The following is a 118,048-nucleotide window of genomic DNA, read 5'->3' as shown; positions in this document are numbered from 1 at the left end:
CCCAGCGAATGACCCACATGTAGCCACATGAGTGCATCTCCCTTGACTTCATAGACAGTTGAATAAGAAAAGGAACAGGAGAAACCAGTCTGAAAAGGTGGTGTCCCATCTCCAACAGACAGGAGAGGAAGCATCTCCTTCCTCCACAGAGACAGATTAGATTCTGAATTTGGGGCCAATTCCAGAGAAAGTCCATGAGGCCCTAGGGCTCTGCGCCCAGAAACATCTGGGAGGATGCTCTGGAGCCCAATGGGGCAGATTGGGCATCCTGGTGCACAGAGTGCTTGGCTGGGTTTTGGAGGACTAGCTAGCCAGGACTGGGGACGAGAGGGTTCAGGCAGGTGAAATCGTGGGCACAGCATGGAGGTGAGAGATAGAAAACCAAGGGCTGCTGAGTACCTGAGGGGCCTTAGCCTGGAGAGTGGAGAATGGGGACGGCGGGGCAGGGGCTGGGGGGTGGTGGCAGTTTAAGGAAGGAGGGGTGACGAAACTGGAGGCTTTCACAGGGTCCATGGGCCTTTGTCCAAGGGGTAAGGAGTCTGCACGTGACAGTCTGGTGGTAGGACCCGCATACTGGTCCAGTACGAAGAAACATGATGAGTTTTTTGCCTCTCCCTGACACTTCCTCCCTCCCTCCCCTCTGTTCTCAAATGCCCAGAGGCCTCTTCTCTGTGCCAGGCTCAGCCTGCTGGTGGGAGACAGGTGGAGAGGAGGACATGGGGCCTTGGGCCCTTCGGACTGGGTCTTTGGAAGCTCTGTGGGTGGGGAAGGAGGCTGAGTAGGGACACCAGGGAGCACTGCCCCCACCAGCTGTGTCCACCGGAGACCATCAGAAAAGCAGCTCTCAGCTCCATGGACGGGTGCCCTGTGCCGGCCACCCAGGCAGCAGGTGGGGGAGAAGGCGAGAGCCTGGGCTCTGAAGCGGCATCGTGCGGCCTCACACCCCAGCTCGGCTTCTCCCCAGCTGTGTGGCTGCAGCCTGGTTGCTTTCCCTTTCTGAGTCATAGTTTTATTACGTGTGAAGTGGAAACATTAATAGAAGGAGGCGGAGGACGAAATAAGATGATGCACGTGACCCGCAGAGCTCAGCACCCAGTAAGTGCTCAGTGAACATGACTTCTGCCTGGACTGGCTACCCTGAAGCTCTCCTCAGCAAGAGAGGTGGGGCGCGGGCTCTGCCCCCCTCACGGAGCCGAGGCCTGCTTCTAAAGCTCCCTTTGGAAGGCCCCTTCAAAGTGTGGAGGGAGCTGATGTAAACAGTTGGTTGCAGCCTTCCCCCTTCGCATATGAAGTCGCCTGCTCTAAGCGGGGTCCTCTCCCTTCCCCATTAAATCGAGTTTGTGGGCCTCCTGCCCCAGGGTTCCCTGACAGGTTGGCCTGGATTCTAGGTAACAAAGAGCCTACTGGGTGCCAGGCCTTGTCGGCATGCTGGGCATCCTCACGGAATCCTCAAACCCCCTCGAAGGGGCCTCATTCCTCCCCTTACCCTGGAGCCGAGGCCTGGAGATGTCTGGTGAGTTGTGGGTGGCAGGGCCGGGACCCCACTCTTCCCTGTCTGACCACAGGCCCTGGCTCCTAAGTGCTGTGCTGTCCTGTGTCCCTAGCCCATTCCCCACCCAAGGTCCCCTCGCACAGCCGCCTCCCAGAGGCTGTCCCACCGGGCTGTCCTCCTCTCCGAGGTGAGCCCTGCGGAGCTCTCACAAGGCACCATTCATCCCGCAGGCTGCTGATCGAAACCATGTGTGCTGCAGCCGGCCAAGGTGGCGGCAGCTCCGGAAGCCAAGCCTGGCCCGGGGCCTGGGGGCCCTGGGAGGATTGGGGGAGGAGGGCCAGTCGACCTACAGGCCTGCCGGGCTGAGGGGAGCTCCAGGGCGGGACTGACCTCCCCCACCGGCGCACACACCAAGGGGACCCTGACCCCTGGGCCCACACTGGGGACTTGGGACGCAGAGAGGCCTCTTCCAGGTGAGGGGGGGGATCTGGGCCTGGATAGTCTTAGGCCCTTTCCAAGGCCGTCCTCGGCAGGGTTGGCTACTAAGGAAGGGGTGTGTATGTGTGTGTGTGTGTGTTTCTGTGTGATGAAATCTATGCAGGGCACCCGAGCCCTGGGACTCGTTGTCACTTGGGGATTTCTGAAGGGTAGTTTGGTGCAGTGATTAAGACCCAGTAGGCTCTGGAGGCACACAGACCTAGGTCTGAGTTCCACTTCTGCTGCTTCCTAGCTGTGTAACCAGAGGCAAGTTGCTTAGCCTCTCTGAGCCCTTCTCATTCACCAAATGAGAACTAAGGCTTGGTCAGAGGGTCTGAGCAAAGACATCGGTTGGGGTGGGGTTTTGGGGGTTCATGGCTGGTTCTGCTGAGGTGCCATCTCTAGGGCTCCTAAAATCATTCTGGCCCTAACTCCTGACCTCTGAGCCGTGGCCTATCTGGGAGTTGGGAGGGTGTTAAGTGTGGGGTTGTCTGTGTTTCCTCTGAGGCCTGAAGGCTCCAGTTAGTAGAGGTGAGCAGGGGAGCATTGGATCCCCAGCTGGAGTGAGGTGCTGCTGAACTAACCACCCCCTCCTAGGCCAAGAACAGAGCAGGGCATTGTTCACAGGGCCGCCTCCCTGGCATTGAGGCCCCCACAGGAAGGGGTGTGCAGGCCAGGCCGTGGCCAGCACTGACCACAGTCTTGGCTGAGCCAGGACCCTTCAAGGGCCTGGTGTCCCAGAAGGTGCTCTGGTTTCCCAGGGAATGCACTTTCTACTGGGCAACTCGGGCCTTGTCCAGCCTGAGGCTGGTGACAGAGATACTTTGAGGGCGTTCGGTCCTGGCTGGGTGTCTCCCACGGTATGGCCTTGGGACATCCCCAAGGGTGGGACTAGCCCCAGAATAGGAGCTCCCTGGAGACAGGCGTCCCTGGCTGGGCTCCACCCTGCACTCCAAGGCATCCAGACCCTCCAGTGTCAAACCCAAAAGAGCCTTGCCCCTCCTTACACAGGACAATGCTGAAACCAGGAGGAAGAGGGTGCCTGTGACACACAGAGCATTCAGGTGCAGAAGGTCAGCCTTTTCCTTGGGGGTGGACAGCTGAGGTAAGAGCAGCGAGAAGGTGGCTGCTGAGAGGAGAGGAGTCTGAGCGGATGTGGAACAGCCCTCCACTTCCTGGCTGAGCGAGCAGGGTGGCCACCTGCCCCCTGTGAGCCTCCACATGCTTCTAAAGCAGACAGAAGAAGCCCGCAGAGGGCTGTGTGAGGGCTGAGGACGATCAGGTGGTGATGCAGAACCCGGCGGTGGTGAAGAGCCTGCGCTGGGAGCAAACTGGCTTCAAACCCCAGCTCCTTCCCTCTCTGCTGTGTGACCTTGGGCATGTCGCTCTCTTCCTTTCTTTTCTTTTCTTTTTAGATTTATTTATTTATTATTTTAGAGAGCAAGAGAGAGAGCATGAATGGGAGGTAAGGAGGGAGAGGGAGAGAGAATCTCAAGCAAAGCCCGACTCGGGGCTCAACCTCATGACCCTGAGATCTCCACCTGACCTGAAACCAAGAGTCAGATACTCAACCAACTGCACCGCCCAGGCGCCCCATGTCACGTTCTTCTAGAAAAAAGAGTTTTAAAAAATCTTCCTCATGGGACTGTTGGAGAAACAAATGAGCTGACACGTAGCCATGGGCTTGGCATCCCATTTGGCCCATGCTGTGTTGGTCAGATATATGTGTCAGCTTGGCTAGGCTGCAGTGCCCAGCGACCCCGTCAAGTGCCCATCTAGGTGTTCCTGGGAAGGTATGTTATAGATGTGATTGTAGTCTATAATCAGTTGGCTTTTAGTGAGGGGGATTATCCTAGGTAATCCGGATGGGCCTGATTGAATCAGGTCGGAGGTCTTCAGAGCAGACCCATCCATGTGTCCCTGAAGAAGAGATTCCACCTGACAGTTTCAGAGTGCGTCCTTCCTGACAGTCTGCCCTACTGTATGTGGCAGGGTTCTCCAGAAAACACAACCAACAGAACGTATATGTGTGCATATATATACATTCTACTCTTTATATATGGATATATATACACATGGTGAGTTGGTAAGCTGTCGGTGTAGTTCCTATTCTAGTCCCAAGGCCCGAGATCCAGGACAGCTAATGTTTCAGTTCAAGTCCAAGGGCAGGAAAAACCAGTGTGTCAGTTCAAAGGCAGTCAGGTAGAAAGAATTCTCCTTTAGACCCAGGAGGGTCAGCATTTTTGTTCTATTAGCCCTTCAACTGCTAGGCTGAGGCCCACCCACATCAGGGAAGGGAATCTGCTTTGCTCAGTCTCCTGATTCAAATGTTAATCTCATTCAAAAACATCGTCAGGGAAATACCCAGATATCTGGACACCCCATAACCCAGATAAATTGACATAAAATGAACCATCACATACAGATTTCCAACTTGCCTAGCGAGCCCCTACCATTGTATAAGCCAGTTCCTTGCAATAAATCTGTTAATGTGTTCCTCCTACTGGTTCTCTTTCTCTCGCTGAACCCTGACAGATACATGTAGTAAGCTGAAATAAGAATAATGATCATTATTATTGTCATCTTCTCTGGGAAGTCCCTAGCAGTGGGCCTGGACATAGTAAGCCCTTGGCAAACACTATGGGAGCAAAAGTCATGTCGGTTTCTTCTATGACTCCTAAGGGATCCAAGCAGCAAGGACAAGTCCCTTCCCAAGACCCCAGCATGGGCAACCCCATCGTCCCATATCAAAAAAACAATTCTTTCACAATAGCATCAAAAAGAATAACACACATACAAATAAATTTATCAAAAGAGGTGCAAAACTTATCTCTGACAATTACAAAACATTGTTGAAATAGACTGGGGAAAATCTAAATAAATGGAAAAACATCATATATTCATGAATTGGAAGACTCCAGTAATATTACTAAGATGACAATACTCCCCAAACTGATCTACAGATTCAACACAATCTCTATCAAAACCCCAACTGACTTCTTTGTACAAATTGACAAGCTGATTCCAAAGTTCATATGGAATTTCAAGAGATCCAGAATGCACAAAACAACCCTGAAAAAGAAGAATGAGGTAGGAGGACTCACATTTCCCAATTTCAAAACTCACTGCAGAGCAACAGTAAGCAAGACAGTGTGGTACAAGGACAAGGCTAAACATTTAGATCGGTGGAATAGAACAGAGAGTCCAGAATCAAATTCATATCTCTGTGGTCAACTGATTTTCAACAAGGTGCCAAGGCCATTTAATGGAGAAAGGATAGTATTTTCAGCAGGAAGAGAAGAGCCAGGAAAGAGCGTGGGTCTGGAGATCAGGCAAACTCTGCCTTGCTGTGTGATTCTGCCAAGTGAGTTGACCTCTCTGAGCCTGAGTTTTTTCACTTGTTAACATGAAGATAATGAGACGGCACTCATTTCCCAGATCCGGACACACAAAGCCCCTACGTGAAGTGCTTCACTCAGATCTGGCCCCTCGTGCAAACCCGAGGGCAGGGTGGAAGAGCAAGGTGGGACATACCAGTGAGGGTTAGGGTCTGGTACTCCTCCCAGGTGTCCCCTGGGGAACCCCTTTCCCCAGGAAAAGTCAGGGCTGGTGGGTTTTCAATCTGCAGACTGAGCTTGGCGGAGCTCTGTGGGTCGGTGATAAATAGACAGGAAAGGAGATTCCATTACGCAGGAATGTCTGGGGAGGGGGTGGGGAAGGAATCAGCTCCCCTCCTAGCACCAGCCAGCCCTGCAGCTTGATTGATATGCCTTGCACCACAGCAGCAAGGCCTGGTGGAAGGAGGCCCCTCCGCCGCCGCCACTCACCCCTCCTGGAAGGAGGCCAGCAGCCAGATGTTCCTGGCCTTTGGGGAGCTGGGATGGGGGCAGGGAAGGCCGGCAGTGGGCCAGGGGGCAGCCACCCAGATGTTGAGCTTCTACGTCTTTTTCCTCCACAGCTGGGCTCAGGTGGCTTTGGTTCCGTTGTTGACCTTTGGCCAGTGGTCATGTCTCTCTGGGCCTTGACTCTGTTCAGAGTTGGGGATGGTGGTCTTCACCCACCCTGTCCTGTGGGGCGAGGCACGTAGCTCCCCAGAAAAGAGCTTTAGGCTCCAAAGAGGAAAATGTCTCACCTGCCTAAGGCTCTTGTGTTATTCTGGCCAGAGCCATAGGCAGAGGTGTGACCAGGGCCTGGGCCCTCCACAGGGTGGGAAGATCCAAGAGAGGCCCCCGGATTTGTGGTCTGGGGAGTAGGTCTGAAGACAGATTCTGGGTAAGAAGGTGGTGCTCCACCAGCAGGTGCTAAGATCCACCCAAGGTTTATTGCCTCATAGACTCTTCTAAAGAACCATGATTGTAGCAAAGAGCACAACATCATCTTTGGCCTTCTAATGCTTTCAGTATTAAATACATAATACAAGAAAACAAGAAAAATATATATATAAGGAACAACTAAAAAAGAGAGAACTAAACATTACCCCAAGATTCACCATGTGTGACGGATTAACTGCTAACATGGTATAAATTCGTCTTTATTTGTTTTCTGAATATATGGTTATAAATATTTATGTATTCATATTTTTCAAATAAGTGGGCTCACCATACACACTAGCTTTGTAACCTGCCTTCCTCTACTCGGCAGCACGCTGTGAACATCTGCCCACATTCAGAAATGTAGATCCACATCAACCTTGTTGGTGCCTTTTCATTCCACAGCTGCCCCGTGTCATTGCCTTTGGGGCAATTTTCAGACTTTCCCTAAAATGGACAACGCAGCACCGAATCACTCTGTACCTCTACCTTTGTACACATATAGATGATTCCCTTAGGATACCTTCCAAGAAGTAAAATCCGTGGATTGAAGAGTATGTCGTATGGGGACTTTGAGGGACTTATGACCAAACCTACCCTCTGAGAGCCTGAACCAATTTAACTCGCACACGTGAGCCCCCATCCCCGCTCATGCACTTCACCCTGGAGGCTGCCTTCTGTGGCCACCCTGCCCTGGCCCCACCTTTGGAGGAAGGTGTTTGGTCCCCACAGGGACCCCTGGCTGGGACTGCGGGCCCAGGGACACATTTTTCCCTGATGTTCTCTAGCGGACACCAAGGAGAGGGGAAGCCCTGGATTGGAACTGAGGAGAACTTGGATAAATCCTGTCTGGTCCTCAGTTTGCCCACCTGCAGCCTGGGGGGAGCCAGCATCACAGTTCTCTCCAGTTCATGGGACCATGAAAGATAGTGCCTCTTCTATAATCCCACCTATAGTGGGCAGGGACTTCAGCGACTGGCGCGGGGACTGCGGCAGGCACAGTTCTGTGCAGGAGCAGGCCTGCTTACCACTGGGCAGCCGCTGGAAGACCCGGCTGGGGTGAGCGGCACAGCCTGGGAGCCTCAGAGGCCCCGCCTCCCAGTGGTCCTGGGGAGAAGGATGTGTAACCATGCAGCCCGAGTTGTGACCTCTGGGAGAAGTGTTGGGGGAGGGGAATGGACTTGGAGGTGACCTCTCAAGGGTTCCCGGCCCCCGAGAATCCTGTGAACTGCTTGGAACCAGCACCTTTCGTGGCATTAACGTGTACACACTCATTCAACTTCACACGCAAACTGGTCCATCAGCTACTCCCGACAACATTCCAGCATTCTCTTCCCTTTCACACCACACCCTCTCCTCCCCACCCCCACAAACCGAAGCCTGCACTTGGCCTCACACACACTTGGTCACACTCAGATAGGCAGTACTAATAATAGGATAACAATAACCGTAAGAGCACATTTATTGAGTATTTCCTAGGCTGGGCCTTTCCCACGCACCATTTAATGCCCCCAGGAGCAGTCCCGATCGTGAGCTCCGTGACCCAGAGGAGGTGAGGTCACTTGCCTAGGGTCACAGAGGTGGTAAGCAGAGGAGTCCCGCCCCGGGCACACGGTGGGCCCCTCGCCCACACTAGTGCTCGCACGGACACACCCTGGCCCACTCTGGCTCCCCGCGCTCTGCCTTCCTGCCCAGGCTGCCGGGGGCCGCCGAGGGAGCGCTTGCTGCCTGAGTCCCTCCAAGCCTCACCCAGCCCTTGGTACACAGTTGAACAGACCAGGCTTGTCCAGACTCAGGCAGCTGGAGACACAGTAAATCCAGGCTGTAAACCACCGTCTTCGTTTCTCACGGGCTTTAAAGAGCTTTCCCCAGACCGGAGCTTCTGCACTGGAAGGGACAGCCCCCTCCCTTCCTTGGCCGCCCCTCCCCAACCCTTCATCTCCCCTCTTTCTCCTCCTTTGTCCTCTCAAGCCGACCTGGAAGACCTACTTCCGTGTGCCCGGCACTGAGGTTAACACTGGGCCTCGGCGGGGAAAGTAGCCCAGGCTTCCATCCTTGAGGGACTGACAGCTCAGTGGGTCCTATGAGGCCCAGAGGCCTGGCTTGCTCAAGGTCACCCAAGGAGTGGGCGGCAGAGCCAGACCTAGCAGCCAAGTCTCCTACGCCAAGGCCAGGGCTTTTCTTGGGGAGGCAAGCTCAGGCCCACCACGAGAGCTGATGGTTGTTCTGTACTCTGGATACGGGGCTTAGACGTGGAATCCTACAGAGCAGTGTGAACACTAACTGCAGCGCCAACGGGCTACCGTTGGTGCTGTGTGCACCGGGCATTTTGTATGCCTTCTCTTCTTTACTCCTCCTGATAACCCAATAAGGTAGGTACTATTATTACCATCTTTCCCCCATTTTACAGGTAAGGAAATCGAGACTCACAGCTAGTCAGAACTCAAACCCAGGCCTGTTTCTTCAAAACCCAAGCTCTCTCATGAGGCCATAGTGCCTTGGATGAAGAAGGGACTATGGCACCCAGCACGGGAAGGCTTTGGCAAGCTGGGATTCGAGCAGACTTTTAAAAGGATGGGAGGAGAGAGGGGAGCATCCTGGGACATCAGTGCAACTTAAAGCCAAGGTACCTGTGAGCCCCGGCACCAACAAGGGGACTGACCACTCTGAGGGGAGCCAGGCAAGCTCTTGCAATCCCTCTGGTCCTTTCTTGAAGGAGGGGCTAATGGGTGACCCTGGCCCTGGTGCTCTGGTCTGGAGTGCTCTTGACGACTGTGCAGGGTTGTCCCCAGAGAAGCCACAGAAACCTTGAACCGGGCAAAGTTCTCCCTGGCGTCACTAACCAGGTGCTATGGAAGGAGGAGACAAGAGGCCCCTAGTGACTGTGCTAGCCCCGGAGAAGGACACTGCCAGGGCAGGTGCAGGAAGCAGACCCCAAAGGTCCTCGGGACCCATGGGCATCCAGTTCCCTGGAGCATGGGGCAACTGCAGGCCGGTATGCCAGGCTGGCGGAGGTGAGTGCCAGGAGGAGGCTGGCAGATGGAGGAGGGAGAAGGGGAACCCTACTTCTGCCGCTTGTCTCTGGCTAGGGTAGGCAAGGCAGCTGAGAGCAGCCCTCTGACCTGCTAGGTCAAATCCTCAAATCACAGGAGTTAGAATCCAGCGCACTGTAGCAGAAGCAGGGAATGATCATGTCAGGAACCTCCGAACGCGCAACTCTTCCCTTTCCACCCTGCTTTCTGGTTCACTGCCGTCTCTTCCTGCCATTCTCAGCTCAGGTGACCCCTCTTTGGGGGGAGCCACCCCCGATATCTACCCTCCAGCTCCTACCACACACTGGAGGTGCAGTCGAACTCCTTTGGAATGGCCCTTTTAGAACTGGGGCTTCGCCTGGCGTAGTTTGTAATTCTGTTCTCATTTGTGGGATTATTTGATGGCTATTGGGCCCCTTCTAGCTGTGTGCTCCGTCCGAGAGGGCGGAGATGAGTCATTCACAGTCACCAGTGTCCTCCCCCCCCCCCCCCCCCCCCCGCATATAGTAAGAGCCATTTGTTGAACAAAAGAGTGAATGGGCGGGTGGGGGGCGTGTGTGGGGGGGTGTGTGTGGGTGTGGATGGGCAGGTGGGTAGGTGAGTAGAAGGCTGAGTGTACGGAAGGAGGTGTTCATGCATGGGTGCTGGGTGGTCAGGAGGATAGAAGGGCCGGTGGGGGACAGAAGCGTGAGTGGAAGAACGGCTGCGTAGAGCTTCGGAACGTTAGACTATAAGAATGTTAATAATCATGAAACTCTAGGTTGCTGACGTCCTACTTTTAAAAAAATTGCATTATCCTGTTAGAATAGAACAGCTCAGCATCATAATTAGAAGGGGCAATTACAGAGCTCAGCTCCCTCTTACAAGAGGTGAGCAGACAGACTCAGAAAAGTGATGTAGATTTGTCCAAGACGACCCAGCAAATTAGGTGATGCTCAATCCCTGTTTCCTAACCATTGTGCAAAACAGCCTCTGGGGAAGGGGTCAAAGTCCCGTGTTCCGGGCCTGACTCTCCCATGGTTTCTGTGTGACCGGGGACAAGTCACTGGGCCTCCATTTCCTCTTTAGAAGGAAAGGTTATAGAATCTAGGGTTTTCTTTGCATTCTTGGGAAGGCCAGCCTCCCCGGGCTTTGCCAGATCTGGGTACAGATATCCTCCCACACCTTTCTCAAAGCCCAGTAGAACCATCAGAGTGGACGCCAGGCCCCTGGGGTGGACGGCAGGTAAGGCTCCAGATCTAGAGTGGGGACACCAGCCTCCATCTCCCTCATGAGCCGGCCTGGCCCTCGGCTGTATTTCTGGGCCTGATTTTGCTCTCTCGGGTGTACCCCAGGGAGGGGGCGATAGGCCCCTCAGTGAGTTTCTGGCTCCACATCCCTTGGCTGGAACTTGGTCACCTGCCTGAGCACCTGTAATCCCAGCCCCTGAAGCTGGGGAGGGGTGCGTTTAGTTGGGGAGAACCCCCTCAGAGGCAGCCTTGGGCTATTGGTCCCAGTCTCGAGAAAAAGGGGTTCTACATGTTGGCAAGGAAGGGGGCTTTGTGGTGGCCCTGGAAGACAGTAGGGGTTAAGTGTACTCAGAGGCCCCAGACACAGGACTGTGGGGGTCAGAAGAGGAGGGGATTCTGGTGTGTGTGTGTGTGTGTGTGTGTATCAGAGACAGAGATAGAGATAGGCGACAGCCCCATGGCAGCGGTATGGGGTGGGGTGCAGGAAGGGGACAAAGGACAAAAGAAGAGGCTGGGGTGGCAGTCACACGGACTCCTGGGGCCATAAAGTCAGGCTGAGCCTTTGGACTTTATCCTCTAGAAAGCGAGGTTAAGGCTGTCACATTTTTTTTTTTTTGACACTAAAAACAATTCATGTTGCGTGTTCATTGTAAAAAAACAAAAAAGCAAATGTACAACTGAATGTTCGGTAAAGTCTACATTTCCCTTCCCCCTCCCCCAAGTTCCCTCCCTAGAAATGACCCTTATTGCTAGGTCTTTTCTATCCTCCAAGAGATATTCTATGCTGTATTTATGCAAAGTAGCCATTCCTCCTTTTGACACAATGGAAGCCTATCAGACACACCATTCTGTTGCAACGTATGCATTGCAGGTCGTCTCTGAGCGTGGAGTTTACTGCTGGGTGCTGCTTTGCTGTGTGGACACTGCACTTCATTACCCAGTCCCTACTAATGAACAGTGACATTTTTTTCCAAGGCTTTTGTTTCCACAAACAATCCTGGGATGAACAGATCCTTGTGCATCCACCTTTAAGCACACGGGCTGGTACACGCCACCTACATTCCTAGAAGCGGCCATGCTGGGTCGAAGGGAACCATCCCTCAGCACTCAGTCGACAGCACCAAGCTGCCCCCAGCAAGTTTTGAACAGGGGATGACAGGCTTCCAAGGTCCGGTTGTTTCTGAGGGAGGGGGTGGAAAGAGCAGGCTATATGATTTTGAGCCACACAGTCTCGAGGTCGAGGGGGGCTAAAGGATCCTCAGGTGAGCGTTCTTTTGGAGCCCCTGTGAACTCGGGCTCTGGGGCTCCCTGCAATGCCTCACGGAGCCTGGGAGGAAGGGGCCTCTGTGGATGTGTTCCTTTGCTGTGGGGGAGGCCCCCCGGCCCATGGCCAGGCCCAGGACTTGCATCCCCCACGGGGGCCCGCAAGCAGCCTAGTGGAGAGAGGACAGGCTGGCGGCAGCTGTGAGGGGCCCAAGTTCAGCCAAAACCCGTGCGGAGGGCTGCCAAGAGTTTCTTCTTTTTATTTCTCCAAGTCTTGTGCTTTGGGCTGGGGCAGAGTGTCATCCTCATGTTTCCTATTACTTTACAAGACTCCCTTCAAAGCGCCAGCCGTGCAGGCCCTTTGATGTCTGGGCCGAGCCTGCCTCCGCCTCGGGGAGAAGCATCTTTGCTGAGGATCAAGAGAGGAGTCAAGCTGAGATGGTCCCCAGGCCTTCCCCACCTGACGTGCTCCCCTGGCCCCACTCCTGTGGGGACCACAGGCTCCTCCTGGAGGGGGCGTTGGGGAGATCATCGTTGCCTGGCCCAGGCCCCTGTAACAGAGCCCAGGAGGGAACCAGAGGCCCAGAGCGGGCAAGGGGCTACCCCAGACCACACAACGAATTGGTGAAGTGGCCCCTCTCAGATGCTGTCCAGTCTCTGGGGGAGGCCACGAAGGGGATTTCTACTGTAATTGAGCGAACCTGGCAGCCTTGTTGGTCTCTCAGCTTCCCCACCTGGTTTCCTAGAACCCTCCTGGTGCCAACACACTGCAGCTGAGGCAGGAGGGGCAGTTCCTCTGGGAAGGTTCAAATCCTGGGCTCTGTTCCTTTGAGCTGTGTGACCTTGATCAAGTTACTTAACTTGAGCTTCAACAGGGTGATGACATTCCCACCTCAAAGGGTCCTTGTGGGGGGGAACTGAAAAGATTCCTGCAAGTATTTAGCATAATGTTTGATGCAGAGTCTCAAAAAGAATAGCTCCTACCATGGTTGTTGTTGGTGATGGGGATAAACAAGGGGGGAGGGGTTTCTAAGCAGAGGGGGCTCATGTGGAGTAGCCCTGCTGATAGAGGGCCCCACCCCTGTCCAGTCGGGCTCAAAGCAGGGGCTGGGGCCATCACTACCTCCAAGGGATGAGATCCTTCTATGCTCCTCCCCTCGCTCCCCACCTCTGATACCAAGCCTCTTTTTCTGAGCCTCAGCTGGAGGGTGTGAGGGCGGATGGAAACACCGTGCCAGGCGTGGGGTGCGGCACCGATGGGGTCTGGGCCAGGAGGCTCAAGAGGCAGGAGAGGCGCGTCTGGGAGGATGTGGCCTTGCAGCCCTCACTCCCGGAGGCAGCCAGGGTGGGAAGGGGGGGGTTGGTTTCCTGGCAAAGCTGAAAAGCTTTGGATTTGACTTGGAAACACATTGAGAAGTCCCTGGCGGCTGCCTCCTCAGAAACAGCCTCTCTGAAGTTGAGCCCAGGCTGGGGAGGCTGTTTTATATAAAGGGGCTCGGGGGACCTCAGTGATGGAGGACAGGCTGAAGCCTCTCCCCAAGAATTGCAACACATGCCCCCTCCACTGAGCCTCCGCGTCTCCTGAGGGCCTGCCCCGGGGCCTGGAGACTTCTAGAAGACAGGTCACAGGGGACCAAGTCAGGGAGGAAGGGACCCTGCCTAGGAGCTCACAGGTGGGGAAGGGGGTAAGCACTTTCTCAGATAGTCCCTTGGGCTCTACCTTCCTGGTTTTTGTCATATCTGTGTTTAGCCTGTGATTTCACTTATCTAACATTTTTCTTTCAATTGACTCCTTTTTAAAATCTGAACACATTTCTTTAGAAAAGAACTTTATATTGCTATTGTAAATGCAAGACTTCTATCACTTGCCATGCAGAGTAACCATATTAAATAAAATAAAAGCAAAACAATGTTGTTCAGTTCTAGCTAGCCTGAGACTTGCTCTGTCTTTGATAGAAACAAACGAGCTTAGCCAATGTGAGAGAAAGGCTAGCACCCAACTGAGACTTCCTCCATGAGTAGAGCTGTCAGACAAAATACAAAACGCCCAGTTAAATTTACATTTCAGATAAACAATGAATAATATTTTCATACAAGTATATCCGAAATGTCGCATAAGCTATACTTACACTGAAAAAAATTTGTTGTTTATCTGAAATTCAAGTTTAACTGGGAATTCTGTATTTTTATTTGCTAAATTTGGCAACTCTCTCCTTGATGAATGAAAGACAGCTTTTGAAGGAATAACTTTCTTACTGCTAGGAAATTAGATGTTTCCATGCAGTATCCCTGAGACACCAAAAATAATCTTGAGAAAAGCTGTTCTGATTCAAGGTGGAATGAGAGCAAGCAACAAGCACACCAGCGTGGGGATCTGGAGGCGGGAAGAGCAATGCACTTGGGGGAAATTCTGAAAGGCTCCGTGAAGGAGAGGTAGATGTGGGGTCTGGGTCCTAATCAGGGACCAGTGAATGCAGTTCTGTACACCCTTCCCCCAGTGACCCCCAGGGCTGGAGGAACAGAGGACACTCCGCGGGGGTACAGTCTCAACCCTGCTCGCAGACGACAGAGAGGCATGTGTTTGAGTAGCTGTGGCTTGTGAGCATGAGTGACTGTATGTGTTTGCTCAAATCACACCCTCTCAGGACACAAAAGGGCTTTTGAGGGAGTCTCCTCCAACACCTCCCCCAGCCCCTGCCTGCCCCATGCGGGAATCTGAAACTTACTTGCACTTCTCCAGTGACGGGGTTCTCACTACCTCCTCAGGCATCTCTTTCCATCATTAGGCAGTGTTGACGGTGAGAAAGCCCTTCCTTAGCCTGAACAGAAATCTGCCTTCCTGCAGAGTCTCTGTAGATTCACGTTGGCCCCCTGAACAAAGTGCTCCCCTCTGGCCCAGGACAGTCCTTCAGAGATCTGTCAGTCGTGAGAGTAGGCCCTCCGAATCTATTCGGACCCATTTCTTTGAATTCTACTTCTGACGGCTTGATCTGACTTCCTCGTTTGCAGGGAAGAGGCTTAGGGCTTGGGATGGGGACAGTGCTTGGGTGGCCCTGACTTGTGTACTATCCTTAGGGAGCAGACAAGAGGTTGACCGTGGGGAATGCTGGGAGCAGAGGTGAGGATAGAACCGGGATGGGAGGGAAGTTTCCTTCTTGCAGAGGCTCAGCTTGCAGGAATTGCAGGAGGAGCCCTGGACACCTGGGGTCTGTCCCGGCTCAGCCCCTAGTTCGCTGTGTGGCCTCAGGCAAGCCCCCTCTCCTTCCTGGGCTTTGCTCTGCTTTATGCACTGTGAACATACTTATCTATTCTTATAGGTAAAAACGCTGGTGCCTGTTCTGATTGATTGGTACTCTGCCCCCTGGGGTTCCATGAGAGAAGGGTTTTAGGCAGCGTCGGGGCTCAGTGGGAGGGTGGGCAGTGCGTGGATGACAGCAGTGGCAGCCTGGGAACTGCGCTTTGAGGGGGCCACCAGCTCTGGGCTGAGTGACAAAGAGGACAAAACAAGGTGATCGGTGAAGTCAGGTATGGGGGAGGGGCTGTCCCTGCTGGGAGCGGGGAGGCACCCTGCGTGGGTAAGCTGGCCCCGGGCCCTGTGTTACTCCAGCCTGCAGACTTGCACACGTGTGTTAGCCCACACCCTGCCACCCAGACGGCCAGAGGACAGAGGTGCTCTGTGGAGTCCTGTGAGCAGGCCAAGACTCCCGGCCTGAGGCTGGTGTAGAAGCGCGGGCGAGACTGGCTGGGTGGGGCTGGGGGTGCAGATGGGCCTTCTCTGCCAGGGGGAAGGTCTTTAGGAAACAAAAACACGAGTCAGAGCTGGGGCCTGGCGGCTACACAAAGGGGCTTTCTCCCTGTCCCTGCCCTTCAGGGCCGGGAGGCTGAGTGAGGGGAAAGCTCAGAGGGCTCATATTGAATCTTCAAGCTGGGCAGGGTCTCCAAACACCACCAAGTCGGCCCCCCGGCCTTCGGACGAGCCGTCCTCACAGAGGGCAGATGGCCAGAGAAGGGGGTCCTGCCACCTCCCGGCTCTCTCCTTTGTCCCCTGTTTCTGCTGCTATCTTGCTGGTGACTTTGTCCCTGCCCATCTCTCTGGGCCTCAGTTTCCCCAGCCGCGTGAGGAAGGACTGGGATAGATGGTCTCGCTGAGCCCTCCTGGTCCCACACTTGCAGACTTCCAAGCTCTCAACAATAAGAAGCTCTTACAGTGTACAGACCACTTTCCTATTTCCTGCTTAGTTTTCCTCCCAACAACCTGGTGGTTAGTGAGGGGGGCGTGGTGGGCGCTCCCCCTCCAATTTTTTTCAGATGACAAAACGAAGGCTCAGAGAGAGGAAGGGGTCCTCCAAGTTCACACCGTGAGGTAGTGGCTGAGCCAGCCTCCTGTGGCCGAGTCCAGACCTCCATCCACCGCCCTGGTGGTTTGCACACTCCTGGAGTGTGGGGGGACGAAAACATGGGTCAGAGCAGGCACGATTGTTTCTCTTGCCTGTTTTCCACATGGATTTCTACGTAAGAAGTACTTCACGGGAACAATATTTGTATCTAAAGAGAAATGAAAGCCTTGTGCTCTCCTTGGATTCCTCAGGTGGGAGCTGAGAAGAACCCCTTCTCAGCTGCACGAGCTTTTGGTTGCATAGCTTTACCTGGGGTTCAGGCAAGAGCTTCACATGTCTAATGGAAATGGAGGGATTTGCATGTTTTTTTTTAAATTTTTATTTAAATTCAATTAAATTAACATACAGTGTATTATTAGTTTCAGAGGTAGAATTTAGAGATTCATCAGTTGCATATAACACCCAGTTCTCGTTCCATCAAGTGCCCTCTTAAATGCCCATCACCCAGTTACCCCATCCCCCCCCCACCTCCCTGAACGTTTTTTGTGTGTGTGTGTGTGTTTTTTTTTTATCAGAGACATTTATAGCATGTGATGATGTTTGAGTGGAAGTTGGAAATTTTTACAACGCACAAAGTATGAAGATGTTAGTATCACAAAGTGTTCATAATGGAAGGATCTTTAGAAACCATCTGGTCCATCCATGCCTCCCTGCTTTTTACTGAAGGGACACTAAGGCCCAGAAAGAGGAAGGCATTTGGCCCAGGTCACCCAGCCTCAGTGGCAGAGACAGGACTAGAACTTGGGTCTCCTGACTTCCCCCACAGTTTCAGCACAGGCCACTCTGGGGAGGCAATGGGGTAGAGGGGCAGGGAAGGGGAAGAAGAAGAGGGGGCTAGGGGCCTGGGGACAGTCAAACAAGAGGCATGTGGGGTCCAGCCGCCTGCTGATAAGAGACCCACAATGCCATTCCAAAGGGATGTTTTATCAAGATGTCATTTTTCCCACTGCACACTATTTTCATTCTCGTGCAGACTATGCTGGCCTTTGCGATAAGGCGCCTAGACATGTTCACACTAAGGCAGCCAAAACATGAGGCAGGAGGAAAAAAATTCCCTTCTTAGTCTGCCCCCCCAACCCACTAACCCCCCTCGTTTCCTCTCATTCTCTGCAAGTTCTCATGCCCCCCCCCAACCCAACCCACCCAGCTGGCTAACCTCTTCCTGCTTTCCAGTAAGCCAGCCCACAGGAGCCAGGAAGGTATGCGGCCCAGAGGAGGTTAAAAGAGAGACGTATGGAGGGGCTTCCCCTGGGAAAAGAGGTCCAGGCTCTCCCACCACCAGCAAGGGCTAGGTGGGGTGCAGGGGACATGTTGTTTACGGGCTTGTCCCTGGAGCCTTCTTCCTCCCTGCCCCCCAATCCCTGCAAATGAAACACAAAACTCTCTGGTTGGGGGTTTAAGATGGAGGTGATTAGAGTTTCCCCCATCTGCAGATTCCTTACTCCATGAGCCCAGTTCCTCACCTCCTAATCCAAGGGCTGGAGAAGAGGCTACTCTGCCTCCTTCCATCCATCTAAAAACTCCCAGACTTAAGAAATCTGGCCGGACAGGAGATCTGGGACCCACCAGCCACTGTTGGACCAGTCTCTTCTCCTCTGTAGGCTCTCCACACCTCAGTTTCCCCATATACTGACTAAGGGAGGGAGCTAGATTCATATCCTGGCACTGAAATTCTATTTCTGGCTTTTTCACAAGATGATGTTCTAGCCCAGGCCTCCTGGGTGCTTGGCAAGTTGGCTGCATGGCCCTCATGTATCAGTACCCCGTCCCTGCTCTGCTCAGGAAGTCTGCCCCGCCCTCCACATCTGGATGGAATTTACCCCCCAAAGCAATTCAATTACCGGTGATCTGATCAGGACGGCTCATGTGTCAGAGGGGGCCCTGGTGAAGGTTGCTTTGCCAGAGATGAGGGTTCCTGGACGTGTGGTCCACCCTTCTCACAGGCTGGGATGCCCTCCTGGGGCCCCTGTGGGGACAGGGCTTGGTGAGCAGTGTCCTGCTGAACAGGGGGTTGGGGACACAGAAGGGGCTGTCACTTCCTGCTCTGTGTCTCAGGCCCCCTGTCCATTCAGGACCTGTTTCAGCACATAGAGGCTGGAAGGTAAAGGAAGATGGTGTTTGAATCTTAGACCACCTGGTCTGGCTCCATGCCCAGCTGTGGAATCCGTGAAGGTGGTAACCCTTATGACTTCTCCTTACATTCCAATCCCTAGCAGGGAGCCTGGAAGGTAAAGCCTGGTGCTTACTTGCAAGGCTGCAGTAGTGAAGGTCAGGGATGGAGTGCTGTGTCATAGGATGCTCCCCCTTGGGAAATTCAAGTGATCCCTGCTGTCTTCCTGTGACTTCTACTAAGTAGGTGAGTGGGGAGCAACGGGCTTTGGGGTTTCCTGTTTCTTCAAGTCTGCATTCAAAACCTCTTATGCTGAGCCTCATGCTAGAGAACTGTGTTCCTGGACATCAAACCTCCCCACCCCTCACCATCCACATACACAGAAGGGTCACTGAGCCCAAAAGTTCTGGGCTGTAGTGAGCCATGCCCATCAGTTTAGTAACCTGCCGGGAGTTGGGGGCCACCAGATTGCCCGAAGGATTGGAAACAGAGCGAGTCACGCTTATCAGCAGCAGAATCACGCCTAGGAGTGCCTACTGCCCTCCTGGTGACCTACCATGGTCATGGGCTCCGCATGAGCTGGGCTGGGCTTGCCAGGCTGGGGGAGTAGTGCACACATGCGCACAAACATCCATGCCCCACCTCCTTCCATCACTGAATCTCACCAGGACTGCTCCAGTGTTCAAGCCAGCAAATATTCACTAATGCCAGTTAAGAACAAAGCATTGGGCTCAACTCTGCTGTGCGAAGAATGAAACGTCTGAGGCCAAATGTCACGCCCCAGGGGCTCCCACTGTCGATGGGGATAGAAAACATTGACTTGAGAGCCAGTTAGGAGCAGAAGCTGGGGCCGGGCAGGCCAGGCTTGAATACCAGTTCTACCACGGCCGGGCGGGGGGGCTTCAGGCAAATAGCTCAGCCTCCCTCCCAGCCTCAAACGGTTGTCCCATTGTCAGGAACAAGCAGGCAATGCATGCTCAACACCAGCATGGTGCCTGAACCAGAGTAAAGTGGTCCACGAATAGCTGCTTTATTATCATTGTATGAAATAATTAGCGTTAAGACAATAACCTCTCGCTTACCTGGAAACCCTCCTACCTTGCAGAACCCAACCAAGAACTTATATGAAGCTTCCCTTCTAAAAAGACCTCTGAGGGGTACCTGGGTGGCTCAGTCGGTTAAGCGTCTGCCTTCGGCTCAGATCATGATCCCAGGGTCCTGGGATCAAGTCCCGCATCGAGCTCCCTGCTCAGTGGGGAGTCTGCTTCTCCCTCTGCATCTCCCCCCGCTAGTGCTCTCTCTCTCTCTCTCAAATAAATAAAATCTTTTTTAAAAAGGCCTCTGAGCTATCACCAAGAGAGTAGCATGTTTGTGCACCAAAGTTCAGGGGCCTTTCTCCTCAATAAGCTGGTGATAGAAGTGAGGGTGGAGCTAGTTCAGATCACTTGAGGACAGGAAGGCCTCCTGAGGCCTGAGGATGCCAGGCTGACATGGGTAAAGGGTCTGGATTGGGAAAGAGTCGGGAGGCTGAGGTAGGGACCAGGTTCCCAGGAGTCTAACTCATTGGCTGCCCTGGGGCAGTGGGAACTGCCGTGGAGTCACTGTGGGGGGTGGCAAGATGCAAGGCTTTCTTCAGGAAGCTGACTGGGGGCTAACGCAGGTTACAGCGAGGGGCACCGCCTGGCAAGGAGGCCAGTCAGGGCCCGTTGGAACTCAGACAAGATTTAATGCCAGGATCCATCCACAGCATGAAATTCCAGACAGGAAAAAATCACCAAGTACTTGGCAAAGCCCCCCCTTCACATCCTTTATATCACATGATCTTCATAATTCAGTCAAATTGTTATCTCTACTTTGCAGAGGAGAAAAGTCATGTCCCTAAAGAAGGGACCTTGCCTCCGCTTTAGTGGCACAGTGAGGCCAAGAACCCAGACCTCTAGCTCCTGCATCAGTGCTCCTTCCTCCTGGAGGGTTTGAGGGGGCTCTGTCTGCCTATGCTTATTAAATGTAGAGACTTTTGAGAACAACAAAGCCCTGCAGTCTTGGGACCAGGGTAGGGTCCAGGCAATGAGTGAGCCCCTAGAGGGTTACAAGCACTGACTCTGGAGCCAGGGAATCCTGGTTGGAGGCTCAGCCCCATTACTTACCAGCAGTGTGGCCTGGAGAAGCATCTGAACTTCTCTGGGCCTCAGTTTCCCCTCTGTGTGGAGCTGTCCGCCTCAGGGGATGCTCTTTCTCTTTAATGAGCCTGGGGAGGGAGTAGACTTGTCTCACAGTGAATGTCACAGCCCCCATGCCTGGTGCACGGCTTGGAGCACCATAGAAACTCTGTCAATGACATTGCAATCAATTGTTCACGTTTATGATGGGCACTTACTCTGTGTCAAGCTCTGTGTAAAGTACTCAACTAAATGGATGGTGAGACCATTGGTGGGAAGGGACTGAACTCTAACAGGAGTGGGGAGCCGAGGCCACTGCTGGGGGTGAATAAACATCAGTGGGGGGCGGGGATTGCAGACCAGGAGGAAGGGGCCCTGACTTGGGGAGAGCAGGGGAATAGCTCACCAGCAAAGCATGCCAACAAGCACAGGGTTTGAAAACCTCATTCAATTTCCCACTTGGCTGTCATCTTGCCATGTGACTCTGGCCAAGGCCCAGCCCTCTCTAAGCCTCCATTTTTCCTCAGGGAGAACAGATGGAGGGCACAAGGGACCGGGAGCTGAGCTGTCAGGGAGGGAGTCTCCCTCACCTGAGGCCTCCAGGCCTGTTGGGATCTGCCGACCTGAAGGGGATTTCCTGGGGCCGGCCCAGTTCCCAGCCCTGCTGACGTCTTCCCTGGATGCATGCCCAGAGTTGGGGCGGGGCGGGGGGGTTGCCCAGAGCTTCACTCCAGTGGGAAAGGCAGGCCGGCATGCTCCCAGCCCATACCTTGGCCCTCCTTCTGGGGTCTTGGGGGTCTTCCCACCCCCATCCCGAGGTAGGGAAGTGGGGGATACATTTTATTAAAAGAAGAAGGCACTGCCCCTTGGCTCAAGATCCTGATTTGCTGTGTGACCTCAGGCAAGTCCCTGCCCCTTTCTGGGCCTTGGTGCCCTTTCTCAGAAATGACAAGGCAAAGATTTCTAAGCTTTTTTGGAACTCTGACACTCTGGGGTCTTGCTGGGAGTTGGGGGAGGGGGAGTACTGGGAAGGAGACCTGGGATGGAGGCTTGATTCCAGGGGCTTGCTTCCTTGCTCTGAAATAGAAGGTAGAGGGGATGCAGGGAGGGTGGTGGGAGGAAAGGAGCCCCAAGGCCTCCAGGTGGCTATAAGAGGGGCAAAGCGAGCCCGAGGTTTTGGAAACATATTTATTTTTAAGTGTCCGGTGTCACTGGGGGCTTTCTCTTCGGGTTTTGAAATGCTCCAGAAGTCAGCACTCCATGTGCGTGTTTGCCGAGTGGAATATGGGCTGTATTTATTCATCCTTTAGCCGGAGCCCTTAAAAATATAGACGGCTAATGTCTTCAGTATGTATGAAATATCCCATATGCTCGGAAACAAAAGGGGCTCTGTTATTAAAGTTTCATTTCCACACGCCCCCTCCCCTCCCTCCCGCCCGCCCCCCTGACACCCTGCCCTCCTTCCATCTCGCTCAGCCTGCTCCGAGACAGAGCGAGAGTGAGGAGGCAGGCGGGCAGTTGTGGCCGGAGGCCCGGGCATAGCTGGTGCCTGCACGCGTGGGTGCGGATTCTGGCTCCAGGTGAGGGGAGACCGTGGGAGAGGAGAGCGAGGTCTTCCAGGGGAGAGGGCCCTCTGGGGTCCCCCGGATGTCCAGTGGAGGAGCGGGGGTCAAGGTGGCTTTTCTGGTGGGCGCCTGTGGGGCCGGGGCCCTGGCAGGGCCCGGCTGTCTGGGACGGAAATGCCCGCTCTGCTGCTAACTGAAACCACATGTGTCTCCCAGGCAGCAGGACAGAGACGCCGCCAAGCCTGGGGCTGGGGACTGGGGCAGGCGGGGGGCGGGGGGGGGGCGGGGGGAGGGAAGAGGCAGGCTGGCCCCGCTATGTGCCCAGGGTGGGTGGTGGGGTAGGAACGGTTGGGGTCTTTTGCATCTGTACAAATGAGAGCATGTCAAGAAGTGTGTGCGAATGTCTGAGTTCTATGTGTGTGCATGTTACACAGATGAGTGTGTGTGTGAGCATGTCTGTAGGTCGGTGTGGCCCCGTTCACAGGGCCAGACTGGCCTCCCTCCTTGGCCTGGTAGGAGTCTGCTCCTACCCATCTCCCAGAGCCTGGGAGGGTGCTGGCTGCCTCCTGGAGGGGTCCTTTGGGGTGAGCAGGCACCCCAGCTGAGTTGGTGCTGGTCCTTCTATGCAGGGACACCCCTGTGGCCACCATCCTCCTTCCTTTCTTTTCCTCCAGCCCAGTTCAGCCTTTCTCACACCCGCAAACCTCTGCCTATTTCCCAGAAAGAAAGGCTGAGGCACAGAGCAAGGGGCCGAGAATGGCCTCTTCTCCCACGTCTGTTGTCATCTTTTTCAGAGGGCGCACTTCCAGGAGCATGGCATCTTCACTGTCGCCAAGGAAGGTGAGGAAAGCAAGAGAGGGGACAGCTTTCCCACAGCATCAGGGAGACGGTAGTGGGGGCTGACAGCGCCAGAAGGGGTCAGAGGAAAACAACGGGGACAAGGGCCAGGCCTTGGGGAAGAGGCCAGAGGCTGACCTCAGATGCTGTGACAAACGAGGGCACCTGGGGGACCCAGTGACCTGAGTCCTGGGTCTTCTCTCCCGAAAGAGACTCGCTGGGAGCAGGGCTCTGGGTTCTTGGGGTGGCCCACCCCTTCCTTTCGGTGGATGTTGGACAGGTCTCTTCTCTTTCCTGGGCCTCAGTTTCCCCATCCCTATAATGGCAGGTTTGGGCCAACACAGTATTTCTCCGAGTGTGGAATGTGCTGCCCCTGGCAGCTCAGGACATGGTGCCACGTGGACTACTAATTTTCGTTTTCACAAGGCTTGTGTGTTATTTTCACCTACATGAGGGAAAAATACATAAAAATACATTAGATGAAAGTATAAACTCCTCAAAGGAATGAAGACAGGGGACTGCTAGAAGGTCCCCAGGGTCCTGTCCATTTTGGCAACTTTTGGTTCTTCTCTCATTTTAAATGCCCAGAAGAATATTGGTTTGGGCTGTCTAGGATCCACTGTGATCTGCTTGTAAACCATCCTTTGGCCCCCACAAATTAGCAGTTTTATAATTCTGTCATTAGAGTAAAAAGCCCAGTTGTCACACACACACACACACTCTGTGTGTGTGTGTGTGTGTGTGTGTGTGTGTGTGTGTGTGTTTGAGAAGGGACAAGGGATGAAATGGGCAGAGCTGGGAAAAAGATGAGCCCATCCCAAGGTCGGGGCTGGGTGCCCAAGGTCAAAGGCAGAGAATTTGGGAAAGAGATTGTTCCCTGACTGACATTTTCAAGTGCTTTATCCGGCCTCAGCCTTGCTTTGAATCACTGGGTTGGGTGGTTAAGCGAGGGGCCACCCTGGCTTCAGCCTTCCTGCCATTCAGCCTTGGCTCCCTGGCTACTTGGCTGTGTTTTATGCGCCAACCCAGGACCTCCCCTGGGAGGGGTGCCCTGGGAGGATGCAGGGGGGTGTGGGGAGCCCCTGGGTAGAGTCCTTCGGTCGCTTCTCCAGGCTGGGGTGCTTAGAGCTAGTGTCCTTAAGGATGTGCCCCCACATATGCCCTCCTTACTAAGTGGCTTGCTGATGCTGTTACTGTTACTCATGACAATGACTGTTTATCCATGGATCCTAATTGGTGATTTGTCTCATCACTGACTCTAGGCAAGCGCTACCCTGCCCGGTTACAGGCACAGCTTCTGAGACTGTCCTTTCCTGTCTCATTCTGCAGCAGGCAGAGGGCACCTCACATTGGCTCAAGGATGTGGACAGCATCTTTGGGTGGGGATGGATTCAGGATCCCTTCTTGGGGAGGCAGCAGGTGCAGAGGAAGGAGCCCAGGGCATGTTCCTCTCACTCCCAGGGCCTCGGTGTCCACACCAGCCTCAGGAGGCATTGTTCTCAGCAAGGCTGCAGTCATTCCCTAGCTCTGTCTGAGGATGGAGCAACATCCATCCATCTACTTCTAGGGGGTTCTTGTTCCTCTAGAAGATTGTGAGTTTTAGGGTTGGGCTCCCTGGAGCATGGGTGAGCCACATGGAGTTGTCCACATTCCTTGGGACCAGGTTCCCTTAGGGCCTGGATCAGCTATTTCAAATCCCACAGAAGCAGCTGACCAGGGTCAGAGGTACAGTCCCTGCTTTCAGAACTTATCACTTTCTAGGTGGCCTTCAGTGGCCTTGTGGGTCCTGCGGAACTACCAACAGCTACACCCAAGGCCAAGGGCACACAGACGCCTACTTTATGTTGCACTGGGCAGCTCTCTGGGCATCGTTATAGAGAGATCTGCCTGGCCAGGGAGCGGGAAGTGGCCCTGCTTTAAAGAACAACGCTTCCTAAAGTAACATTGCCCATTTAGAAGACGAAACTATTCATACAAACAGCATCCACATAAACATGTAACACTTGCTGTGCTGAACAGTGGGTTCCGATGGGGGGCAGAGGATTCTAGTTAAACCTAGCCACAGGGACGCCCTGGGCACTCCACCTCCTTAGATTTTGCCTCGATTTCCAGAGACAGGGTGTGTGTGATGGCAAGGCACTTTCCCTGCAGAGTCGCAGCCCGGTCTACCGGTGATGACATCAACTTCAGGCAAAGGGAAAAGGTGGCATTTGCTATGGGGGTAGGAAAAAAGAGAAGGAAGAGAAGCGGTCAGGTGGATCTGCGCTCTGCTCCTGCTGTGGCTGAGAGACCTGGCGGGGTCCTGCTCCTCTCTCCGCTCTGCTTTCCTGATCTGTAAAATGGGTTGTCACGAAGCCCCCTGAGATGACGATGCAGACGCCCCTGCACACACTGTGCCTGGCGCCCGTATCGGGCCGGTCAGTGACTCTGCTGACGTCAGAGGACCAGGTTGCCACCCCCTCATGAAGGGGAGAACAGGACCACGAGTGGTTGCCTGGGGAGGAGGGGAGAGCACCCACTCTTTCCGAGGCTCGGGCTCCAGGCCCAGCCCTGTCCACACCGGCTCTGTAACTTCGAGCAGCCCACGGACCTCTCTGAGTCTCCATTTCCTCATCTGTAGAATTGGGGCCGGGGCAGCACCCGCCTCGGAAGGCGTCTGTGGGGGTTAAGTGAGCCAACCCAGCAGTGACCACCGCCCCGGCTGAACGGGGACCTGGAGGCCTGGGGCTGGGGCCTGGCTGGCCTCAGCGGCCCTCGCCCCTCAGAATGCTCCCAAATAGTCCCTCTAGTCCCTGGGCAGGGCCCCAGCCTTTATGGGTGGCAGGAAGCTCAGGGAGGCCCCAGGATGGCTGCTCCCCGGGGACTGGCCCCAGATGGAGCCACAGACACTAACTCCTGGGGGAACGCTGGGCCCCGTCCTGGGCAGGGGGCGGGCATGACAGGGCTCATCCTAGCGTCGTCCGCAGGCTCACGGGCTGCCTTCCTCCGGGAGGGAACGGGAAGCCCGAGAACCCCTTCAGAGAGGGAAGGGGCCTGTGTGGGGTTGTAGCGGTGAAGCAGCGGCCAGGAAAGCTTGGGGGGGGTGCGGGGAGGGCCCTGTGCCTACCCTGCCAGGGCCTCCCTCCAGCTCCACTCCCAGGGAGCAGGAACCAGTTACAGGGGAACCGGAAAGGAGAGAAAGCAAGCAAACAGAGAGAAAAGCCTGGAGCCTGGAGCACCGGGGTTGTTTGGTCTGGCGGAGCCGCCTCCTGGGCCACTCCCAGCAGCATTGCACATGGACTCTGCAGCCGCCCCTCACACGCACACACACGCACACATGCGCGCACACACATGCAGAGACAGACATGCATGCACAGCTAACACAGGCATGCAGACCCGCAGATGCACAGACACACACACGCACGCGCGCATACAGTCACACACAGACACGCACACGCGCATGCAGTCACACACAGACGCACATGCGCATAGAGTCACACACAGATGCGCGCGCATACAGTCACACAGAGACGCGCGCGCAGTCACACACAGACGTGCACACGCATACAGTCACACACAGACGCACGCGCGCATACAGTCACACACAGACGCGCACGTGCATACAGTCACACACAGACGCACGCGCGCAGTCACACAGACACGCGCACGCGCATGCAGTCCCACACAGACGCGCGCGCGCATGCAGTCCCACACAGACACGCGCGCGCAATCACACACAGACACGCGCGCGCATACAGTCACACACAGACGCGCACGCATACAGTCACACACAAACACAAGCGCGCACGCGCAGTCACACACAGACGCACGCGCGCGCATACAGCCACACACAGACGCGCACACGCTTACAGTCACACACAGACACGCACACATGCACGCACGTGGTGCGGCAGCTCTGAGCTGGAGGGCAGGTGCTGAGATGGAGGGTTTCTGGAATCCCTCGCTCAGCCCTTCACTGCAACCACAATAACACATACTGTGTACTTACCGGTGAGCTTCAAGCCCTTTACTTATATGAACCAGTTTCAGTCCTCACAGCAGCCCAGTGAGGTGGGCACTGTAATTAGCCCTGGTTTGTATATGGGAAAACAGACTCAGAGAGGCAAAGTAACTCAGCCAACGTCACGCAGTTTATCCAGTGACCCCCCCCTCCCCAACCGAGGCAGGCCCCCAGAGCACGGGGCCCATTGACTGAGCACTGGCCCCCCTCCACTGTCTCTGGGGACGCTAGGCTGCGGCTCTGGTTCAGCACTTGGGCCCCCACTGCCCATGCCATGTGAAGCAGCAAGCTGAGGTTGCCGCTTTCTCAGGCCCAGGGAAGGGAAGTGCCCTGCCCTTGGTCACAGAGAGTGGAAGGAGCGGGGCTGGATGTCTTTGTGTGTGCTGAGCCAAGGCTTCAGGGGAGAGGAGAAGTGGGGGGTCAGGGAGGGACAGACTACCACATCGGCAGGGTCAGACTTTGCACCTCCAGCCTCCTCCTTTGGCATCTTCTGCCGCAGCCCCCTTTCCCCCACCTGCGCTGACCCCTGAGACTGTAGCTCTACCCACTAAACCTGTGTGTCCGGTGCCCCACGTCTCAGGCTTGTTCAGCCAGTCAGCCATTGCTTGGATAAGCGTGTTCTGAGTTTCCTTAATAACAGCTTTGGATAACTGTTGACAAAACATGTTTCCCTTCCATTATTTTATTTTATCCTGTATGTGCATGTATGTGCTGGCAGGAGGGGGGCTTGTTGGTGATGATTATTATTTTCTTTTAACTTGACTCAAGCACTCACGGAGAATCCTTCCCATAGAGGGTCCAACTAACTAAAACAGATCAGAATCCTCCATCGGACTCACAATGCCAACAGCGCAGGTCCAGGGTGTGGGGGATGTGGCATGATAGTAGCAGTTATAAAGTGAGGTCTTTGTGTTCCATGGGGACAATACGACCTAGCAGAGATAACGGCTGTTGAAAGAAAGGGAAAAAAAGGCTCATGGATGCTTGACTGCACTGATAATGATAGAATGTCCGAAGTGAAGGTGGTGATGGTCTTGCCATCGTCTGTACTGGTTTGGTTTTCCTGGGAATATTGGGGTCAGTTCCCTTCTGAGAATCTGACAGCCTGAGCTGACAGTAGAGGGGGGGTGGATGGGCTGGGAAGAGGTCAGAGAATTCTTTCCTGGATGGAATGGTTAAAGGGAGGAAGGAATAGAAAAGAGGGCTGAAGTTGTTCTGTCCCGCTCAGATGATGGGATTACGATCAGTGGGGTGGTGTGGAGGGAGCTACCAGAAGAGAGATTTCATCTCTATAGAAAAGGGGCACTTAAGATGGAATGAAGGAACTTCCCCTGGGGAAAGTGAGGCCCCCAACCCCGGAGGTGAACGAGCCGAGGCTGGGGACCCTTAGGGAAAGGGAATTCAAGAATCAGATGGGGGCTTTAGCTCCCTTCCAGGCCCAATATTCGGCCACTGTGCACCAGTGTCTCCCCTCTTTGGCTCCTCCCACAGGGGGTGCTGAAGATGAGGGGTCCCGGAGGGGCTGGGTATGTTCTCTCATACCGGAATGATGACCAACACTTCCTGAGCTCATCTGTGTGCCCGGCATGGTGCCAAATGCTTCTCCCACAACAAGTCCTAGAAGGTGGTTCTGTCATTGGCCCCATTTTACAGATGGAGGAATTGAGGCTTGGAGCGGTTAGGTAGCTGCTCATGGCCCTTGTCGCCTCCCACCTAGTATTATAAATATCCAAGCTGCTGCCTCAGGCCCTCTGCCCACACTTGGACTGCTTGTAGGCAGGAACAACGTCTGCTTTACCTTCGTTTTTCCCCCAGAGTGTCCTGTGGGACTCTGGCCCGCGGGGCACCTATGAGTGTTTATTATAATCAGTTGGGTTGAGTGAAAATTTGGGAAAGGAAAGGATATAGTGGAGAAGGGGATTAATGGAGAACACTAAACAAGGTTCAGACAGCAGCACAAAGCAGTGCCGGGAGCCACCTTCAAAGACCATTTCATCCAGTGCCTCCCCCCTGCCCCCAACATTCAATTTTCTGACCACCTCTAGAGCAGCCTGCCAAGGAGTTTCCCAGCCTCTGCTTGGTCACCGCCAGTGACAGGGAGCTCGGCACCTAATGAGGCATGAGATAATCCAAGGAAATCACCTAGCCAAGTGCCAGATGGTCCCCTGATTGCTGATTTTTAAGGGTTCTTTGTCCGTGCCAGGATGCTAAATCCACACCAAAGTCACAAGAGGTAATTATGATTATTATCCTAATTTGACAGATAAGGAAACTGAGGCACTGTTATATAACTTGTCCAAGGTCTCCCAGCTGGTAAGTGCAGAGTACAGAATAGGATCCAAAGCCCAGGACTGTGGCACTAGAGAGTAGGTCTTCCTGACCTCCATGCAAGCACTGTTTGTTGAAATAATGCAAGTACATATGTAATTTTAAATTTTCTAGCAGCCATGCTACACAAGTAAAAATCAACAGGTGGGAAAAAAAAGAACTCAGGGAATTTATTTTAATAATACATTTATTGAAGTTCACAATAGCATCATTTTATCATGTAATAAATCCTTAAAAAGTTATCAATGTTAGGCATTTTACATTCTTCCTTGGGTACAAAATCTTCGAAATCTGGTAGTATCCTTCATTGACAGTACATCTCAATCTGAACTCACCACATCTCAAGGGCTTGGTAGTGCAGGGCACTAGTGACCACTGGATTGGAGAGTGTAGCTCTATACTAGACTGTCAAGGTGCTTATGTGGTATATCCTAGTGCGCAGGAAGAATCCAATACATACTGGCCTCTATTATGCTTATTTTTACTACTGATTTTCAATGGTGGTGGTCCAGGGCAAAGCTGGGCTAAGGCCCCAAGCCCTTGGCATAAGCACTGATATCTCTATTCTTAATCTGAGTCTTCCAAGTCAGCAGCTTGCTGTCTCCCAGGCTAAGCCAAGCTTCGTGGATCCTTGGCCTGTGGGTTGAGAAGAGCCAGCCTGATTCTCTCTAGGAGGGGAGGGAGAGGCCTGGCTGAGGCTTGTTCATCTCCCAGCTGGCCAGTGGAGTACCAAATGAAGTGAGGCCTCCTTAGGGTGTATAAGCTTGTGCCCATCTGCTCTGGAGCGTGTGGGGTGTCCAAGAGCACATCTGGAAGGGAGAGGGCAAAGACCCTCCTTCCGTGGTCCCTCAAGGCAGCAACTCCTGCACACTTTAGGCAGACTGGGCCTTTAAATAGACCAAACAAACAAACAAAATCCCCCACCACTGCCCCCTTCTCTCTCCTGGTTCCTGGACAGGAACAGCAGCCAAGTGCTTGCCAAGAGGCAGGCAATGTGAGCCAGTGGTTCCTAAACCTGTCTGCATGTTGGAATCACCTGGGAAATTTCCAAATACACTGGTGCCCGGGTCATACCTCCCTAGGCTGTAACTGAATTGGCCTGGGGGATGGCCGGGGCTTTGGTGTGTGTAAAAAGTCCTCCGGGGATTCTAACATGCAGACAGGTTTGGAAACCCACTGTGCTAACCCTTAGGAGTACAAGCTCATTTAGCCTTACAGTAGCTATGCTGTAGATGTGGTATGGTTCCCCACTTTACAGATGGAAAAATGGGGGCTCACAGAGGTCAGATAGAGAACTGGCCCGAGGCCAGCCAGCCAGGAAACAGGTGGAGTAGGGATTCACTAGCCATGGTCATAAGCAGTGGTGTGCTGATAAATGTTAACAACTGGCTCTCCGGTGGGGCGGGGGGGCGGGGGGGGGGGAAGCTGCCTGATTTGTAGCATCTGCCCATCTCTATGACGTAACAACTCCCACCATGGCCAATTTTGAGCTATCAGAGTTATGTCATCAAGTGCAGACTTGGGAAGACACTCACAGGGTCGGCTGTTGGGTCAGTTCGGCAGGCTTCAGCTCAGGGCTGGGCCACGCTGCTATGTGGGGGAGTCCTACTGAGGGGGAGGTAGATATGGTTCGTCACTTCCTGAGTTTTTCATCATAGAACTCTTTCTCAACTGAAATTTTTGAGAACCCCAATATATCGCACAGATAAAAAGCAGTATGTGATTAGCAGAAGCTTATTTTATGAACTTAAATCATAATATCACGCGTTTGTTCAACTGGAGAGAGCCGCAGGGCGGGGTGAGGGGTACTTATGAGCAAGGACAGTAGGTGGCGCGAGGAGCAGCCTCTATTCAGAGCCAGGAGCCTTGTGCTCCAAGCCCACCTCAGACCCTCACTGCCCATATGGCCTTGGGCAAGTCCCTGCCCCTGGCGCCTCCATTTTCTCTTGTGTTTCCAGGAGACTGGACTGCATGCAGGACTGCTGGGGTGTGGTTTTTCAGGCCGGCCTTGACCCTCCGGCATCCCCCACCTGACCCCAGACAGCCTTGGCCCTATATTTATAGCCATGACTTCAGTCTCTCCGGTTCTGCCGAAGCTGGTTCCCTGGCCCACGTATTTATAAACCCAGCAGGGCAGAAATAGACGTGACGTGCATGGGACTTGGCTGATTTTGTGAGCGGGCTGGATTTGGCGAGTCCATTTGGAACAGGCTCGAGTCCTCCAGCATCCTGGGTGCTGGGATTCATGGGCAATCCACAGCAGGAGAGCCACTTGGAGCCCCCAAGCTCAGCCTTGCAATTGTGTGGTTCGGAGGCACCGAGGCCGCGGAGTAGAGGGATGTGGCCCAGGTCACAGAGGGCGTGGCAGAGCCAAGGCCAGACCCTCAGGGAGCCCCCAAGTGGCCAGGTCAGGTCCCAGGCACCCTCAAAGTCCTGGCTAGTTGTTTTCCTGCTCTGGAACCACGGGCAGACTCATCCTCCTGGCCTCCATTACCCCCATCTGTTAAATGGGGATAGTAGTATGAATTCGGTGCCCAATACATAGTCTATATGCAATAAATGGTATGATTATATCCCCAGTCACCCCTGAAGAGAAATAATAATGATCTCAATAAGCTGCATCTTATCAAGTACTTATACATGTTACCTGATTTAATCTTCACAACTCTATGACATCAGTATTGTTATCAAGTTCATGTTTTACATCGAGGGGACACTCTCAATTTAATGAACTTGGAAAAGAATGTTTTCAAAGAGATAATGTTAATATGCAAAATCATATTTTTATATCCAGGATTATAAAAATATTCAATCCTAAACGGTAGATTTGTTTGTAGTGGAAGATGAAATGAACAATTGCATAATCAGAATATTAGCATAAGAAATAAATCTCTCAGAGGTTTGCGGGGCTTATGTTCCCAAGTTTGCCACCTAATGTTGATTTTATGTATTTATAATTGCATATGAGAATTTAACATAATTGTGAACTTGAAATACATATGCCATAAAAATACAGAATGGCATCTGTCAAGGTTTTTCATATTAATATCACTGTTTTCTCTGTCCTCCTAATACACAGCAGTCCCTGCTTCCCTTTCCTGCTTAATTATTTTTCCATTGTACTTACCACCATCTGACATGCTTTCTTATTTATTTATTAACCATCCACCCCAACTAACATGTGAGCTTCACGTGGGCAGGGCCTTTTTCTTTTTTGTTCACTGTGTACCACCAGTGCTTAAAATAGCCGATGGCACATAGCGGGCATTCAGCAGTGAGTACGTGTCGAATGAATGAAGGAACAAATGAATGAGTCGCCATTCTACCAAGAAGGCAACTGAAATCCGTTGAGCTGATGTGACTGGTTCGGTTACCCAGCTATTGTGAGGCTGAACTGAGGTCCGGCTGACACTCATCTCTCCTGAGACCACCCAGCATGCCCAGCTTGGGGGGCTCTTCCCAGCCCTTCACCCCTCACCAAGGGATGGTTTCCTGACGCCTCCAGAACTCCCCCCAGCTTCACATGATGCCCCCCTGACACTGGCTCCTTCCTCCCCAGGGGGTGGATGGGAACGGAGGAGGTGAGAGAAGTAGGGAGGAAGGAGGAGAGGTCAGAGCAGGCTGGGCAGCCAGGGCAGAGATGGCTGGAGGCTGAGGCAGGAAGGAAGGAGGGCAGGATTGGTCAGTCTGTGCTGCAGCACTGGAGGGATGGGTCAGTAATGTGTGGTCACGCTTGCATATCCTAGAACTGACTTCACTCACGGGAAAATGCCGGGACAGGGCAAGTCCAGGGAGGAACCAGGGATAGTTTCCATCTTGGCAGCTTCTACCCCCACCAACCATTTTGCCCAAGGCCTTTTTCAGCTGGAGAAACGGAGGCCCACTGTAAGAAAGTGACTCTTCTGAGAACATATAGCAAGATAATCGTGAACTCCATTTTTGCCCCTAGGCTATGTATACAGTTAATGCCTCGGTCACCCTGCACTCATTACTGTACCTGATAAATATTTATTGAGTAACTACTATGTGCCAGGCAATGTACCAGGTGTTGGAGATAATCTCCTCCCTCTTTCCCTTCCAACCTTCCCTCCTCCCATCCTTCCTACTCATTCATTCATTCATTCATTCAGTAACTAGTTACACTATTAGGCAGTGCAGCCTTATGGATGAGTGCTATTTGGAGCTAGACCGTCAGGATATAAACTCAGCCACTTACTTTAAGCTGTGTGAGCTTGGCGAGTCACACAAGCCCGACCTCCCTATCTGTAGAGTGGGATAATAATAGCACCTTCCTTAGAGGGTTGTGATGAGGATCAAATGAGTTACTGCACACTAAGTGTCTGGAACAGCACCTGACATAGTAAACACTTCATAAACATCAGCTATTATCATTGTTATTGTTATTACGTGCCTGGCTCTGTGCCAGGTGTTGAGGAAATTCCTCCAAAATGTTCCTCTGGCAGGGATCCCTGCAAGCCAGCCCTCGTTTCAGCCTCCCACCTTCTCCTCCCAGCCCCACCCCCAAGAATTGGGCCTTGCAGTGGCTCCCCTTGTCCTATCGGGCTGCCCTCTGCATCTCTTCTCAAGCCAGGAGGAGAGAGAATCTAGGAAACCACAGCCTGTCGCGATTTTGTCTTTCAGCCTTACCTCCCTCTGCCCTGCCACAAGTGTAACCTCAGCCTATCCAGGCCATCATGTTTCTCCAGATTCATCCCCAAATGGTCCCGCCTTCTTGCCTTCACTGGGCCTTAATGGACAGAGTACCTTCCATCCATCAGAATGCCAAGCACTTCCGGTCAAGGTCCTTCAAATCCAACTGAAGCGTCATCATCCCCAGGAAGCCCTCCTTCCTTCCCCTTAGCCAAGAATCATGAGATCTGCCTTTGAATCTGCATTTCCCTTTGTTTGCAACTGTTTTTTTTTTTTAATTCTGTGAGCAATGGGGAGCCATGAGGGTCCTTGAGCAAGTGAGCAACACATTCAAAGCTGCACTTCAGAAGAATGGACTAGACCCTGTAGAGGGTGGAGACAGGAAGGGACTGCAGGTGGGGAGGCTAGGTACGGAGACTTCTGGGGCAAAAGGGCCTTCAGAGGAATGAGAGTCTAGTCTTTCTGGGCTGCTTCCCCCCTCTCTGCCTACTTCCATCTCCCCACTGTAGAATCAGATCCTGTGATTTTTCCCCAACATGACTCACTAAGTCAGTGGGAGAGTCAAAACTGGCACCCCTTGCCCTGACCCCTGCAATGCACCTTCTTAAGCCTGACCCTCACCACCCCTCACTCCCTCTACCTTCCCCTGCAGCCACAGAGCAGGCTGTGGGAACTGGGGATGGGGAATCCGGGGAGGCCAGACTGTGCTGCATACTCATCTGGCTATACATTCATCCCCAGAGCCCAGCAGCTGAGCCGCATACAGTAATGCTCCCTCATTCCCTTCAGAGTGAAGGAATGAGTCTCTGTTTTTCAATGAATCCCTACATCAACCCTTTAAAGTACGTCCTATTTTAACCCATTTTGTAGCTGGGGAAGCTGAAGCTCAGGAATATGAAGAGACTTGCCCAGTGTCAGGCAGCCACTAAATGGTAGGGTCAGAATTTGAACCCAGATCTGATTCCAAAGCCAGTGTCTCTCCCACCACATAGCAAACAGCAGGAGGAACATGAGGCTCCCAAGGCCATGTTCCCTGGGCCCACCCTCGGGAGATCTGGGCAAGCCCTCTGACTGTATGGACAGGGAGTATAGAGCATCTGACTCTCAGCTCAGCTGGGTACCCTGTTTGGACTGGGGGAGGTCAGGAGAGGGAGGAGGGAAAGCTGACCCCACAGGGTGGAGCAGGGCTTAGCGGGAGGCAGGTGCCTAGGCGCCTGGGTCCTAGTGCCAAGCTTGCATCTGACCTGCTGGATAACCTGGGCGAGTCCTCCCTGGCTCTGGGCTCAGAGTTGCCTTCTCTGAGAAAAGAACAACAGGTTTGTGCCTTTTGTGTCAGCCCTGCCTGCCAAGGCTCTGTACCCCTGGAGACTGCGGCCTGATGGAGGATGTGGATCTGGGGGAGCCAGAATTAGAGGACCCCCTCCTATTTCTGCTGAGGTTGGAGCAGGCTCTCTCCTGCCCACCTTGGAGATGTGCCCACACAGGCAGGCCCCCTGTGGGGGTTCCCGGAGTTAGTCTGCAGCCACTGAGAGCAGAGGGTAAGAGCCCAGAGCCCAGCAGCTGGACTCAAGTCCTGCTCTACCACTCAGCACTGGTGTGCCTTTGGATTTGGAATTTATCTCTGCTTGCCTCAGTTTCCTTATCTGTAGGCGGCACCCACACACCTGCCGCCCGGGAGTGTTCGGTAAAAGGCTTGGCCGTGCACTAGAGGATGCTCAGTAAGGGGAAGCTGCCATTCCTGCTGTGGGTCCTGACCACCCTGCCCCTGCCCTGGGCTCCTGAGCTCAGTGGGTGTTCCAGCGCTCAGGCTGCAAGGGGCCTGCCCAGGCCCCCCAGCTGTGTTGGGAGTCCTCCCTCCTCGGGAGGGAGACTTGCATTGGAGTGCTCCTGCCAACCCCTCCCTCCTGGCTTGGCAACATAAAGACAAAGCCAGCCAAAAATATTTGTGTGGGTGGCGGAAAGTTAACTCTTCCGCCTCTCTCTTCTTTCCTGGAAACCGTGGCCACCGTCAAATACAGCAAAACGGAAGCAGAGATAGAGCAAGGTGAGGCCCCTGTGGGGCGTCAGAGGGAGCCCTGCCCCCCACGCCCACTCCTGCCTGTTGCCATCTGGCTCTGTAATGGTGTGGGTGGGTGGTGGGGAGCGGGGCTCCAAGGGCTTAGAATCATGGCATCCTGCAATGCCAGGGTTGGATGGACCGTCTGGCATCATCCGGCTCAACCCCGGCCATTGTGCATCGAGGCAAACGGACTCAGGGATACAGAAGGCACCTGCCCCAAGGTCCCATGGCCAGTTAGGTCTTTTCAGAATTCTACTGGCTCTTCATGAGATTCAGTGTCACTCTGTGACACTCTAAGTGTGGAAACCTGGCAGCAGCTGCAGAGTGAGAAAAGGCACAGAGAGGAGAGAGGTGCTAGAGTTATCCCTTCCATGTCTCTGTGTCCACCCTCATGGTCAAGGTGTCAAAGCTGGGTTCAGATGGAGCCCTGCCGCTTACTAGCTGTGTGACTTAGGCACAAGCCACTTCGCTTGTCTGAGCCTCAGTTTCCTCACTTCGGAAATGGGATAACAGCAGTACCTCTCTTGAAGTGTTGTCGTGATGATTTATTTCAACAACCTCAGTGAATAACCCAGTGTGGAACAGGTGTTCAGTTCTTCTCTGGGCAGAAGGTTGGCTTCTTTGTGCTCATTTCACTGCCACCGAGTTTGCCGTAACAGGTGCCTGTTACCCTTCTGATTCTGACGCTTGTTTGCCTTTCCCTGGTTGGCGCTGATTTGCCCGAGGGCCTGGTAATGCACTTATCTTTCCCCTTGCCTACCACAGTCTCCTGGCACAGCTCTCCAGAGGCCGAGGCCTTGGCTCAGCCTGCTGGGGTAGGGCGTGGGGGGGCCTGACCCCACCTGGAGGGCAGAGGAGTGACCTCCAGGTCAAGTACCACAGCAGGCGAGGTCAGTGTAAGCCCTGAGGTCACTAGTGTCCCCAGACTTTCATCACATCTCAGGATTCTCAGTATTCATGGCCAGCCAGTATGTGTGTGTGTGGGGGGGGGTGGTTCTTCTCTCCGCATTTCCCAATAGGATGAGATTCAGAGAGTGCATACTTGCCAGAGTTATATAGCTAAGCGGTGGTGGAATCTGTTAACCAAGATCTATAAATCCCAGGGTCCCCTCCCAGTGTACACAGCCACCGGCCCTGTTTTAAGCTCTAGCTGCCCATCCTGGGGCATCTTGTCTACCTCCGCCCTGTGCCTCCACAAATAATTCTCAAGGCTTTGTCTCCAGCCTGGAGCTCTCCCCTGCTCTCCAGGCCCCTACGTGGAGCTGACCACACTCATCTCCCTTGGAAGCCAAATCCAACTCATCTCCCTGCTCCTCTGGACACCTGCTCCTTCCCATGTACTCCTGATCTCTATTAACAAAATCACCCTGTCACCAGAGAGACAAACCTGCCGCCTAGACTCCTCCCTCTTCCTCCACACCCACTCTCCATCTGCCTCCCAGCCCAGCCAGATCTCCCACCCAAGTTCCTCTCCCACGCATCCCCTCCCCGCATCCCGCATACCCTATGAGAAGCCTCCTCGTCCCCTCTCTCCGAAATCATCATCTTTGTTAACATTTATAAATAATCGTACTGTTATTATTGTGGTTCTTGTTCTCATTCACAGCTCCCCCCACCGGATTTTAAGGCTTCATGAAGCTAGAGTACCGCATCTTCCATATCCCCATTGTATTCCCACTAGCTTGTATGGTGTCTGCCATCAACAAAAGCTCAAGACATTTTTGTGTAATAAAAGAATAGCCAACATGTATTAAATTACATCTCAGAAACCATACTGAGTCCTCGGCATGCATTTTCTCACTTAATTCTCCACACAACACTACATTGGAAATATTAGAGTTCCTATTTTAAAGATGGGCAAGCTGAGGTTCAGAGAGGCCATGTGACGTGCTGCCAGCTCCACAGGTGGCAGGGCTCGAGGTCTAGCTCAAAGCCCGGGCACAAAAGCACACTGCTGCCGCCGTCCCCCTTGGTGCACAGCCTCCTCGGGGGTCCCTGGCCCCAGCCTTGCGTCCTCCGCCCCATCGTTCCTGTGATTCCTGTGGTGTATGTACCTTTGCAGGCATGTGAGGGAATTCTTTCTAGGCAGTTAAGTATTTTTAAATAACTAGATATTTATTTAATGTGTATTAGGGGGGAAATTACTTAGCACAACATACTTGTGGTTTTCCTGCAATTATTGCTTAAGATAAATCTGAAGTAATAGAAGTAAGTTATTTAAAGTTGATTTATGGAAAAATATTAAGCAAATAAGGTGTCAGGTGGCATAAAGATATAGTGAAAATTTGGGATGTTGAATGACTGAAGTTTGGGACTTTTCCATGGGTGTGTGAGACCTGTACCCCAAGCCCCAGCCAGTTCTCAGGGCCCCCTCAAGGTGGGCAGGTCTCAGACATTCAGCCCAGAACACCCAGCAGACTGTCTCATGTTGCTCTTTTTTTTCTCCCTGGGCAGGTAGATCATCTTGAAGGAGGGCCTCACAGACCAGACACAGGTTGAGAGGAAGGTTTGGGGCCCTACCACCCCACCCAGCCCAGGAGGGCCCCACGGTTGGACCTTGCCCCAGCTCTGGGACTTGGCTGAGGAAGACAAAGCTGCAGAGAGCCAGAGAGGAGTCCCCAAGAGGAGCAAAGACCGGTGTTCACACAGGTGGCTGGCCTGGCCCCAGCTTCTCCGCCTCACTAAGGAGAGGCAGCATCATGCTGGGTCCCCACCTCCCACCTCCACCCCGTGGACTCAGCAAAGACAGGCCTACGCCTTGCACCTTCCGGATCCCTGATGGGAGCTACAGGTGTCTGGCCTTGGAGGCTGAGGAGAGCAGCAGCGAGGAGGGCCTGCAGGGAGAGGCAGGGCTCGTGAACTTGGAGGAGGACAGGAATGGGGACAACTCAGCTTGCAGAGCCACCCAAGGGGCACCAGAGCTGCCCAATGCCCTGGCCATCCAGCCACCCAGCTGCTCCAGGGAAGCACGAGGGGGGCCCCAGCATGATAACAGTGCCAGCCAGGACTGGGACGACGTGGTGAAGGCTCAGCAGGTGATGACAGCCCGCTCCAGCTCCAGCCCCAGCCCTGGGCCCAGGGTTGCCCAGAAACCAGGTAAGCTCACACCCCTTTCCTCCTGGACTGCCAGAGCCCACCCGGGACCCCACAGGTCTCCTGACCATACTTTCCCATGATACATAACAGTGCCTCACAGTCCCATGGCCACGCCCCAATTAACAGCTGTGGGGAGAGAGGCAGGGGGCTGGGAGTTTCGTACAGATCCAGCTGTGCAGCATCTATGCCCACTCTTTTCTCTGCCAAAGAGGGCACGTGACAAGTCCGCGAGAGAAAGCCCTGTGATCATGCTCGGCTAAACAGAAGTCCATCTCTCTCTCTTGTCTGCCCTTAATCATTTGTGGCAACAAATGGCCTTGGATTCCAGGCAATGACGGGGCAGTACTGCCTCACTGAACGTATTGTACACCGGCTGCTCGAGGGTGCTGGAGACACAGCACTGGGCAAAGCAGATGAGCTTGCTGCCCTCGTGGAGTTCTTGAGGTACAACCTAAAGCCTCGGATCCAATCTGACCTCCTGATTTTGCAGGTGGAAAAACTGAGGCCCAGAGTGAGCAAGAGACTGCTCCAGGTCTCTCGGCCTGTTGGTGGCTGAGCTGGGCCACATTCCTCCCCCAGGCCCCCGTTTCCCATCTATTAGAGACGACAGAGGCAGGATCTATGTCACCTGGGCTGCAGCGAGGACCCAAGGACAGTGTATAAGGAAGAGTTCAGGGTGCACTACCTGGAAGGAAGGAAGGAAGGAAAGAAGGAAGGTAGGAAGGAAGGAAGGAAGGAAGGAAGGAAGGAAGGAAGGAAGGAAGGAAGGAAGGAAGGAAGGAAGGAGGAAGGAAGGAAGGAAGGAAGGAAGGAAGGAAGGAAGGAAGGAAGGAAGGAAGGAGGAAGGAAGGAAGGAAGGAAGGAAGGGAGGGAGTTAGGGAGGGGGACAGAAAGAAGGAAGGGAGGGAGGAAGGAAAGGAGGGAGGGAGGGAGATCATTTCCCCACAGGCTCAGGAGACAGCAGAGCAGGGCAGGACAGGGAAACCCACACTGGATCACCTACCTTCATTGCCTGGGCCCATGGAAACACACAAGTGGGTCCAGATGGGGAGGACGTGAGCCCAGCCATGCTTACTGAGGCAGGAGCTGCCACCAGCAGATGCTGGGGGCACAGGGCATGTGGGGGACACAGGCCTGGGAGGGCTAATGTGTCAGGAAACTGGAGGAACACCTCGTTTCTCTGCAGGCAAGGCCGCTGCCCTGGCTGACATCCCACCGGCCGTCCCGCCCACTCTCCTTTCTGAAATAATTCTCGCCAGGCTCTGACCAACCCCCATGGCCAGCATCGCCCCCCCCCCCCCGCCCCACTCCCCCACGCTTGGGTCACCAGGGAGCTGGGCAGGATCTCCAGCAGATGCCTTCAATGCATCAAGGGCAAGAAGAAGGAGGACCCAGGAGGGCCCAGCAGCCTTGAACTTGGAGATGGGCCCTCATACCAGAGTCAGCCCAAACTCAGGTCGCCAAGAGCCTGCAAGCCCCAGGACCTGCTCCCTTCCCTCTCATAGACCCTGGCTGAGGGTCAGGAGCCATGGTGCTGGCTCTGGACCTGATACCAACCGGCCAAACCCCAGCAAACTGCTTTCCCTTGGTGAGTTTCAGTTTCCTCATTCATGAAAATGAAATTAAAATAGGAGCCCTCTCTACCTCACAGAGCTATTGTGAGGTTGCAGTGATCTTAGATTGGGTTAGTGTTTTGGAAATTTTAGAGTGATCACGTGATGGGCATTAATAATAATTAAAATGATCATCACCAACTCAATAGTATGAAAGCCATTATTTGTTAAGTAAGCCCTTATGTGCCAAGCCCACTGTGCTAAGAGCTTTACCTATATCATTTCACTTAACCTCATAACAATCTCCATGAGGGACATACGACGATTATCTCCGTTACACAGATGAGAAGATTGAGGCTCAAAGAACATAGGTGACTTGTCTAAGACTCCTGACTAGTAAGCCACTATGCCATGATTCAACCATGGTTTTTGGAATACGGGACTTTGTTCTTGGCCACCACCATATTCTGGAGTTACAAGGGGACAGTGTCGTCTGTGACCTCCTGAGGTGGAAGAAACCATGAGTGAAGGCAGGAAAGGGGCCACCTTCAATGAATTCTGTTGGCTCCTCACACAGAGCTAGGTCATTTTGTAGTATCCCATTCTCGTCCATCTCACTCTATGGCCTTCCAAGGCAGGTATTAATCTCCCCATTTTATAGGTGACACAGCTGAGGCTCAGACACCTAAGTCCCTTGCCCAAAGTCACATAGTCAGTGTGGGAGCTGAGACTACGGTCACGCTTTTCTTCCTCACAGTCTGGTTCATTGATTCCTTTAATGTCCAGCCAAATGGCCTCCAGTTCTGTCCTGAACATTTCTAAGGATGGAGGGGGCAGGAGCGACCTTAGGACGAATGTCTCAGGGAAGTCTTCTTAGAGGTGGAGGCAGGAAGGAAGCTGGGTCTTGCAGGAGAGTTGAAATCCGGGTGGTCTTGGGTCAGAGCCCACTCTGGCCTTTCTGCTCCCTCGGGAAAGGGAGCAGCCAGAGTCCCTTCTCTCTGCCTGGAGATCCGGAGGGAAGAGGCCGGTGGAGCTGCCAGGTTATTAGTGGATTAGGGCTTCCTTTTAAAGTTTTCCTCCCTGTACCGCCAAAGGATTATAAGCATCTTCAGACAATTACACCCGTCCTTCCGCAATTATACCTGCCTCTCTTGAGTGCCCCCTGGCAGTTTTAAGGATGGGTCATGGCATCTTCTGCCTTGGGCACCCACCATCTGAGTACCAGCTGAGCAGGGCAGAGTGTCGTCCTCGGCAGGCTGGAGGGGCAAAGGGTGCAGAGAGATGAGGTAGGCAGCGGCCCGCAGCTCAAGTTTCCTGCCATCAGGAGAGAATATACATGGGCAGGAAAGTGTCGGGTAGGGCTCATGATTGGACCTCCACCAGCAACAGTTGGTCCACAGCTCACCAAGAGAGCCCGGAGCTACTGCCACTGTCCTTACCACGAAGTCTCCTCAGCTGCTCATAACCGGCAGGGCTGGTGAGATTATTGTGGAGATAATCTTGTGGAGACTCTGAAGCTCAGAGATGGCAAGCAGCCTATCCAAGGTCACACAGTCCGTTGGTACAAAGCTAGAGCTGGAACCCAGGGCTTTTGCCCCCCCGGTACACCTGCCACACACGGTCCTAATTGTTTTGTATGGGTTACTTCATTTCATCCTCTGAACAACCCTATGAAGTTCATACTTTCCTTATCTCTGCTTCACAGATGAGGAAACTAAGGCACAATGAGTTTAAGTGACTTGTCACGGTCTAAGGCCTGTGGGTGGAGGAGCAGAGATTTGAACCCCAGGAGGTCTGGGCTCATGCTTTCAACTACCTTCTGTGCTGCCTTGTCACCATGGAAACGAGGCAGCAGGCTGTGTTCTTCCACCCACCTAGGGCTGGAAAAAGGTTGTTCAAGCTCTGGAGGATGGTGGGGGATTCTGCCAAGCCATATTTCACCCCCCCCCATACACTTCGGGAGACCTGGGACCCCACTACTGATCCAGCCCCTCCTGCATCTGTGGCTTGGGGAGAGCTACCTTCCCTCCTCCCCAGGCCATTTGCTATTGGGGGCCCAGGGTATCTAAGCCCTTGGAGGCCTTTCCAACTCAATGGACAAGCTCTGAGCCCCTAAGGAAGGGATGAGGGTGTGAATCTGGCTTGTCAGATGCACCCTGCCCCTGGCCGTGTCTATACTGTTGAGGTAGAGGAACCCCTGGCCGTTATAGGAGCTGACAGCGGTCACTGGGCCAAAGACAAGACCCCTCCTCTTTAGGCCTGTGGGAGAGAAGGTAGACAGAGCAGGGGGCTGGGCAGGATGCCATCCACGCCCCCTCTTACTTCCACACTCCACAGGAACCAGCATAGGAGGGCAACGGTGTGGGAGCAAGACGCACAGGCTCACATGTAACTCACATATGCACTCACACATGGTCACACCCCCCAGATGGGTGCATATATGCACATGGTATCTCCACGCCATGTTCTTATGCAAATACACACATGTATATAATCACACATCTGCACACACGTGCACACATATGCATGCCCTCAGACACCTACCTATCCATGCATGGGGCATACACCAGTACACCCCTACACACACACACACACACACACACACACCCCTCACTCGGGTGTGCCTACCTTTCACATGTGGACACATGTATCAGATTTGCACACAGAGCTACAGTCCCACCTGGAAACATCCAAGCACACATATTCCCTTCCTTACATACAGGTTAAAAGCATGTTCTTTTCTCCATTTTCTTTTGCTCACATACCTACACTTTAAAATCTCTCCTGCACACACACATTCTCTCCTACAGGCATATCCACTCTTGCACACCCACTGTCACACACCTACGTAGAGACTGAACCACTTTCTGTCCTCCTTCTTCTTCCTCATCTCTTTCTCTTTCATACCCACCCACACAGTAATTCTAGCTTCTCTCCTCCCTCCCTCTCTCTCTCTCACCCACACAGTTTGTTTCCTGGTTCCCCACAGGCTGGGCTATAGCCACTTTTCTAGCACATGTACTCATCAGGCAGGCAGTAGCTTACCTGGTGCCAATCCCCAGGACCCCCTCCATGTGTCCCACCTCCACTTGTGACAGCCCCAGCGCAAGATTTGCACAGGGCCAGAGGAATTCTCTGCAGACCCTGAGGCCCACCAGAGGGATGGGAGCAGCCAGGGAGGGTTTGCCCCCCTGTCACCTGACCTCCTGCACACTGAGCCCACCCGCTGGGGACAGGGGATGCCCAAACACAGGCCACCTGCAGTTCTGGGTTTCACAGGCCCTCTGCTGGGGTGGGCTCACATCCGCACACTTCTAGCTTCCCCTAGCAGAAATCTAAACACCGGAGCTTGATATGAAAGACAAATGAAAGTGGAACCACCCTCCACCCTGGTTGAAGGGGTGGGGTACTTGGAACCCAGGGAAACTTTGGTGAAAACCCAGGCCAACGCTTTTCCAAGTGTAGTTTTGTTTCAAAATTGGTGGGAGTGTGAAAGGTGCTTGTTATCAGTACTGTTTCCAAGCCCACTGGCTCCTCACCACTGGAAGGGTGTGCTAGAATGTGGGCATCTCAACTGGTACCAGCATCCCCACTTGACTCTGAGGCACACTGACCACTGCCATGGGGCTCTGCTAGCCCAATCTGAATGGCATTTAGTTCAATGAAAAGATGGGGAACTGAAACCCAGGAGCCACACATCCTCCCTGCCCTGGCTGCTCCTGAACCACCCGTTAAGTCCGGGGATGGCTCCAGGCCAGCGGGGAGGTGGCAAGCTTCGTCCGTCCCCATTTGTCTGAGTCCTGTCAAGGTAGACAGTTATGCTAGTCATCAGGGCTGAGAAGGGGGAGGGAAGATGGGCCTGAAGGGTAACACATCTGGGTTTGAAAGGAAAGGGGCTGGGGAGGTGGGGGTGGTATCAGTTCTGGCGACAGAATCACAAAGACACATTTAAGACAGGGGTGGTTCGTGGGAATTGAGAAAAGATGGGGAGACAGGAAGAACTGGGTGAAATGAAAGCAGAGGATTTTAGGGACTGACCTGGAGATACAAAAAAGGAGGAAGAAACAGACAGGCACAACGAGGTAGCAGAGTGCGGCACAAGGGAGGAAAGCGGGAGAAAAGGGGGACCGCCGGGATCCCCGGACCGAGCCCGCGGGGAAGGGAGTCGCCCCTCGGGGGGTGGGGGGAGGGGGGGCTGGGCGGGGCGGCGGGCGGGGCGGCGCTAGGGCCCCGGGGAGCGGGCGGCAGGAGCGCGGCTGGCCCTCCCGCTCGCCCAGCCCTCCCGGTTCCCGGCTCCAGGTCCCCGAGCAGCCCGCTAGGAGGTGGTGGAGGAGGTGGTGGTGGCGGCGGCGGCGGCGGCGGCGGCGGCGGCGGCGGCGGCGACGACGCGGAGGGGGCGCCCGGGGCGGAGCGGGGACAGCGGGGGTCTCGGGGCGGGGCGCACTGACGGACGCGGCCAGGTGCGCGGAGGCGGCTGCGCCGGTGAGCTCGGGCACCTAGAGCGGCGGCAGGAGGTGAGTGAGGGGCGCTGGCGAGGCAGGGGTGCCGGCGCCCGGCGAGCCTCGCCCCTTCCCACCTGTGCTGTTCCCCGCGCCGCCCAGGTGGAGGTGGCACATCTGGGCTCCGGTCCCCGCGCACGGTGACCTTGGCCGAGTCGCTGCTACACTGTGGACCTCAGTTTCCCCGTCTGTACGGTGGCGGGGGGGACGGGGGGAAGTGCTGGGGAAATCTGGAATCTCTCGAGCAGCCCCGGAGCGGGAGGACGCCCCGACGCGAGGAAGCTACTTCCCGGGGCTGGGCGGGGGGGTCCGGCCCTCGATCCCCAACCCGCGAGCGCCTCGGGGGGCCCGGGCAGCCCGGGCTGACGGGTGGGCACCCGCCGGAGGGGTCTGCGGGCCCCTAGCCGGCTCCGGGAAAGGCGGGCTGGGCTCGCGCCAGGTTGACCAACATGGGCGCCGGTGGGGTAGCAGAACGGCGTGTGCTGGCCTCGCGTCCCCCTTCCCGCGGGCGGGGCGGCCGCGCCGGGCTCTGGCGGAGAGGGCGAGGCATGCGGGACGCGGGACCTTCCGACCGCGGGGAGCACCGGCCGAGCCCCTTGGGGAAATCGAGGCCCTTCCTGAGCGCCTAGGGGCAGAGGAGGAACTGTCCTAAGGGCTCTACAGCAGAGTCGCACAACACCCCGACCGCTACCCCGTTTGCAAGGTGAGAGCCATGGAGGGGAAGTGAGGGGAGGGTGGGGCTCCTTCCGAAGCCCTACACTGAGGAATCAGGGGCTCCAAGCAGCCCCTGACAAGACCTCCCTGAGGACTCTGGGGCAAGGGTCTCCCTTTCTCCCTACCGCCACCCCCAACTTATGGGCTTACTCAGGTTTGTGACAGGGACCCCCTGAGTTCCCGGTCTCGGTTGTCTACAAGGAACAAGATTGAGCAGGGAAGCACCAGAGACCCCACTCCCCACCCTATCCTGAGTGACAAGTGACACTGGAATAAACCAACTTGCTGTGTGATCTGGACACAAGCCCTGTCCTTGCTGGCTCCCAGTGAGAGAGTGGGCAGAGTGACCCCCGAGGGGACAACTGCATTGGAGACAGCAGGGACCCGGTGGGTGAAGGGGCAGTCTGAGGGTGCCCCGCCCCTGTCATGTTGCAAGGCCTAGGATGAGAGCAGATGCTGATAAGAGGGACTAGGGTATGCTGGGGTAAGAGACTGGAAGTCTTGCTGGTGCCCACCAGCCTGTCACCACCCCCATGCCTGCCCCCCACCCCGTCCTGTGCTGGGGGGCAGAGCCACAAACAAACCTCGGTACTACCTCAGACAGTGGGATGGGGCTCCTTGAGGGAGTTGAAAATACCGTTTGGAGTGGAGTCCCCTCCTTCTGTCTCTATGTGAGATCTTGGTTTGGCTCTTCCTCCTCTCTGGTCCTTATTTTCCCCATCTGTACAACAAGGGGAATGGACTAGAATCACTCTAGTTTGATATTCAGAGAACTTCCGAAAGGCAAGGTTTTTGCTGCCGTGCTGCCCCAGCTCCCACTTTTTTCAGGGTGGCCCCCACTTTGAAAGCCGTGGGCTAGCTCCCCCCATCTCCCAAGCTAGCACCTAAATTAAGCTGTGGTTGGAATCAGCACTTAGGGTTAAAATAAGACCTTTAACCCCTTCCCTCTCTTGTTGGCTGTTGCCCTTCCCCTAAGGTCAAAAAAAGGACAAAACCCTGTGGCATTCAGGTGCCGGCTCCCTAGCTGATCCCCAGCTTCTTCGGTCAGCATTTTATCTAGTCTCCCCATTCTAGAGTCAGGGAGACTGAGGCTGGGGAGGGGATGAACTCTGCCCAGGGTAGTTCTGTGAGTAGAAGGCAGCAGAGCCCCCCTCCTTAGGACAGAGCAGCTCCTTGATAAGGGAGGGGGCTGAGTGACAGAGGAGCATCTGGAGAGATGGGAGAAGCACAGGAGGAATACTCTCTATGTGTCCTTTTCCCCCGGTCGTGCCCTGTCTCCATGGTTGACACATGTCACCCTGAGCCTAGAAGTCCCTTCACCTGCCACGCTGCTGTCCCATGGGCCTGGCCTGGGAGGCACCTTTTCCTTCAGGGCAGCTCCCAGGCTTCCAGACATGAGCTCATCAGAGCTGCTGATGCCAGGAAGGGAGGGACCGAGGCCGGGAAGCAGGCAGGGCTGCCCAGCTTGGGGCACTGCAGGCCCCCAGGGAAGAGGAAGGGCGCCTCCATTGTGGAGGATTTGTAGGCTCTGGCCCCCACTGTTGTGTGGAGGCAGGGACAAGCTTGGCCAGCAGAGGGTCAACGGGGGTGGGGGTGAGGATGGCCAAGGGCCCTGGGCTGCAGGGCAGGGACCTGGGTATTAAGCTGATCTCTGCTGCTTGCTTGCTGTGTGACCTTGGGTGAATCCCTTGCTCTTCATGGACCTCAGTGCCCCTGGCTAGCTACAGGATGAGGTGGGTCCTTAGGCACTAGGGTTACAATAATGAACAAGACAGATGGGTCCCTGTCCTCAAGGAGCTTGCATTTTGATTGGAGAAATAGACAAGAAAAAGGATGGCAAAGAAAAACACAAGATATTTTCAGATAGATTACATATATGTGTGTGTGTGTGTGTGTGTGTGTGTGTGTGTGTGTGTGTGTGTGTGTGTGTGCCATGCTGCTAAGACGGAGAACAATTTGGAGGGGATACTTTGCGTTGGTGGTTAGGGAAGGCCTCTCTTACTCCATTGGAGTGAAGACCTGAATATTATTTGGAAGAATGGTCATGGCTGGCTTCATGGAGGAGGCATGTCCAGGACCTGGGTCTAGAAGAATGGGAGGGATTTGGTTGGGAGGAAGGGTGTTTCAAAGGACAATAAATGGTTTAAACTAGGAGCTGGGGTGGGGGTACAGGTGGGGGGTGGCCATTGGCTGTAGGTTATGAAAAATGCCTTCATCCCTTGTGGCTTCAGACTGCGGACCCAAAGGAGCCCCAGGCCTGTGATCTGCTCAGAGGAGTGGCTGGGCTCTGCTGAGTTAGGCCTGCATGTATGTGTGAGCTCATAGTCCTTTGTGAACTGTCCCTGGACACTGGGGCTCATTCGCTACCTAGTGTGGCCAGAGGAGGAATCAATGTGGGGACAGCGTCCAGGCCCTGTAATTCCAGAGACTTACAAAAGCCCTCTCTCTCCAGAATGAAATCTTTACCAACTGGCCACTGCCTGAAATTCCACCATCCTAGCTTCATCTTTTCCACTTGATGAGGCAGTATAGTATAGGACTGTGGCAACCCTCTACTCCCCTGCTCAGCCTCCCAGGCCCACTGCAGGTGAAGCAAAGTTCAGTCTACTCCTGTGTGACCAGCTTCCTGCGTGGCTAACCCGCAGATTCTGTGGCTGGACCCCTGGGTCCTCCTCCTGGCTAGCTGGGAGATCTGAAGCATATTATATAACCTCTCTGGGCTTGCGTTTCCTCATCTATAAGCAGAAATAATAATAAACCCAATCTTTACTGTTGTTTTGAAATTAAATGATGATAGATGCTAAAAAAGATAACTCTTCTTAAATAGTATTGTCGTGTTTTGATCTGTTAAAATAGCAAGGCTTTGAGGAGATGGACCCTAGCTCAAGACTCACATCTTGAGCTTTTTGATGTTTGGCCAGGAACAGGTTTTGATGGCGGGAGGATGGGCACAGCGCAGTGGGAAAGAGCCTGGACCACACTTCGGGAAAAAAATACCTGAACCTCCAGTCTTAGCTAACTGGCTGGTGGTCTGGGACAAATCATTCGTTTCCTCTGGGGCTCAGGCTTCGGTTCTGAGCTGCGATGAAGTGGGGTAGGAAGGATGTGAGAGGATCACGGGAGTGGAAGATCTCAGTGGACACCAAAAACTTGGGGCCAGCTAGGAAGGGGCAGGCTAGATGAGGCCCACAGACAAGAGGGTAGGCTGACCTGAGACTCACACATCTAATCTTCTGGAATAAAATCTCTTGGAGACTAAGAGTGTTCGAGAGAGAAAAATCACAGTTCTTGAAAAAAAGTTAATAGTTATGGTTACTTACTATGTGCCGCGGGTATCCTAAGTTCTTTACATGTCAACGACTCCATGAAGTAAGTGCTGTTATTATCAACATTTTAAAGATGGGAAACTCAGGCACAGAGAGGTTAAGTGAGCTTCCCAAGGTCACACAGCTGGTAAGTGGCCAGATTCAAATCCAGGCAGTTTGGCTCCAGAGCCTGTGAGCTTAACTTCTGCACAATCTCTTCTACTTTAGATGGTGTGCCAGAAGCTCAGAGAGGCCGGGCCACCTGCTTAAGAACACACAGCATTCCTCTTTGATCCTCTTCACCTCTGTCCCTCAGGTCTTGGAAAGAGGAACCTGAGGTCTGGAGTCTGGGGTTCTGAGGTTGGCCCCTGAGTCAGCTCAGCCTTTTTTCTCCCCACCCCCCTCCCCTGGGAGTAGGTCAGGGAGGATCAAGTGTACCCTGGGAGGGCTGTGGGCAGGGAGGCTCTGCCAGGGCCTGGCAAGTGGGTGTCATTAGTGTCATAGAGCTTGAGTGGATCCCAAGAGCTTGAGTTGTAATGAACTCCTGTGGTGTCTGGCATGCCTCCCCTCACTGTACAGATGGGGGAAACTGAGGTCAGAGAGTCCAGGGACCAGCCCAAAGTCACACAGGTAGGAGGTGCTTTTTCTCCCCAGCCCTCCTGCCCTGCCTTCTGGGATGCTTAGTACTTGCGGGCTCCATGAGGCAATGGGACTTGGGGACACTCCCCCAATACCCAAGGTGGCCCTGGTCTCAGCCAGGACATGATTCCTGATACGGGGCCCTTTGGGAGGGTATATGGAGTTGGGGGAGGGCGCTGATAAAAAATAGACTGTCACGCGCATGGGGAACAAGTATGCCACCACCCAGCGGGCGCCAGTTGGCTCCCCCAGGCCCAGCTGCCCGGCCCCACTCAGGGCTCCCGCTGGGGGCTCCGCCCACCCCACCCTGGCACTGGGCCTGAGGCTGAATGCTCTCCCTCCTCCACCCCTGCCCAGCCTCCAGGCAGATGGCGCTCTCACTGAGGCTGGGTGGGCCCGAAGCTCAGCGGTAGGCTTTAAGCTGTACCCGTGGGACCTGGCGTCAGCACATGCTGGCTGTGTGACCTTGAGTGAGGCTCTTTCCCTCTCTGGGCCTCAAACACACCAGAGTAATGCTACCAATGAAAGCTCTTGACTGCTTCCAAAGTCTTTGCCAGATTCCATCGCTTGTTTTAACCCAGCAGCCCGCGCTAGAGACCCACCTCAGAGAGCGATGTGTCCTGCGAAGCCCACTCAGCTGGAGAGTGGCAGAGCAGAGGACTGGACCCAGAGAATCTTGCAAACCCCAGTCCCGTACAACTTCTTCAGGGTGAGCAGGGCCAGAAACCACGGAGGTGGAAGGCTTTGCAGTATTGCTGTGAGCCGTGTTTTTATCCATTTATTCCTTCATTCAGTCTACAAAGGTTTACTGAGCCCCAGCCATGGCCTACGCACAGAGGCAGGGACAGAGCAGAGGAATGACAGCCAAGGCCCTTGCCCTTCAGGGCTGCTTACTGTCATCAGTCAGGGCAGACTGACGCTTAGAAAAATATGATGGAATTACAGATCTAATGAGAGTTTGGAGGAGAGGCAGAGGAATGTGACCTCCGAGGGCAGGCAGCCCTCCCTGAGACCCAGAAACAGACCTGAAGGGTGAGAAGTGTGGTCAGAAAGGGACAACGCAGGGGGTAAGGAAGAAAGCATTCTAGGCTTTCTAAGCAGCAGTCGATGCCAAGGCCCTGGGGTGAGGAGGTGCTTGGGCCCTGTCTGAGCGCTTGAAGGAGAGCCAGCATGGCTGGAGGGTAGGGCGGTGAGGCACCGTGGTGGGGCGGAGGAGGGGGAGCTGCAGCAGGGAAACATGGGCAGTGGGGCTGGTCACGCAAGGCCTGGAGCCTGCGAAGCGGTTTGAGGCCCATCCTGGGAAGGAGGAGTGGCTCCCAGGGCTGGTCTGGGAGGCTGGTCTTGCCTCCCTCTCTTCTTTCCCTTGGATCTGCACCCTGATAGAGCTGCCACTGGGTCTTTCCGCACTCTCCCCGCCTCCTTACCCAATGTCCGGATCTTTGTTTGCAGTTTAATGGCCCTTGATGCACCCTGCCTTCCAGGAGGTTCTGGTGGTCCATCAGGCCTCACATGCAAGCTGGTGAGGGCATGTTCTTAGCTACTCACTCAGTTGAATGCCTCTGTTCAGGATAATTCTTACTTCCTTTTATTCTGTGAGAGCCTGTGGACCCAAGGAGGTTTGGCCTGTGGCTGAATGAAGGCCTGCCCCAGGCCTGCCTACCACTGCCTGTCACTGCCGCCTGTCCCCTGCCCCACACCAAGCAGCACCATTCAACTCCAAAGCCCCTTAGGGCCAAACCCTAGGAGGAGTCGGGGGGCCTGTATTCTGAGCCCAGGTCCAATGTATGCTCTTGGGCACCACCCTTCTCCTCTCTGGGCCTCAGCCTCTCCATCTCTATTGTCGGGAAATACTCTAGTTTTCTGTGCTCAGTGTATGGCCCATGGATACACTATCAGTATCACCTGGAAGCTTCTTAGAAAGGCAGACTCTCAGGCCTCACCCTCAACCTCCTGCATCTGAATCTGCATTTTAACAACATCCCCGAACAATTATATTACGTGTACATTAGAGTTGGAGAGGCCCTGTTCTAGGTCAGTCATTTTTAAACTTAAACATTTTTGGGGCGCCTGGGTGGCTCAGATGGTTAAGCGTCTGCCTTCGGCTCAGGTCATGATCCCAGGGTCCTAGGATCGAGTCCCGCATCGGGCTCCCTGCTCCTTGGGAGCCTGCTTCTCCCTCTGCCTCTCTCTCTCTCTCTCTCTCTCTCTCTCTCTGTCTGTCTGTCATGAATAAATAAATAAAATCTTAAAAAAAAAGTTAAAAAAATAATAAACTTAAACATTTTTTTAAATTCAAAGCTATAGAATCTTCCTCTCCCTCTGAAGTTTTACATACGAAACGCGAAACCCGTAAGAGGGGAACCACCTACTCTATATTTATTCATCGCATGAATAGGGAGGGGGAGGAGTGGGGAGGGGTGGTTGAGGCCTGGGCGTATTAGGAAGGGCATCGGGAGGGAGGAGGAAAAGATAACAGGAGGAGGGTGGGGGTGGTGCCCCATCTTCTCAGGCTTCTTCCTTTTCCCTGGAGAGCTCCTGGCAGATGCCTCAAAAAGCATTTTTAGCTCTGACATCCAGGGTCCTTTGTCTCACGGGTTTGGAAAGATGGGCTTGGAGGGAAGGCACTTGACCATCCACAGCCTAGCAACCTCGTCCCCTGCTTGTTTGCATCTTGGTGTCCTGTTCTCTTCCCTGTGGAATTCCCGAAAGGGTAGCCAGTGCTATTCTTAGTGCGACAGGGTAGTGAGGAGAGAACATGCTAGTGCATTATTTATGCCTCTGAGTCAACAGGATTGCATTCAAAGCTCCAAGAGCACCACCCTCCCCGGATGGCTGTCATTGTCACTGCCTTGGTAGATGGAGGGGGGGGCATCTCCCATTACCCATAACCCATCCCTTCTGGCCCTGACCTTTCCTGCTCAGAGCCTCCAGCCTCTAAGCCGAGAAATGGGTCATGAAATGGAATGGTAAGCTAGAACTAGGAGTTCTAGCTTTGGAGTGGCTTTGGAGATATTTCATTTCTGCATTCATTCAGCACATATTTATTGAGCACATATTACACGCGGTAGGTGTGGGTACACAGGTGAATGAGACAGAATCCCTGCCTTCCAGAATCTCCCACTTGAGCCTGTGAGTTCATGGTGCTGTGTCCTCGCAGGAGCATCTGTGCCAGGCCTGATGCTGGGTGCTTTGCACATCTGAGACCTAGTCCTCACAATCAGAGGACTGCAGAGTCCTCTGCAGTCCCCCTCCCTGCAGAGTAGGGATTACCCTTTACAAAGCAGGGAGCTGAGCATAGCATTTATAAGACGTGCTCAGGGTAGTGATCTCCTCAGCTGGCATTTGAATTCAGGTTGACTGGAACAAAGGACCACTTGGGATCAAATGGTCGCATGTAATGTTAGGAATTTGGGGAGCCCCTGCACTGCCCAGTGAGAGGGATATTATGGCTAGAAGGAACTTAACTATTTGCAGTTGTCCTGTTCTCAGTGAACCCTGAGTTACTGGAGAAGTCATGCGTGTCCAGAGTTTTTGTGAGCCTACAGGGGAAGGACAGGTACTCTGTGGGCCAGAACTCAGAGCCATTGGGGGTGAGGTGACAAGGCCCCGGGGTGGCACCTCTCATGAAGCTGAGCCGAGGTCTCTGGCTGCATCCTGGGAGATCCTGGCCAGGCTCCTTGGTCTCTCTCTGCTTCAGTCACTTAGTCAGTAATATAGTGTAGCAACCCCGGCCCTGCTTCTCTCTCTGATGGATGTGAAGGTTCTGGTAAGACTATAAAAGTGTGTATAGCCAAGGGATGGCATATTACGTAAATAAATATATTTTCTTAAGTGTAATTTTTTGTTAACATTATGGGGTCTTGCGATGTACCAAACTATGTTCCAGCATTTTCCCATATGTTAATTCACTTATAAACACATTAATAAAAGCATGCGCTCTAAAGCCCAGTGGGTCCCCAACTTGGCAGTGCTCCAGAACCCCTCAGGGGGACTGTTAAGGTGGGTAATCTGTGGTCTGGGGCTGGGATGGAGCCCAGGAATGTGCATTTGGGACACACTTCCTGAGGGATCCTAGAGCACCTGCAGGTTTCTGCTCTGGGCCAGAGAGGGGATGGGACTTGCTTGAGGCCTCACGGTGAGTCGGGGCCCAGACTGAAACTAAAAGCCAGACCTCCTGCTCCCTGTCTGGCCCTTTGCTCCTACTCATCAGCTGCTCCACACCCCCTCTCCCCCCAGCAACCTGAAGGGATGAAGCCAGGGGCGAGGATTATGACATGCAGTGATGCTGATGGCAGCTGGTTAACATTTACAGTGCTGCGCAAGGCATTTTACATGGCTTTTCCATTTAATTGCAGTATGGGTAGAAAAGCGGACATTCTCCACAGGGACAAAACGCACTGGCACATTTGAGTATCAGGTGGTAGATTTTTACGTATCTCTGGAAAGAGGAAACCATGACTGAGGGGCAGAGAGGCTGGAGAGGCGAATTTGGAGTCATGCCAGCAGCGCCCTTAACATTCTACAGTAGCATGTGCCCTCCAGGCAAGTGCTGTGTGGTCGCTCAATTCCCTGCAGACAGGGCGCGCCGGCGGGCGAGAAATGCAGGGGTCCTGCCACAAGGTATGCCGGCTGCATGCGCACCTGGGCCAGTCGGCCACCCGAGGACCTGTGCATCTCGCTTGCTTGCGTGCACGTGCTCAGGGCACGCACATTCGCATGTAGGCTCCGCCCCCTCTGCGGGTGTGCAGGCCAGCCTCCGTGTACTGCAGGTGTGAAGCAAGCAGCACCTTCGTGTGTTGGTGTGCGCGCAGAGGAGGAGGTGCTGCTGCAGATGAGGCTCTGGGCAGCATTGAGAAGCTACTGAGAATGTGTGTGTGTTGCAGGGTGTGTGCGCGTGCGCAAACGGCTATGATGCAGGGGGATCCCTAAAATCCAGAAGGGCAGCAGGAGAAGGGCCGTTAGAGAACTTGGTTTCTTCATCCATGTCCCACCTCCACCTTATGTGCACCATCCTCAGACCTGCCAGGTGTGAGCCTGCCTTAGGACCTTAACACCAGCTCTTCCCTCTGCCTTGTCTCTCTTTTCCTGGACATACACAAGCCTCACTCCCTCACCTGCTTCACTTCTTTACTCAGGCGTGACTTTTTCGGGACTTTCATTACCATATTTACCTTTGCAGACCCCCCCCCCCCCAGCCCACCCCATGCAGTCAGTATATGTCTTGTCCCTGCTTTATCTCTTTCTTTAACATTTGTCTTCTGACTTACCAGTGTCATTACTCATATATTTATTATCTTGCTCCCCTACTAGAATGCAAGGAGGGATATCTGTTACTCTTCATGGCTGTGAACAGTGCCTGGCCCTTAGCTGGGGTGCAGTAAGTATCGGGTGAATGAATGAGTCCATGCACCACCTATATTTCCTTTAAAGTGTCTAACTTTCATTACTGAAATATCTACTTTTCCCTAAGCAGTAATATGCCCTTCACAGGTTTGATGTGTTCATTATACTCCTTTGCCACTATACATGTAAAACTTACCTATTACAATTCCAGTGTAATTATATTACACTTAGATTCTTTGGCTTCCACTAGAGGTGTGGGGGCACCATACTCTAGGAATCACTGTTCCAGTCCAATCCCTTCTTTGAACACATGGACAAACAAGCCCAAACAGGGTCAGGAACTAGTCCAATGTCTCACCCAAATTGTGACAGGACAGATACTGGGGCCAAATCTGCTGGCCTCGAGTCTTCTGTTCTTTTGCAGTGTGAGGGACAAGGGGCGGGCGGGGCTGGGTGGTCCTGCTGGAGGGGAGCCAGATAGGCCTGGTCACTGGGGGCATGGCAGCGTCGGCAGCCTCCAGAATGCCCCAGGCCACGGTACCCTGTAGGGCGGTGCACCGAGAGGTGGGAGCCAGCCTTGGCTGTACCTTGCCTCCTAGCACTCTTGGACCAGAGGGGCCTGGGTACTCACATCTAGCAAGGGGCAGACCTGGGATTCAAACCTGGTTCTCTCTGCTACAGCATGTTGGCTAGAGATTGATGCTGGGGTGCCCTTGCAGAGAGGATGCTGGGGGAGGGGGGTCTGAGTGAGGGGAAGTTGGGCTGTGCCTGACTGAGCACAAGAGCAAGACCAGACGCAGAGAGGGCCAGAGAAGGGAGGAAGAGAGACAGAGCCTGATCCCCGCAAAGTTATGCAGAAGTGGGTTTGTGCAAACGGCTAAGTCCCCCTCAGGCGTGCACAGTACTTCATACTGTAGGAACCATTTCTGCATCTCATTTATGCAGCAGTGACTCTGCAAAGCAGGTATTATCCTCCCTGTTCCGCTGATAAGGAAGTTGAGACCCAGAGAGGTGAGGTGATTTACTAAAGGTAGCCCGCAAGTGGTACAGGACGTCTGGTTGAACAGGGCATGGGAGGAGAAGAGGCCGCGCCTGGGGCTGGACTTGGTCGAGGAAGGCTTTCTGGGAAGGGCAGGTGGGCTGACCGGACGTGCGAGTGAGAGGCAAGAGCGGAGACCGCATACCACTAACTGGCCAAATAACCTTGGCAAAACCCAAAAACCTTTCTGAGCCTGTTTTCTCATCTGTCAAGTGGGTATAACGGCACCCCCAGGCCACAGCTTGCAAAGAGAAAATGAAGCAACATAATAACATAATGATAATACTTAAACCGAATGCCTGGAACTTAAGAAGTTCCCAGTTAACAGCAGCTTGAGTGATAGAAGTGAAGTGTGTCCCGCCCTGACACGTTTGCCCTCCGCAGTCACCTGCCCTGACCAAGGGATTCCCAGAGACTTCTTGGGCAGATGTGAGCAAGCCTCAGACCTGAGAGAGTTGGCATGGCCCAGGGAGCCGCCAGGGGAGGCAGGTGAGCAAGCCTCCCGGGGACCGGCAGCCTCCAGAGGCTGCCGCCTTCAGGGGACCAGCAGCCTCCAGGGTCAGGCAGCCTCCAGGGGACTGGCAGCCTCCAGGGTCAGGCAGCCTCCAGGGGACCGGTAGCCTCCAGGGTCAGGCAGCCTCGGGGACAGGCAGCCTCCAGGGTCAGGTAGCCTCCTGGGGACCGGCAGCCTCCAGGAGACAGGCAGCCTCCAGGGTCAGGCAACCTCCAGGGTCAGGCAGTGGTCCCCCAAGGCCAGGGGCTCTGCAGGGCACTCAGGCTGCCTGCACTGCTTACCCCGCTCCCGCGGGGACCCCGCCGGCCGTCATTATCATTCCTCCTGCGTTCTTCCTCCGGGGCTATTTATTTTTCTGTGAGGAAGGAATGTGGGGAATTTACCACAGGGCGCTGGCCTTCACTTTCGCTGCAGCGGCCTCTTCTGTAAGAGGGAAGCGGCCCAGACAGATGGCTGAGGAGGCCGAGTGGAGGCGGACGAGGGTCCGGGCCGAATGCGCGGCCTGGATGGGGACGGTGGGGCGGTTATGTAACCCACCCGGAGGCCCCGGGCCGGTACCACGGTGCCGCTGGTCCCCGGGCAGGCGCCACGTAATGTACACAGCTCCGGTGGCACCCTCCCTGGAATACCCCACTCACCCTCAGGCTCGGGGCCAGCCAAGGGCTGTGTTCTTCTCAGAGGTGCCTTCTTCTCCAGCTGGTCTTGATTTGGGGTAGGGGCGGTGGAGGGGAATGGGGTGGGGATTGCCTTGAGCTTTCCAGCCTCTGCTGGGCCGGCCGTTGCTTGGAAGGCCTCCACAGCTCCATCTTTCAAGACCTAGCACAAATGCCACCCCCTCCAGGAAGCCTTCCGGGATTCCTTTATCCTAATTAATCTTTCTTTTAGGCTCTTTATTCTCTCCGTGCTTAATGGAATATTCTGCCCCTTAGATCTAACACTGTGATTTGAGGTTTCATCTCCCTCTTCACCCACAGACCCATGTTGCTCCCTCCCTTCTTCCTTCTCCCCACTTCTTCTAGGAAGTATCCTCTAGATCTCTGATCTAGAATCTAGAAGAATCTGAGATCTAGAGGTACCTAGAAGTTGTCTCCCAGGACGAATGGTGGGGCAAACTGTGAAGGTGGATTTGGATTGTGGGAGGGCTCATCCTTCAGTCACTAATTTCCATTAATTACTGAGTGAGTATCAGCCTCTGCTGAGTGTGGGGGCATTTAGAGAGGATGGAGACCTGCTCTGGCCCTACGTTGCCTCAGGGCCAAGAGAAAAGGTCTGCATCTTTGTGGAGGGCCCAGCGTGCCAGGCCCTCGGCTGGGTGCTGGAGCCCGAGCCCCAGAGATGGACTAGGCCCACCTACACCCCCAGCAGCAGCAGTTTAGGGGAAGCCATCTCTCCCCATGCTGGCTCCCCACCTTTTGTCTCCTGGATGAAACATTCTGTCTGGAAGGGCAGGGTGTGGCAGTCCTTTCTGTACTCCTGAGGCTCCCAGGGCTGGGGTGATGGAGGCTGGTGTGACAGGAGAGGACTTGGCTGGGCAGGCCTGGCTTACCAGGGCTGGACTGGGAAGTGGAGGCCCGAGTCTGAGTGTGGCTCTCTGTGAACCAGTCGTTTCCAGTTTGCTGTGCACCTGGGGCTGAGCCTGCCTCTCTCTGGGTCACCATGTTCAAGTCCCTGAAAATCTCCTTGTAGATTAGTGTTGAGACCAGTAGAGCAGGCAGGAGACAGGTGGTGGCTCCTGGTCCTTGGCGGAGAAGGACCCTACGGCAGAGGCCTAGCGATGAGCAGGGCTTGTGGCCTAAAGGGATGCTGCCAGCTAAGGCCCACGCCGACTTGAGAGCCCTCTTCTTAGGTTCCCCCCAACCCACCCACCTGCCTGATCCTAACCCACCTCCAGGAGAGAGACCAGGAGTTGGGCCAGGCCTGCTTCCCCTCAGGCCTTGGCTCCTAAACTTTCTCAACCCATTGTTTCCTCTGACCTCCTTCTGCTCTAAGGCCCCGGGGCCAGCTTGAGCAGGGGTGGAGCACTGATCTCAGGAGTCTGGATGGATTGATGAGGGCTTCCTGGAAGAAGTGGCAGTTGCACTGGGCCTGGAACAGTGGTTGGGGAAATGAGCTCTTCAGAAGGAGGGGGCCCAGGCTTGGAATCAGACTCCCAGCTCCAACTCTGCTCTGCCTGCCCCTTGCTGGCTGTGAGACCTGGGGTGAGCTCTCTAATTCTGTGGGTCTCTTTTCCCTCAACACAGGCCAGGGAGCCTCCCTTATAAGTTACTGTGAGGTTTCAATGAGAAAATACATGCTCACTCCTTTGCTTAGCAGCAGCTGGTGCTCCTCACATGTTGGCTATTGTCATCCTCACTGACTTCATTGTTATTCTGCAAGCATGCGTGGAAGGTGTTGGGGATAGGGGAGAATACAGAAAGGAAGCCTTTGAGGCCCCTGCCCTGGCGGGGGGTGGGGGTGGGAGCTCCTGCCGTCTGAGTTGGGGGGAAATAAGACCTAGACCGTGATTGCTGCAGAGCAAGACCTTGGGAGGAGGCAGTGTGGCCCATGGGATGGGCCCTGGTCTGGGCGCTGGGCCACCCTGTTCGCATTCCAACTCTGCCTCCGTCTAGCTGTGCGGCCTTGAGCAAGTCACTTCACCCCTCCGAGCCCGTGTCTCCTCTAACACGGATATGAGGGTACTGCTGACCACAAGTGTTGCTATAAGTGAAGCAAGGACCTGGCATGTGGTGAGCATGCCCTGAAGGGTAATTCTCACTCATATGAACAGTATGCAAAGTGATGAGGGTATTATGACGTGGTGCAGATAAAATGCTGGTGGATCGGGCGAGGCTTTTCGGAGGGAGTAGTGGCATTCAAGTTAGGTGGGCAGGCTGGGGTATGTAGAAAGGATGGGAGCCAGGTTCCAGGTAGAGGGGTCGGGGGCAGACCACACAGGGGAGGCGGGAACTCACAGGGGGCGTGTGGGAAGCACGAGCCATTGGGTTTTCTCTGGCCGCTGCTGAGGGCACAGAGAGCAGGTTAGCAAGCTCTGAGGCAGGCTGTGGCGTCAGGGGCCCTGAATGCCAGGATGAGGACTAGCTGTTGGATCTTCCACATCCTGGGGAGGCAGGAGAGAGAAGTGAGCGAAGCCAGGCAGAGGAAGATGAATCTGGCAGCATGGGGCGGGTAGATTGGCGGAGGAGAGACTGGGGGCGGAGAGGCCATTTAAAAAGCTGTTGCAAAATCGGTTTTCCTGATAAAGAGCTGGGCTGAGTCATCTGTGGAGGAGAGAAATCTCATCCAGCTCCTCCGTTGCCTTCGAAGTGGGATTTTCCTCTCTTTGTCAGCGGGGCAGTTGGCTGCCCTTCCCCGGAGGCTTTGAGAACCGAGGCTGGCTCAGCATCCAGGGGGAAGCTGGGCGGCAGGGAGGACCCAGCTGCAGTGAGTAAGAGGGAAGCGCGGCAGTGCCTTTGTGGTTTGGGGTGTGTGACTTAGGGCATATGGCCTCCCTCTCTGGTCTCAGTTCCTCTCTGGGCATCAAGAGAAGAAGCACGTGATGACTTCTGCCAGCCTGTTAGCGGCAAGGCTGAAGCTAGGTCTGGGGCTCCCCATTTCTGTCCTTATGCATCGCCCATGTCCTGGCAGTCCTTCTCACCTTAGTGTGAAGCCTCCTCCTCCCGAGAGGAGGGCTGGCAGCCGGCTGAGATTCAGTCAGGTTGCGCTCCCTGGGACTTTGGCGTGGATGGAGAACTCCCTAGGGAATGGAGGCTGTGTCATTTCCTCCTTGCAGCCGGGAGGATATGGGGCAGGGGATGGCAAGGCAGCCAGGCCATTACTCAGGCCCAGTTCATCTTCCTGCCCCCAGCCGAGCCAGAGGTTGTGCAGCGGCCAGCCATTGGTTCCTTCCTGACCCCGGCAGGGGGGCAGTTTACCCAGCCTGTTTACCTGTCCCATTGCCAAGACTCCCAGGCGGCCACAATGGGCTGCCTCCAGCCAGTCTCTAGTCCCACCGCTGGCTCCCTGTCCCACTCCACCCTACGTGGGGCCTGGGCACTCCCATTGACGGCAGCCGTGTGAAGAAGCATTTCCTTGAATTCTCTCCCTGTCCTGAACTTCTGCTCTGGCCTCCCTTCCCCTGCCCCACCTCCTTCCTTCAGCTCCTCCGTCCAGACAGGCCTGATGGTCAGCAGACCAGGAAACTGCCTACAGGGGTGATTGGGGTGGGAGAAAGGGCTTATCCTTGCCTAAGCACAACTGGAACTCAGCTCTCCTGACTCCTGATACCATGCTCTTTCCACTCCACGGGGCTTTCATCTCCTACCAGTCATTTCTACCGTAGTAAGAATGAGTTCTATCAGTTCTTCTCCTGAGAGGAAGAAGGGAAAGAATGCATGGGTTGTTCTAGGCAGCTGAGAGGGGAGAGGGCACTGCTGGGGACATGGGCCATGAGACGAAGAAACAGGCTGTTCTGCAGAGCCTCGTCCAAGAGCTCTGGAGCTTCCCTTGGTGTTCGTCCCTCCAAAGTCTGGGTCTAGAAGGCAAAATGGTTAAGAAAGGAGCCTCAGCAACCAGACTTAGAGTTTTGCATCCCAGCTCTGCTACTTGCAAGTTGTATGGCCTTGGACAGGTCTCTCTGAGCTCCAGTTTAATTTGCAAACTGGGGAGAATAATAGTGCTGACCTCTCGGAGTTTGGGGGAAGAACCGAGGGGGATGATGCGTGTAAAGGGCGCAGCGCGGCCCCTGCACGATTGCAGCATCCATTGTAGTCCTCACCCTGACAGCTGAACTTGGGGCTTCTTGTCTCCCTGCCTGCTTAGGGAGTTACCCCTGTTGGACCCAGGTCTCCTGACCCCGGACAGCTCTTCCTTGTGTCTGCCCTCACCCCTTCCATTCTTGAATGCCTATCTTCAGAGCTCCTGATCCATTGTCCAGAGCAGCTCTTTCAAGGGCCAGCACCCCGCCCTGAAAAGAGGGGGCATTATGGCTTACACAGGCACAGGCCCCAGCCATGCAGATGGGGGGCTCGGTCAAGGTACCTATCCCGGGTGGCCCTCAGCCACCTCCTGCTTCTTCGGCATCAAGGAGCACCATCTTGGTCCTGGCTGGCTGGGGCATGGCCAGGGGCACCAATTCCTGAGTCTGGAGGATGTTGCGCAGAACCACCTCCCCTGGTGCCCTGAAGTGTGGGACTGTGGGTTGCCTGTGGCTGGCCCAGCCCCCCTTCTCTCAGCTTTGTTTGTGCAGGGTGGCAGAAATCGGCTGGATTGCTGGCAGGGTCTTGCCCAAGCCTCCTGCCGGATTCCTTTTCCGTGGAGTCACTGTGGGCTGGGGGTGGGGGCCCCGGAGCTCCCTCGGAGGCAGGGCTCTCTCACCCCTTGGCCTTTTCCCCTCCTCTCCCCTTGTCTCAGAACAGCAGTGGGGGGGGGGAGTTCCAAGCCCAGCTGGGGGTCAGCCGACAGAGTCCTGGCCCGAGGCCTACTCTGCCACTCTTTCCCTCATGCAGCCTCTCAGGCCTGCTTAGCCCCCGAGGGCCCTTCATGCTCTGACATTTTGAGCATTTTCAAAACCCATGGCCTTTAGAACCAGTCTCTGGAAGCAGAGAAGCAAGGAGAAAAACAGGCAAGTGCAGGGACATTGGGAGGTCTGGATTATTCAACCCTTGAGTGACTTTCTGAGAGCCTTACACTGTGGGAATGTGTTTCCCAGAAAGCCTGGTGCTCTCCGGAGTCGTGCAGAGCCAGCGGGGAGCCAGCCCCACTACTTGCTGGCTCCGTGACCTTGGGCAACTCACTGTACCTCTCCGAGCCTTGGTTTTCTCATCACCACAAAGTGGATAATAGTTCATGCTTCGTAGTGTTGTTGTGGAAATTAAATAAGGTAATATGTTCAATCAATGTTAGCAACTGTGTCATAAGAAACCCTGGTGGGATGACGGATGTGTATCCTGACCACGCCCCAGGGGGATGTGATTTGTGTCTGTGAATCTCTGCAGGGCTCTCGGGTTGGAAAGAAAATGCTTTTTATCTGCGTGGCAGTAGAGGTTGGGAGTTAATGTAAGGAGTGACTTTATAGCAAAGGAGCGTTCATTAGTGAAAGGCAGCTCTTTAGGGCAGGGAGCTCCCCGTCAGTGGGGTGTATAAACAGAGGCTTGTAACTCAGGGGTGTGGTCTTAGGGACACGGGAATTATGGGGGCAGTCGGACCCAGTGGCAGCCATCCCTGAGACGCTGAGGCTGTGTGGTTTGGGGCAGTAATCCCTGCCTCTCCATGACGCTGAAATCCCCTGCCGGTGTGACCTTAAGAGAGTCACATTCCCCCTCAGGATCCTGATCTTGGGAGTGAATCTCCCTTGCCAGCAGAGGCTCTGACCCCTTCCAGGGAATAGAGTAGGGTCACCACTGAGTAGCTCCTCCCCGGGGAGCATGAGCCCTCTGCGCTGTCCCCTGGGCCTCATGACAATGCGCACCTACTGGTATTCATGACCTCATTGCAGCCTCTCAACCCTAACGGCAGTGCTTTTATCACTTCTCCTCAGTTAAGGAAACTGGCTCAGAGAGGTGTGCTGACTTGCCAAGGTCACACAAGCAGCAAACAGCAGAGCCCAGATTCGGGCCAGGAGTCCCCGGTTTCTAAGCAGAGCAGAGAAGGCGAGCATTGCATGAGCCCAGCAAACCTCTCAGGTGCCTTCTGTGTGGCCAGCTCGCCCCTACCTGAGACCCCACCCCCGGGCAGCAGCCGGCCAAACTCACAAATCCTTCATCTTTTACAGAGGGGGTATCCAGGCAGGAGAGGAGCCCTACCAGGAGGGAACAAGTGTCGGGGTGCATGGGGCAGGCTCTTCTGGACAGGTGGGCACAGCTGTATGTGGGTGGGAAGCCAGATCCTGATGGGAGGAGGGGAGGAGGAGGTGGGGACCAGAGAGTTTCCGCTCTGTGTGGGCCTCCCTGCTAACCCTAGTGTGACTCTCTGGGCCTCAGTTTCCTCATCTATACAATGGGGATGGTGGTCAAATGGCTCCTTTGTAAGGGCCCTTCCAGCTTTGGGAGTCCATGAATTCTGAGCCTCGCTGGCAGGATGCCTGGAAAGACTGTCCCTGGAGACCCATTCAGCATGTCATGGCCAGTGCTAATGAGGACATGGTAGGAGGGAGGGCAGGGTCAGATTCCTCAAGAACTAATTAGCTTCCCACAGCAGAGAGGGGTGGGGGTAGGATGACAGAGGAAAGAATTTTCCCAGCCACTGACTGAGCTGTTAGCCGTGGACACAGGCTATCTCATCCATCTGTCCACTGGTCCTTTCGTTCATTCATTGTTCAATAAGCATAAATTGAGCACCAACGGCGTACCAGCTGGGCACTGGGGATATAAAGAGAAGTGGCTGCCTACAGTGAACTTACAGATTAACAGGGGCCTGACACCAGCCTGATCACCGACCTCAGGCCCCAGACTCCACAGCCCTAGACTGAGCCCCCCCGCCACCACTGATTCTGTCTCCTGTACATCCCAAAGGGAACTTTTGGGACAAGTGGGCAACTTGAGCATGGGTTATGAACCCAGAGAGAACTGGTTTTGACCCCGACCTTGCCGCTCTTTGCTGTGTCACTGGGGATGAGTTACTTAAAAGCCTCTGGACCTCATTTTCCACTTCTGTAAAACAGAGATGGGCAATGTTTGTCTCCCAGTGTCCTTGTGAGGACAAAATCAAGTAATGCAATGTTCTAGTATAGTTGCTGCTGAAATTAGCCCAATGCCTTACTCTCATGATACTAAAATATGAGAATTTAAAAATGATTATTTAAATAAAAGTAAGAAGAAACTGGTCGCAGTTGTTACTGATCTGTGGTGGGGGTGCTCAGGGGTGGAGGGGCATTTTTTACTGAATACTTTTTGGTTTTTTAAATTTTTGAATTTTTAGACCATGTGAATGCATTACCTATTCTAAAAAGAGGAAGTGTTAGTGCCAGCAAATGATCACACTGTGAGTTTGAAAGTGTAAAGGGCCCTAAGACAGGCACACAGAAAATGTCCTGGGGGTTCATCCATGCCTTCAGTAATGCCTACTGAGTGCCCACTTTATGCCAAGCACTATTCTAGAGGCCAGGAACAGAATGACGACCAGGTCAAACAAGGTTATTGCCCCCTTAGAGCTTATATTCTAGGTGGGGTGATTGATGCTAAACTAGGAAAGGATAATTCCAAATTATGGTGAATGCCATGAAGAAAATAAAACAAAGAGATGGGATAGGAGGGGGGAGGACTTATTACAGAAGAAGTTCCCTCCAGAGAGTCCCACATGGCAAGAAGGAACCAACATGGAATGCCACCTGGGAAAAGATCACTCCAACCAGAGAAAAGAGCAAGTGTAAAGGTCCTGGGGCAGGAAAAAACTTGGCATTTTCAAGGAATTGAAAGGATGCCAGCAGGGCAGAGCCTAGTGAGTGGAGAAGGGTGGTAAGGGATGAGTCAGGGTATAGTGGGCCTCTACTGCTAGGATGAGGTGTTCTTGCTGAGTTTGATGAAAGTGCAGTATTGACAACCTTCAAGGGGAAGCCAAATGAGGGGCCAGTTTATCCAGAAAGGGTAATCAGAGGAGGTTTTACACAGGTGGTGGCATTTGAGTTGGGCCATGATTGTTGGGTCAGGGATCTTTATGAGGAGAGGGGATTCCAGGAAACAGCGAGTAAAGATCAAATTCCAGAGGAAAAGATCATCGGTAGGAGGGACACGGTGGCCATCTGTCTGTCTCTGTACCCGTGTGGCTCAGCATTCCCATTTGCTAACTGGACCTCTGTCCCTCTCTACAGCCTTGGGCTCGAGCACGAGCCTCACTGAGAGAGATCTGAAAGAGGCGAAGGCCCGGAGCCAGCAGATCGCAGCCCAGCTGACCACCCCTCCCAGCTCCAGCTCCCGCGGCGTCCAGCTCTTCAACAGGCGGCGGCAGAGGGTGAACGAGTTCACCTTGGAGAACCACGGCCGGAGGGGACAGAAGCCCAGCCAGGAGTCCCTCAGAGTGCCCCCTGCCAGCCCCACAGGCTATGCCTCAGGGCTCAGCTTGAGTCCCACCTCACTCCCTGAACCAGGCCCTCCAAGGAACACCCACGGCCAGAGCCCTGACGTAGGGGTCCCTGCTCGCAGCATGGAGGGGTGCTCGGAGAAGGACCCCTTGCTGCGGCACCTGGAGAAGGTGGCCAGCGAGGAGGAGGAGGTACCCCTGGTGGTTTATTTGAAGGAGAACGCAGCCCTGCTGACGGCCAACGGGCTGCACCTGTCCCAGAACCGAGAAGCCCAGCAGAGCCCAGCAAGCCCGCCGACGGCTGAGGTCCACAGCCCCGCTGCAGACGTCAACAAAAACGTTTCCTCACTCAGTGCCACCCTCATCGTGCCAGCCTCTAACAGCACCCACAGCCTGCCGGCCGCAGACAACAACCAGAACCCCCCGGCACCTGTCACCCCGCAGAGCCTGCCGCTTTCAAACAGCCAGCAGCCCTCGGAGGCACAGCTCCCTCCCAATGGCACGGTGTCAGATTCCAAACCCGGCACCCTGTGTTCCAGCGGGCAGCCCCCGGAGCCGGCTGCGGAGGTGAGATCCAGCACACTCCTAATTGATAAGGTGTCAGCTCCACCTACCACCACCAACACCTTCTCCAAAGAAACGACTCCCCTCTCCAGCTCCGGGACCCCAGCCCCAGATTTCATGTCGAGCTCCCTGCTCATCGATGTACAGCCCAGTGCCCCAGCGGTGTCAGCAGAACAAGAGACGTCTGGGTGGGCGGCCACGCCCACGCCCGCCAAGCTATACAGTGAGGTCCACTTCACACTGGCCAAGCCCCCATCAGTGGTCAACAGGACCGCCAGACCCTTTGGGATCCAGGCGCCAGGGAGCACCAGCCAGATGGAGCGGAGCCCCGTGGTAGAGAGACGACATCTCGGGGAGAAGGCCCTGGCTCCCCAGCCCCCCAGCATGGCAGACAGGAGCCCTCGGCCACAGAGACACGTGATGTCCCATAGCCCCATGGTGGATAGGAGGCCTGTGGCACAGCGAAGCCCTGCCTTGGAGAGACGCCCCTTGGGGAACTTCACCCCACCCCCCACCTATGCCGAGACCTTGTCCACGGCCCCCCTGGCTTCCCGGGTTAAGTCTCCCCCATCCTACTCTGCCCTTTACCCCAGCTCTGACCCCAAGCCTTCTCCTCTGAAGGGCCAGGCAGTTCCTGCCAGCAAGACGGGCATCTTGGAGGAGTCGATGGCCCGCAGGGGCAGCCGGAAATCCATGTTCACCTTCGTGGAGAAGCCCAAGGTGACCCCGAATCCAGACCTGCTGGATCTGGTACAGACGGCCGATGAGAAGCGGAGGCAGAGGGACCAGGGGGAGGCAGGCGTGGACGACGAGCCCTTCGCGCTGGGGGCCGAGGCCTCCAACTTTCAGCAGGAGTCAGCACCCCGGGACAGGGCCAGCCCTGCGGCGGCCGAGGAGATCCTCCCGGAGTGGGCCTCGTGCCTCAAGTCACCGCGCATCCAGGCCAAGCCGAAGCCCAAGCCCAACCAGAACCTGTCCGAGGCCTCCGGGAAGGGGGCTGAACTCTACGCCCGCCGCCAGTCCCGGATGGAGAAGTACGTCATCGAGTCCTCGGGCCACACCGAACTGGCCCGCTGCCCTTCGCCCACCATGTCCCTGCCTTCATCCTGGAAATATTCCACCAATGCTCCTGGCGCCTTCCGAGTGGCATCCCGGAGCCCAGCTCGGACCCCGCCCGCCTCCCTCTACCACGGCTACCTGCCTGAGAACGGGGTCCTGCGCCCCGAGCCCACCAAGCAGCCGGCCTACCAGCTGCGGCCCTCGCTCTTCGTCCTCTCGCCCATCAAGGAGCCTGTCAAGCCCTCACCGAGAGCCGCCTCTCCTGCCAAGCCGAGCTCCCTGGACCTGGTGCCCAGCCTCCCCAAGGGGGCCCTCCCGGCGTCCCCGGCCCTGCCTCGGCCCTCCCGCTCCTCACCGGGCCTCTACACCTCCCCCGGCCAGGATGGCCTCCAGCCCACAGCCGTGAGCCCGACCTACAGCAGTGATCTCTCCCCCGTGTCGCCCTCCAGGGCGTGGTCTCCCCGTGCCAGGCAGGCCCCCAGGCCCTCCTTCTCCACCCGGAATGCTGGGATCGAGGCTCAGGTGTGGAAGCCTTCCTTCTGCTTCAAGTAAAGGACCCTGCAGGGATCCCACTGCCTGGCAGGAACCCCTCTCTGAGGGCTGGATGGAGAGCAGATGTGGCTGGAAGTGGCACCGAGCTGAGGGTCAGGAGTATGGGGCCTCGGGGCTCAAAGGCTGATGCTGCCACCAGCTAGCTTTGTGACTCTGGCCAAGTCACCTCCGCTCTCTGGGCTGTGGCTGCCACAAGGGTCATTAGACTCCATGTCTGAGGGACCTGCCGTCCCATACTGGGTCGGGGGGGGAGGGTCACGAAGAGAGAACTCCCTCGGCAGGCCGAAGTGAGGCTGGGGGGCTTCCTCGGGCCTTTGTGAGCTGTAGGGATGCCAGCGTCTTGCTGGGGAATGGCCTAGGAGGGGACCCCAACATGGGCTTCTGGAACAAAGAGAGCCGGCCAGTGCCTCCGTGTAGCCAGCCAGCCAAGGGTCCGCCTTCCCAGCCGCCCCAGCTCCTGGCATCCTTCTGCCTGTCGCTGGCTTCTCACCTGCACTGGTCTGTCTCCTCCACCTCTGCCTTCTGGACACCGTTTCCTCTCCGCTGCTTCAGAGAGCTTCGCCTTGGCCGCCACATTTTCTCCTCTCGCGGGCTCTTCCGCTGGATGAGGACTCAGCCCGCCATGGCTGTCTGACGCTTTCCTTCCTGCCCCTCTGCTGCCCTGCCTCCCTGTCCTCTCCAAACACCTGGCTCCACTTTGGGGACCAGACCTCGGTCCCGGTTCCACCTGGCTGGCCCTCCATGTCCTGGGGCGTGCGAGGTCCCAGGGAGTCCCCGAGGGCAGGAGGGCCCCGTAGAAGGAGGTGCGGGTGTGGGCGTGCAGTGAGAGAGGCCCATCAGCCAGTTGGGCTTCAGCCTCACCCGAGATCTGTCCCAGTGAAAGTAGCTCTGTCTGTGCGATGGAGGGGGCCAACGGGGAGAGAGGCCGGAGAGGGGGGTCTGGCCCTGTCCCAGCCTCCCTTTTGCTGGGTGAGTCTGGCCCAGTCACTTTCCCTTTCTGGGCCTCAGTTTTCTCATCTATACAGTCACTGCCCTTCTCGCGGTGACCATCTGTGAGGATTGAGGGGTTAGGGCTGGTGCTTCGGGAGAAAGGCCTTGGAAGTGGTAAGACAGTCCCCTGGGGAAGAAAGGGGGCGGCAACAGGCTGTTGCCATAGAACCGCTGGAGTTGAGAGGTCTGTGAGGGTGCCCCTGGGGAGGGCGTGGCTGGAACGAGATGCTGCGGGAGGCCAGGGGACCGGAAGCCCGGGCTGGGAGGGCGCAGGCCCGGAGGGCCTGGAGACTGTAGACGCATAGGAGGCCAGGGCAGGAGCATAGCAGCGCGGTGAGACGGAGAAGGGGACCTTAAGGTTTGGAGGAAAAGCCTGGGATCTAAGAGATCTGGATTCTAACAGATTAATTCCCTGTGTCTCCTTGGGTCTCAGTTTCCCCATACAGTGAGGGTGCCGAGTCAGGTAGTGTGAGATCCTCACCACCTCTGACATGTTTGATGTGACGCAGCCCCCAAACCAGGCTTGGGTGGGGGGGGAGTGTGAGAGGATACAGACGCAAGAGGCAGAATTCAGATGGAAGCCTCCCAAGGCTGGGGGCCGAGCACCACCCACTTTCTCTTCCCCAGCCCTATTTCTGGGCTCCCCAGCGGGGCGAGGGGTGGTGGAGGCGGTGCCCATGCTGGGCTGAGCCTGCAGTTTTCGTGAGCTCTGGGCTCGTCTCCATGGGAACGGGGGGTGCCTTCCTAGTGAGTTCATTCTGCCCGGAACTTGGGGGCATGCGTGGGGGAGTCGTAAGTGAGCTCAGCTTCTTCATGCCAGGCCCCTCCCAGGACAGAGTGAGGCCCCTACCCCAGACCCCTGATCCCTTCGACCCCTGAGGGCCAGCAACGGAAGAGCCCACCCTCCATCCTGCAGCTCCTGTGGCCAGGCTGGCTGAACTCGTCCTCCAACTTTGTTTTCTCTCCTGTTCTCAATACACTCAGCCTCAAATCTGTCTTGCTTTTTTCTTTCTTCCTCGCTCCCTGGTTGGTGGTCCGGGCTCTCCCCGCTTCCTCGCTGATTCTGGCCTGCGAAGTGGGGGACGACGACTCCGTGACTGTGCTGAACGTGTAGCGTGTCCCTGCGGGCTGTTTGCGACCGCTGTGCGTCTGGATCTGCCGTGGGTACAGGGATGTGGTGGCCTGGAAACAAGGGCTGCCCTCCCTCTTCCCTGGGCCAGCACGTAGGGAACCATCCATAATCCTATGGAAATCCTTCTTCTGTTTTCTCCTTCTTCCAGAGTTTGGCCAAAAAGGCTAGAGAGCATGGGGAAAACCCACAGCCCCTTACAGTCCAGGTTTGTTTGAATTCTTTATAAGTGGAATGTAAATGCCTCTTTAGCCAGAGCATATACTTTCTGGTTCCCTCAGGCCCCCCTCCCCCTCTCCCTGTTATCTTCATCCGGCAATTTCCCATATTCGTCACCTCCGGGCTCCTGAAAACAGTTTCTGCCCCTGGTGGAGAGGAACAAACTGCCATCAAGCATCAGAAGTGGGTTGTAGTCCCAGATCTGCACCTGACTCCTTGCGTGACCTTAGACAACCCCTTCTCACCTCTGGGCCTCAGTTTCCCTTCCATACAAGGAAAGGGTTGCAGAAGGCCAGCTGGGAGCTAGCTCCGTTTGGTCTTTGACAATTCCTGTCTGACTGTTCTGCCCAAGTCTTCACCCCCTGCACGTGCCCTGCAATGGGGCTGGTGCTGGGGTAAGTAGGCGCTGCTTTCTGAATTTTCACCCATGCGCATTGCCAGGGAGTTCTGGCTTATATAAGACATTGAGAGCTTTGTCAGAAAGTGAACAGGCCTGATTTCTCACAGCTTTTTTGTATTGTGCACCCCACCTCCCTCACTGCACACACACAGTCAGTACCCAGACATGGCAGTTCCGATGAGGTCACGCTCTGGCCCACCTCCAAATGATGAGGAACTGCTCACCAGTGCCCAACATTCCACCCCAGGCTTGGGAAGTCAATTCTGCTACTCCTTCCCCTCGTGGCCACCAAGGGCAGAGATAACCCTTAGAGATTTCAGATAGGTATCATAACTCCTCCTGCCCCAGCCTGCCATTTTCCTGGCTGCAGAGCCCGGGTCCTTGGGCCCCCATGCTTGTTGCTGGGCTGGGATCATGAACTCTTGGCCCCATTTCCCACAGCTGGGCTGACTGAAAGCTTCCTGGGATGTGTCACAGACAGAGCAGCTCCCAGGGTCTCTGGCTCACATATACACAATTCTGATCCTGGAGTGAAAGGGGTGGATCCTATGCTGAGCTTTAACTTTTCAAATGGATGATTGGGGTCTTGGATATCCCCAGGAGGTCCCTAAGGGTCCCTCCAGCATTACCATCCCATGAAAAATCTCCTATCCGGACTGCTGTTTAAGGGATGCCATTCTGAGTCAGCTCATCTAGTAGCTGCTGCCTTGTAGGGAGAAAACCTAACACTTCACTACTTCCTTTTGATTGGGAGAAATCAGATTCTCATTGGAGGAGAGGCAGACTGGCTTGACTGTGGCTGATTACTGAATGGATGAAAGACTGGATCTCATGAATGGTTCTAGATGTTGACTGGGTAGAAGACGCTGAATGGACTGGCTAGTTCTGGACTCTGAGGAATCACTGCTGGTGAATCTGTATTGGACTGAAGGCTGAGTGGACTGGTTTACTGCTGGAATCTGATTGGATGAAGAGTTGGACAGTTTAGCAGACACAAGCTGGGTATGATTCCCAAGCCCTGCACTTTCAAACCAGTTCTCCAAACTGCTTTAGCATGGTGTAGCCTTTGAGCAGGAGGTAGTCAACACACACACACACACACACACACACACACACACACACACACACACACACACACACACCCTGGTGGGGCAGAACACACCAGATAGTTATTTACACCTCTGAACTTCATTTTCATCCTTGTAAAATGGGTGTGATAATGCCAGCTACCTCATCAGCATGTTGTGAGGATCTAATGAGACATAAAGGATGACATGGAAATTTGTGGACTGGAAAATCCCTAAATAGGTAGGAAACAGGTACAGTAGTATAGAGCAGAGCAGTGCTTTATCACCTCGAAGATGTTCACCAACTTGGCTTCACCGAAGCCACACTCCCTACCCCATGCTGGCAAGAGGTCCAGTCAGGAGAGTGTGCTGCCTAGGGCACAAGGACCCAACTTCCTTCTGTGTTCCCACCTGTCAGTGGGAACTTCCTCTCTGCTCAGGGTATGCAAGGAAAAATTAGGAGGTGACCATGGCAACATGGCAAGGGGATTGGGGCTAAGAGGGCCTTTCCCTAAGTGCTTAGTAATAATGATCAATATTATTGTTTTATATTTTTATTTTTAAAGATTTTATTTATTGAGAGAGAGAGGGAGCATAAGCAGGGGGAGCAGCAGAGGGAGAAGGAGAAGCAGGTTCCCTGCTGAGCAGGGAGCCCCACGCTGGGCTGGATCCCAGGACCCCAGGACCCCAGGATCATGACCTGAGCCGAAGGCAGACGCCAAACTGACTCAGCCACCCAGGGAACCCTCGTTTTAAATTTTTAAAATAGATAATACATCCATATCTTTCAAAAACCTAAACTAATATAAAAAGTAATACATGAAAGCTTTATTCCCACTCCTGTGGCTGCATACCTTGCCCTGTTGGCCCCATTTCCTAACAGAGACCCACTTTGGCTAGTTTCACGTGTATCCTTCCAGTATTTCTTTATGGTAACTAACATCTACTGAGCACTTACTCTCCTCCAGGGAATCTTTCAATCCATATAATGTTCTTCTACATGAGTCATCTCATTTAATCCTAACAGCCCCCAACGAGTAGGTGCTGCTATTATACCCCCATTTCACAGAGGAGGAAACTGAAGCCCAGAGGCTTCCGGTTGCTTCCGATGCTGAAACAACTTGCCCAAGTTCGTTCAGTAAGCAGACGGGTCTGTCTCGGAAGCGAGCGTTCTTAACCACTAGTCACCTGCCTCCCTGTTAAGCTCAGGAGCAGGCAGCAGGGGCTTTTCCGAGGATGTGGGCTGAGAGCTGGAGCACCCCGCGTTTTACTGCAGGCACTACTTCCCTGACTCGGGTCGCTGCCCTCCCGACTCTGTACAAGGACAAAGCAGACGCAGTCCCTCCCGAAACCCCGGGCTAGAGGACCCCAGCACTAACGCCTGCCCTGCCCTCTGTGCTCTCTCCCCAGGACCGCCGGGAGAGCCTGCCCACCTCCCCGCCCTGGACGCCGGGCGCCTCTCGGCCCCCCAGCAGCCTGGACGGCTGGGTGAGCCCGGGGCCGTGGGAGCCGGGCCGGGGGAGCAGCATGAGCAGCCCCCCGCCGCTCCCGCCGCCGCCGCCCATGTCTCCCTCGTGGAGCGAACGCTCCGTATCCCCTCTGCGACCCGAGGCCGAGGGGCGGCCTCCCAGCCGCCAGCTGCAGGCCCTCCTGGCGCGAAACATCATCAACGCGGCCCGGCGCAAGAGCGCCTCCCCGCGGCCGCCGGGCGCAGAGAGCCTGCGGCCCTTCTCTCCGCCCGGGGCGCCGCCGCCGCCGCCGCCGCCGCGCCTGCGTTCGCCGCAACCCTCCCGGCCCGGCCCCGCTGCCGCTGCCGCTGCCGCTGCCGCCGCCGCCGCCGCCCCCGGGGCCACGTTCGCCCCGATCCCGCGGAGCCCGCTGCCCGCTGGGCCCTCGCCCTGCGCCAGCCCCCGGAGCCCGCTGCCCGCGACGCCCAGGCCCTTCCCCTACCGCCGCTCGCCCACGGACTCCGACGTGTCCCTCGACTCCGAGGACTCCGGGGCTAAGTCGCCCGGCATCCTCGGCTACAACATCTGTCCCCGCGGGTGGAACGGCAGCCTGAGGCTCAAGCGTGGCAGCCTCCCCGCCGAGACCTCCTGCACCACCTAAAGCCTCCCCCGCTCCCCCTCCGTCCCCACCCCGGGAGGGCTGAGCCAGAAGAAGAGTTGTGGGGCTTGGTGGATCCCAGCACCACGTCCGGGGGTGGAGGGGTTGGGGGGGCGGGTGAGGTCTGGCCGCTTTGGACAAGGGGTAAGGGGAGGAGTGCTCTGGGCTTGGGGCTGGGGTAGTGATCCAAGCTTGGGTTCTAGCCCTTGTGTGGCCTTGGGCAAGACCCTTCCTCTGTCCCACCCCTCAGCCTTCCCATCCATTTAATGAGACTTGGACCAAAGCCATCTTCACAGGTCTAAATTTCCCCTCCCCTCCCCATCAATGCACACACGCACACACACGCACACACGCACCCACACACACCTGCCTTGAAAGAGTCAGGGTATTGTGTATATGGACCCCTAGACTCGCTCCGGTTCAGGGTTCCACACTCCTCCCTCCGTTCCTGGCTCTGCTCTCTGGAGTCTGGCAAATGAGGGGGGTGTGTTCACAAGATCCTAGGCCTCAGTCCCCTGCCTGGGCCCTGGCTTGACCATCCACCTCCCTGGCACCAAGAGCCAGGCAGGAGCAGCTGCTTGCCACCCCTTCCCAGACAAGCTCTATTTTTACCATGGTGACCTTTAGAGAGGTCTCCCAGGCCAGCTCAAGGTGCCCCGCTGGCCCCTCAGGAGACAAGAGGTGGAAAGATTCCTCCTCCCAGGTCCCTCTCACGCTTTTCCCGCTCCAGCTCAGACTGTCAGGGCCACTTATCTGCCGCCAGAGGGGAGAGCTGGAAGGGGTTGACTTATGGCCCCGGCCCCAGGACTTGGGCCTCCAGGAATGCTGTAGGTGCTCCAACCCATCTCTCTCTTCTCGGCCCTTTCATGGCAGGTTCCAGGCTCAACGCTGAGCTGGGGAAAGAAGAGTTGATATGCAGCTATCTGCTCACCTGTGACTTTACCTAATGGCCCTGAGTTTGAGATTGCCCACTTGGAAAAGGGGAGGCAAGAGTTCCTTGTTATGGGAGGTATTCAAGAAGTAGCCAGGATGCATAGAGGAGATTCTAGTAGGAAGTGGATTGGCTCAGATGACCTCTGAGGGCTCTTCCAGTCCTGAAATGCATTGCATGGGGTTAGGAAGGAAGGAAGGCGGATGGTGGTGGATGATTAATTGGGCAGAATTTGGGGGCAGATGAGAATGGGTGGGTGAGGGAGGGGTTAGACTAGAGTCTGCCTGTGTTTCTGGCTCCTTGGGGAATACCCCATGGTTCAGTTTTAGGCCCCAGTATCCATACCATGCCCAGATGAGTGGGCACTGTTCTGCCCTGTCTCTTCCCTGTTACACTCTGGCCTGGCTAGTGCTTGGTGCCCAGTGACCTTGAGGAGCCTGGCTGCAGACTCTGGCCTGTCCCTTAGACCTGGGTGGTTCTCATTCCAATCCCCAGGAGGGACATGCGGCTAAATTCTATAGCTTCCAAAGTTGGCTGGTGGTGCCCTCTAGAGGTTCAAAATGTCAGCTTCAGGATACTAAGCACAGAGGAGGGTGGGGATGGGGCACTGGACTTGACTGAGGATCAAAGAGATGTAGGATAAAAGATTAAGAGAAAGGATACCAGGATGTTGCTAACGGTGAGGGACCGAGTGTGATTTGGGGTTAGGGGTAGACTTACCCACCCAGGTGGGTAACATCAGGTGATGTTAGACCTGAAACCCCCACAGAGGGCTAGGGAAAGCTGGGGTCGGGGTGGGAGAGAGTCAGATGGGGGTCTTTGGAATTAAGGAGTGATCCCAGAGGGTGCCTAGGGCCTAAGGATTGGGAACACGGGCCCTGACAGAGGGAAGATAAGGGAGTGTTCCTGCTTGGTCGATGACGGTCAATGATGAAGTCCCCATCTGCTTCAGGGTTCCTTTGTAGCATGGGAGACTGGGGCTAAGGGCCCCTTTCACAAAAGAGACGCTATCAGGCCACTGGTTGATGCAGTGGCATAGAAAATCCACTTCTGCTTGCATTTCCCCAAAGAGCCAGCAGAAGGCAGCCCTGGAAAGCTGCAGTTCTGCCTGGCTGTTCCTGTCACTGCCTTCTCCCCCCATCCTCCCCTTCTAGCCCACTAGAGACTGCCTGTGTTCTGCCTCTTGCCTCCTGCAGAATTCATCTCTGGCCCTCAATAAATGCTTCCTGCGTCCTTCTGCCTCCTGTGTCATTTTCAGCTTCGTCTAAAGCCCCTCCCTTCTCCCCTAGGAACAGTCCAAGGGATTCTGCGGGGACGAGAATGTTTGACACAGGTGGGATGGGAGCTTGGGGCGTAGCAACCATGGAGAGAGACGGGGAACAACGGAACGGCCATAGATGAGGTCCCAGGGTTGAGGTCCTGATCCTGTCTTCTACCAGCTGGGTGACCCTGAGTAAACCCCCTGCTTAGCCAGCCTCAGCTTCCCTATCTGTGCAGAGTGAGCTGGGTGAGGTGGTATTGCCCTGGTCCTCACCACAAGCCACTATCACTGGAGCAGGTAGGGCCAAGCTGGGTCAGGGCCCAGGGCTGTGGGGCGGGTTCCTCATGGTAGGATGGGGCTCCATGCAGCAGGAGAAGCCCCTATAAGAGGTCCCATCTGGGTCCAGGTGAGCTCGGGACCCAGACTATCAGGAGTGCGCCGCACCTGATGGCGGTGTCCTTTGTCCAGAGAAGGGGACTGTGGCCCCACTCCCAGACGAAGCCAAGCCTGCCCTGGGAACACCCCTCACCTTCCTCTCTAAAAGCTCAGGCCCAGCAGAGGCTGGGGGCAGGAACCTAAGGGGCAGAACGTGGAGCTCCTGGAGTCCTCAGAGCCCCGGCTTCTTCCTAAGGGCATGTCAGAAACAGGCCCTTGGACATTCTGTCCTGGCACAAGGGTACAGGTGCTGCCCACCCTGGACGCAGTGCATCCTTGCCAGCCCACCCTTCCCTGCAAGTGACCCAGTCTTTATCTTCAGCCAGAACCCCTCCTGAGCACAACATCCCCCTGCCTACTGGGTGATTTCCATCCCTGACACCGCAAATCAAGTTCATTCCAAGCTAAGCTGAGTAGCCGCGCTCGCCCCAAACTGGTTCCCCCTTTACCTTCCTCAGTCACTCAAGCCACAGTGGCCTTTCCTGCACTCCCCACATCTAATCTCAGAGCAGGACCTGGTGATTCCGCAGCTGCTGCTGCTCGGGCCCTCCTCCATGCTCTCCATGGTCTCTATCCCTGCCCCTGTGCAGGCTCTCCGTCTCTCACCTGACCACAGTCAAATCTTCCTGCCTCCAGTATGGCCCCCTCCAACTCATTTTTCACCTGGCAGCCCAGAGATATAGTTGAAAAATGCCAACGTGACCCCTCCATTCCACCGCTTTAAACGCTTCAGCAGTCCTTTCTAAAGCATACTTCCCTCTGGAAGAGCCTGCCGTGATCTGGCCCACCTGTCCAGCCCCATCTCTCAGCTCTGCGGGCAAGTTCTGGCTCTGCTTGCAGACCCCTGGCATTGTTACAGAGGGGCCTATGCCCCTCTGCCCACTGAACTCCTACTAGCCTTCCAGGCCCAGATCAAATGTCACCTCCGGGAAGCGCCTTCCCCATCCCCCACCCCACCCCCAGGCAGAGCTGGTGGCACCCTCCCCTGGGTACGCCCAGAGTATTTCCCATCATGCATCGCAAAGGCTTATTTACGGGTCTGACTTGGGCCTGGCTAAGTTCCTTGAGGACAGAGCCCTGCCTTATTTATCTTCCATCCATAGAGACTCAGACGGTGTGAGAAGGTGGAGGGAGGGAGGGAGAGAGGGAGCAGAAGGAAGAAAGAAAGGCAGGAAAGAAAAGAGGAAAGAAGAATAAGTCAAGCAAGGATATCAGGGGAAAATTCATTGATTCATGCATCCATCCATCCATCCATTCATTCAACAAATATCTATTGAATTCCTATCAGGCCCCGTTCTAGGCACTAAGGATACAATTAGCAAGCTCAAGCGACTGGCAACTGACTCTCAGCATTTCCAGGTGACTCTGGGGTGTGTGTGTGTGTGTGTGTGTGTGTGTGTGTGTGTGTGTGTGAAAGCCCTTCTGTCTGCAAGGGCCTGCTGCCGGGGCACCTGTCTCCCCTGGGGCCTGGTGCTTTTAGCATCTGTCCCTGGATCCTGTTGCAGCCCGAAATAAGGCTGTGAGCCACGATAAAGCAGGAAAGATTCTTGCTTCTCGTCAGCTGAGGCCAGAGCTGGCTGCAAGGACGCACCCCGCTCAGACTGGACCGAGGACCACCAGCACCTACACGACTACCCAGCTCTCAGCTTCCCGACAGAGGTGTTAATTTTGAGGGTCTGACATTCCCTCCTGCACACTATGGTCCTGCCACTCAGGTACCAGGATCCTAGGGGAGCTTGAGGAGCTATGGGGTGTGGGCAGAGGAGGTGAGCCAGCTGCCAGAGCCCCAGCCCCCAAGCAGAGGAAGGGCCCTGCCAAGGGTCTGGGGAGCATGGGGCCTCAAGGAAGCCAGGTGCCTGATTTGGGATGGGAGAGATTCTAAGCTCTAGGTCACTCTCGGTTAAATGGGGAGGGGTGGCTGGGATTCAAGGTGGGCAGAGGTAATGACTCTGCGTAGGACTTCAAGGTCTTTAGGCTGCAGAGGGAAGCAGGGCCCCTGTCTATAAGATGAAAGCCCTTCCCAATGTCTGTAAATGTCTGTAAGGGGAGTGTTTGTCAAGAAACAGACCCATGCATTGTGGACTCCTGAGTGGTCACAGTTGGAGCATTCTCTGTCAACTCATGGCCCTCATCCCAAATGCGAGCAGACATGCTCAGATCTGATACGGTTTGCCGGGTGGGGGATTGTGGATGCCCCGAAACCCATCTGTGGATCCCATGATCTGGCCCAACCTCCTTATGTAACAGAGACACATAAGAGGAATTGAGGCACAAAGCGGGAGAGCTACTTGCTCACAGTTACAGAGGAAGTCAAGGACATGGATTAGACTCCAGGTTGCCCAGCTCAGTGCCCACTGACGCGGGGCCGCGTGTGGGTGTGGGGTATAGATGGAGGTAGACTGTTTTTTCTAAAGGAAGGAGTGAAGGAAAACCTGGAAGCAAAACACAGGGGTAGTCTGTCAGGAGACTCAAGAGCTCTGCCTTCTCTCCTGGGGCCAAGTTAGGGAACCTGGATTTGGAACCTACAGGGATTCTCTGGGGCTCTGGACCTCATTTTGTTTGTAAATCTCTTCCAAGATCGCTGGAAAGTGCCATGAGGTACAAATGGGGAGGGGGGGATAAAGGGGGAGGTAGAGAAGGGTGAAGGAGAGCACCCTGCAAGTCAGCTGAGGAATGGGGCATGGGGAAAGGGGTGATGGGTCTCTCGGCTTCCTTGGACCAGCCTGTGCCCTCCGGCCTCAGAGCCAAGTACTGGAGACAGAAGGAAAGGATCAGCCTTGTAGACCCCAGTGTGGGCCAGGCCAACAACCCATCCATACCCTCCTCTCCCTGGCTGCAACCTCCTTCAGCCCCTGATTAGAGTTCATCTGCGTCAGCAGATGACAGTCGTCTGAGACCCCCCACCCCCTACCCCTCGTGTCCCGGGGATTGCCCCCTGAAGAAAGAGTGCCTCCCTGGCAACATGGGAAGCAGATTTGTGTGGCTTCTAGCACCTCCCTTGCCTTCCCTGGACCTCAGTCTCCTCCTCTGTACAAAGAGACCCCAAAGCCCTGTCCAGCTCAGAGCCCTTCCTTGAGCCTGGGGTGGGCCAAGGCAGTTCAGAGCTGAGGCTGCGTGGACCAGGGACGGGGAGGATGTCTGGGGAGGGACGCAGGGGGGCTGGCCATTTGCAGGCATCTCTCTTCCACAGGATGATCCCTAAGGAGCAGAAGGGGCCAGTGATGGCTGCCATGGGGGACCTCACTGGACCAGGTAAGGTGGACTCAGCCCTTGTACGGTCCTCAGATCCCATCCTTTCCTGGTCCCAAAGTGTAGCCACTCGGGCCTGTTGGCCTGAGGCCTGGGCAAACAGGTGTGAGTTCCAGGCCAGCCCTGAGGGAGCATTGTGGAATCTGCCACTTGGGCTGGGACACTTCCCAAAGCATTGGGAGGGGCCTTGCCCTGATGCCCACACCCCCACATGCTGAGACTGAATGCCTTACACTGGGCCCTTGGCCTCACTAAGTCCTTACCTCAGCCCCAGATTGAGTACTGAGGGCTCTGGTCCCAGTTCCAGCCCTAACTGTGGCCCCAAGCCCCCCCCCAACACTTGCCCTTGCTTCCTGTCACTGTGGGTCTCCCGGGGCCCCCGTGGCAGGAGACAATTGTCAGGGGAGAGTGGGGACAGGCATGGGGCTGGCCAGAGCAGGCTCCCCAGTGTGACTCAGACCCCTTCACTTAAAAGTAGGCTCACCCAACGAAGAAATCAGCTAAAACACACGCTTATCCCCATATAAGACCTCCAGAACTCTCAGCATAATTTTGGAGTCTATTAATTTGGCCTACTTCAGAGCATTGCAAGTATTTTTTTTTTTAATTTTTAAAAAAGATTTTATTTGAGAGAATGATAGAACGAGTGTGCACACAGAGGGAGAGGGAGAAGCAGACTCCCCACTGAGTGTGGAGCCCGATGCGGGGCTCAATCCCAGGACCTCAAGATTATGACCTGAGCTGAAGGCAGACGCTTAACTGACTGAGCCACCCAGGCTTGAAATGGGGATTTCAAGTATTTTAAAAACAAATTCAGCTAGGTCAGGGCTCTCATCCTATAGTGCAAATGATGGTGAGAGGTGCTGTTGGCTAAAAATGCAGATTCCCAGCTTCCACCCCCAGGATCCGGATTCAGTGGACCTGGAGAGGGGGGCGGACATGCGCCTTTCAGACAAGTGCCCGGGGAATTCTGGAGCACATGGACCGTGACCCAAGCTCTGACAAACCGTCCCGTAAGGACACCACTGAGGTTTTGCCCCATGCAGGTTCTGAGTATTTATCCTCTTGTATGACTTTATATGGGAGTGGTCCTAACCTATTTTGTGTGTTCTTGCCGCCTTTTGTGGGGGTCAAGTTTCTTTTTTTTAAATACATGATTTTGGGTGCTAACATACAACTTCGTGAGGTATTGATGCACTAACTAGAAGAACCAGGCGATGCATTCTCTTTTCCCTTGGCTAAGTAATTAATTAATTAGTCCCCCAAATGTGGGCACATATCATTTATGCCAAACTGGAAACACATAAACTGTTGGCCATTGCTAGGATATTAACTCAAGACAGTTTTGAAGCTAAAGAAAAGTAGAAAGAAAAAAAAACCCTCATGGTTTTACCATGAAAAGACAGCCACTGTAATACTACTACGAACACCATTATTATGTACTTAATCGGTGTCAGATCCTGTGCTAAGAGCTTCTGTGCTTTATGTTATATAACCCTCACAACAACTCTCTAAGTTAGATATTGTTGCCCCTGTTTCGCTGCCGAGAAAGCCGAGGTTCAGAGGAGCTAGGTGGTCACACAGCTAATTGTTGGTAGAGCTGAGATTGGACTCCAGATCTCTTTGTCTCCAGAGCTGCTGCTTTACTACACAGTTGTACAAATAATACACCCCTTTTATAAGATATTCAGACAAAACAGACATGAATGACTTTGAAAGTGAAAGTTCCTCATAATGGGACCATCTGGAGATAACCACTGTTAACGTATTTGTGTGAATCCATCTTCTGTTCATATATAAACATATTTATAAAAACACATATATATGTGGGCTAAATACTCTACGCTGTATTCTTCAGCTTGCTTTTTTTTCCCACTTAGCAGCCTACCACAGACTTCTTTCCATCCTGGTATGATGTACCTCTCCGCCCCCTCCCCCTGCTCCCCCAGCATGTAATATTAAGTATATTGATACATGCACACACCGTATTGATGGTCAGGAAGGTTCATCTCAGGTTGGACCATTAGGAGCCGAGCTGAGGATTCTCACACAAGTGACTGATTGAGGTCACGCCCTCAGGAAGAGGGAAATGACGGAAGCAGGATAGGGCAGGGGAAACCGCTAAGCAAGGATGTGGGCTCAGCTGTTAGCCCAGGTTCGGTCTGATCCCGTGGGAGCTCCAGAGCACGAATGGCTCCACAGAACTCACCCTGTCTTCAGCGAGGAGGCCATGAACGCTTCTGCTCAGGAGGGCAGCCCTCTGCAGAAGGGGGGCAGTTGTGACCCTGAGCCACTGATGAAGGGCATCTGGGCAGCGCCCCCAAAACACGGATGCCCGGTTTTCACAATCTGAAACCTCAGTGCAATCAACATCCTTGTATGTCTGTCTTCAGGCATGTTTATTCAACTTTTCTCCCTAAGAATGAATACCTAGCAATAGAACTGTTTCATCAAATAGACTTTATCTGTAACTTTTTTTTTTAAATATTGAGCTCAATTCATCTGGTAGTATTTGATAATATGATGCCAGGGGACTTTTTATTATGTACTTAGATATAAATAGTCTTTCATGCTTTTAGTATGTAGGACCCTTTCTTGTTAAAAAAAATAGTGCAATTTCCAGCCCTCCTCTTCCTACATCCTATAAATAGTCACTACTGATATTCGGCATGCCTCCGTGCAGTTTTTTCACTGCATGCATAAACATATAGTACTTACTTTTTTAAATAAATGACTGGGATCTTAGAATACAGATTCTTCTGAAACTTACTTTTTTCCCCCTCTTAACCTACAATGGATCTCTTTTTATTCCTAACATGTAGGAGGTCTTCTCTCTATATTTGCTGAAAGAATTAAAAAAACCATCAGCCTCCTTTTTTAAAACCCAGTTTGGATTCCATTGACTGGAATGAGTCACAGCACCTGCATGGCCCCCTGATGCTGCCTGGCAGCCCCGTCCATCTCCCTGTCCCATAGGACTCGCTTAGACGATGGCGGCAACCTCTGGCCCCAAACTCCCGATGCCTCCTCCCCTGTCCTCCTTCTCAGCTGATGACCTTGCTTCCTATTGCCCTGAGGAGAGTGAAGGAACCAAAACAGCACCTCTGCCAGCTGCCTCCTCCATACCTGGCCCTGTGCTCGCATCTGTGTCTGCATTCTCGGTTTTCCTTCCCCGTGTGGAGGATGACCTCTTCCGGTCCACGCCCTCCCCTCCCCTCCCCTCTGTCCCGCTCAAGGACATTCTTCCAGGCAGTCTTCCCTCTCTATTGTGTTGTCAAAATTTCCCATCAGCTAAAAAACATGCTTTTATTTCTCCCTTTTAAAAACAAACACACACCTCTTGATTCTCCTGCTGCCTCGGTCCTGTGGAGCACAACTCCTCAAAGCTGTTGTCTGTACTTTCTCACCTCCTCTCTCTCTCTAACATTTTATTAAGCTCACTTCCAAACACACAAAAATAGGGAGTGCAAATCCTCACGGCCCTCCTTTCGTTCCTGGAGTCCAAAGCAAAACCCAAAGAGCATGTCATTTCATCCCCTCCATACTTCAGGATGCACCAAGAATAATAAAGAAAACATTTCCTTACATGCCACAAAGACGGTAGCACACTGAACAAAATTAGCAACTTTGATTTAATACCACCTAATGACCAGTCCCACAGTCAACTTTCTCCAATTTTCTAGTTTGTGTTAATGAGGCTCCAAGAAGGACCACTATTTATCTGGTGGCCACGGCTCTTCAATCTCCTTGAATCTGTAAGCCCCACTCCTGCCCTGCCCTATCGTTTTTGTTTTTGTTTTTGTTTTTTCCAGGTCATTCCCCCCTTTAAAGAACCCAGGCCAGCTGCCCTATAAAATATCTCACATTCTCAATTTGGTTCACTGCTTCCTCGAGGTGTGGTTAAAATGCTCCTCTGTCCATTTTCTTGTAACACTTTCCATTACAGTTTTCACACCCAAACACTCCATAGAAACTACTTTTATGAAGATGACCAATAACAGTGCCCCGACACTAAAGAGGATAGTCAGTTTTCGGCTCCGTGAGCACTCCATCTTCCCCCAAACGCTGTTATCCCTTGGTTTCCAGGGCACCACACTCTGGCTTTCCTCCTGCTTCACGGGGCGCCCCTTGCCAGGCTCCATGGCTGGTTCCTCACCTCCTCGGTCTGGATGCCAGCAGCCAGCCCAGGGCTCAGGCTTCGGATCTCTTTCCCCCTCCCAACCCTGGTGATCTTACCCAGGCTCCCAACTCTAAACACCATTTATAGAGCTGGAACATGAACCTCCGTGTATCCGATTTTAGAGGTGGACGACTCTGGCCATGCTGTCCGCACGTATCCTCTTCCTACCAGTGTCCTCACCCCACCGTCACCCCCTTCCTCCCAAAGCCTCTCCTTGTCGGGAAGTGTGTCAAAGTGGGTGTTTTGCCAGTGGGGGAAACACAAAGGTTACGGTTGGGCTCCAGACGATTAAGGACAGCCATCAGCCCTGGAAACCCTCTATGTGGCTATCACGATGAGTCCTAACTCCGAAAAAAGAAAGAAATGTAATGGTCTTCATCAAACAACAACAAATACCATTTGTCAGCTCATGATGCCCCAACTTTCACCTCAGGTCAGTTTCTCCCATGAGCACTAGGCTCCCATATCTGGCTCCCTCCTTCTCCGCTTCTCCACTTGGACATCTGCAAGGCTCTTCCAACCTTATATGCCCAATTCTGCAGGCAGTTAGGGGAACCTGAATATGGATTAGGCGTTGAATAAAACAAAACAAAACAAAACAAAAGTGTCCACTTGCACAGGTGGAGCTCTTTAACTGATAAAAGCAAGTTACAAGCCATGTATAACTATGACTTCGTTTTGGCTGAAAACTCTTATGTGAATACATAGTCTTTTTCTTATAAGATTTATTTATTTAATTTTAGAAGAGAGAGAGCGAGCACATGAGCAGGGGGAGGGGGAGAGGGAGAATCCTCCAGCAGACTCGCAGGTGTGCGTGGATCCCAGGTGGGGCTCAATCCCAGGACCCTGAGACCACGACCTGAGCTGAAATCAGGAGTCAGACGCTTAACCGACTGAGGCACCCAGGCGTCCCTCATACAGGACTATATAGTCTTTGAAAAGGATATGAACGGATATACACTAAGGTGTTAAAGTGGCAACCTCTGGGAGATAGAAATGGTATTTTTCTCTTTTCCCCTTATATCTGTATTTTCTAAATTCCTTCAGTGCACATATATATGCTATTTTTATAATAAGAAAAGGCTATTTTAAAATGGAAAGAACACATGTCTGACACAGAGCTCCTGATCTTTCCCATCTCCCCCCCCCCACCGCCCCGCCCTTCCTGTCTCAGTGACTGGCTGCGGGACGAGGAGAGTGGCTCAGGCCCAAAACCTCCCCTCCTCCCGTGGCAGAGCTCACACCCATGGCTTACTGTTAGAAGATTAAACTAGAATCTGACCATTTCTCACGACTCCTACCACTACGGGCAAAGAACTGCAGAGGAAATTCATGGAATAAATACAAATGGCCAAAGAACATCTGAAATGGAGTTCAATTTCACTGAGTGACAAACACATGCAAATTAGGTGGAGGTGTCATTTCTGCCCACCAGGTAGGGAAAGGTCCCACAGAATGGTGACACCCAGTGTCAGCAGCTGTGGGGAGAAAGCGGCATTCTCCTACACCCTGGAGAGTGCTCGGAGGCAAGCACCCTTAGAGGCTGGCAGCCCCGAGGGCACTGAGGGTTTGGCGGTAAGAGCTCACTCTGGCCTCTCTGGGCAGTCCCTTTGCTGGACCTGGGCAAGAAGCTGAGCGTGCCCCAGGACTTGATGATGGAGGAGCTCTCGCTGCGCAACAACAGAGGATCCCTCCTCTTCCAGAAGAGACAGCGCCGGGTGCAGAGATTCACCTTTGAGTTTGCAGCCAGCCCACGAGTGGTGAGTTAGTCCCATTGTGCTTATAGGGGAATTGAGGCCCAGAGAGGGCCAGTGGTTAGCCTAAAACCAAACAGTGAGCCAGATGAGGACGTCTGGCCCCTGGGGAGTCCCTCCAGCTCCAGCCGGAAAGGCTGTGATGTTCATGTTCCCATCAGATTCAGCCCCTGACTTGCTCTGTGATCCTAGAAAAGTGGTATCTCTTTAGGCATCTCTCCCCAGATATAAAAGAGAAAGTGGAATGGGCATCGCGAGCTGTAGGTGAAGGGATTCTGGCTCCTACAAAAAGTGCTCTGGGCTGACTTTGCAGTGAGCAGGATTTAGATTAGACATTGAGCTTGACCTAAGTGAGAAAACACAAAACTCCTTCTCTTCTTGCCCCTAGAAGAACGAAAAGGCCAGAAAACGGTTTTCTGGTAGAGACAAGAATGGCTTATCCTCAGGCTTCAAAAAGTCAGCAGGCAGTTTCAGTTACTTGGAATGAACTCGGGGTCATTCCACTCATACTCCACTCAATATCTGGACTAAACAGGGGGTGACTGAGAGGGGATGATGTGGCAGAATGCAGAATAGTAAAGACAACAAAACACCTACCTTTGCTAGCCAAGCACTTCATGTGTATCATCTCATTTAATGCTCACAGAGCCCTATAAGCTAGAAATTATCAACACTACTCCCATTTTATGGATAAGGAAACTGAGACTTGGGATGGTCATCTGCCCAAGGTCAATATTAGAATAGCAACTAACATACAGAGAGCATTTCTCTGTTCCAGGCACTGGGATTAGCACCCTATGCTATTAATTCATCCCCCCAATATCCCTGGGATGTGGGCACTAAGATTACACACACCCCTTTTTTGGTGGAAGAAGAACCCTGGCCCCTTGCTGCACTGAGCCTCCCTGTGGTCTATTTGCCCCCACAGATCGTGGATGGAAGTGCCAAGGGGAAGGTAACAGGATCGAAGGTGACAGGAACAGTGGAGCTGGGGACGGTGAGTATGCAGGGAGCCCCAACAAGAGGGGAAGCTGGGGGAAGGGGCCAGGCAGCTCTGTGTGGCAGTCCATGGCCTCTGAGCACCCGCCCCTGTGCCCAGGTTGCCAACGGCCCTGAGGGGCAGAACTGCCGCTCTGAGCTCCACATCTTCCCAGCCTCATCCCAGGGCCCCGAGGACGCCCAGTCTGCAGCCTTCCCCGCAGAGTGTGCCCGCAGCCCCAGCGCCCTGGCACCGGGTGAGTGCCTCCCTGGGTCCTGGTACTGGGGCTGGGGCTGGGGGACCAGAGCCCATGCGGTGCTCCACTGTGGGGCAGGAACCAGCGCCCAGAGAGTGTCTAGTCTACCTCCCCCATCCCCCACGCCCCTCCACAGACCTAACACAAGCCCAGAGAGGTGCAGCAATGCACCCAAGATCACACACTGAGCCAGTCTGTGCCCCAACTCGCGGTTCCCCTGCTCTAGTCCTCCTTGCTTCCAGGGATGGGGAAGGATCGGTCCCCTTTGCTGGAACAACTCTTGCGTTATATCCCACCCCCCATCCCGGCTCCAGGCTTCCCTCACCCAACCATGTCTGTGGGGTGGGCAGGAGTGGGAGCTGAGGGAGAAAAGAACCCAGCTGCCCCCCATCTGCCTGCCCCCCATGAGCCCTGCTCCGTCCCCAGGCTATGCCGAGCCACTGAAGGGTGTCCCGCCAGAGAAGTTCAACCACACAGCCATCCCCAAGGGCTACCGCTGTCCTTGGCAGGAGTTCATCAGCTACCGGTACTACCAGAGGGATGGCAGAAGTCACACCCCCAGCGTTGCCCAGTATCGAAATTTCAACAAGTAAGGCCAGGGCGGGGGGCAGCTTGGGGAGAGATGGCTAGGGTGCGCAGGTGCCTGTGGCGGCAGTTCCTGAGCCCTTCCACAGGCCAAGCTCTATCTGAGCACTTTCACATCGACGGAGCTCTAGCTAGAACTCAAGAGAACTCTTGCCTCGGCACATAGTAGGTGCTCAAGAAATGCAAAGGGAGTGAATGGGTGAATGTGCCACACATCTTATTGGTTTCTCCACACAACAGGGCAGGGAGGTGCTGCAGTTTTTCCTATTCTGCCAGTGAAGGGACCCACTCAGGAACATCAACAACCTGCCCAAAGTCACAAAGCAAGGAAGCAGCAGGTGTGGGATCCAAGTCTGCATTTGTCTGACTCCAGAGTCCGGTTTCTTGTTTCCTCCCTGCTGTGTGCCATCCCTTTGATGCACGTTCCTCCCTGGGTGGGGCCCCAACCTCACTTGTCCTAGATCAGCTCAGCCTTTTCCTCACTTTGCTCAAAGGTCTGGAAGAGGCCTAGAGATGGCTTTGAGGTGTATCACAGTGCGGAGTGGCAGTGAAACATTGGACGCCAGATGTTTGAGAGACGCAGAGGAGTGGCTTGTACTATTTAGAGCATGCGGCCTCAATGTGGGCTTACACTGAGACTCCTCACTTCGCTGTGTGACCTTGGGCAAGTGACTTAACCTCTCTGAGCCTCTATTTCCCCATCTGTAAAATGAGACTATTACAGTATCTACTTTGTAAGACTGTTGTGAGGATGGCATGAGAAGCCATAGGCCAAGTTTCTAGTAAGTAATAAGCTCTCAGTATACAGTAGCTATTAGTAATAGTATTGGTACTAGTATTAGCTGCAGGCTGAAATAATGGTTGGAAAAGCTAACAGAGAAAACTGGAAAGGGATAAATTTAGTGTTCTGCCCCAGGGGCCCAAAGACAAATCATAGGCGTCAAGACAGGAGCCTGGCGCTGGAGGGAGGCCTTAGGCTAGGGGATGCATTTCAACTGCAGTTGGCTTCCTCGGGCTGATGCTATTTCTGAAAAATGCTCCTCTGGCCTGGGCGGCATTAAGTGAGAAAGAGGAGGGTCCACAGGAGGAGGCCATGGTCCAGCTCTTCTGGCACCTGCTCAGACCACATGCGAGACTGTCTGACAGCCGGGGGCGATCAGCCCTGAGAAGAGACTGCTCAGAAGAGAGGTGACCTCCCTCACACAGCTGATAGCCAGGGAGGGCCCCGACGGGAAGAACTGTGCCCAACAGGCACCACAGGAGCCACGAGCCATTGGCAGGCATTCTGGGGTTTCTGCCAGGCCAGACCGTGCTCTCTCTGCTCCTGGGGCCCTCAGCCCCTACCTGCCCATCTAGTTCGGACCCTCGGCAGACATTCAGTCCTGAGCGCTGGCTTCCAGGCTGGCCCCATCCATCTCACGCTGCAGCCAGGACAGGACGAAGCACATTCCCACCAACAGGAGGAGGGCTTTAGGGGGCCCTGAGCCCAGGCCCCCTTTGAGACCCAAGAGCCAACTGATGCCGCAGCGGGGCTGAGCAGCAGTGTTAGTGGCCAAGCTGTGTTAAGGATCCAGGGCTCTGGGCTTCCAGTCAAGGGCTGGATCGTGAGGCCTGTGCAGCTTGGAAACTGCCTAGCCTATTCCCACAGGGCCTGGCTGTTGCCGCCACAGCTGGGGTGGTCCAGGCAGACCCATTCTCCTGGCTGGAGCCCAGGCCCTGGCCCGAGGCCTGCCTTTCTACCCCAGGGGCAAGCACTCCCTCATTCCCACTGCTCCCAGGCTTCGAGGAAAACACTACATGAGCAATGCTTTTTAAGTTTTCTTAAGATAAAAAAGTTTAAAAATAACATATTCTCTTACACACACACACACACACACACACACACACATACACAAACAACTACAAATAGAGAGAGCCCTTTGTTCAGCATCCTCCAATCCCAGTTCCCTTCCCAAATTCCCAAAGGTAACACTGGTCATGTTGGTGTGTATGTTTTCAGATCATTTTCTCCCAGCAACTCCAGTCCTATAGTGGATGCATTGTTTGGGGTGTATGTGTGCGTTTTGATACTTTGTATCTCATTCTGTAACTTGCTTGCCTTTTGAAACTTTTGAAATCTATCCTACTTACTGTACACAGATCTTTTCATTCCCTTTAAGCGGCTGTATGGTATTCCACCATGCGAATACAGTACATCTGTCTTGTCTGGGTCTCTGCTAATGGACATCTGAGCTGTTTCTGGTTTGTGACCTCATTGCTCATACCCATGTCTTTGTGTGTGCGTGCACGTGCTCCCCTAAGCCCTATGCTTACGGGTGCAACTGCTGGTTCACATTTTTAAATTAAAAAGATCATGCAAGTTGTCCAAGGTAGCAGCAAAATTTACCCTCCAACCAGCAGTATCTGAGTGAAACTGCCCCACCATCTCACCAACTTTGCCCCACTATCAAATTATTTCTTCTCACCAGTTTTACAGGTGAGAAGTGGCATGTCTCTGTTATCATTTGCATTTCCTGATTCTCGGTGCTCTTTCTAACCCTCTCTTCCCTCTCCGGCCTGCGGGTATATTGTTCTGAGGGGAGATGAGCAGAGCAAGGAAAAACCCCATTCCAGCTCCACTGCCTTCTGGAGCTTACTTAAGGGGAACCTAGAGTTTTGCCTAGGATAAGCCAATTCTAGCTTCGAAAATTTCATTCCTATTCCCAAGCAACAAGCCATCCCCACAAGAGGCAGATCGGGGGATGGGCAGAACTGAAGAAACCTGTTAAAGATAATACAAAGCCTTGCTGTATAGGTGGGGAAACTGAGGCCCAGAGGGAGGCAGGGAGGGGGCCCTACATGGTGACCCGCATGTCACTGCTCTGCCATCCAGTGCTCTCCCACACAGCCCACCTCTCCTGCTGCTCTTCTATCTCCAGGACCCCGGTGCCCTTTGGAGGACCCCTGGTCGGAGAGACCATTCCCAGGGCAGGCACCCCCTCTGTCCCGGAGCTCATCAGTGGTTTGGAACTCCTTCGTCTCAGACCCAGCTTCAACAGAGTGGCCCAGGGCTGGGTCCGCAACCTCCCAGAGTCCGAGGAGCTGTAGCCCCAGCCTGAATATTCAGTTCCCCTGTCTTGGTGTTCAGGTAACATCTTGGAGGCAAGACTTCTGGACAGCACTTCACAGTTTATGAAGGGTCTTCACACACAAAACCTTACTGCAAATGGCCTCAAAGGCCACAAAGTTCAGTAGTCCCCAAATGGGGTGTTTCAAAATTTCCTGGGGATGATGTTTTGTATACAGATTTCTGGCCTGCCCCAAACTTGTAGTATTCAGATCTCCTGAGTTGGGGAATTTCTATTAGTAACCAACACTCCGAGGTGATTCCAATGAAACTTGTTCATGGTTTGCGTCTTTAGACATCCAAGCCACCAGTGAATTCACATCCATGCCTCCACTCCTCCCTGCTGTGGACTCTAGCTTACACTCCCCTGACAGGGAGCTCACAGCAGCCCATTTACCTATGGATAACTCTGATAATTAGAAAGTTTTTCCTTTTATTGAGATGCAGCTCTAAACATTTGCTAAGTAGCTACTGTGTGCTAGACACCCTGCCAGCCCCAGGGAGAGTGTGTGGCGAATATGCCCAGGCCCTGGCCTAGAGGAAGAGAGGACAGGAGGGAAGACAGATTTGAAAGCAGGAAATCATGTTCCTTTTCCCTACAGCACACTGACTGACAACAGAGGAAGAAAGGGGGCTTGAGGCAGAAGAGGGGGTCCCTAACCTTGGGGCTGGGGTGGGATTCCAGGAAGCTTCTCAGAGACTTTGGGTGGGACCCCAGAGGAGGACTGAGAGCCATCAAGGGCAGAGGGAGTGATGGGGAGGGCGTTCCTGCCAAGTGGACCAGCATGTGCAAAGTGTGGAATTGTGCACAGGAGGAGGTGTGTTCTGGAAAAAGGAGGGGGCTGTGCTAGAGGGGTGAGTGAGGGCCAGCACTGGGGGGGCTTTACTAAGGAGATGGGGGCAGTTTTTAAGCTGGGGAGTGACGGATCTTGCTATGTGGGGGACAGAGTGGCAAGGACTAAGTCCAGAAGCCAGGAATCCTGGCAGGGAACAAGGTCTAGACTAGGGAGATGGCCATGGGGATGGAACGAAGGGGCACCCCTCTGTGCACCTTCGTCAGGTCAGGGGCAATGTGGGGTACCTGTAAGGCCCCCTTCTTTCTTTTCTCCTTCCGCTCACCATCCTGTGTGAGCCTCAGGGTAAATCTCGTCCTAGTCTCCACCACGGCTATTCAAGGCTGTATTCCTCTCACTAGGAAAAGGAGAGCAAGGAATGCCTCTTAGTTCAACTGGTCATGAGGAGGACAATGACAATAATGGTGGTGGTGGCTGCTTTTTATCGGGTGCCTCAGTGCTTGGGCTGCTAGTAGATTCTCCACATAGCCTATTTCTTATTTTCAGTTCAACCCTGAGGGAAAGGTATTGTCCCATTTTACAGATGTGGATATCCAGGCTCAAAGGAAGTGGCTTATCCAGGGACAGAGCCAAAATGAGAATGTCTAATTCCACTGGCTGTCCCTTTTCACTGCACTGGGTGGCCAGGCCAATGCCCACTCACTCTGGAACCATCTAAGCATGGTGTCCTGCCTTCAGGCTCAGAGGTGAAAAGTGCAGGTTGGGAAGTCAGAATGGATGGGTTGGGCTCTAACAGCTACTACTGGCTGTGTGAACTTGAGCAAGTCATTTTTTTGTCTCTACACCTGTAAGATGAGGACAAGGCTGGAAGCTCCTGGATAGGGCTGTTGTGAGCACAGTGATGGACACATACTTAAGAAGCCCTCAGTCATTAGATTTCATGCAGCTACTACTGCTCTTGATTGGAAGAGACGTTCTTGTTCTTGAGAAGCTGGCTGCAAGGTGTCATTGGGGTCAGCAAAGCTTAAGCTGGAAGGAGAGCCTCTGATTACTGTAGGGCTCCCTGTGGACATGGACATGGAATTACCTCCCTCTGCCTCCTCCCTGACTCCCTCTCTTGGGGACATGAGAAGGTGAGAAATCCAGCTAGTTCCCAGGGTGCGTGGGATAGTGGTTACATTTTCCTTTTGTTCTGGACTTTCACTGCACCCCACACCATCTTGAGGGGCCAGCAGCCTATTAGACTTGCCTGCCATTGATGTGTTGTCTTGAATTGGGGCGCTGCTATTGAAAGCCATGTCTGCATGAGCTGAAAACCAACCGTGAAAGTGTCTGACACATAGAAGAGAGGATCTGGACTACCTTGGCTTGGCGCTGCTGTGTTCTGGACAGTGATGGCCGCCCCCAGCTACAGGAGAGGAGGGCCTACTGCACCCGAAAGCGAATCCACATTCTTTCTTCTGATGATGTGACTTTCACTGATGTTGTTAAAAAAAAAAAAAAAAAAGAATGCTTATTATCTAAATAAATAAGTAAAATGTGGAAAGATTGGCCCATCTCCCATGCTCATAGTATCTCCCATGCTCATAGACCTTCCCAGCCTCCTGCATTCTGCCTCATCCCCACATACTGGAGGTAACCATGGGTAACAGTTTGGACCTTCTAGAATTCTAGAATTATTTGACTAGATAAATATGTAGTGTGGAAAGGTGCATAGGGGCAAAAATATGTCTTTGTTTAATGGGATCATACCGTATGTACTATTTTGTATTTTGCATCTTTATTCAACAATAAGTAAAATTTGGATCCTGAAAAAGCAGGCCATTAACTTTTCGTGTAATTTGTGGGCCTAGTGAGCCCTTCATATAAAATCCTATTCTTTGCCTGTTCATAGAAAATTCTATGCTTTTGCCTGTTCTGTTCCTTACCTAAATGAAATCATCGGGCGATATGGAAATGAAAAGGACTGAGACCAGCCAGGACACTGGGAAAGTGGACATGAGCTATGGCAGGGATGAGTGGAGAGGAGCTGGGTTCCTTGGGCGTGGGCGCAGACACAAATCGGCAAGCAAAGGAAGGCGGATACAAACACGAATGTATGCTGTTGCGAGGAAGTGTTCATATGAAAGTCGGGATGGGGTTAACTTTGGGAGGAATAAAATGCTTCTGGGGAAGGGATAAAAGGCTTCTGGGGAAAGCAGGACAATTTCCATTGCTGGATTCGGGTGACTGTTACATGAGTGTTCACTCTAGAATATTAAATTTAGTTGTACATCCGTATTTTATGCACTTGTTCTGTGCATGTGTTATATTTTACCAAAACAATCCCTTCTTTCAAAAAGTGAATGGACAAATCAGTAATAGATCAGATGTACCTGATGAAAGAATTAGTGAACTAGAAGTGCCCATAATGTTTCACAGAGAGGGGAAGAGACAGAGAGTATGAGAGAGAGATTAAAAAGACATGGAGAATGAAATGGAAGGGTCTGACAGTACTGATAGGAATTCCAGAAAATGCTTTACAATGACTGGGTTTTCTCCAGATTTGATAAAAGACATAAATTCACACCATCCTCACCCTGTCATGAGAAGGGATATTAAATCTACACTTAAGAACCACTGTATTGAGTGGCGCCTCAGTGGCTCAGCTGGTTGAGCGGTTGAGCATCAGCCTTCAGCTCAGATCACAATCTCAGGGTCTTGGGATCAAGCCCTGAGGGCTCCCTGCTCAGCAGGGAGTCTGCGCCTCCCTCTCCCCCCTCCCTCTGCACCTCCCCCACTTGTCAAGCACTTGCATTGTCTTTCTCTCTCTCTCAAATAAAATCTTAAAAAAAAAACAACACTGTATTGAAATTGCAGAACTCCAAAGTCGCAGAGAAATTTCAAGAAAACTTAAATTACCTACAAATTACCCAGATGAAAAAGCTAGATTATCTACAAAAGAAGGATACTTACAATGACAGCAATAATAGAAAAATATCTTCAAGAAGTGAGAGCAAAATAAACTCATTTTCAGACAAATAAGTAATAGGAGAATTTCCCACTAACCCCTGAAAGAACAAAAGAACATGCTTTAGGAAGGATCCGGAAAAAAAGTATAGAATCTAAGAAGCAATGGTGAGCACAGAGATCAATCAATTCAATAGACAGCAGGAAGGATGAAAAAGAAGCAATTAAAGGGACATGAATTAAAGTATAAATACATTTAAATATATCAGTTATCATAATAAATGTAAATGTCAGGAAGGATGAAAAAGAAGCAATTAAAGGGACATGAATTAAAGTATAAATGCATTTAAATATATCAGTTATCATAATAAATGTAAATGTATACAACTCACCAATTTAAAGATACTCATGGTTTGGGTAGAAAGTAATTCCAGCTCTATGCCTTTCACAAATAGTACTCCTAAAAATATGACATGGAGGCAAACTAAAGAAACAGAAGAGGAGGGGCGCCTGGGTGGCTCAGTCGTTGGGCGTCTGCCTTCGGCTCAGGTCATGATTCCAGGTCCTGGGATCAAGCCCCGCATCGGGCTCCCTGCTCCGCAGGAGGCCTGCTTCTCCCTCTCCCACTCCCCCCGCTTGTGTTCCCTCTCTCGCTGTGTCTCTCCCTGTCAAATAAATAAATAAAATCTTTAAAAAAAAAAAAAAAGAAACGGAAAAGGATATAGATGTTGTCCAGAAGAAATGTGATCTAGTTATATTAACATCAGACAAGGAGACTTCCTGGCAAAAAGCATTATTGTGATAAAGAGGATCCTTGCATAATGATAAGCCCATAGTCATTGTGGAAGATTTAACACAGTTCTTTGAATTACTGATCAGTCATCAGACAGCGTAAGGATATAGGAAATTTGTACAATAAAAGGAAAATGTGGAATCTTGCACCACCAAGTTAGAGAATACTCATTATTTTCAACTACTATGAAACACTTCATAAAATGAACACACAAAATTTAAAACTTTTATGCATCAAAGGATCCTTTTTTTTTATTATGTTCAATTAGTCAACATATAGTAAGTACATCATTAGTTTTTGATGTAGTGTTCAACGATTCATTAGTTGCGTATAACACCAAGTGCTCATCACAACACGTGCCCTCCTTAATTCCCATCACCCGGTTACCCCATCCCCCCACCCCCCTCCTTTCTGTAACTCTCAGTTTGGTTCCCAGAGTCCAGAGTCTCTCATGGTTCGTCTCCCCCTGCGATTTCCCCCCTTCATTTTTCCCTTCCTTCTCCTAATGTCCTCCACGTTATTCCTCATGTTCCACAGATAAGTGAAACCATATGATAATGGACTTTCTCTGCTTGACTTATTTCACTTAGCATAATCTCCTCCAGTCCCATCCATGTTGATGTAAAAGGTGGGTATTCATCCTTTCTGATGGCTGAGTAATATTCCATTGTATGTATGGACCCCATCTTCTTTATCCATTCATCTGGTGAAGGGCATCTCGGCTCCCTCCACAGTTTGGCTGTTGCAGACATTGCTGCTATGAACATTGGGGTGCATGTGCCCCTTCTTTTCACTACATCTGTATCTCTGGGGTAAATACCTAGTAGTGCAATTCCTGGGTCATAGGGTAGCTCTATTTTTAACATCTTGAGGAACCTCCATACTGTTTACCAGAGTGGCTGCACCAGCTTGCATTCCCACCAACAGTGTAAGATCAAGACAATCTACAGAATAAAAGATTATAACTCAAAGAATAAAGTAAGTATCCATGAATTCATAGTGATGTAAATAAATCATTGAACAAAAAATAAATGGGGGAGAAAAGACAAACCTTCTTTCTTCCTCACAAAAGACTTCCAAATTATGTAGAAACTTCCTCTTCAGGAGATGAAATGTAATTCCCATCCTATTGATTATAGATTGGCCTTACTGACTTGCTTCCAAAAAATAGAACATAGGAAGGGAAAAACAGTAAATTTATGAAGGAGAAACGTGGAAGACATCAAGGGATCAAGGTTAACATCATCAATGATATTCAGATCCCTGACATAACATGATAAGAAGGGCACTGCCCCTTGAGATATTTTCCCCCAAATCCATAATCCCAGGCTAATCATGAGAAAACATCAGACAAATTCAAGTTGAGAGACAGTCTACAAAATAGCTTACCAGTACTCATTGGTAATGTGGTAGACTGTGTTGGGTTCTGGAACAGAAAAGGGATATCAGAAGGGGAAAAAATGGCGAAATTCAAATAAAGACTTCGTTTAATGAATAGTATTATATGAATGTTAATTCCTTAGTTTTGACAAAAATACCATAGCTACGTAAGATGTTAACATTAGGGAAAGCTGGGTGAACAGTAACAACTCTCTGTACATCTGTGCAACTTTTTTGTAAATCTCAAGTTATTCCAAAATAAAGTTTTAAAACTAAAGAAAAAACAATCCCCACAAAGAAAACTCCAGGCCCAGATGGCTTCACCAGTGAATTGTATCAAATATTTAAGAAAAAAATAATAGCAATGTTACACAAACTCTTTCAGAATATAGAGGAAGAGGTAACATTTCCAAAGATATTTGATAAAGCCAGAAGAAACCTGACAAAGACGTTACAGAAAATTCAAGATCAATACTTCTCATGAACATAAACACAAAAAACCAAGTGATATATATATAATTCATAAATATAAAGATATATGATGTATAAATACATATATAAAATACATTATAACTGTGTTGGGTGATAGGGCTTCAAATGAAGGTGGTCAAAAGGCACAAATTTCTTGCTGTAAGATAAGTAAGTTCTAGGGACTTAATGTACAGCATGGTGATTATAGTCAACAATACTGTATGACATATTTGAAAGTTGTTAAGAGAATAGATCTTAAAAGTTCTCATCACAAGAGAAAAATGTAACTATGTGAGATGATGGATGTGAACTAGTTATTTTGTAATTATTTTGCTATACATACAAGTATCAAATCACATTGTACACCTTAAGCTAATTCTATGCTATGTGCCAATTATATCTCAATAAGAGTGGAAAAAACAAAATACAAAAATTTTAAAAAGAAATAAATTATGACTAAGTTAGGCTTATCCCAGAAATGCAAGGTTGCTTTGACATTCAAAAATCAGTGTATCATAGAAAGACAAATACCACATGATTTCACTCATATGTGGAATTTAAGACACAAAACAGATGAACATAGGGGAAGGGGGAAAAAAAAAGAGAGGGAAGCAAACCATAAGAGACTCTACTATAGACTCTTAACAAACTGAGGGCTGCTGGTGGAAGGTGGATGGGGGAGGGGCTAGATGGGTGATGGGTATTAAGGAGGGCACTTGTGATGAGCACTGGGTGTTATAAGTGACAAATCTCTGAATTCTACTCCAGAAATCAATATTACACTATATGTTAACTAAGTAGAATTTAAATAAAAACTTAAAAAAAAATCAATCAATGTAATTCGCCACATTAACATAGTGAAAGAGAAAACCATCTGAGGTCAAAAAAGTGCTGACAAACTTCAACATCATTTTATGGTGAAAATTCTGAGAGAATTTGGAAGGTAGCTTCTTCAGTCTGATAAAAGGCAGCTACAAAAAGAAAAAATCTATAGCTAATATCCTACTTAATGCTAAAATACTGAAGGTATCCCCCCCAAGACTGGGAACAAGACAAAGATGTCCACTCTCACCAGTTCTGTTTAATATATTATTCAAGGTCCCAGCCAGTTCAGCAAGGCAAGAAAAAGAAATAAAAGGCATAAAGATTGAGAATGAATAAGTAAAATAGTCTCTATCTGCAGATGGTATTATTGCTAGAATCTATAAAGCAAGGACTAGAAAAACTGAGTGAAATTCGCAAGGTCACAGGATACAGTGTGGATACACAAAAATCATTATATTTTTATATATTAGCTGCAACAATTAGAAAGTACATTTTTAAAAAATTCCATTTACAATAGGAACAAATCACAAAATTCTCAGTAATAGTTAACAAATGTCATGCAAGACCTGTATACTGAAAGGATAAAATACTGCTGAGAGAAATTACAGAAGACTTGGTGCAATGGAGACATATACCATGCTCATAAACTGGACCACTCAGTAGTGTCAAGATGTCAGTTCTTCTCAAACTGATCTACAAGTCCAACGCAATCCCAGTCATAGTCCTGTGTTTTTGTAGACATTGACAGACAGATTTTAAAATATATATGGAAATGCAAAAGACCTAACAAAGGAATATCTTTTCAACAAACAAGAAATGAAGTCATTGGGATAAGCTTGTATCCAATCTGACTGGTGTCGTGATATAAAAGGGGAAATTTGGAAACAGAGACATATACACAGGGAGAACACCACATGGAAACAAAGGCAGATACGGGGGTGATATTTCTATAAGCCAAGGAATGCCAAAGCTTGCCGGCAAACACCAGAAGCTAGGAGAGGGTCTTGGAACACATTCTCATAGCCTTAAAAAGAAATCAACCCTGCCAACACCTTGATCTTGGATATCTAACCTCCAGAAAGAGGAGACACTACATTTCTGTTGGTTAAGCATCCAGTTTATGATACTTGTTACAGCAGCCTTGGCAAACTGATACAAATTTTGGTATGCTGGACAATAAACTGGACTTCATTAAATGAGAAATCTCTGACCATCAGGAAAATTGGTCATCATCTGTGCATTAGGAAAGTTAATAGGCAGATTCGAAGGAAGTATTTGCAAACATATATCTGACAGAAGACTAATATCTAGGAGATATATATATATATATCTTTTAAACTCCTATAACTAGTTTAAAAAAAGACAGCCAATAAAAATGGCCAACATAGTTGAAAAGACACTTCATAAAAGAAGAGATATAAACAACCAACAACTACTTGAAAAGGTGCTGAACTTATTTGTCAAAATGGAATGCAAACTGAAACCACAATGAACTACTACGATACACCCACCAGAAATTCTTTTTACATCAAATGTTGGTGATGTTGTAGAGCAAATGGAACTCTTGTTGGTAGGAATGTAAAAGGGTACCACCACTTTGGGAAAAGGTCCAACGGTTTCTTTTAAAACTTAAACAGGCACCAGCCCTGTGATCCAGGAATTCCACTCTATTTATTCAAGAGAAATAAAAACATATATTCACAAAAAAATGTGTACAAGGATATCCATAGCAGCTTCAAATCATGATAGCAAAAGTTGATAGGTAAGTGATGGTGTAATATCATGGAATGCTACTCAACAAAAAAAAGGAATTATACACAACATCATGGATGATCCTTCAAAACATCATGTTGTTGGAAAGAGGTCAAATACAAAGAGTCCACAATGCATGATTCCATTTATATAAAGTTCTAAAATAAGTAAAACTAGGCTATGGTGAAAAAATCAGAACAGTAGTTGCCTCTGGAGATTGGTGGGGGGCGGTGGGTATTGACTGGGGAGAAGAGGGGAAATTTTTCTGGAATGATGGTAACATTCCACATCTTGCCAGAGATTTGAGTCACATAGATGGATACAATGTCAAAATTCTTGAATAACATACTCAAGATCTGTGCATTTCAATCTATGTAAATTTTACCTAGAAAATCTATAAATATTGAACTCGGGTTAATTATATAAATGTTTAAGTGCTTCAAGATGAAGCATACTGATGTCTTCAATTTACTCTGAAATGCAAAAAAAAACAGATTGATGGATGCATAAGGAATACAGATACGTGGTGAAGCAAATATTGCCAAATGTTAATTGTGGATCTAGTGAGTGCATATAGGATTGCTCACAGTAAAATTCATTCAACCTTCCTGTATGTTAGAAAATTTTTATAATAAAATGTTATGGAGAATATGAAGACTAGAGGATCTCTGGGGAGGATAACTTTATCTAAACTTAGAAAGCCATTTTGTCCTATACTAGTGTTTCTCAGAGGGTGGTCTTTGCCTTACCCACTTACTTAGACCCATGGAAAGAACTCACCTACTGAAGTTTAAGAACAAATGTTCTATATCCCTATCCCGCAGGATTTCACTCCACACCCAGAGCTTCAAATGCTACTTCATCACCAACTCCCAAATCTTGATCTTTCTTAAGCCCCAATTCCTTTTGGGCTGGGAATTGCCACCGGTCTCATAGGTAACTTCAACTTACCAAACCTCACATTGGACTCATTCTCCTACCCCTATTTCCCAATCTCACTCTCCTCCCCTACCCATCATTCTGCCAGGAAAAGGCATCCTTCTGCCCATTTGAGCAAACCAGAGACCTGGGGGGTCATCCTAGACCGCTCTTTCACTTCCATTTATTTCAGGTGACATTACACTGGTTCACTGACTTGGCTTCTAAAACATCTGTCACATCACTCTTTGCCCCATGAGCTGCATTAGTTCAGCTATCATGATGCTGTACCTTTTGAGCCTTCTCCATGAGGGGAGGACCTCAAAATACTACAGGCAGCAACAAGGGCTGGTGGGGGAGGCATTATGACAAGTAGACAGAGGCTAAGTAATGTGCCCAAGGGCACACAGCTGGGAGGTGCTGAAGTGAGAATCTGAACGCAGTAAGCTGGCTCCAGAGTCTGTTTGTTTAAACCACTCGGTATAAAAAAAAAAAATGGTTTTTTTTTTTTTGTGATGAGGGTCAGCTACATCTCTGTTACTAGAGTAACACTAGCTGCTGTAACAGATAAATCTCCAGGTCTCAAAAGTTTACTATAACAAAAATTCCTCCCATTACAATGCTCTATCTTCAAAGCAGTGATAGAAAACCCAGGCTCCTTCTGTGTGATTCTGCCATCTTCATCATTCTCCAGTGTATTTAGCCAGAGGGCGAAAGAGCTCATAGGATTAAGTGAGATGTTTTTACAGACCTGGTCTGGGAATGGCAAAGGTTACTTTTCACCAAGTGTGCCCCCAGCTGTGTGCCCTAGAGGAAAAGGAAACGGAGGTGGTTAAGTACTTAAGAGTTTTTGTCAAAATCTAATTGCTCTTAATTCTGATTTACTCAAGAAAGATTGAGCATCATTTCTATACTTCAATTTATGCTGGCATATTATGTTTTTCAAAAAATATATATCCATAGCCAGACAGTGCACAAAATTTAGACTCTCCTCCTTCTCAGAAAGGCAAGAATATACAATTGGAGTCATATATTTATATATGTATATATACATGTACAGATATAAACTTGGCAATTATTAAAACACCATATGTAATCCACCTTATTCACAAATTGGCTAAAAATCTTTTACATGTTCAGAAGTAGGCCAAAAACAAAAACAAACTCAACCCTACCCAAAATGGTGTCAAAATACTTGGAAGTACCCTCATTGATTCACATTTGGTATTACTAGAAATTAAATCAGATTTTCTAAATCCTTTTTTTAAAACTTAAAAAAACTTAAAAAAAACAAAAAACAAAAATACCCCCACGATGAAGCCTTCTAGAGGAAAAAAAAATTCTCCAGAGAAGCTAAAAATGGGTTTTATATGGGTTATGTCCACCCCATTAGTATATATTTTAGGTAAGTGACACGGAATCGGCTCCTGGAGAAATGGAATTTCAGGTAATTTTTGCTTGTTTCCCTTTAAAATGACTTGTATAAACTATGGCAGTGACTTTTTAAAGCTACCACTTATCAACCACCACACGGCAGGTTCTGCACGGAGTGCCCTCTGTGCATTATCTTATTTCAATCTCAAACCCTTAAGTACTTACTAAAATGGCCTGGGCCTTTTTTTCCATCATAAAATGGGCACAGATAAAAATCAAAACAGTCTAAAGCCAAAAATGTACTGGTTTCTAACTTCTACCAACTTCAAGGTGAGCTACCAAAGGATAAGGAAAACAAAAATCTAGAAATAAGCCTATGACAACGTTTGGAAAATTGACCCGTTTTAATTTTTTAAAAACAAAAAACACAATACAACATCCAATTATTTTTACCATCTACAATTCAGTTATATCCAAACATTCTAAGACCATTCTAAGACCAAACAGAGTGCCCTGGCCAGAAGCAGGGGCTGAAGACGTGACACTGAAGACACACGAAGGTGAATGCTAGAGGTGACAGTCCCAGCTAGCTGCAGGTCACAGGTCTTCCAACACGCGCCGGTGCCTTTCGGCTCAGTTTGCTCACGTGTTTTACAGGAAGCTCTTTAAAGTAAGTTCATCCCAGACACCAGATTTCTTCAATAATACGCAGCTCCATGACATTTCTGTTTCCAGAAACATTTCCAAAGCAAATGTTTTAAAGCCAGAAAGACCTGGATCCAATTCCATCCAATTGACGGGAATTAAAAAGCAGTTTTTGTTTTTGTCTTGTTTTGGTAGCACAGAGAGGTAAAACTATCTGTCAGATTCCTTTAGTAATAAATGAGGAAAGGAGAGGTAAGAAAAGATCTGGGCTGTGCTGGGTGCCGGTTTCTACTTGTCTCTTTAATGGTGACTTCTGAAGTGTTAAATCACACTCATGCCACTACAATGATTAGTACTAGTAATCTTTTTGCAGATGATAAAAGGAAAAATACCCAATGGACATAAAAATGGTCAAAAAGATTTTACTGCAGGTCAATTTTTTCCCCCCCAAAAAGATACAAAATGAACATACAATTGGGATGGTAACTCCGTTAGACATTCCAATTCACCCAGTTGCTTGTTCGCCATAGAAGTAAGGAGAACAGGCATTAAGTTTGATTAGTAATGTTATAGTAGTAACCAGATGTGTTAATGGCAGCTTATTTGAGGTCCATCAATCCTTGGAATACGTGTAGGGAAGCACGGCTGTCGTTCTCCGACTGCCCACATCTGAACACATTCAGCTACCATGGAAACTACAAAGGAAGGAAAAATATATTTATTCCAAGATTCATGTACTGGGATTTTTAAGCGCCCTTTCTTCTGTAAAGCCCCGGAGTGGTGATAATGTGCTAGGGACTGCTGTGTTTGCCGGCATGAGCGCCCATCCTCTGAGGGTCCTGAGAAGGATAGTGGATTGGTCCTGGAGCCCTCATGAAAGGCGGGGGTGGTCCCATTGGGTGGAACATGTGTGGCCCAAAACCTGCAGATGGGAGAGGACAAATTTGTTAGGCTTGCAGTTTCCTCGACAACCTTTCAAACCTCTGAGTCTTTCTAAGGTCAAAACCACCTACACAGAAACCAAGCTGACAAGGGGCTTCAGAAAATGTCAGTTCACAGACTTGCTTAGGAACGTCTACCTGTAGTACTTCCTTGGTTTTACAAACCTGTCCCCTCACACCAAGTTAAAAGAAAACTCCACGGGACTCAAGGTATCTGCTAGTATGTCATCTGAACCTCTGGTATCTATCAAATACGCCACCCCTACTGGCCAGGATTCAATCAGGATTTGGGAGGGGAGGAAGAAATCAGGCGGAGGCAAGACCCTGTCACCACCAACATCAATGCTTTATCCTAGAATGGAGGGTGTTCAAAAACCAGGACTTCATTAAAGAGGATGGGGACTCTGCCACAGGAGAAATGGCCACTTGTGATTGACCTACACTTTTCACATTGTCACTGACAGCTTCTAGAGCAGCACGATACAAAGTGCTGGTCCTGGAACTGTTTATTACTGCCACTCCCCACCCCCAAAGATAAAGCCATATGTAACTTGAGCCAAAATTTAACTTAATTACAAGACCAAGCACCCTGTTTAGTTCATCTGACACACTTTTCTAACAAGACTCTCTTAATGAATTTATATCCAGGCACAAGCTCTGTATCTTATAGACAGGTAATGAATGCTTTGTACAGTGACACACATCCACTTTAAGCAATGACACTCTAGGACATTAGTTAGGATTTAGTTTAGAACAGGGGACAAACTGATGATAGATAACTGTAATCCAGTAACTCCCATTCTGATTATATATATACTCAGATCTTTAGTTCTGGCAACTTTCCTCTCCTTGGCAGGCCAGAAAAAAAAAGCAAAGATCAGGGACCCTAACAAATCAGGTTTACTTGCAAACTTCTATGGGGGAAATTCAAAGGATTTAGACATGATAATGAGGTGCGAAGACAGGACTCTCACAAGGATTTTTCTGGGCTAAGCTAGACCTATCTACTGAGAAGGACGATGGATGTTACCTGGGGGTGGGGGCGGGGCAATACCAGGGGGTGGCGGCAGTGCAATGTTCACCACAGCTGGAGGACCACTCGGGGGGAGGTTGAAGTAGTTGGCAGAGGCTTCTTCTTCTGCTGCAGGAGGAGGAGGAAGAGCTGGAGAACAGAAAAGAGCCAACAGTTGGAGGGAAGACAACGGTGCAACACTGTTTCCCCTCCTATAAGTCCTGGGCTCCTGCTGACAGAGAAGGGCTGCTCCAGGAGCCAGAGACCCAGCCAGCTGGTCTCTCCTCACACTGAGGAACATTAGGGCAGTGTGAGCATCTGAAGTCAGCCAGCTACGGGGCAGGGGCGGGGGGGGGGGGGGGGGGGGGGGCAGAAAGTCTGCACTCACCTCCTGGCAGTCCTGGAACGGGCTCAAGCTTGATCCCAGAGTCTGTGGTTCCATCCTTCTCTTTTTCTTTTCCTCTGGCTGCTTGGGACCTGGTAGGGACATACACACACAATGTCAGCACTTGGTCCCACCTTCTCCCACACGTCTGCTTCTCATTTTCTTAGTCAAGCAGAGATCCTTCGCTTCTTGCCTCATCTTCGGCAAACACTCCTTCCCCATAAAGGCCACAGTGCAGAGTGGATAAAAGCAAATGTTTTAAAGCCAGAAAGACCTGGATCCAAAATCTGCTGAAAATGTTGTATGGACGAGAAGAGGCTACCTCTGTGTGTTTGGCATAGTGCTGACTTAGCACACTGGAAGCACTTGGTCTGGGGCGCTGCTTTTAGTGATCTCCTTCCTGCTTCTAAGCCAGAAACCTGTCCTCCCTTTGAACCTTCAGGGCATTTCACCTGAGTCTCTCTTACACAATCATCACTTTCAAAAACTTGAATTAGCTTTTCTTCTCCACTGGACAACTGGCCTCTAAAGGGCAGAATCTAGGTCTAAGGCATTTGTAAACTCTCAAATCCACTTTTCATACCCTGGCATCACACTTGGCCTATAATAGCTGGTCATAAAAAACACGAACCTTCAAAGGAGTAGATTACTACATCAAAACCCTGAATGAATTTCCAAAGCAGGATCTTCCCAACATCCACAAGATTGCAGTGTTAGAAAATGAAAAAATCTTTTTAACGGTCCTACTGATTTAAATCCATTCACCAAAAACATACTAGTCCCCAGATAATGGAACATTTTCTTGAAAATCTCAATAAAGAAATTTTAAGAGTCTAATTCTCACCTTCCCCATTTCACGTTGAGTCTACGGCCATTGACAATCAACTTATTAAATGACTTCTCTGCAGCCACCTCTGCAGCCTGCCTCGTGGCAAACTGGATGAATGCACACTGCTGTCTTTGCACGACAGTGATCGTCCGAATTTCCCCAAACTGGTAGAAGTGATTTCTGAAGGGATACAGGCAGAGAAACAGGAGAGTTAATGGTATCCTCCCAGGAGGCTGTGATGGATTATTCACTCTTCCGCTGACTCACGAAGCAGGTGGCCCCATGGTTATCTGTCTAACCACAAGCAGGTAGTCCCCCCAGTACCCTGCCCTACTGTGGGTGCTACTTACTGAAAGAGTAAGAAAAATAATGAGTAAATAAAGGTTTACAAACATCTCAGAGATTTTTCCCATGGAGGAAAAAGGGGTCCAGCAGGTTCCTTAGGGACCTAAGCCCTACATAAGGGTCTGGCAAACTACAGCCCCCATGGCCCATGAACCAAGAATATTCAAAAAATTTAAGATTGTAAAACGACAACGATGACAATGACGAAATAAAAGGGAGGAGGAGGAGCACAGAAACGTCTGCCAACTGCAGGGACAGTCTAGCTCACTCAGATCAGGTTTAACAGAGGTTATGGAAGGCATGTTATATACTTATAGGAGACTCTTCTTCATTTATCTCTTTGCAAGAGGTAATTTCCATCACTATCTATCCAGATGTCTCATCTAGCCAAGCAAAATACAAGCCAAGGATAATACAAATACAGCAAATACAAATCTCTTTAAAAAGTCAACAATTTAAACTGTAAGAGCTTTATAATTGCCAAGTTCTCCCTCCTTGACATAATTAATCATACTTGGATATGTGCCATATTTTAAAAATTCTAATTGGCTATTAGGTCAAATAGAATCTCACATAGGGGAGCCTTGGTGGCTCAGTTAGTTAAGCGTCCAACTCTTGATTTAGGCTCAGGTCATGATCTCAAGGTTGTGAGACTGAGCCCCGTGTCAGTGACATGCTGAGCGTGGAGCCTGCTTAAGATTCTCTCTCTCCCTCTCTGCCCCTCATCCCCCTGCTCCCTGCTCACGTGCCCTCTCTCCAAAAAAAAAAAAAGAATCTCACGTAATCATTACTATACGCAAGGACTAAGCAAGCACTGTTGATGAACATTACCACTTTGGCATCGGAAAGGATAATTTTATAAAAATTCTAGTTGGCATGATACTAACTATAGAGTGGCTAAAGAAAAATGTACTTTGTACAGAATTATCATGCTTGCTGTGTTTTTGCTAAAAAAGTATTCCAGGGCAGTTAAAAGCAGAAAGAGCTCATAAAATTTTATCTACAAACCTTAGATCAGTCTCAGTAATGGTATCACCCAGACCACCAACATACAGTGTGGTGATAGTCTTGTCCTCTGGTGGGTCCAGACGAGGCATTGTTGAAGCCCGCTTTAGAAGCTTATCTGCCACAGGGTCATTGATACCATAATATCGGTCTTTAATGTTCTGATCAGCAAGGGGGTCATCTGGATCTGTTGGCTTCTCATGTCTATGGTTCAGGAAAGAACAGCACATAAAGGTGAAAAAAGGAAAAGAATTTACAGGTATCACCCAACAGTAGCTACATACACATACCGGAAATGCCTTCTGAACTAGAAACCACGGCCACACCAAAACACAATTATCAAGACAGAGCTAATACCAAAGGATTTACTATATCACACAAAAACTTGCCAGCCTCCTAAAAGCCATTTAAATGGCCATCTAAGGTAACAGAGTTTAATCAAGAAATGCTTTTGGCACAATCCGCTCCAAAACAAGAAGTAACCAAAACATGGTTCCCCTTCTCTCAGTAAATGTTTCTTAATGTATCTGAGGTCCTGCATGCCACTGAGAGTCTCGTTAAAGCTAATGGACCAGCCCCAGAAAAAAGCATAATTTTTTTTTGTGGGTGTGGGGTTAACCAACCTCAAGTTAAGAACTCCTAGTCCAGGGGCGCCTGGGTGGTGCAGTCGTTAAGCGTCTGCCTTCGGCTCAGGTCATGGTCCCAGGGTCCCGGGATCAAGCCCCGCATCGGGCTCCCTGCTCAGCAGGAAGCCTGCTACTCCCTCTCCCACTCCCCCTGCTTGTGTTCCTGCTCTCACTATCTCCCTCTCTCTGTCAAATAAATAAGTAAAATCTTAAAAAAAAAAAACTCCTAGTCCAGATGCTCGGCAGTCTTGACTGAAACATACTCACACACCCTTTAGAGGCCTGGCCTTCACTGGACTTCAACTATACACTGAGATTCAAGCTAGTTATACCATGACAATGATGACTTACCTTTAGAGTCAACATCTGTATTATATGGTATAACAACTTAGTTTCCCAAGGCCTAGTTATGAGTAAAAGTCCCATTACAAATAAAAACAACAATTTCAACAAGCTCTTCTAAATGTAATAGCCCTAAGACATGACATCTATCATACTAGTTGTATATACTTGTAGATGTTAAATCAGAAATACTTTAAACTAGCACCTCCCATTTCTTAAATGACTAATCATCTGAAAGCCAATAATGAAAGTGCCAATTCAGTTCTTGCCTGTATGGACATTCCTCTCCTCTCTTACATTCTCCTTTTACCCAGAAGGAGCAAATGTGGGGTCGATTCCTCTTGTAGTACGGTGTGGTCCGGGCCAGCTTGAGCAACATGTCACTGGTGGAGGTGGCTTTCCCCAACATGCCAACCGGCCGCGTTCCATCAGAGTTAGAAATCTATAAAGGAACGACAAGTTCCAAAGATAAATTTTATAGACTGTGTAAAATCACTAGGATTCTACCAAATATAAAATTACATCAAGAAAGTGACAGCATACTTCTCTCTCCATATTCTGTGTGTAGTACTCTTTGTTGACATCTGACTTTGGCATGTCATCCTTAAAAGACAATCCTGCATCACGAACCTGGATGGGCAGCCCTAGTACAAAGGAAAAGAGGAAAAAACTTCAAGATATATTTTAAAACAAATCCATACCGAACCTGCACATGGAATACAACATCATTATTCCCTTCTCCAGCTTCCTAGGTATTGGAGGCTTTATTTTTATTCAAAATCTTTATTACCATCAGGCCAAAACTACCACAGAGTATTCTATGAAACTGTCCAAATTCCTGAGCTGTCATGAAATTTGAAATCAATGTTTTAGAACATATTTTAGATGAACAACATTTGGTTACAGTCAAACTTGACCTGTAATTAATAAATAATGGCTTAAATAATAAATAATAGCTTTTACTAGAACAGCGTTTATTTAAATAAGTGTAAAAAGTGGGTTTTTTTTTTTTAAGTATGTATGTACGTATTTATTTGACACAGAGAGAGAGAGAGAAAGAGAGCACACATGCACGCACATGCACAAGCAGGTACAGGGAGAGGGAGAAGCAGGCTCCCCACTGAGCAGGGAGCCAGATGTGGAGCTTGATCCCAGGACCACGGGATCATGACCTGAGCCAAAGGCAGACACTTAAGTGACTGAGCCACCCAGGTGCCCCAAAAGTGAGTTATCCTTATAGGTCCTCTGGATAGTCACAGGCATGTAAGGATCACAGTCTTCCAGAAGCAGAACACTTCTTTTAACAAATATATAAATAATATTAAACAATATGTGACCAGAACTTTGATTAGCAGCTGTCTTTCTGAACTTCACATATATATAAACTTGTATTTTCCCTTTTCTTGTATAGAAATTCTTGTTGAAAAATTATTTTTCTCATTAACAAAAAGTCACTTTTAGTTAAAAAAAAATCACTCCCAAAGCAGTTACTCTTAAAAATAGTAGCAGTTACAGTATATCAGTCCTAAAAACACAGTTCAGAGAAAAATCTAAAACATAATTAGCCAATGCTTCTGGTAGGGATTGTGGGAAAGAGCTCTGAATCTTGAAAGAAGCCCAAGGCAAAGCAATTACCTATCATAGGAACGATGCCTTTCCCTCACTTTGGCTATAGGGATATATATGAGAAAGATTTGGGCTAGTTCTGATTAATTCCCAACTTTTCCTTAAGTTCTTCCTGTTACTCAGAAGGGCTCTAGAATGGCCTAGTATGATTCTCCTCTTCTACGGAAAGTAGAGCACAGCAGGCCCTCCAAAGTGGGGTCAGAACCAGAGATGGGGTGAGAAATGGGAAAAGAAAAAGACTGGTTTGTCGTCTAGGGCACGGGCACCTGCATGCTTTCAGACCTGTTAGATAGGGCAAACATACCGTACTCCAGGTCCAAGAGGCAGGTCTGACAGACATTCTTCAATTTACTGCAAGTTTGGCACACTTCAGTTTTCTTGAAACGCATGCGGACCCCGGGGCACCAACGAAACACTGTGAATGGTCTGGCACAGATCTGGGAAAACAAAATTAAGAGTCAAAGAGTGTTAATCGTTCTGATCTGGACAATTAAGGCCTGAAGATTTAATAACAATGGGAGACTGAAAGAAAAGATCCTTGAATCTAGGGTTTAAAAGAGACCTTAGCAATTATGTAGTCTAAATACCATCTGATGTTTCAATCCCATTTATAACACCCTTCCCCAGGAGTTAAAAAATTCGCATAGTACAGAAATGAAATATTAAAGAGTCAAAGTCCTCCCCACACTAGAGACAACCACCACTAATAATATGACCATTAATCTTTTTGAGGGGGCAATGGGGAGTGCCATATACTCCTTTAAGAATCTTATGCCAGCTATGACCTTCCTCCTCTGCTAAAATCCTTATGTGCATTGTCAGACAACACTCAGTATATCATCTCAAGAGGGTTCAAAGCCCATCCACAGACACCAGGTTAAGAACCTTTACATTAAAGGGCTCACTTTCTTACCTCTCACACTAAACTGTTAACAGTCAATTAGTATACAAATGATATATGAAAGTCTGTGTAGCACTGGCTTTTATTGGAGAACCTCAAAGCCCAGCAAGTTGAAAAGAAAAGGAAAATAAATTAAATCATTATTCTTTAACAGACATACTTACTTTACATTCCTTCCCATACTTCTCTTTGGTCTGAAACAGAAAAAATTGAAAAGAGCAAGTTACAGAAAAACAAAAACTAGATGTCTGCTCCTTCCATAAAGACAACCCAAGAAATGTGTCTGTAGATCCCCGGCATCTTAATAAGGTGGTGGTGATGGATCACTACTGGAGGGGCGAGAGAGGAGATATATTCTAACCAGCTACTATGAATCATAACCTCTTAAGAATCTTTGGCTCTAAGTTAATATGTATCTTTCCATTGCCACAATTCTTAGGTTCACTTCTGGCTCCCAAGTTCTCTCCCTAGGAATTAAAATTCCTAACAGTTTCTACAGTCCTCAAATCACGGAGGACATAGCTCTGGCCAGCCCATTTTACAAGTTAGTCAGGGGTAACTCCTATAGACCCATCTTGTCAGATACTCTATATAGAGTCAATGAAGATCTCTGAGATCGATCACAACATAGCCCTATTCTAATTATTAAATGTTAATTACTGATTATTTTACCCTCATTTATAAGGATGGGGTTACCTTACGTTAAAGAGACTAGAAGGTGCAGTGGCCAAAAGGCATTTGATTAGGAGTCAGGACACTTAATTTAGTCCTGGTTCTCCTCCTACCTTGCTAAGTTTCCTGGAGTCAGCATATCTGAATTTAAATCCAAGCTCCACTCCTTACTTGCCATATTGAAAAGACGTAACTGTCTCTGCCTCTGGTTAACAGACCTAACTGTTAGGTAAATAAATGCTGAACAAATATTACCTGTTATATTAGGACTCCTACATCGCAGGACTGCTGCTGAGTTCTAAAAACAGAATAAGCATGACAGTCCTTTGCAAATCGTCCTATGCTTTCGGTTAGTAAAGGAGCATCAATACTTTGGCTTGGCTAAGAGAAGCATTTCACGGACAGCGTGCAAATACCACAACATTGACAGAACCTGAATAAACTCCCTTTTCACACGCGATCACTCACCATTCGGATATATGGGTTTTCTCCAAGACACGTTTGACACAGAATGGGGAAGTCCTGGTGAAAATGGGAAATCTGGTTGAGAGCCAGGCTCCGAAGACCCTGCCATCTCTGCCACACTCTTGGGGACGGGGGACGGGGGGGAGGGGAGGCGAGGAGCGAGGGTGGGGGACAGGGTAGGGCAGGAACCCGAGGTCCAGGACGGGCCGGGTCGCGGGAGGGGGCGCTGTCTGCACTTCCGGCAGGTGGCGGGAGAAAAGACCAGCTCGAAGTCAGTGGAGAGGGCAGGGGTGGGAAGCGGGCTGGTCCGAGACCCTGGCTAAGCCCCCTCCCTCCAAGCCCGGAGGAGGAGGGCCGCCCTCCAGCCTCCCGCTCTGGCCCAGCTAGGCCGCAGCGTTGGCTCCTGCCCGGAATTCCCTCGGCCGCTCCATAACCACGGCCCTGCCTGCCCGAAGGAGGCCCGACTCCGCCGCCTCTCTCTGTCCTCCTCCGGCAGGCATACTCACCGCATCCTCCCAGTTCTGCCTGTTGTAAGTGTTGGATCCCAGAGAGGTCGCCATCTTGAGAGCGTCTGGAGGCAGCGGTGGCTTCCGAGTTGGGAAAGAGGACCGCCACAATCCCGTCAGACCCCGAGGCAGGCTCCCGGCCCGTTGACGTCTTATTTATGCGTCGTGGGCGCCCTTGGGGGCGGTCCTTGTGCGTCATGACGTCACCTGGAATTTCTTCGCTTAACAGTTGGGAGTGCTAGTGGGTTGAAACCTGCTGCTCTCTTCAAGTTGGTCCCTGTTTGGGAAGAAGAGCCACAAGAACAGTTGATTTATTTTAAATGGAGCAAAAAAATAAAGGAAAAAGTAAGGAATGAGGGACTGGGATTAAAACAGCGTTTGCTCCCATGGAACGCTTATTATGCCTAATGGTGAGCGAACGTCTTGCTGTACCAGTATCTTAATTCTCACAATTTCTCTGTAAGGTTGCCAGCTTTAGCAAACAAAAACACAGAAGGTCTCGTTAAAGTTGAAGTTCAGATAAACAACAAACCATATTTTAGTATAAATATGTCCCAAACATATTTATACTAAAAAATGACTCGTTTATCTGAAAGTCGAATTTAGCTGGATGTCCTATATTTTATCTGGCAACCACTACCCTCTAGGCAAGTATGATTGTCCCCCCCCCTTTTTTTTTATAGAAAAGCAAACTGAAATTTAGAGAAATTAAGTAACTTCTTGTCATGGAACTAAAAATGAAGCCACAAATCCATATTGTTACATGTATCAGTAATTTGTTCCTTTCTATTACTAAGAAGTATAATGAACCAGGGGGATTTAAAAAATCCATATTCCCAGATGATAGACATTTGAGTTGTTCCAGATTTCGTGAATATAAATAAAGCCATCATAACATTCACATACATGTTGTATGGACATACGTTTTCATTTTAAATACAAAAGAGGGGGATTACTTGATCAAATGTAAGTATATATTTTCCCGGATGAGAAAGTTATTGGATTTATCTGAGTTTCTTGAATCTATGGTTTGTTACCTTTTTAAAAAAGATTTTATTTTTTCTTAGTGGGGGGGTAGGGGTAGAGGGAGAGAGAATCTTAAGCAAGCTCCATGCCCAGCGCAGAGCTGGATTCAGGGCTCGATCTCACAACCCTGCGATCAAGACCTGAGCTGAAGTCAAGAGTCAGATGCTTAACCAATTGAGCCACCCAGGCACCCCTTTCTTATTTTTTATTTTTAAGTAAACTTTATGCCCAGCCTGGGGCTCGAACCCAGAACCTCAAGATCAAGAGTCACATGCTCTACTGACTGAGCCAGCCAGGTGCCCCTATGGTCTGTTATCTTTTGCAAATTCTTTTTTTTTTTTTACAGTTTTTAAAATTTTTATTTAAGTAATCTCTGCACCCTACATGGGGCTCAAACTCATGACCCCGAGATCAAGTCACATGCTCTTCTGACTGAGCCAGCCAGGTACCCCTGTTTTGCAAACTCTTAGACATCATTTCTTTAAATATTCTTCTGCCTAATTTCTTCTCCATCTGGGACTCCAATTATACATGTCAGTCATTGTTCCATAGATCTTGAATACTGTGTGTTTCCACTCTTTTTCCTCAGCTATGATGAGTCTACTGATGAGTACATAGAGGATATTCTTCATCTCTGATCCTGTGTTTATTTCAGTTTGTCCCTTTCTTATAGTTTCTGCCTCTCTGCTGAAATGTTCATACATATTATCCGTATTTATTACTAGATTTTTCAACATGTTAATCAGAGTTTAAGTCCCCATCTGATAGTTCCAACATCTGGGGCATATCTGTATATGGTCTTACTTTGCCTATGAAAAATGAGTTGTTTTTTCTTGCTTCTTTGTGTAACTCAAATTTTTTATTGAATGCCAGTCATTGCTTATCTAACAGTAGACTGAGGTAGACAAGTATTAATGCTTGGAAATGGGCAGATCTGTTCAGTCAGGCTTTTTGTGTAGGATTTGGTCAATCCAGTCAGAAACTGAGCTGGGTTTGGGTTTTGTTGTTGCTATGGTTGCCTTCAGTGCATTACAGATTTTATATCCTCTAGCATTACTTTGTGCTTTCGGATGGGGCTGAAGAACTTTTCTCAAGTGTTCATATTTCATATCCTTAGCTATCAGCTGTCCTGCACACCTGAACCATAGTGGTAAGTCTCTATGGCCTTGCCTATCCCCCTGCAGCTGTTAATTAGTTATTAGCTCCTTGCTAGGTTGGTAGTTGGGAATGGGCTGGGGGTTCTTTGTTTCAGTTCAGCCTCAGTCTTCAGTAGGTCCTTTGTGGCCAGGCCTTGGGAATGGATTTTTCTCAACATTCTTGCCCCTCCTATCTGTGGCAGCCAAACCATGACTTGTGTTCAGAGCCGGCCTTGTGGGAGAGAGTTTCCTGTCCTTCCCGCAGTGGTAGAACTTTAATGGTATTGATTGGTATGGAATCCTGGGGCTCAGGACTGAGTCTTGTCCCCCACCCCCAAGAGTAGAGGTTTTTTCTTACCAGGTCCCAGCAGCAATGGGTCTTTACCTGTGCCCTGGGGAGACATGATTTTCCGTTGCTCCCTGAGTGGCTTAGGCCTTTTTTACTCCTTATGAGGGAAGAGCCTGGACAGGAGGAGGCAAGCTCTCCTGCCTTTCCCACAGTAGCAGCAGATCTCTCCCACATGCCTCCAAACCAAGGAAGCTCTGTAGAGCTCCAGCATCCTCCTTTCCCTGCAGGTCTTTCTCATGAATACCTGGTGGACGTTTTAGAAAGAGCTTGTGAGTGCACGCAAACTCCTTTAGTGTCTTAGGCTCCCAGGGATTTTATACTGTCTTGTTAGCCCAAGTTTGGCCTTTTTAACAGTTCTTTAAGGTTTTCCTTGATTTCCTCTTACCTCTCATATGTGGTCAACACTTCTTCTCATGCTGTGCTACGGGTGAGTCAGTCTACAAGTCTGATCTCTCCTTGGAAGGGTCTGTCCCTCCTTGAAATTCAGGCTATTTGGCTGCTTTGCCACATCAGCTGACAGATCCAATAAAATGTATGATTTTATCATCTACCCACCTTTTCTTTTTGAGCAGGGAATGACACTCTTTCCGGATACCTACATCACAGGCAGAAGTGAACTCCTGAGTGACCTCATTTTGAAATATAGTTTTAAGAGGAACACTTTTATCACTTCTGTAAATGGAAAATTAGTATCACATGTTTAGATGTAGCCTTAAAAACAAGTACAGTAAAAATGAAACAGTATTTTTTAGTAAGCAGCTACTGTGGTCTGCCAAAGGCTCTGATCTAGATGCCTAGGTTTTAAAAAAAGAGGAAGCGTTAGATGTTACAAATGTTGAGTATTGATACTTTTTCCCTAACAGAAAGATAGGGCTAAAAAGCATGAGGAAACTATTTTCCCTGGCTGATTCCGTATTATTTAATGTTACTTTCATTTAATACTTAAAGTCATTACCTTGTGTAGATGCCTCACACTGTGAAGTATATTTCAATATATATGTCCCTGATCACCAGAAAATGAGGATAAACAAAGTTAAGTATTGCCACTGAGCAAGCGACTCAGCTCTGAGTTTTGTCTAGGCTGCTCTTTCAATGGAATAAAGGGGAGACAGATGACAAAAGGGTCCTGAATTTGTCTCTGAAAGAGTCTGCAATCCAGTAACTGGGCTACATGCATACAAAACCCCATAAAGAAAGAGGTAAACGCCCTGGAGAGATACAGTGCTGTATCTAGATGGAAGGTCATGTCTAGATGGAAGTAAGGGAGATGGGAAGGGAGAACGGGGAAGTAATTCTGGACGAGGTGCAGAAGGAAGGAGTATTCTAGGTAGAGAAAACACTGGAACAAGAAAGCTCAAGGCAAGTGAGATATTTGGCTTAATGACAAAAAAGAGGCTTATGTATATTAAAAAAAATTATATATATATATATATATATATATGCGCCTGGGTGGCTCAGTTGGTTAAGCATCTGCCTTCAGCTCAGGTCATGATCCCAGAGTCCCAGGACTGAACTCTGCACGGGGGTCCCTGCTCAAAGGGAGTCTGCTTCTCCCTCTGCCCCTCACCCCACTTGTGCTCTCTTCTCTCAAATAAATCTTTTTTAAAAAATAAAGCTAAAAGGTCAACAGCTACATACATAAGGGAAAGGGTGACATTAACTTATTTAGCAAATAATCGGGTGCCTATTTGTCAGGTATTCTAGCCTCTGCAGATACAGCAACTTAAAAAAAAAAAAAAGGCAAAATCCCTGCACTATAAGGCTCATGTTCTAGTGTGATGTGTCAGAAAATAAAGTATATATTATGCTGGTGTTTAGTGCTATGGAAAAAAAAGAATACAGCCAAAGAGGATAGGGAATTGCTTAGGGGAGGGCAGGTTTTTCTGGGTTTTTTTAAGATTTTGAGAGAGGGACACAGATAACGAGAAAGAGCACGAGCAGGGAGGAGAGGGAGAAGCAGACTCCTGACTCCCACTGAGCAGGGAGGGGAGGGCAGTTTTAACACCCCTATACAGGGTGGTCAGGGAAAGCCTCATTAAGAAGGAAATATTTGAGCAAAGGCCTGAGTGTGACGAGGGTGTGCGTTATACAGGTATGTGGGAGGAGTTTTCTAAGCGGATGGAACAGCTAGTGCAAAGGCCCCGAGAAGACACCTACCAGGGTAACTCAAGAATAGCACACTCAGGGGCACCTGGGTGGCTCAGTCGGTTAAGCGGCTGCCTTCGGCTCAGGTCGTGATCCCAGGGTCCTGGGATGGAGTCCCGCATCGGGCTCCCTGCTCAGCGGAGAGCCTGCTTCTCCCTCTCCCTCTGCCTGTCTCTCTGCCTACTTGTACTCTCGATCTGTCAAATAAATAAAATCTTTAAAAAAAAAAAAAGAATAGCACACTCATGTAGCTGCGGTGGATGGAGCATGGGGAAGTGATAGATGAATTCAGGGAGGCAGCAGCAGGGGCTGGGTTTCATATCATGTAGGACCTCATTAGTCATTGTAAGGAGTTCGTATTTGGTTTTGCTCGAGCAAGCTAAAAAGCCTAAGGGTTTGAAGTGGGAAAATGCCTTATTCATTCTGGCTGCTGTGTTGAACATTGACTCAAGGGTGGGGTGAGGGCCAGGGTGCTTTCAAGACCAGTTTGGATGCTACTGCAATAACCTCGGGGTCTACAGAGTCTATAGTGATTTGGCCCAGGATAGTAATGGTGGAGAGGGTGTGACGTGGTCACATTTTGAAGACAGAGCCGATAGGATTTGTTGACTTACTGCACGGGGCATGTAAAGAGTCAAGGTTGATGCCAAGGTTTTTGTTGTGAGCAACTGAAAGGATACAGTTATCATTTAGTTAAGGATGAATGCAGGAGAGGCAGATGTGGTGAGAGAAAGCCCACTGTGGTTTTGAACTTTCAGAGACTATTCTAGAGTTGGTATGTGAATTTATTTGAGAGAGAGAGTGCACTCAGGCGAAGGGGCAGAGGGGGAGAGAGAGAGAGAGAGAGACTCTTAAACAGGCTCATGCTGTGCATGCTCTTACACAGGGCTTGATCTCATGCCCCTGAGATCATGACCTGTGCCGAAATCAAGTCGATCGTGTAACTGAGCCACCCAGGTGCCCCAGTATGTACATTTAACAGATGGTCTGAAAACGGTGAGATCACTAAGAGTGAGCAGAGAGAAAAGTGTAAGAAACGAGACCTGGCACACTCCTTATGGAAGAAAAGTTGCCATTAACCTAGAAGCAAAACCAGGAGCTTTGTGTTCTGGAAACCAAGTCAAGAAAGGTTTTCAAGAAGGGAGAGATCAGCTGCCAGCTGTTACTGAGAGATTAAGCAGATAAGGACTGAGAATCAGCCATGTATTTAACAGTGTGGATTGCTGGAGAACTTGACGGGAACAATTTTGGTGATAAGCTGGGGTGGCAGCCTAAGTGGAAGGCTCAGGTGAGAACAGGAGAGGAACTCAAGGGTTTTGAAGGAGTTTTGCTGTAAAGGGAGTAGAGATATGGGGTGGCAGCTGAAGGGGGGTGTGAGGTCAGTTTCTAAGTGGAGAGAAATTCTAACACACT

At 51.4% G+C, this 118,048-nt stretch overlaps 4 protein-coding genes across 19 annotated transcripts; 2 read left to right on the top strand and 2 right to left on the bottom strand.

The window, feature by feature from the left end:
• The first annotated feature begins 21,657 nt into the window (after nucleotides 1–21,657).
• On the top strand, nucleotides 21,658–75,851 carry SYNPO (synaptopodin). Of its 13 annotated transcripts, XM_035727588.1 has the most exons (6): nucleotides 44,412–44,639; nucleotides 44,857–45,071; nucleotides 45,528–45,759; nucleotides 63,359–63,437; nucleotides 65,393–67,746; nucleotides 72,992–75,851. In XM_035727588.1, exons 5-6 carry the CDS (start codon nucleotides 65,725–65,727, stop codon nucleotides 73,688–73,690), a joined length of 2,721 nt encoding a protein of 906 aa, XP_035583481.1. In that variant the 5' UTR covers nucleotides 44,412–44,639; nucleotides 44,857–45,071; nucleotides 45,528–45,759; nucleotides 63,359–63,437; nucleotides 65,393–65,724; the 3' UTR covers nucleotides 73,691–75,851. The 13 variants fall into 13 exon arrangements, with proteins under 13 accessions (XP_027460736.2, XP_035583478.1, XP_035583477.1 ...); XM_035727587.1 differs by lacking the exon at nucleotides 45,528–45,759; XM_035727592.1 differs by lacking the exon at nucleotides 63,359–63,437.
• On the bottom strand, nucleotides 67,777–70,040 carry LOC113928815. Its single transcript, XM_027604939.2, has one exon. It carries the CDS (start codon nucleotides 69,521–69,523, stop codon nucleotides 68,132–68,134), a length of 1,392 nt encoding a protein of 463 aa, XP_027460740.1. The 5' UTR covers nucleotides 69,524–70,040; the 3' UTR covers nucleotides 67,777–68,131.
• Nucleotides 75,852–77,907: 2,056 nt separating the features above from the next.
• On the top strand, nucleotides 77,908–90,404 carry MYOZ3 (myozenin 3). Its single transcript, XM_027606419.2, has 7 exons — nucleotides 77,908–78,029; nucleotides 79,505–79,566; nucleotides 85,349–85,503; nucleotides 86,426–86,494; nucleotides 86,597–86,732; nucleotides 87,159–87,321; nucleotides 90,236–90,404. Exons 1-7 carry the CDS (start codon nucleotides 78,013–78,015, stop codon nucleotides 90,402–90,404), a joined length of 771 nt encoding a protein of 256 aa, XP_027462220.2. The 5' UTR covers nucleotides 77,908–78,012.
• A 12,219-nt stretch (nucleotides 90,405–102,623) lies between these two features.
• RBM22 (RNA binding motif protein 22) lies at nucleotides 102,624–112,172 on the bottom strand. 4 transcript variants are annotated; one of them, XM_035727776.1, is made up of 12 exons: nucleotides 111,980–112,021; nucleotides 111,477–111,530; nucleotides 111,264–111,306; nucleotides 110,501–110,530; nucleotides 109,740–109,872; nucleotides 108,353–108,453; nucleotides 108,079–108,251; nucleotides 106,845–107,045; nucleotides 105,507–105,671; nucleotides 104,666–104,754; nucleotides 104,296–104,427; nucleotides 102,624–103,246 (listed from the first exon to the last, which is right to left on the bottom strand). In XM_035727776.1, exons 5-12 carry the CDS (start codon nucleotides 109,822–109,824, stop codon nucleotides 103,116–103,118), a joined length of 1,077 nt encoding a protein of 358 aa, XP_035583669.1. In that variant the 5' UTR covers nucleotides 109,825–109,872; nucleotides 110,501–110,530; nucleotides 111,264–111,306; nucleotides 111,477–111,530; nucleotides 111,980–112,021; the 3' UTR covers nucleotides 102,624–103,115. The 4 variants fall into 4 exon arrangements, with proteins under 4 accessions (XP_035583669.1, XP_027462418.1, XP_027462417.1 ...); XM_027606617.2 differs by lacking the exon at nucleotides 111,264–111,306 and having other exon boundaries at nucleotides 102,624–103,019; nucleotides 111,980–112,168; XM_027606616.2 differs by lacking the exon at nucleotides 111,264–111,306 and having other exon boundaries at nucleotides 111,980–112,165.
• Between the last annotated feature and the right edge of the window lie 5,876 nt (nucleotides 112,173–118,048).

Source organism: Zalophus californianus, chromosome 5 (assembly GCF_009762305.2).
Source record: "Zalophus californianus isolate mZalCal1 chromosome 5, mZalCal1.pri.v2, whole genome shotgun sequence".
Lineage (NCBI taxonomy): Eukaryota > Metazoa > Chordata > Mammalia > Carnivora > Otariidae > Zalophus > Zalophus californianus.
The sequence above is the reverse complement of the archived record's forward strand: the minus strand, read 5'-3'. Positions and strand labels throughout refer to the sequence as shown.

Excerpts from the sequence above, each read along its gene's own strand:
- SYNPO (XM_027604935.2), top strand. The coding sequence starts at position 38,608 with ATGCTGGGTCCCCACCTCCCACCTCCACCCCGTGGACTCAGCAAAGAC. Across the intron at positions 39,005-65,392 it reads CAGGGTTGCCCAGAAACCAG|CCTTGGGCTCGAGCACGAGC; the intron begins GTAAGCTCACAC and ends CCCTCTCTACAG. Across the intron at positions 67,747-72,991 it reads ATGCTGGGATCGAGGCTCAG|GACCGCCGGGAGAGCCTGCC; the intron begins GTGTGGAAGCCT and ends CTCTCTCCCCAG.
- LOC113928815 (XM_027604939.2), bottom strand. The coding sequence starts at position 69,523 with ATGAACTCACTAGGAAGGCACCCCCCGTTCCCATGGAGACGAGCCCAG.
- MYOZ3 (XM_027606419.2), top strand. Across the intron at positions 85,504-86,425 it reads TTGCAGCCAGCCCACGAGTG|ATCGTGGATGGAAGTGCCAA; the intron begins GTGAGTTAGTCC and ends TTGCCCCCACAG. Across the intron at positions 87,322-90,235 it reads CAGTATCGAAATTTCAACAA|GACCCCGGTGCCCTTTGGAG; the intron begins GTAAGGCCAGGG and ends TTCTATCTCCAG.
- RBM22 (XM_027606616.2), bottom strand. The coding sequence starts at position 112,033 with ATGGCGACCTCTCTGGGATCCAACACTTACAACAGGCAGAACTGGGAG. Across the intron at positions 111,531-111,979 it reads GGCAGAACTGGGAGGATGCG|GACTTCCCCATTCTGTGTCA; the intron begins GTGAGTATGCCT and ends CATTTTCACCAG. Across the intron at positions 109,873-110,500 it reads AGTATGGGAAGGAATGTAAA|ATCTGTGCCAGACCATTCAC; the intron begins GTAAGTATGTCT and ends TTGTTTTCCCAG.